General features: G+C 40.5%; 6 protein-coding genes across 6 annotated transcripts in view; all 6 read left to right on the forward strand.

Annotated features, from left to right (window-relative positions):
- Window positions 1-1562, forward strand: part of LOC147865877 (putative UPF0481 protein At3g02645) — a 1977-nt gene extending 415 nt beyond the window's left edge. The window contains exon 1 of the mRNA XM_087316210.1: window positions 1-1562. This exon is cut by the window's left edge and continues 415 nt beyond it. Within this exon, the coding sequence (XP_087172336.1) occupies window positions 1-1307 (1307 nt within the window). The 3' untranslated portion in view covers window positions 1308-1562.
- Window positions 1563-17871: 16309 nt separating this feature from the next.
- On the forward strand, window positions 17872-68158 carry LOC147865878 (uncharacterized). Its single transcript, XM_087316215.1, has 2 exons — window positions 17872-18974; window positions 67389-68158. The coding sequence occupies exons 1-2, from the start codon at window positions 18278-18280 to the stop codon at window positions 67739-67741; spliced, it is 1050 nt and encodes a 349-aa protein (XP_087172341.1). The 5' UTR covers window positions 17872-18277; the 3' UTR covers window positions 67742-68158.
- LOC147865879 (putative UPF0481 protein At3g02645) lies at window positions 27885-29850 on the forward strand. The gene has a single exon (XM_087317481.1). The coding sequence runs from the start codon at window positions 28084-28086 to the stop codon at window positions 29626-29628; it is 1545 nt and encodes a 514-aa protein (XP_087173607.1). The 5' UTR covers window positions 27885-28083; the 3' UTR covers window positions 29629-29850.
- A 6899-nt stretch (window positions 68159-75057) lies between the features above and the next one.
- On the forward strand, window positions 75058-77001 carry LOC147865880 (putative UPF0481 protein At3g02645). Its single transcript, XM_087316212.1, has one exon. The coding sequence runs from the start codon at window positions 75213-75215 to the stop codon at window positions 76689-76691; it is 1479 nt and encodes a 492-aa protein (XP_087172338.1). The 5' UTR covers window positions 75058-75212; the 3' UTR covers window positions 76692-77001.
- Window positions 77002-79263: 2262 nt separating this feature from the next.
- On the forward strand, window positions 79264-80941 carry LOC147865881 (UPF0481 protein At3g47200-like). The gene has a single exon (XM_087316211.1). The coding sequence runs from the start codon at window positions 79334-79336 to the stop codon at window positions 80846-80848; it is 1515 nt and encodes a 504-aa protein (XP_087172337.1). The 5' UTR covers window positions 79264-79333; the 3' UTR covers window positions 80849-80941.
- Window positions 80942-98364: 17423 nt separating this feature from the next.
- LOC147865882 (putative UPF0481 protein At3g02645) lies at window positions 98365-99918 on the forward strand. Its single transcript, XM_087317506.1, has one exon. The coding sequence runs from the start codon at window positions 98365-98367 to the stop codon at window positions 99853-99855; it is 1491 nt and encodes a 496-aa protein (XP_087173632.1). The 3' UTR covers window positions 99856-99918.
- The last annotated feature ends 25573 nt before the right edge of the window (window positions 99919-125491 follow it).

Raw genomic sequence — 125491 nt, forward strand, 5'->3', positions numbered from 1 at the left:
GCCCTGAAGTCCTGACTATCGGACCATTGTATGCAGATCTTGGGACCAAGTCCATATTTGATGATCGTAAGGCACTATGTGTGAAGAACTTCATGGAAAGACATGGGAAATCAAAAGTAAATGAGCTGGTAACACACCTCATTCCTGAGCCCCCTGATCTTAGCAACCATTATTCAATCCCACCCTGCCAAAACTATACCAATGATTCCCTCAAACTTCTGCTCACTGTCGATACCGTCTTCGTTCATGAATTCTTGCTCTTCTTTGGCACTGCATGTTCAAATTCCCTCGATAAGGAACCCGACTATAGTCTCCCTTTCTTCAACAACAGAGTTAAGGTCATCCAAGAACCTACTAAGACCCACTACTTATCCACTTCCTTCGGCAATGGAGTTGAATGGAACCAAGTATGGAGGGACTTGTTCTTGATAGGCAACCAAATTCCCATGTCATATCTGAAGAAGATTGCAGAGATTCCAGAGATCCCCAGATTCAAAGATCCCCAGATTGATAGACAACAAAACAGAGCAGCCGACGTCAAATTGAAAAATCTCCAGAGAGTATTAGTTGATATTGTTGTGAAAAATTGTCCATTCCCCATGGGCTATAGCAATTATTGGGCCAATATACTCAATTGCAATCATCTACTTGATTGCCAATATGTTTGGGTCACACAAGGAATACATGAGCATAGGAGATCCCTGCAATTACAAGATCCTCGGCGGATGAATCAAGGAGCTATCTTCCTACCGTCTTATCATCGCGATCGCTTGCCAACAGCTTCTCAACTCTCGAAAGTCGGTATTTCGTTTCAGGCTCGTCAAGGTGGCACATCAGTGATCAAGTATCATAGGAGGAAGCTTCAGCTAGATCTTCCAAGGATTATTGTGTACAAAGGCACGGAGGATGTGCTGAGGAACCTGCTTGCCTATGAACAAACCTCCAAAGGTGGAGGTGAGTTTACTAAGTATGCTGTCATCATGGACTCCCTCATTGACACACCAAAGGATGTAGCTGTCTTGACCAAGGCAGGGGTGATAGTGAACCACCTTGGAGACGATCACGAGTTGGTCAAGATGTGGAACAAGTTGTGCGACACCAACATTGTGATAAAATCATGCGAAAGATGGGATGAGATGACACGCGATGTACTAGAACACTATCATAGCCCTTGGCGACCCATGTATGTGGAGTTTTATGACACGTTTTTCTCTCGCCCATGGTTCACGGCATCGCTCACTACCGCGATCCTAATCCTCATCTTGACATTTTTGCAGACTTTCTACACGATCTTAGGCTATTACTAGTGGAATCTCTAAATGAACCCAAGAACACATAAGGAAGCTCAAATAAAATCAAGTGTTTCAGCTTTCTTTCCTTGGTTCATTTTTGAGATCTCATTTGACTATATTACTTTATTTATGTCTATTCCACTTATAATCTATATGAGCTTTTATCATTGTGGAAGATTGTCCTAAGCATCTTTGTGCTTAGAAATAAGAACACAGTGAGACATGGCATTGTATTTACAACACCTTGATTGGTGCTTACTTAATGCATGAGGGAGCAATTATTTGTTACAAGGATTTGTAATGGGTATTAAGTGACACTTGTAATATAGTAACTTGATTGGTGCTTATTACATGATTGAGTGATTATTTATTACAAGGATTGTTAATAGGTTTCAAGTTACAATCCCAATCAATAATATTAACTTGATTTGTGTTTAATGCATTATTGAGTAATTATTTGTTACAAGGATTGTTAATGGGTTTTAAGTCACACTAGTAATATTAATATTAACTCAGTGAATGGTGTCATGAGCATGTTTTTATTCCACTCATGATAGGTATCCTCATGTTTCATAACTCTAGATAAAAAGCCGTCTTCAATTTACCTCCTAAATCCAAAACATTATCTCTATCAGTATGCTAAATTAGCCATGAGAACGTGCTGTATAAAATCCTAATTCCCTAATATGAATGTAGACCTTCAGCACATTGGCAAAAAAATTTGATTATAGAATTTCCAAAGCCATCTTGCATTCATTAGTGAGTCTAATGACCAAACATGTATCTACTTAAATCTATTAATAGGATGAGCAAAGTAGTCATAGTGGACCTCATGACCTAGCTTTCCCATCACCGATGCCACTTGAAGATACTTTTGTCAAGTCTCATCAATCAGCCATTAGTGATAAAAGCAAATTGATAATAACTGTATCATAGCATTATCATTTTTATGATAGACTCACCTAATCACGAGATATTTTCCATTGTAACATATCCAATAGTTTTAATATCCCTTGGCTTGAGATGACTATAGTGATCATTGGCTCTATGCACATCCCTCTACCTAACTATCTAACGAACTTGGCTACAAAAGCTCATCATCATGGAAAAAAGATGCTTAGCTCCCAAATCAGTAGCTCGCCTACCACTTGCTCACCAAAAGAGATTCCCCATTTTTGCGTTCTAGGCAAGAGTTTTTAGAATCTAGCTAGTTCACATTCTCCAAACTAGCTATTTTGGCCTTATTTGACCTACTTTTTATAGGAAAAATTAACAATAAAAAGAAGTTCCAAGCTTAGAAAAAAGAAACTTGTGTCCCCCCTTCTCTTGTTCTCTACATTTATTTGATAAAAGGAAAATTGAATGTCACTAACTAGATTTATGACTCAAAATCTCCCAAGACTCTTCCCATGTAATATCCCAAAATTAGGCCCATAAACTTCATTGGGCCAAACAGTTTCCAAGGATCATATACTTTGAATACTACACATTTGAAGATTTATTTGTCAGTTTAGCATCAACCATAAATCTCTTCTAACACAATTCTTCGCACCAATTGTAAAAATGTTCGTATAGATTAATCGACATCATTAATGGGTCGGTCTTCCCAGATGTGATATTTAAGGTCAAAAAGTTTTCCAACACTTCTCCTCTCTATCCATTAAAATCTCTACTAATAGAAAGACGGAGGTATGGATTGTATTACCATCTCTAAATCTTCATTGCCATATTGATATATCTTTTTCTAAGGCAAGAACTCATAGAAGTATGAAAACTTGAGGAGAGGTACTTGACCTACATGAAAGTATAAAGTCAGTGTCCATAGAAATAAATGAAGAAGTTTGAGATATGGGTGACAATACCACCAAGAAAATCAATTCTACACTTCAAACAGATATGGCAAAGCTTACCTCTTGTAGCCATACAACCTCCCCATTGGGCAACTTCATAGACCAACTTCATCAAAGACGAATGGAGATGTGGCATGAAGGAAATCATCGATAATGCTTGTAGAATTGCATGTGACAGAACTTGGATAATTTTGAAGCCTCCCCAAGCATTCTGCAATACAAAGCCAATATCATATTATCATCAAATCTTAACCATCCTCCCATTGTGTCAAAGGCTAGAGAGTTTCCCTAATAGTTGTAACATGTTATGTGTGAAAAGATAAATGGAAAGGCATGGGATATCAGATGTGATAGAACCCATGCAACACCTCCTCCCTTACTGGCATGGCTTATCAACAACCTCAGATGTGATAGAGCCCATGCAACACCTCCCTTATTTTGGCCTCTCCCGATACAGCGTGGATTCGCTCCAACTTCAGTTCGCTGCCGATACCATCTTCGTTCATGAATTCTTGCTCTGTCTAATGAATGATTGCAACTGCCAACATAAGACAAGTGGGCTACATATACACTTTCTAGTTCAACAATGACTTTACATACACCAAGTATGGCATCAAGTATGGAGGGACTTGACTTTGATAGGCAACCAAATTTTCAAGTCTTTTCGAATGAAGATTTCAGAGTTTCCAAAAGCACTCGACTTCCCATCGGGTAATCCAAAATCTTCCATCATCACTACCATTCTTGTCACATACAATCCATTCTTCAGGAGCCAACTTAATGCAAACTATTGGGTGCCAAACAGAAATTTTCTCAATTGCACGCATCCACTCGATTCACTCTATTTTTCCTGCACAAAAAACATTCCTGCAAGAATCTAGGAAACGATCTGTTTCAAAAGAATCTGCAAGCAAATCTGTTACTCCATGTTTCTCTATCCCTTACACATGGACAGACTTCCAGAGGAGGACTTGAATTAACTATGTGTGTGATCATCAGCATACATCGAAAGGCTAGAGGATCTCGTAATCTTGACCAGAGGAACCGACATGTGCATCAATGCCAAAGATCGGTCGAGATGACCCATTGGCTTGTCTCGTATATGGAGTTTCTGCGCTCAAACTATTTTTTCTCGGCCATGGCTATGGATTTCGATCCTTGCGGCATCTCTACTGCTCGCATTGGTATTATTGCAGACAATCTACTCGAACTTAGGTTACTACCGAGAGCCCTAAATTAGCATTACCGAAGTTCAAGAGTTAAAACCTTTGTTTCTGCATTTGGGCTATATTTATTTAGGGCCACATGTGAGCTTCATAATTTTGGAGGATGAAGTAGTAGAAGTAGACTTAAGTCACAAGTTGTATAATATTTTCTTTTTGATGACCAACGAGTCTTCATTCTCTACACTTTGATGTTTGGTGCTCAAGCCTAAACCGTTTACATAAACCGATTTAAGACAGCTGAAACGGCTTGGCTCGGTTCGGTTTAGGTTTGAGCTTGACTAAATGGTTTGAGCTCGGTTCAACATGGCTTGAGCCTTGCCAAACCGGCTCAAACCGGTTACGCCATTTATGTGGTTTACCAATTAGGTAGGTTAGAGAAAAAGTTAGAAATTAGTTAGAAATGAGACAAAGTATGGGGGAGGGAGGTAGACCAAGACGAGAGAGAGAGAGAGAGAGAGAGAGAGAGGTCTCAAATGTCCTATAGCATGTGCCATTTGGAAGTACTTATCGGAAATTTGGCAAGTTTTAACCCGTTGTTGTTTGAGACCTCAACAATGGGTTTTTTCTCAATATGTTCAAAACGGATCAGATGATGAGATAGAGATATTGTTCCAATTTCTACGTTATTGGGGTCTACAACACAATTGGAATATGCGTAATGCTTTCATCTTTGATAATAGACATGGGGTGAAAGCCTATATAAAGAAGTTGAAAGGTATTCTCATGTGGAATTTTTGGATGTTAGAGCATGTGGGGATCATTTCCTCGAATGCTTATTCTGGTTTTTTAATAGCATTACAGAATGTCCCTCTCCCTACATAGGCATATGATAGGTAGAGGAGACTAGGAAGTGTTGTAACTAAGTGGATTTTACATACAATTAATATAATTGTGTGCTTTTACCAAAGAGAGAGAGAGAGAGAGAGAGAGAGAGAGAGATGAGAGGTAGAGGAGACTAAGAAGTGTTGTAACTAAGTGGATTTTACATACAATTAATATAATTGTGTGCTTTTACCAAAAGAGAGAGAGAGAGGGAGGGAGGGAGGGAGACTACACACACGTGAGGGAGAGAGGGAGTGAGGTATTAGTAGAGGTTCAAAGCATGAGTCAAATTTGTCCATATACAGAAAGCTACATTATGCATTATCGTTCACTTTAATTGTGGTTCTATATCAACGATATTGCTCACTAGTCCATTTCATTGTAAAAGACATGATGCATCATGTGGGATTATACATAGCATTCTTTTAGAGGGAAATGAAATGAAGTTTCTTATTAATGAAGAGAGAGGGAGGGAGGGAGTTGTATACTACATAGTTGATCGTCTAAGAGAGGGGGGGGAGAGGAGACTACACAGACGTGAGAGTGAGGGTGAGAGAGAGAGAGAGAGAGGGAGGGAGATAGGGAGAGAAGGAGGGGGGGAGGGAAGGGGGTTTCCAAACTGGTTTCTAAGCCAGTTTCCAAGTCGTTTCCCAAACCGGTTTAGGGATCAGTTTGGTTTGGTTTGGTTCAAGTTTGAGAACCCCAAAACACTTTAGGCTTAACCGGTTTGGTTTGGATAAGGCCAGACCGGTTAAGCCTAAACCAAACCGTTGCCGATCCCTAGTCTTTATGACATTGAAAAACTTTGCTCAACACTCGGAATGAAAATGATTCTATTGCCCTTTAAAAGCAAGGTTAATATGACTATGTCATCATTTGCCATAAAAATTATGGCTATTTTCACATTAGTGAATGGTTCGAGAGAAAACTTATAGTCATTGCAATGGATATATGCTTTTATGGCCCCTTCATTATAAAAGCTCTTTGTGCTTTTAGTTTGCGATCATGCAGTAATAGTTTCCTCCACCATTTGTATTTATAACATTTTCAATTCTGATTTTCTTCATAACACTCCATCAACCCTAGTAAGGAATATGGCTTCCACCCCTTATAAATGGTCTAAATTCATCCTCATGAGGGGAACCCCATCTCTAAGCCTAGCACACCAACCTATCACATCCAAGGTAAGCTTATCAAAAGGCCCAAATGCAAACAGTCGAAACATGATGTTGTGATGTGGGAAATACATAGGAAGAATTAAGTTAAATCAAGGATATGAAAAAGGTTGAGTGCTAGATTGAAGGTATAGTAAGGCTGGTATATCATGAGTTGAAGTTAACTATAACAAGAAGGCTTATCTTAATTGGTAAAAGCATGTGCTATGAGTTCAAGGTCAGATGTTCAAGTGGGACCATAGAATATTTAGTGGATAAATTAACATGATTGCAAACATTATGATTATCCTTTTGCTAACATCAAACGAAAAGAAAAGCCATGCCATGCAAGTAAAAAGAAGACAAGTGTGGAGCATGCAAAAATACAAAACTAAAAACACCCACTTAAATCCTATATAAGTTTCAATTAGGGAGGGAAACAAAGTTAGAGATGCAAAAGTGTTGCCAAAATCTAAAAAGAGAAAGTTGGTGATCTTATCCTTTCTGTTTATTCCTGTCTTCTTCCTATCTTTCTTCTATTGCTTGTTCACTCCATGTAACAAAACCAAGAGATTTTCTCATTGTATTTTCACCCTCATAAACTTATTCATGGTTACAAAAAATTAATATAATATACTTTCTCTTGTTTGTGTAAATCATTGTCTGAGTATCTAGTACAAAGGTTTTCCCATGAGGGTCGTTTTGGAATTCTCGGCTTAGAATTCTGAGCTCGAGAGATAGAGTTACACAAACTTTAGGGAAAGTGGGCAATGAAGATCCTTCGAGTCCAAAGACCTATCGGCTCTAGGTTATATTTGACTTTAAATTACCCTGACTCTGTATTACATTCAACTCTAACTTGCCTTCCAATCCTAGGGATGGTTTCGGGATGTGCAACACCTGACTTAGCTATGCTAAGGTGGATTGCTTACATCAAAGCAATGAACCCGGAGATCCACCACATTTCAGGGAAGAACAATGCCATGGCAGATATGCTATCGAGGGCAAGATTCGAGGGCGAAAGCGACATGGTGTCTGAAGATGAGGATGTCTCTCTTGACTTCTTTAAGACGGCCCAAGCGTCTATAGATGATCGAGATGTGCGAGTACTCCACGCCTTCAACGAAAGCGAATACGAAGGGGAGTTGCTACACATTGGCAAGTTCTTAAGGTCAATGATAGTGGATAGTTCATGGTCGAAGGAGGAAGCATAGAGAGTCCGAAAGAAAGCGTTGTCGTGCCCTTCGACTCCGGATCGTTGCGTGAGTCGGGTGGGAACCGCCGAGGTTTTTGACTAGGAGGAAGAGGAATACAACTTAAGGCTAGTTATGAATAGTGGAAAGAGAAGTAAGATGACAACCTCGTGAATCCCACGAGTTTAGTGTAATTAAAACAATATTTAGATTATTAGAGCAATTAGATGGCAAAAATTCGTGAATCCCACGAATCTATTAGATTGATCAATTCTTCTATATTAATCAACAACCATATACATATTTCTCTCCTCCTTATATAAAGATGGAAGAGGCTAAGCATGGCTTCATCCTTTTTCACCTAAAGTGTCCATGCACACTAAATGTGCATGTGATGCTTTGTCATTTCCTAAATATAGGGCTCATGCACGCTAGATGTGCATGAGTCACTTTTAATGTCACGTGTAAATAAAATATTCACACTCTAAAGAATACATGATTTTTACCTTTTTATAAAGGTATGTGTAAATAAAGGTCTTATACGTATTAAATCTATATTTATAACACTAAAGATAAGTTATTACAATGGTAAAGTTGGGGTTTATTTACATGGAGGTGCATGGTTCAAATCTTGCCCTATGCACGTGATATATTCTTTTGATATATTATTTATTTATTTATATGTATCTAAAATCGGATATATTATTTTATGGTTTTCACGTAGTGTGTGGAATACACTACGACAGCGTACAAGTACTTCCTACGAGGGGGATTCCTCTGGAGGCACCCGAAGAGAAGGACGGGGACGCCACAACGAGTGGTCATAAAGGAAGAAGACCAGACAACATTGGTGTGTGAGTTCCACGAGAATCCTTGGGCGGGCCATAGAGGGACGTGGGCAACATTCAAGAAGTTAAAGGAGAAGTATTGGTGGCCGGGAATGTACAAGGATGTTGCCCATTTCGTGGGGACGTGTGAAAGCTGCTAGATACACTCCAACATACGCCATAGGGATGAGTTGCACCCGACCTACCCACTTACCATACACTTCAAATGGAAGGTGGATTTGGTTTCGATGCCGATGGGAGTGGGCCAAATGAAATATTTGGTGCTAGCAAGAGAAGACCTAACAAACCAAGTAGAACGATGAGCCTTGGCAAACAAAAGGACGGCGGGGGTGTGTAAATTCTTACTTGAGGATGTCATCTGCCGGTACGGAAGTGTGGGAAAGATAATGGCCGACAGAGGAGAGTTGAATGCTCATGAAGCTATAGAGCTCTTTGAACGACTTGGAGTGAAGCTCTCTCTCACGACCGCTTATAACCCGGAGGCTAATAGAAACATAGAACGCGACACGTGACTATCATAAAAGCCATTGTAAGAGCTTGCGATGGGCGAGTCGGAAATTGGCCTCGGTTACTACCTTATGCCTTGTGGGGCGACAAAACAACTCATAGCTCAAATACAGGTTTCATGCCAGCTAAACTCATGTACGGACAAAAGCCGGTGATGCCCATTGAAGACACGATCGCGTCATGGGTAGCGATGCTGTGGGAAGATGAGATGAGTCGGGAAGAGCTTCTAGCAACAAGGATAAGGCAACTTGAGAGAAGACCCAAAGATTTGGAGTTGGCAAAGGAGAGGTTAGAAGCGGCTAGACTAAGTAACAAAGCCCGGTTCGACAAGACACACCGACTACGCCCTCGAAAGATCGAAAAAGGAGACTGGGTGATTGTATATGATAGTAGTCTCGACAATCAACATAGCTCGATGCCGAAATTCGCAAAGCGATGGTTCGGGCCATACGTGGTAACGAGTGCAAACGATAATGCTACCTACCATCTCGCTGAACTCGATGGGACTAAGCTGGCTATACCAATAGCCGAGAAGCGGGTCAAAATCTTCAAAAAGCGACACAACAAGGAGCCAAACCTCGATGACCTTGACGAAGATAAAGGCGAGCAAACACCAAGCCACGGAGTCAATGAGGAGGAGGAAATGAACTATTGACCACCCTCAGCCCACCATTCTTGGCACATACCGGAGGATGTGCGGTTTGGTGGGAGTGGATGTCGTGATGTGGCATGCTCGAGAGTGGGAAAAACTGGCGAAAGGGGGGGTCAAAATGTGCATGTGCAATGTTTGTGCGTGGTTTAAGGAATTTTATTCCTTTTTTGCATTAAAGACAAAATTGGCGACCTCCCCTTCCTTTTTTCCTATAAAAGGAGGTCGAGGGGGGCTCATTCGAGGAGGACGTTTTTGGGAGGAGGAGACTATCGCCATTTTTCCTTTAGAGCTCTTCATGGTCTTATTCACCACTTCTCTTCATCTCATACCCCTCCATCCCCCCACCGCCACGTGCTCGTCTTCTTCGTGTCGGCACTCGAAGTGCTCGTGAGCCCAAGCTTCGTTGGTTCGACATTGCTCCGCCCCATTCGTCGTTGCGAGCCGGTGTGCTCACCGTTCGGGTGGTCGTGGTTCATTGGGATTGGCATTTTGGTGGTGCTCGTGTGTTCATCTTCACTGTGGTCAGATTTTCTCTTGTCTCTAAGGGCATTTAGTATTTATGTTTTGATTGAGCTTGTGGTTAACTATAAGTTACCATTGTAATCAAAGCCTATTTTATAAAGGGTCCTCTTGCGTTGGAATCGAACACGTATTTATTTCTTTGGCCGATATCATTCGTGTTTCTTTCTTTCCTTCTTTTCTTTGTTCGTGTCTTCCTTGTACGTTCGGCCGTCTTGTGACGAGGGAGCGTTTCGAGCGTGCCCATGCACCTCTCCTCCTCATAAAGACGTACGAGCATTTGTGCATGTGTTTGTGTCTTCCTTGTACGTTCGGTCGTCTTGTGACGAAGGACCGTTTCGGGATTGCCCATGCACCTCTCCTCCTCATAAAGGTGTACGAGCATTTTGTGTGTGTGTGTGTGTGTGTGTGTGTGTGTGTCTTCCTTGTACGTTTGATCGTCTTGTGATGAGGGAGCGTTTCAGGCGTGCCCATGCACCTCTCCTCCTCATAAAGGCGTACGAGCATTTTGTGCGTGTGTTTTGTGTCTTCCTCGTACGTTCGACGTCTTGTGACGAGGGAGCGTTCGGGAGGGCCCATGCACCTCTCCTCCTCATAAAGATGTACGGGCATTCGTGTTTGTGTTATCATCCCCTTGTGCGTTCATCTTGCGTGCTCATCTTTCTTGTACCCGTTTGATCACTTGGCTCGTGCGGTGATCTTGAAAGGTCGACAAGTTGTGATCAACGAGAGCCACTGGGGTCACAAAAGAAAGGGCAACGAGACCTTGCTCGGGAAGGGGTCGGGAAGTAGTATTGTCGTAAAGCAAACCTCGGGTCTTCTCTATCCCTTGAGTACTCCCTAGTCCAAGACCCCGGTGGTCCCGCCCAAGTAACACATGCGCGCGAAACTTCGTGACAACGTTCTTAGTTGGGTATGGTGGATCCCAGAAGACTCCATGGTGGAAAGTTTTCTTTATTGACGTTGAAACACTTTGGTGATATCCAGGAAGATTCAAGGGTGGACATTTTTTAATATTGATGTTAACATGTTTTGCCACAATCCACAAAGCCTCGAGGACGGATGTCTTTCTATATTTTGGTGTGATCCAAGAAGAGTCAAGGGTGAAAATCTTTCTATATCGATGGCGTAACATGTTTTGGTGGGATCCAAGAAAAATCGAGGGCAAAAATCATTCTATATCGATGGTATAACATGTTTTGGTAGGATCCAAGAAGAGTTGAGGGCGAAAATCTTTCTATATCGATGGCATAACACGTTTTGGTGGGATCCAAGATGAGTCAAGGGTAGAAATCTTTCTATATCAATGTCAAGACATTTTAGTGGCGTCTAAGAAGAGTCAAGGGTGGAAGTCTTTCTCTATTAATGTCAACACACTTTGGTGGCAAAACGTCCACCTTTGACTCATGCCTCGATATCACCAAAATGTCTTGACATTCCTACCCTTGACTTTTCTTGGATGCCACCACCAAAATGTGTTCACATCAATACATAAGAACTAATAGGTGTATAAAAAGAGGAATGGATGGTACTTTGATCATCTACAAGAAATTTATCAATTTACAAGAAGAAAAAGAGGAAGAAATTATCAGTTTAGAAGAAGTAGAAGAAGAAGAAATCAGTTTAGAAGTAGTAGTCGTTTAAGAGATGGGTGAGATTCATATCAACAAGGAAATCTGCCTTACAATCCAACCCAATTGGGCTGTTGTGCATCCACATGAACCCATCCCTCCGAACCATACAAACCACTCCATTGGGAAACTTGACCAATCCAAATGGTGGAAAGAAATCATAACAAAGATCACGAATATCACGAATGTGTCAATCTATGCACATAACTATGATCGGTGTTGTGATCAGACATTGATCGGTCCACAAAAAGGGTTGCACTAACAAGTTGGGCCCACTAAAAAAAAAACTTCACATCTCAAATAAAAAGGTATAGAAGAATCGATTAATTAGAATCGATGTTCTTCCTATGGGAAATGGCTCCTCACATACTGAAAGAGTTTCACTCCGATTCGAAATCAGAAATTGAACTTAGACGCAAACAGGAAATAAGAAAGAACACACAATTTACGTGGAAAACCCTGATTTAGGGAAAAACCACGGAACAGAGCTTTCACTATGAGAAATGATAGAATACAATCATAGAACAATGAAACCTGATTTGGTATGAGCACGTACTGAAACCACGATTTCAGTCAAGCTCTTCAAACTCTAGCACGCAGGTGACTATTCCTTCCGAAGCTTCCGAAGCTTCTCTGTCTTTTTCTCTTTTGCTTCACACTTCTTTTCTTCTTACTTAGCTTCTGAGTACGTATACTCTTACACAGCCACTACTGTGTAGAAAACCAGTCGTTCTCAGATTCACCACGCACACACTACTCGTTTTTCTCTCATATATATATATATCTCACACCCTCACATACGCTATGTAGGTTTTCCCCTTTTCTCACTATTTCACTCTTAGTGAGTTATCCCACATACAGGCGCACTACCAGGCCTGTCAGCATATATATACTAAGTCGTTTTCTTCTTTGAATGTAGAAGACATATGTATATGTATATGTGTGTCTATTTGACTGAGTACGAATTTGACTCTCTCACCGAATTCGATCAGCTAACCCCGATTCGGTTCTTCGCAACTGACTATTCTTTTACTTTTCGAATTTCGACCAAATTCGGTAATTCGGTTTTTCGGCCGATTTCAGTGATTCGACTCTAATCGGCTTTTCGACCGATTTCGACCAGTCGACACTCAAGTCGACTTTTCGGCCGACTCCCCCGCAAGGAGGGACGCCTTTACACAACAAACTCCCCCTTCACTCCTGTAGGGGGAGAACCAACCAAGCCAATCTTATTCCGGCATGCAACAAGCTTTTCCATAGGCAAAATTTTTGTGAGCATGTCTGAGCCATTTTCTTCAGTGGGGATCTTAGATAGAACAAACTCATTTTCTTCCACTCTTTCTCTTAACCAATGGTACCTTCTTTGAATGTGCTTTGTACGAGAGTGGTAGGTAGCATTTTTAGCTAGATGGATAGCACTTTGATTGTCACAATGAAGTAAGTACTTGTCTTGCTTCAATCCTAGTTCATTCAAGAACTCTCTCATCCAAATAAGTAATTTTCCGGCTTCCACTGCAGCCATATACTCAGCCTCGGTGGTAGACAAAGCCACAACCTTTTGCAATCTTGATTGCCATGACACAGCTCCCCCTGAATACGTCATCACATACCCTGATGTGGATCGGTTAGAATCTACATCACCCGACATGTCAGAATCTGTAAAACCTTCTAGCACAGGTTTCCCGGAGCCATATCTAAGACATACATTCGAAGTTCCTTTGAGGTATCTAAGAATCCATTTCACAGCTTCCCAATGCTCCCTTCCAGGATTTCCCATGTATCGACTAACTATCCCGACAGCAAATGCAATGTCCGGCCTTGTGCAAACCATAGCATACATAAGGCTACCAACCGCAGAGGCATACGGCACTCTTCTCATCTCTGCCTTATCTTTCTCAGATTTCGGACATTGTCCTGAATTTAACTTACAGTCCATTGGCAATGGAGATCCGACTGATTTTGCATCGCACATATTAAACCTTTGCAAAACTTTTGCCACATATTTCTCTTGTGACAGCCATAGCAAGTTTTCAGTCCTGTCCCGGACTATATGCATTCCCAAAATCTGTTTTGCCGGTCCTAAGTCTTTCATGGCAAATGATTTGCTCAATGATTTCTTCAAGCTTGCAATCTTTTTGACATCCTGTCCAACAACCAACATATCATCCACATACAACAACAGAATAAGAAAGTCACCCTCATTATACCTTTTCACAAATACACAATGATCCGCTTGTGTTTTGTGGAATCCATGTTCCAACATGAAGGACTCAAATTTCTTATACCATTGTCGTGGAGCTTGCTTTAAACCATACAAGCTTTTCTTCAACCTACACACGAGATTTTCTTTTCCTTTTACCTCAAAGCCCTCCGGTTGTTGCATATAGATTTCCTCTTCTAGCTCACCATGCAAGAAGGCTGTTTTAACATCTAGTTGTTCAATTTCAAGATTCATACTAGCGGCCATACTCAAGACAGTCCGAATAGAGGTCATTTTTACAACTGGGGCAAAAATCTCATCAAAGTCAACACCCTTTTTCTGTTGGAAACCCTTTACGACGATACGGGCCTTATACCTGGGTGTACTACCATCTTCACCAGTCTTTAATTTGTAGACCCATTTGTTTCTAAGTGCCTTCTTACCATCAGGCAACTCCATCAGCTCATAAGTTAGGTTCTCATGCAAGGAATCCATTTCTTCTTGCATGGCATTATACCATTTCTCCTTGTGTACATCAGTCATGGCCTCTTCATAGCATTCTGGTTTCCCTTCATCAGTCAAGAGAACATATTGACTGGCTGGATATCTAGAAGAGACCTTCCTTTGTCTTCGTGGATATCTTCTCCCTTCAATAATTGGCTGATGGCCGTTTTCTTCCAGCAACTCATCTTCCGACTCCAATTCGTGTGTATCAGTCAGATGTTGGGTGTCGACCGACTCAGATTGTTGTTGGGTGTCGACCGACTCAAATTCAATTTCATTAGCCGATTGTTGTGTGGGAGTCGGATCGACTAGTATTGACTCCATAGCAGTGATCGATTTGGGAGACGACTCTGGTCTTTGTTGCTCCCAGTCCTCGATTGTCTTGTCTTCCATGAATATGACATCTCGACTTCTTATCACTTTCTTGTCAAGGAGATCCCACATTCTGTACCCGAACTCGTCTTCCGAGTACCCCAAGAATATACAAGGTTTGGACTTGCTGTCCAGTTTTGACCTCTGATCTTTAGCAACATGTACATAGGCCAAACATCCAAACACCTTTAAGTGCTGATAAGACACATTTCTTCTTGTCCACACTCTTTGTGGTACATCCCCCTTCAAAGGCACTGATGGAGACCTGTTTATGAGATAAACAGCCGTCAACATTGCTTCAGCCCAATATGATTTTGGCAATTTTGCATGTGCCAACATGCTTCTTACCCTTTCCATCATGGTTCGATTCATTCTTTCTGCTAGACCATTTAGCTCAGGTTTCTTCGGCACCGTATACTCAAGTTTGATGCCTTGAGTCTTGCAATACATCTCAAATTGGCCTCTATATTCGCCACCGTTATCTGTCCGGACAGCCTTCAGCTTCTGTCCGGATTCTCTTTCTGCCCTGGCATGAAACTCTTTAAAGACCGACAACACTTGGTCTTTAGACACCAGCACATAAGCCCACACTTTCCTACTGAAGTCATCAATAAATGTGACAAAGTATTGTCCTCCACGATGAGATGGGGCATGAACATAACATACATCGGTGTGAACCAACTCTAAGGCATGCTCTCTCCTCATTGGAGGCCTAGAGTGAAACACTGTTCTATTTTGTTTTCCAGCCAGGCAATCCACACACTTTTCCAAATGCACTCCTTTCACCTCTGGTAGGAAATCCTTTTCCGCAAGGATATGCATTCCCCTTTCACTCATATGTCCGAGCCTTTTATGCCACAACTCACCATCTGGGCCAGCCACTACATTTGCTTCCTCTCAACACAACTTCCCATGCATTACATATAGTGTGTTCTGTTTTTGGGCTCGAGCCACGATCAGGCTCCCTTTACAGAACTTCCATGAACCATTTTGGAAGCCACCGCTGTACCCTTCATCGTCTAGCCGTCCAGCCGATATCAAGTTCAACCTGACATCCGGAACATGACGTACATCCTTCAACATTAACCTGCAGCCTGTAGATGTTAGCAAGCACACAGTTCCTATGCCCACAATCTTGCATTCCCCGTCATTTCCCATCTTTACATGACCATAGTCACCCGCTGTGTAGGATGAGAAACATTCTCTTTTGGGAGTTAGGTGAAATGATGCACCGGAATCCACTACCCATGAGCTCTCAGCACTTGCAAGATTCACACTAGCTTGTTCACATATGAACAACATCTCTTCCTCACTAGTTGCGATGGCTGAGGTATTTTTATCATCGGAGATTTTTCTAGGTTCGATCTCATCAGCCATGCCTTTGTCCTTCCTAAGGTGTCGACAATTCTTTTGGAAGTGGCCAGGCTTCCCACAATAAAAACATGTAGGTCTTCCTCTAGATTTCGACCTAAACCTATCCCCATTTTCTAGACTTCTATGTTCTCTTCTACCTCTACTAAATTCTTGGGTCACATTAGCCTCCGATTGAGATAAAGCACTTTTATCCTTTCTTCTTGTCTCTTCATTTAGAATACTCGTTTTTACTACTTGTAAGGATAAGTTGTCTTCTTTACATGAAGTGCTGAGTGTTACTATTAGGTTTTCCCAACTATCGGGTAGAGTACATAATAATAGTGTGGCCTGCATACAATCATCTAATGGGAACTTCGATGATGCTAACTGATTCACTAGTCCCATAAACGCACTAATGTGCTCTACTATACTCTCTCCGTCTACATACTTCAGTCTCACTATCTTCCTCATCAAGAAGGTCTTATTTAAGGCATTTTTCCTTTCATAGAGAGCGGAAAGCTTATGCCATAGCTCGAAGGCATTTGTGTCACTCGCTACATGTTGTAGGACACTAATGTCTACACATTGTCTTATGGTCACCACTGCCTTCCTATTTAGGATTCTCCACTCCGAATCTATTACCCCCTTTGGTATATCCTTGTTTTCTATAGGCTCATACAAGTCTTTTACTATTAAGAGATCTTCCATTTTGATCTTCCAATCTGAATAGTTTTGTGAGTTCAAGACAATCATCCCAGGAAAGCCACTCACGCTCCCTTCCATCTAGAACCTATGCTCCGATACCAGTTTGAAAGAGTTTCACTCCGATTCGAAATCAGAAATTGAACTTAGACGCAAACAGGAAATAAGAAAGAACACACAATTTACGTGGAAAACCCTGATTTAGGGAAAAACCACGGAACAGAGCTTTCACTATGAGAAATGACAGAATACAATCATAGAACAATGAAACCTGATTTGGTATGAGCATGTACTGAAACCACGATTTCAGTCAAGTTCTTCAAACTCTAGCACGCAGGTGACTATTCCTTCCGAAGCTTCCGAAGCTTCTCTGTCTTTTTCTCTTTTGCTTCACACTTCTTTTCTTCTTACTTAGCTTCTGAGTACGTATACTCTTACACAGCCACTACTATGCAGAAAACCAGTCGTTCTCAGATTCACCACGCACACACTACTCGTTTTTCTCTCATATATATATCTCACACCCTCACATACGCTATGTAGGTTTTCCCCTTTTCTCACTATTTCACTCTTAGTGAGTTATCCCACATACAGGCGCACTACCAGGCCTGTCAGCATATATATACTAAGTCGTTTTCTTCTTTGAATGTAGAAGACATATGTATATGTATATGTGTGTCTATTCGACTGAGTACGAATTTGACTCTCTCACCGAATTCGATCAACTAACCCGATTCGGTTCTTCGCAACTGACTATTCTTTTACTTTCCGAATTTCGACCAAATTCGGTAATTCGGTTTTTCGGCCGATTTCAGTGATTCGACTCTAATCGGCTTTTCAACTGATTTCGACCAGTCGACACTCAAGTCGACTTTTCGGCCGACTCCCGCGCAAGGAGGGACGCCTTTACACAACACATACTGCTAATCATGTAGGGAATTCCACACATTTGCATTCTTATCTCTCTCTCTCTCTCTCTCTCTCTCTCTCTCTCTCTCTCTCTCTCTCCTTATCATACATAGTATATAGATTTTCTTATCATCTGACAGTAGGATTAAGTCATAGAGATGCATACAAAGAGGGCTAGTACTACTTGATCTAATTCTATAACAAAGTAGTCAAACTTAGTGTCCCATAGAAGAACAAGAACAAGAACAAGACGAGATGGGTACGAATATCAGATTCAACACTACAATTCCAAAACATGAACCTGCTCATCAGCTCATCTTAACCAAAGATGAATGGAGAGACTATATGAAGGAGACAATCAATGTGCATGTTGATGATGAACCTGTGTTGAAGGAAAGTTGGATGATTTTGAAGCCTCCCCAAGCATTGTTGGAAGTGAGGCCAGAGTCATATTACCCTAAATTAGTAACCATCGGTCCATTCTATCAAAATCGTGAGCCTTCCCCCGTTAATTAATTTAAGGCACTTTGTGTGAAGAAATTCATGAAAAGACATTGGATATCAGGTGTGGAAGACCTTATACAATATCTCACCCCTCCTAAACAGGATGGACTTAGCCGCATCTATAATCTCAACCTCCCCCAATCTGACTTTGAGTGCCTCCAACTTCTGGTCACTGTAGATACCATCTTCATTCATGAATTCTTGCTGTTTCTGTCGACATCCCAACCTATGGAAAGTGTCTGCAGCTACTTTGCCATTTTCTACAATTCCAACCTTACACTCGGCGCGCGAATAGAGAGGGACTTGCTGTTGATAGGCAACCAAATTCCCATGTCATCTCTAAAGAAGATTTCTTACAATCGAGACTTCTCATTGGATGTTCTGGAGGAAACCATGAGGAAATTTATTGCCCGCTGTAATCCATTCTTCTCTAGCGAAGTTGCACGGAGTGGATTTTTAGCGTTTCTCGCATCGAGAAACATAAAATTAATCAATACTTGCGACCATCTACTTGATTCCCTCTACTATGCGTGCACTGTCAAAGAAGAAGAATCTTCGAGACAAACTAATCCCAAAGAATCCACAAAAAAATCTGTTTTCTCATGTTTCTCTTTTCTGAGCAAATTGAGGATGTGCAAAAACACCAAGAAACTAGAAACTCACAAAAAGGATTATGTTAGCCTCCCAACAGCATCACAACTCTATAAAGCCGGCATTCGGTTCAAGGCTTGTGAAGGTAACATATCAGTGATGAAGTATGAGTCACAAGAGGAAACTTAAGATCCATCTTCCGCGCCTTGTCTTGTTTGACAGCACAGGGGATGTGCTGAGGAACCTCATTGCACATGACATAATGTCTAGGAAAGGAGATGAGTTTTCGATGTATGCAAACATCATGGACATGCTTATCGACACGCCAAAGGATCTCGCGATCCTGAAAAAGGCCAAAGTCATAGAGAATCATATGGGGAACGACGAGAGGTTTGTCGATATGTGGAACAACATGTGCATCAATGTGCCTGTTAAGAGTCTATTACTAATCAATAGACCAAATCAAGTAAAAAGGAAGAAAATAGATTGGATAGAAGAACCCGTTCCACCCGACCACCCCCGAGCTATGATCTAGACATAGCCAACCTACCACCGACGTCCCATACCGCCGGATATTAGGATGACTAATACCTTGGAAGATATAAACACGATCGTCGAGACGAAAGCCTAGCCCGCACCACCGGTGTCTACGACAGCAGCCTTCCGACGTGATGATCCTTATGAGGGTAGCTAAGCCTCATATTTATACCTTTTCCTAGGCCCCTTGAATAGATGTGCCTTTCTAAAAGGCTCTCTATTCATTGGTTGTCTAAATCATGATAGTGCATGCACATATCATTCATTCTATCCAATCATTAGTCCCCTTTTTAATAATAGTGAACATACCCTTCACTAATGTAAATATTAGTGACCTACCCTCACCAACGTTATGTGTACATAACATACTCCCCTACTTCAAAAGATTGCACTCTTGCAATATAAAGTGAGGAAATTGTGCCTTAAGCGAATGCTCGCGTTCCCATGTGGCATCATCAATAGGTTTATCCATCCATTTGATCTTGAATAGCCGAATCTCTTTAGAACGTAAACGTTTAGTACGAGAATCAAGAATTCGTTCAGGAACATGAGGTTTGTAAGAAAAATCCTCTAATGTTACAAGATCTTGGATTGTGATGGTGTTATCACCAGAGCCTAAAAATGGTTTTAGACGACTGACGTGAAAAACAGGATGAATACCAACGTTACGAGGTAAGGCAAGGTGATAAGCAGATGACCCAACTCGCTTAAGGATTTCAAATGGGCCACAATATCGTGGGGCTAACTTAGCGCACTTGCCCGTAGATAATGACGTAGAATCAGTCGGGACACGCAAAAAAACTTTTTGACCAATAGTAAATGCACGAGGACGTCTATCCTGATCAGCATAAAATCGAGCACGATCTTGAGCTGTCTTGACATTTTCTTTGGCAATATGCAACATTTGGTTCATGTCTTGCAAAAAATTGCGTGTACTGTCTAATGTATCACGATGAATCGTGACATCAACTGGGGCACGTGGCTGAAAACCATACATCAACATAAAAGGACTATATCCAGTGGATGTATGTTTAGAGCTATTATAGGCAAATTCTAAGATAGGAAGGTATTGCTCCCACTTAGAAGGGGTTTTTGCTACATAACCTCGAAGCATGTCCTCAATAATTTGATTAACTCGTTCAGTTTGTCCATCAGACTGAGGATGATCTACGGAACTCATGCTCAACGTAGTTTCTAGTTTCTTAAAGACCTGAGTCCAAAAGTCACTAGTAAACTCATCAATATCCATCGGTAATCCATAAAAACGAAATAACTCATCAACAAATTGATAAGCCAACTGTTGAGCGGTTACCGTGGTTTTTGTAGGAATAAATCTAGCTAATTTTGTTAGCCTGTCAACGACAACCCATATGGCATCATGACCCCTCTGTGTACGAGGTAAACTAACAATAAAATCCATCGAGATACTTTCCCATTTATTGTTGGGAATATCTAAGGGATGTAAAAGACCAGCAGCTTTAAGTCGTTCCGACTTATTAATCTGACATTGTAAGCATTGAGTTACGTATTTATGCACGTCAGAGCGCATCTTAGGCCAGAAAAAAGTACACGAGATGAGAACGAGTGTGCGTTGTATTCCAGGATGACCAGCAGATGGTGCATCATGACATTCATGAAAAATTTTCTGTTTAACATTTGGTAAATCTGGAACACAGACCTTTCCACTACGGTAGAGCAAACCGTTTGTAATGTGAAAGGTCGCCTTCGAGGGTAGGGTGCTAGTATCGGCATCTAAACCAGATTCGGCTTTCGTCCAGTATTTTGAGAAATAACTGTCATCAAGGTATTTCCCTCGAAGGTGATCTAAAAGATCAGATTTTATTTCCGTGAAGCTAAGCATGTTAACTTCTTTAATGCGACTAAGAGCATCAGCAACGGTGTTCATAGAACCCTTGCGATATCGTATGGAAAAATCAAAATCTTGCATAAGGTCAGCCCAACGGCCTTTACGACCAACAAGATCGGGCTGGTCACAAAAATACTTTAATGATTGATGGTCTGTTGTAACCACAAATTTATTTCCATAGAGATAGTGCCTCCATGTTTTAAGTGCGTGTATCACCGCAAACAACTCTTTCTCTTGAACCGAATACCGAGATTGAGCAGCATCAAGCTTCTTACTTTCAAAAGCGATAGGGTGACCACCTTGATAAAGAACGACACCAATAGCATAATCACTAGCATCGGTTTCAATTGAGAAAGGCTTAGAAGGGTCTGGTAATAGAAGAGTGGGAGCCTGACACACATGCTCCTTGAGTGTCTCAAATGATTTGTCAAGTTGTTCATTCCATAAAATTGGTTTGACAGACTTACGTGGATGACCTTTTAAAAGGTCAGTTAATGGCGTAGTCAATTTGGAATAGTTACGAATTGATTTTCGTAAAAATCCAACAAACCCTAAGAATGATCTAAGTTCACGAATATTACGAGGAATGGGCCAAAGTTTAACCTTTTCAATACGAGAAGGTTCAATTTCAACGCCATTTTCTGTAATTAAATGACCTAGGTACACAATAGATTTTTGGAAGAAGTCACATTTTGAATGTTTTGCATAGAAAGAGTTGTCACGCAACTTTCGCAAAACAAATCGAACATGTTGAACATGATCTTGCAAGGTACGGCTATATATCAAAATATCATCCAAGAAGACGACAACAAAATCACCGAGTTGATCTCGGAAAACATCATTCATCGCTTGCTGGAATGTGGCTGGAGCATTAGTCAACCCAAATGGCATGACTAAAAACTCATAATGGCCATAGCGCGTACGAAAAGCGGTTTTAGGAATATCATCCTCGGCGATGCGAATCTGATGATAACCAGTTCGTAAGTCAATTTTCGTAAAATATCGAGCCCCGTGCAAACGATCAATCAAATCATCGGCAGGAGGTAATGGATATGCATTCTTAATTGTCATTTTATTCAAACGGCGATAATTGATACACCTTCGCCACGAACCTTCCTTCTTCTTGACTAATAGAACTGGCGCACCCCAAGGTGATTTACTATACCTAATGTGGCCCATACTCAAGTATTCCTTAAGTTGTTTAGCGATCTCATCCTCTTCTAATCGACTAAGTCGGTAAGGTGGAATGCTCACAGGAGCAGCCCCAGGGATGAGTTCAATTTGATGGTCCACATTACGTTTAGGTGGTAAAGTAAGCGGTAATTCAGTAGGAAACACATCTTGAAAATCCTCTAAAATAGAGTCGAGTAATCGTTGCTCAAAATGTGGTAATTGTGTGGCGTCAATATTAAAATAATAAAATTGAACCGCAGGATCAATTACACACGAATAAATTAATGAACTAGAATACTCACTTAAAGATTTAGAAGACACAAGTGAATGAGAAGGAAGTTTGGAACATTGAATAAAATGTTTACAATTATTAAGTTCAAATGTGATTGAGTGATTAACCCAATCAATGGACAAAGAAGGGTTTTTATTAAAAAACCAAGGATATCCTAAAATGACATCTGCGGATTGTAATTTCATAACATGAAAGTCAAGCTTCTCCAAATAAGTATCTATTTGAATTGGCAGTTGACAAACAATGCCACTGATGTATTGAACGTTTCCATTTGCCATGTGAACTTGATAGATATGATCACTTGCGTTTATGTGGAGCTCCATTTGCTGCACAAAGTGATCATTAAGAAAATTGTGAGAACTACCGGAATCAAACAAGAAATGTGCTTGTGTTCCATTGATATATCCGACTGCTCGGAGTAAATCATTAGGTCCAAGTAAATGTGAAGGAAAAGTGCATTCACATAAACTTAAGTGATTGGTATGAACTTCAACAATATCAAAAGACTCACCTGTGTGACTCGTAGATTTGTCTTGAGGAGGGGTGTTCATTGACTTCCTCTCAAGACGACGACAGGTATCCTTTGTGTGGCCCCGCTTCTTGCAATATGCACAGAAGAGGTTCGGTTTCTTTGAGTCGCGGTCAAGAGTGTCACTGGATTGCTTACGTTTCCCAATGAACTTGACATTTGGAGTTTTGGCGAACTCAGGTTTATTGTGGTCTTTCTTGGAAGTCCTATGGTATCGCAGCACAATGTTGACGGCTTCCTCGAAAGTTGTGGGGTCCTTGTCATGGACAATCCAATGATAATCCCCATTGGGAATACCATTCAAAAAACAAGCGACAAACCATTTCTCACCCGTAAGTCCCGATTTTTGGATCTGGGTCCGAGCGTGATGCACATAATCCTCGAGAGAGGTAAATGGCTTACTAGACAATGTGAGCAAGTGTTGCGCTTGTTCGGTTTGAGAAGGTGGCTGCAAGAATTGTTTCTTAAAAACATCAACGAAACCTTCCCAAGTTGTGGGTAAGTTTTTTGCGGTCCTTAGGCCACGCCACCAAGCAGCAGCTCGGCCACCTAACTCACGACCGACATAACCAATTTTTACTGCATCGGGCTTGGGATGAAGCTCAAAGTGAGACTCCCAACGACCAAGCCAAGTGCTAATGGCCTCCTCGGTTCTTTCTTTCTTATCTCCCTTGAAAGGCGTGACTACGAAGGAAGGTTCACCTTCTTTCTTGGACTCAATAGTTAATTCTTGGAATTTCTTTTCCAATGCCATATTGGCCTGTCTCATTTCGGCCAATTGATTCAAGGGAGATAAGAAGCGTGCATCATGGAACAAGTTTTGAACGCAGTTGGAACGATATCTCCAAATGAGACCTCTCAACCCCAATCCGCATCTCAGCTTGTGGACCTACCCTCACCAACGTTATGTGTACATAACAGTGCCCTATAATCACAAATCTCAAAGATGGGAAGAGATGATCCATGATATAGTGGCCCACCATTCCTCCCGTAGCCGCCGCTGGTATGCAGAGTTTCGTAAAAAGTTCTTTTCTCGGCCATGGTTAACGATATCATTCATTGCAGCGTTTCTACTCCTCTCAGCTTCAATATTGCAGGCAACCTATTCGGGCATAGGTTATTACAAACCCAAAAATTAACCTTACCTCAAACCATAGGGCAAAAATATAGAAGCTCAACACAATTCAAGTATTTATTGAGCTTTGTTTATTCAATTGGTATTTCAGTTTGATTAATGTATATAAAATATAATCCAGATTGGCTTATGAAATTGTGGAAGATTATGTGCTTACAATGAATCGTTTTCATGGTTCATCTTGTTATTCATGTATTAATGGAAATAGATCATGTGGGAGTTAAATCTAAATAATTGTGGCAATGAAGTACTGAAGCACAATTTCTACTTCTTCTTCTTCTTCTTCTTCTTCCTGATCCCAGGTTCATCAAATTACCTGGCTGTTGGACACGATGGCATAGAAATTGATTATAGAATGTCCAAATCAACCTGAATGGCATTATTAGTTGAGTCTCATGAACGTACTTGTTACAATAACAAATCATTTCAGCCAAATCCATTTAGTTTATCTTTCATATCTCCCGTTTCAATAACTGATTGATTATCAGAATATCCCTCCACCAAACTGCAATATTTATTGATCGATGATGGATTTGAAGGATTGGTTATTGCAATCAACAAGACAGGAGGAATGGTCTATTGATCTCAAATTTCCATTTTGTGATCTATGCTATGTAATCGATATTGAGGAGTAGAACCAAAAACTGATTAAATACACTACACTATTGCTTGGATGGATGCACACAATCCCTTGCATCATAAAGTTGCACAACTTTCTGTTATCGCCAGATGTAATTGAGCGCTTTGTATGAAGGAATTCGTATAAGACATGGCATCTTCATTGCTTTAGCAAAATCTACTTCAGCCTGGCCCACTCATTATTGATAACGCCCTTTAATTTCACGGGTATTGACTTCGTCCACAAATTCTTGCTTTTCCTGAGCCTGGATTTATTGAGCATCCAAAAGCGAAGCTGGCTACGTCTCAAATCCTTCTTTTTCTCCCCTAATGTGACATAATTATATTTGATGGCCTTTAGAGTTTTCCCCAACATTATTTACAGAGTTTTCTCTTCAATTTCACATTGTATGAATTGAGGAGTCAATTCATCCATTTTTACTCAAATTGTTCCCCTTCCATTGAGAAATTTTAGCCTCCTTGGATTGGTCTTTTATTTTTCAACCAAACTACGAGGGACATTATTTAATTGGGGAAATAGACATCTTAATTGTGGGTTACTTTTTAGAACACTTGGATATCAATATATTGATTTGATCATATATTATTATCTTCAAATATCATGTGATTTCAATCAAATAATATTGAAGTCAAGTAGTCAATATCTTTTTCTAAAAAGGCATAATTTCATAAGTGGAAATAATATAGAGGTCAATCCTCAAGGTGTCATCAATGTTCTATTTTGCAATCGTCAATGTCATTAATTATAATGATTAAGTGTCATTCAAATTGTTTCATGATTTCGTAAGTGATTATGTAGTTGTTTCATGGATAGGGTCATAGAATGACACATGCGTCATATTCGTCATATTCTCCATGCGTGATCTTCCCAATATTCGAGAATACAAAATGGCCCTAAGAATATTTAAAAACCATTCGTTTTGTAAAATAAATATATAAAAAATTTATTTATTTATTTATTTATAAATAAATAAATTTATTTCACTTAAAAAAAGAACAATTATTCATTAATAAATTATAAAAATATGATTAGTATAAACTCTCCTTTCTAGTGTCAAATAAAAAAAGAGGAGAGTTTATGAACCTTTATTTTATTTAAATAATTTATTTTTTTATTTTAAAAAAACGAATATTTTTATATTTACTATGAAAACATGATTAATGTAAGTCTCAATTTTAATGTCAGGTAAAAATATCCATAAATTTTGGGAAAAGAAAAGGTGAAGAATTAATGAACCTTTCTTTTCTTTTATTTATTTATTAAAAATAAAACGAAAATTTATTTAATTTAATTTATTTATTTAGTAAAGAATCAAGATCTCCAATGAAAATTTATTACTGTCAAGTCTCTCTCAACTCTCTATTTTATTATCCCCTTTTTATTGTCAAGTCCCCCTTTTTTTTTCCTAAGAAACTAAAAGGAGGGAGTTCATCTCCTTTTTTTCCTTTTTTTTAAAAACGAATACTTGACCACACGAATGTATGCGTATTCGTTTGCATTCGAATGGAAAATCCCACGAATGCGAATATGTCATTACCCTATCATAGGGTAATGAGTGGGACACTGCCAACTTAGAGTTCAAAAGGTTGGCTTTACGTAAAGAAGCATAAATACATACCTACATACATACATACATGATACATATATATATATATATATATATATATATATATATATATATATATTCAAATTACAATGAATCATTCGTATATTTTTATGAGACATAATAGCATAATATTTATTTCTATCAATTGGTTTGGAGTTGTGGAGCCGGCCCTCTAGAAATGGTATTGAGATTTCGATCATGAGCTACCACCACATTGCATTACATAATGCCAAAGAGAAAAAATACTGAACATGAAAAATAAGACACAGCTCACCCTTTATCAAAATTATAGAAAATTGAAAGTAGCTCAGCATTAACATTGCACTACAAGGAATCTATATAACTAACATAGGAATGAACACTAGTAGAAAAATCTATAACATGGCATAAAAACATTATTTGACATTACATTATTAGAAATTGTTTAAACATAAAATCTATATCCCACAAAACCCCATTATTTGGGAAAATGGAAGTTAAATTGAAGACTTGTGAACAACTAACAACTTCGAGTATACAAAAAAATGTCTTATGTTGAAACTCATATATATGGACTAGATCTGATTTATCTCAATCATTGGTCATCTATAACTCTAGACTTGGATATTCCTTTTCTTCTATCACATGACAAAGGAGCTTATTGAAGAACGTTCTTAGTTGGGTATGGTGGATCCATGAAGACTCCATGGTGGAAAGTTTTCTTTATTGACGTCAAAATACTTTGATGAATCCATGAAGATTCAAGGGGGGTATTTTTTTATATTGATGCTAACATGTTTTGGTACGATACACAAATCCTCGAGGGCGGAAGTCTTTCTATATTGATGTCGTGACACATTTTGGTGGGATCCAAGAACAGTCAAGGGTGGAAGTGTTTCTACATCGATGGCGTAACACGTTTTGGTGGGATCCAAGAAGAATCAAGGGCAAAATCTTTCTATCTCGATGGCGTAAACACGTTTTGGTGGGATCCAAGAAGAGTCAAGGCTAGCGGTCTTTCTATATCGATGTCAAGTCATTTTGGTGGTGTCGAAGAAGACTCAAGGGTGGAAGTCTTTTTATATTGATGTCAACACATTTTGGTGGCAAAACGTCCACCCTTGACTATGCTTGGATACCACCAAAATGTCTCCACATCCCTACCCTTGACTTTTCTAGGATGCCACCACCAAAAAACATTAACATCAATACATAAAAACTAATGGGTGTATAAAAAGAGGAGTGGTACTTTGATCTCCTACAAGAAAGTATCAGTTTAGAAGAAGAGGAAGACGAAAGTGTCAGTTCAGAAGTAGTGTTAGTAGAAGAAGAAGAAGAAAAAAATCAGTTTAGAAGTAGTAGTAGAAGAAGAAGACTAAGAAGAAGAAAACAGTTTAGAAGTAGTACTAGAAGAAGAAGAAGAAGAAGAAGGAAAAATCAGTTTAGAAGTAGTAGTAGTAGTAGTGTTGTTGTTGGTGGTGGTAGTAGTTTAAGAGATGGGTGAGAATATCAACAAGGAAATCTGCCTTACAATCCCACCCAATGGGTCGGCTGTGCATCCATATGAACCCATTCCTCCTAACCATACAAACCACTCCATTAGGCAACTTGGGGGCCAATCCAAATGGTGGGACGAAATGATAAAAAAGATCGATAAAATTACTACTGCTCCTGATACAAATCCATTCAACAAGAAAAGCGATGACGAAAATGTGAAGATTTCGATTCCTCCCAAAGAACTCTTGGAAGCTAAGCAAAAATCCTATTGGGATGAAAACCTGACCATCGGACCATTGTATACAAATCTTGTGACCAAATCCTGCCTTGATGACTGTAAGGCACTATGTATGAAGAAATTCATGCAAAGACATGATATAGGAGAGGTGACAAAGCTCATTGAATACCTTATTCCTAACCACCTTGACCTTAACAACCATTATTCAAACCTGTCCCAAGATTACATCAAAGATTTCCAACTTCTGGTTACTATTGATACCGTCTTCATTCATGAATTCTTATTCTTTTCGAGCACTGCACGTTCATATTGCCAAGATAAGCAACAGGAGTTCTTACACAGTTTCTTCAATAACAAAACTAAATGCAACCAAGAACCTATTATAAATACTGACTACTTGGACAAATTCTTCAACAATGATTTCAAATGCAAACCTGTATGGAGGAACTTGTTCTTGATGGGAAACCAAATTCCCATGTCCTTTCTAAAGACGATTGCAGAGTTTCCAAACAAAAACGAAGTCAATTTGAAAGATCTCCAGGCAGTATTAGTCGATATTGTTGCGAGAAATTCCCCATTCCCCATGGGCTATAATGATTGGCACAAGAATGTTCCATATCCAAATTTACTCAATTGCAAACATCTACTGGATTGCCAATATGTTCTGGTCACACAAGGATTAAACGAGCTGAGATCCCCGCAAATCCAACATAATTGGTCGACGAATCAAGGAGCTGGCAAGCTACAGTCTAAACATCGTGATCGGCTGCCGCCAGCGTCTCAACTGTCAAAAGTCGGCATTTCGTTTCATGCTCTGAGTCATAGAAGTGGCACATCAATGATCAGGTATCATCGGAAGAAACTTCAGCTCTATCTTCCGCGGATTGTGGTGTACGAAGGCACGGAGAATGTGCTGCGGAACCTGCTTGCCTATGAGCAGACCTCCAAAGATGGAGGTGAGTTTGCTAAGTATGTTGTAATCATGGACTCACTCATTGATACAACAGAGGATCTAGCAATCTTGACTAAGGCAGGGGTGATAGTGAACCACCTCGGGAGCGATCAGAAGTTGGTCAACATGTGGAACAACATGAGCGAGAATGTCACCATTCGATCATGCAGAAGATGGGACAATATGACATGGGAGGTACTACGTGACTATGAAAACTCTTGGCGTTGCATGTATGTGGAGTTTCATGAGAAGTTCTTCTCTCGCCCATGGCTGACCACATCGGTCATTGCTGGAATCCTAATCCTTATATTGACATTATTGCAGACTATCTACACAATCTTAGGCTATTACTAGTTGAATCTCTGAATCAACTCTTGGGCAGAGATAGGGAAGCTCAAAAACAATGTGTTTGAGCTTTCTTTCCTTTAAGTTCATTTCTGGGATCTCATTTTGACTCTATTACTTTAGTTAGATCTATCCCCATTTATAATCCATATGAGCTTTTATCAGTGTGGAAGATTTTCCTAAGCATCTTTGTGCTTAGAAATAAGAACGCGGAGAGACATCATGGCATTGTATTTACCAAACCTTCATTGGTGCTTAATACTGATTGAGTAATTATTTGTTACAAGGATTTTTAATGGGTATTAAGTGACACTTCTAACAATAGTAACTTGATAATGAATATGGGACTCAGCCACAACAGAGATTTAAGTACAAAAGAAGAGAAAACATAAAACAGAAATGCTCAAATGAGAGAACACAGAGACACGGGATGTTTAACATGGAAAACACGAATCGGGAAAAACCACATGGAGTGGACAAACTCCCAACAGAACACTATATGGGGAGGAGTTACAACAAGAGGATTCAAGGCAATGACCTTGAGCTCTTCTTCGACAACTAACAGCTACAGAGTTACACATTGTTCTCACTCTCTCACACATGTACACTAGTTACAAAGGCCAGTACCGCTCAAACTTTTTTAACAACTAAAATCATCATAACATAGTGATTGCCTTAGGTGTATATATATTAATATACAATATGGACTATGGCCCACTAAGGACATATTTAGACTATTTACAAAATTTATAGTCTCCTGAATCGGCTTCAGCCGATGCAGCTAATGATCGAGTCAATTTTCGGCTTTCGGATTTCGATTTTCGATTTCGGCTCTAAGTGACACTAATAATAATGACTCAATGAATGGTGTCATGAGCAATGTTTTTATGGCACTTATGATAGGTATCCTCATGTTTCTCAACCCTACATAAAAAGTCTTCTTCAATGTTGAGTGAATTCCTCTGCACAATGTAAGCATGCCCTGTACGGAGGAACTTTCTCAAGACTAATGTGGGGAGATTAGGAAGTGGTTCTAGCTAGAGTTTTTAGAATCTAGCTAGTCGAGATTCTCAAAACTAGCTATTTTCCGTCCATTAGGCCTAATTTATAGGAAAATTAACGTTAAAAGATGTACAAGTTTAAAAACTTTTGTCCCCCCTTCTCATGTTCTCTACATTTATTTATAAAAGGAAAATTGAATGTCACTAAATAGGCCCATAAACGTTGCTGGGCCAAACCATTTCCAAGGGTCATATATTTTGAATACTACTAAGCTAACTAACAAATACTTATTTGCACATTTGAAGATCTATTTGTCATTTTAGCATCAACTAAAAATCTTTTCTAGCACAATTCTTAGCACCACCTGTATAAATGTTCCGCATAGATAATCGACATCATTAGTGGATCAAGCCTGTGCAGAAAATGCCTATCACAGTTGTAGACACTGGGAAACAAGAACCTGAATAAAACAGAGTTTTTCAATTTTCAAAATGCATAAAAACAGGAAACAAGGAGTTTGCTCATTACACTGGCCTCAAGCTCTACAGCCAAAAGAAGGAACTATGATCCGCAAGACCTTCTTTGTTTTTCAGATTGCATGAAAAAAAAGCAATTGACCTCTACTAGCCTTCACAAAAATTTTGCCCTATTCGAGATCAAATTACTAGAAAGATTTTCAGAATACCTCCCTACCAAACTGCAGTAACTGATTGATGGATGATAGATTTGAAGAATTGGTTATCGCAATCGACAAGCCAGGAGGAATGGTCTATTGATCTCAAATTTCCATTGCATGATATGCTATGCAATCGACATTGAGGAATACAACCAAAAACTGATTAAATACACTACACATTATTGCTTGGATGGATGCACACTATCCCTTGTATCATAAGCTTGCGCATCATTGTATGAAGGAATTCGTATGACAAGACATGGCATCTCCATTGCTTTAGCAGAATCTTCATTGCTTTAGCAGAATCTACTTCAGCTTGGCCTAATCAAACTTTTGTGTAGCCCAGACTTTCAATAACACCATTTCTCGAGTCAATTCATCCATTTTTACTCAAATTATTGATCTAAGATTGGGAAATTTTAGACTCCCTGTGGACTCTTTGGATTTGTCTTTTGTTTTTCAACCCAATTACATGGAACGTTTAATTGTGGAAATAGACATCTTAACCAGGGAGGCTTTAGAACACTTCGATATTAATATATTTACTTGGTCATATTTTAATAACTTCAAATATATTTCTTACACGTGATATGGATATGTTTGTAGACAGAGACAAACAGAAAATAAACTGAAACACAAACAAAAAATTCAGAATACACACGATTTACATGGAAACCTGAAACCAGGGAAAACCACGGAGCAGCAAAATTTCCACGATGGATCAAGAGTATACATGATCGATTAGAAGGCTCATTAGCTTTCTAGGAGAAAGACTCAAATCTCAGGATCAAGAGTATACAGATCGATTACAAAAGCCCCTTAGCTTTCTAGGAGAAAGACTCAAATCTCAGAGAATACCACAATAGTATGGGAGGACACGAAACTCACTCAACAATAGCCACCTATTGGACTCTTCTGTTTTCTTCTTCTTCTCTGTCTCTCGCGCAATCTCTGTTGGACTCTCTGCTCACAGTCACTCACATCTACTGTCTTAGCACTTTCTTTCTCTCTTCGCACTGTCTTCTTCACTCTGTCTCAATCGCTCAACAGTTTCCCCTAACTTACATATATATATATATATACATATGTATACATATATGTACATATGTACATATATACATATATCCTATATGTATTATGTATATATATGTTTATTGGTCGACTCACTCGTCGGTCCGAATGGTCGGCCCTCAATGACCTACGATTCGCCCAACCCCCAAATCGATCGATTCACCAATCCGACCAACCGATCAGAATTTGGCCACTGACTCCTCCCATCAAGAGGGACACAATACCTAACAATTATCAATATTATAAATATATATAGGCATGATGCATGGATTTTTAAAGTCGACTATCCCATAACTTTTTCTACGAAACCATAATTTCATTCAGTAACTTCTTCTACGAAAACGTAATTTCATAGTTGAAAAGAATATAGAGGTCAATCGTCATGGTGTCATCAATATTCTACTTTGTAATCATCAATATTCTACTTTGTAATCATCAAATGTCATAATTATAGTGATTAAGTGTCATTCACATTGTTTCATAATTTCATAAGTGATTATGTAGTTGTTTCATGGATAGGGTATTGAGTGGGACACTCCCAACATGGGTTCAAAAGGTTGCCTTTACATAAAGAAACTCACCTACCACTTAATGCTCCCCACAATTAGTTGGAGATCTTTATTGTCCATAACCTTGAGATTGAATCCACAAACAAGTTTACCTTGAGGTTGTAACCTCTAATGTCTAAAATGTGAAAAGTACATATTGCATGAGCATTTGCATGTATTAGTTTACAAGAGAAATGATAGAGATATTTTGTTAACCACATGAAGGCTTATGTATATGTATGTGTTCAAACGTTCACTCTGGTAAAAAAGAAAACACAAGAATCAACCAACATATGTGAGATCATATTGTATTGAATCAACATGGCTTCATTGTTCGATAAAATCGGCTTTCCTAAGACTTTGCGACAACATGCAAATATCTGAATACTTTCTATTGTCCGTTGATAAGATTGAGGAAACAATCGTTGCGTATATGCTTAGATCTAGTGCTTTGAAGAGGGATAGAGGCAAAGCAATAATTCAATACTCTTTACGAAATAAAGGAAAAGCGAGAGTCTCGTATGAGGATACCTTGATTTTGAGGCTTTATGACGTACAAAGTTGATCACAATACCAATGTAGAAAGTTCGTGGGGAATTGAACCTACTCCACAATCTAGACTCAACTTTTATTTTCCAAAAAAGGAGCTTCTTTCCTATGAGCTAGGAGAGGATCTAGACTCCAACTTATTAACAAGGTGTTAGCAATTCATAACTTTCGAACATAATTATTGGAATCATAGTTTATTGGTATTAAGGGAGCATTTCAACATTTCCAAGATGGAAACTATAATTGACCGAAGAAAACATTCAAATTTCAAAAAACATTACCATTTCGTTTTTTACAAATCTGATTCAAATCTGGACTAGCGCAGTATTAACCGACATGTAACACACTACTATTATTTGATGGAAAAGCATGCTCGGCACCCAAGCAACCATAACTTATCATTAGATAATCAATGTCAATGTCGTAATGTAATGTAAGATGATGAGTTATACAAGTACTAGAATTTGGTTTTTGATTAGGTTTTGCGAGGAAAGATGAAGGGATGGAGATGAAGGTTCATATGTATGGAAGGTTCATATTTTCTCTCACTTTTAATAATTACAAATATAGCCTTCCATAACCTAGAGTCTCTTTGAAGCAACAAAAAAAGTGTGTCTCTGTTCCTATCTTTATTCTGTTTCTTTTACGACTGTTCTTCTTTGACTGTAAAAGTTCTCCATTTTAGCTCAAATTTGAAAGTAAAGGTAGCAGAAAGACTCTTCGTTTCTTACCCCTCATTCCTTTTCTCATCCCTCCATATATATATATATTGCCATAGTTCAGAACAAAAAAAAGAATGAAAGGGGAGAAAGTGTATCTGATGCGATGCCTCATATATACATATTTTACAAAAACAATGAGTTAGGGATGACCAATGATTGGGCAAAATTAAATGAGAATTGGAACAATCTAGACCATAGTATATCACAACATCAAATAATGAACCTTAGTATTATAATGAATCATTCAAACTTATACTTTTCTGAGACATAATAGTAGCACAATATTTATTTCTGGTAATTGGTTCAGAGTTTTGTGGAGGCGGCCCTCTTAGAAATGGTATTTGCGATTTCGGTCATCAGTTAGCTACCAAAAGAGAAAACAAATATTGAACATTAAAAAATAAGTGACCTTATCCTTTGTATGAAAATTTGCGAAAAATTCAAAGTAGCTCAAGAATTAACCTATGAATGATTAGTCACTGTAGAAAAATCTATAACATGGCACATACTCATGATTTGAGATTGCATCATTAGTCATGGTGGCAACAGAATTTAATGTATATTATGCCACATAACCATAATCTGGGAAGATAGGAAGATGAATGGGAGACTTGTGAGTCAACAATTCACGCTCTTTTCTTCTCAAATTCTTCATGTTGGTTTGAGAACCAGTTCTGGTCAGATCTCCAGGTGTACGCACATATTGCTGAACATGCAGGCAATGTCTCTCTCTCTCTCTCTCTCTCTCTCTCTCGTTCAGAAGACAAGGCATTGGGATGGAGTGGCTTCCAGACTACGAGAAGAATCCAACGGAAAAAGGTTTCTTGAAGAAACACGAAAAGAATGTTCGACAAGATGAAGAAGAAGAAGAAGAAGAAGCAGATTCAGAACAAAAAGAAGAAGAAGATCATTGATGATGACGAAGATGAACGAGATTACAATTCCAATAGATGAACCTTATCATCGACTTAACTCCACCAAACATGAATGGAGAGACTACATGAAGAAGAACATCAATGATGTTAATGCACCTGTGTCCAACGAAAGTTGGATGATTTTGAAGCCTCCCCAAGCATTGTTGGAAGTGAAGGCAGACGCATATGAACCTAAATTAGTGACCATCGGCCCATTGTATCACAATCCTGCGCCTTCGCTCGCTAATAATTATAAGGCCATATGTATGAAGGAATTCATGGAAAGACATAGGATATCAGCTGTGGAAGACCTCATACAAGAGCTCATCTCTGATCAACTGCATGAACTTAGCCACATCTATAATCTTAACCTTCCCCAATCTGAAATTGAGTGGCTCCAACTTCTGGTCACTGTCGATACCATCTTCATTCATGAAATCATGAATTCGCTCTTCTTCCCTACGGAAAGAGCCGGGTACTTTGCCACTGTCTACAATAATGACCATACACTCCGCATGCAACTGTGGAGGGACTTGCTGTTGGTAGGCAACCAGATTCCCATGTCATTCCTACTGAAGACTGCAAAGATTTTCGACAATCCATACTTCTCATGGGTCGATCTCGAGATGACGGTCACGGCTCTAATCTTGGACCATAATCCATTCTTTTCTAGCGAAGATGTAAGGAATAGATTTTTAGGGTTTCTCGAATTGAAGAACATAAAACTGGTCGATACTTGCGAGCATCTACTCGATTCCCTCTACTTCTTGTGCACTTTCAAAGAACAGCAAGAAGAAAAAGAATCGACGAGAATATATGGATCGACAAGAAGAAGAAGAAGAAATGATGAGGCTCACAAGAAGGAATTCGTTCACAAGAAGGAATTCGTTCACAAGAAGGAATTCGTTCGGCTCCCGACCGCATCCCAACTCTACAGAGCCGGCATCGGGTTCAAGGCCTGTGAAGGTAACATATCAGTGATCAAGTATGACAAGGGTAGACATCTGCTCCATCTTCCGCGCATTCTAGTGTTTGACATCACTGGGGATGTGTTGAGGAGCCTCATTGCGCACGAAATAATTTCGAAAAGAGGAGAAGAGTTTGTTATGTATGCTACCATCATGAACTCGCTCATCGACACGAGAGAAGATCTCGCGATCTTGAAGGAGGCCGAGGTCATCGAGAATCACATGGGGAACAACCAGAGGTTCATCGACATGTGGAACAACATGTGCATCAATGTGAGCTATAAAGACGAATCGCGAAGATGGGGGGAGATGATCCAGGATGTAGCGGCCGACTATTCCTCCAGTTGGCTTCGCTTGCTCACAGAGTTTTATAAAGAGTTCTGTTCTCGGCCATGGTTAACGACATCACTCATCACCGCATTTCTACTGCTCTCGGCTTCGATATACCAGGCAGCCTACTCAGGCATAGATTATTACAAACCTAAAAGTTAACCTAACCGTAATAAACCCTTGGGCAAGCAAAAAATAAAGCAGCTCCATACAATTGAGTATTGAGCTTTATTTGTTCATTATTTTGGGATTTCAGTTTGATTTATTAATTCAACTATTTCCCATTATTTATGTATTTATAATTCACATTGCCTTACTATGAAATTGTGTGGAAGATTTATGTCCTGACGATGAATCGTTTCGAGATTCATGTACTAATGGAAATGGTTAAATTAAGTAATTGTCACAATGAAGTCTAACTGAAGCACAATTTGTTGGACCTGTTCTTCTTCTTCATCATCATCGTCGTCTTCTTCTTCCTGATAGAGACATTCGGGATTAGAAAATGTGTGAAGTAGGAGCATCTTCATACGTTTGCTGTTTCGAGAGCCGTCATGAGAACTTGGTAGATAAAACCCTGACATTGGTACTACTATCCACAGGCATTGATTTTGGAGACCTAATTCTGACCAAGTTTTACATATGTTGTAGAAGTATGATCACATTATTATGATCTGTATGGTATTTCACAAATGTGTGTTATGATCAATGTTGTATTTACTGTCATTAACCGCCCCAGCATATGGTGCATACAGAGGGGGAGGCACAAGCAAGTTGGGCTGAAAAGCTCTTCATCACTTTTTGAGGGTTAAGAAAAAAAGCATTCAATCAGACCTTGAGTATATAATTTTTCCCACCTAAATTGACACATGTTACCTAATCATGTTAAGGTCAGTTTCTCAAAATCATACTTTTTATACCGAGATAGTAATACATTAACTTTATCATATTTTCATATCTTCAAATATATTTCTAACACATGATATCAATGGAGTCAATATTAGGCATAATGCATGAAGACTTGTGAACAACTAACAACCTGAGTATTCAAAAAAATATTGTAAGTTGAAACTCATCGATCCATGTGACTTCTCATTTGATTTATGGCAATCGTTGGTTATCTATAACTCTCCAGTTGAATATTCCTTTCTTCTTTCACATGATAGTCAAGCTTCTTGAAGCACAACTTCAATTGGTTTTGGTGATATCCACTAAGACTCAAGATTGGAAAGTTTTCTTTATTGCCGTCGACATGTTTTGGTGAGATTCATGAAGACTCAAGGGTAGAAGTTTTTCGTATTGAGGTTAACATGTTTTTGTTGGCTCCAAGAAGACCCAAGTGTGGATTTTTTTATATTGATGTCAACATGTTTTGGTACAATCCACGAAGACCCGAGGGTGGAAGGTTTTATGTATTGACGTCAACACATTTTTGTGGGATCCAAGTAGAGTCAAGGGTCACGATGATAACACATTTTGGTGGTATCCAAGAAGAGTCAAGGGTGGAAGTTTTTCTACATATTGATATCAACACTTTTTGGTGGGATACAAGAGACTGGAGGGTGAAAGTTTTTTATGTTATTGTTAATATGTTTTGGAGGGTGGAAAGTTTTTTATGTTATTGTTAGTATGTTTTGGTGGGTTACAAGAAGACTCGAGGGTGAGAAGTTTTTTATATTATAGTTAACATGTTCTTATCTCTCATCAATTTGATGTTTAGTGTGCACATTTAGATTAGGACATGTTGGGCATATCCACTCAAATGGAGCCCACAACACAAAGCCAAAGGGCTGATTGAGAATCGGCTGTGATTCAGCAATCGGCCGAGCATACAGCCAATTGGGAGTCGGCTTGGCACCGAATTGGAGTAGGGCCAAAAAGGGGGAAAAGTTATAATTACGTATGATTATATTTATACATATATATGTGTGTATGTATACCCTTTTTCTTTTGTATGTTTTTGTCATGTGTCTTTTGTGTGTGTGAACACAAGTACATAGACGTTGGACAACAAGGAGAAAAACATAAAAAGGAGAAGGGGGAAATAGAGCATGATCTGATTTTTCTGCATAAACGGAGAAAATCAGAAAACAGGGAGAGAAAAACAGAAAAACGGAGAGGAAAAGAAAATAGAGAACGAAAGAGTGAGAACAAGAGGAAGAGCGTTCTACGGAAGTGGGAAGATAGAGACTTGTGAGGAGTTGGTCGTGCTGACAGAGAACCACGACTGTGCAACACCTCTCCTGTCTACTCGCATCAGGTTACTTCGTTTCATGGTTGTTCTCTTGTTTCCTATTTTGCTACTTTTTTTCTATCCACCTAGTTGGGTGAAGAATTGCAAGGTTATTTTGCTTGGTTTATCCACCCAATCGGGTGAGGATTGTAGCCAAGCTTGTTGCCTTGAAGCTAATATATTTCCTCTAGACAAAAACCTAGAGAGACTAGCACATTCCTTGTGCTTATTGTTATTGTATCCACCCAATCGGGTGAAGATTGTACCCAAGGCTGCTGCCTTGAGGCTAGGACATTTCTCTAGTCAAAACCTAGAGAGTCCGTACTCATTTGTACCCATTGTTGTGTAGCCAAGGCTGCTGCCTTGAGGTTTGTACGTTCCTCTAGTCAAAGCCTAGAGAGGTCATATGTAGTTTGTAATCCTTGTTATTCTATCCACCGGATTGGGTGAAGGTTGTAACTAAGGCCATTGCCTTGAGGTAGATACACCCCTCTACTGAGGTCGTATTTCATTGTACTCCAAATTATAGTGAAGTTGTTTGGAACCTACGGTTCCCATGGTTTTTCCCTATTTTGGGTTTTCCACGTTAAAAATTTTGGTGTACTCTCATTTTTGTCTTGTGGTTAATTGTGTTTGAAGTTTTAATCATCCCGATTCAGCTCCATATTCCCATCAGGACATTGCGACTATTGATATCATCCTTTGATTTCACGAGTATTGACATCTTCCACAAATTCTAACTTTTCACAAGGAATCATTGACCATATAAAGCAGATTTGGCTACGTCTCAATTCTGCTTTTTCTATATTTATATTAACATGTTTTGGTGGGATAGAAGAAGACTCAAGGGTGGAGAGTTTTCTATATTAATGTTGGCATATTCTTGTTTCTTGTCAATTTGATATTTAGTGTGCACGTTTAGATTAGGACATTGTGACAACTATGATGAGACTAGACATTCTAGCAATGTTGAAAAACGTTAAATGTTGAGCCACAATATCAAAGTACCGCCTTTATTCACCATATAAGGATTTTTTGATATTCCAACAAATATTATTGCTGTCATATATACGAAGTTACCTTATGATGTTACATAAGGTCTTCATAATTTTTATTTGCTCCTACGTTTCCTTTTAAAAGACAGATAAACATGTTTGTTATTTACTATCCTTGTTGCTTAAGGATATGTGAACCATGAAGAGTAAATTTTGATTCATTACAATCTGCACATTATGAATACATTATGATTCATTGCAATCTTCACTGTTGTATAAAAAGAGGAATGATACTTTGATCTTCTCCAAGAAAGTATCATATTAGAAGTAGTAGTAGTTTAAGAGATGGGTGGGAATATCAACAAGGAAACTAGAATTACCATCCAACCTAATCACATGAACCCATCCATCCTAGCCATACAAACCACTCCATTCGACAACTTGGTCAAGCCAAATGGATAGAAGAAATGACAACAAAGATCAATAATATTGCTCCTGTTGTTGTTAAACCTACATCCAATATGTTTTGGTTACACAAGGATTACAAGAGTCTAGTAGTTTACTGAAACTACAAGATACATGGCCGACAAATCAAGGAGTTGGGGAGCTAAAATCTAAACATCGTGATCGCCTGCCAACAACATCTCAACTCTCGAAAGTCGGCATCCAGTTCAAGCCATTGAAAGGTAACATATCGGTGATGAAGTGATATCCGAGAAAACTTCAGCTCGATCTTCCACGGCTTGTCGTGTATGAAGGCACACAGAGGATGTGCTAAGGAACCTCCTTGCTCATGAACAAACCTTCGAAGGTGGACGTGAGTTTACTACTCCTTGTCTTTACATTATTGGAGACGGTCTACACGATCTTAGGCTATTACTAGTGCAACCTCTACATGAATCCTAAATAAGGAAGCTCAAACACAATAAAGTGAATGAGGTTTCTCTTCTTGATTCATTTTCGGAACCTCATTTGACTTCATTACTTTATTTGTGTCTATTTGGTTTCTAATCCATATGAGCTTTTATCATCATGGAAAATTATCCTAAGAATCTTTGTGCTTACAAATAAGAACACGGTGAGACATGGCATTGTATTTACGACACCTTGATTGGTGCTTAATCCAGTAATTATTTGTTACAAGGATTGTTAATGGGATTTAAGTGACACTTGTAATAATAATAACATGATTAGTGTTTAACTCACTATTGAGTAATTATTTGTTACAAGGATTGTTAATGGGTTTTAAGTGACACTAATCTTCATGTTTGTCAACCCTAGATAAAAAGTCTTCTTGAATGTACTTCTTTACTCCAAAACTTTATTTACAAGTATAGTTATGCTAAATTAGCCATGAGAACGTTGTGTTTAAAATTCTAATTCCCTAATATGAACATAAAACTTCATACCCAATGGCAAGGAAAATTGATTATAGAATGTCCAAAGCAACCTTACATTTATTAGTGAGTATGTTGACCAAATATGTATCTACTTAAATCCATTAATAGGACGAGCAAAGTAGTCTTAGTGGACCCCATGACCTAGCCTTCCCATCATGGACGCCACTTGCACATACTTTTTGTAAAATCTCATCCATCGGCCATTAATAATAATAGCAAATTGATAATAACTTTACCATATCATCATCATGTCTTGAGAGACTCACTTGATCATGAAATATTTGCTATTGTAAACATATCCAATAGTTTTAATATCCCGTGGCTTGAGGATGCCTATAGTGATTGTTGGCTCTATGCACATCCCTCTACCTAGCTACATCTAGCTACTCGGCTGCAAAAGCTCATCGTCATAGAAAAAAAAGCTTGGCTCCCAAATCAAGTAGCTCGCCTACCACTTGCTCATCAAAAGAGATTCTGCATATTTGCATTCCTATCTCCCCCCAATGTTGGGCGAATTCCTAACCACAATATTACGCATGCCATCTAGGGAGGGACTTTGTCAACTAATGTGGGGGAGGCTAGGAAAAAGTTCTAGCTAGAGTTTTCACATTCTTCAAACCAGCTATTTTCACCCCGTTTGACCTACTTCATAGGAAAAGTTAACATTAAAAAGAAGTAAGAGTTTAGAAGAAAAAAAACTTCATCCATACAAATAACCTTCATCCATACAAATTTATCCATACAAATAACCATATATTTGGATGAAGGTTATTTGTATGGATAAATTTGTTCCTATTTTCTCTCACTTTATGTTAATTACAAATATAGCCTTCCATCACTTAAGAGTCTCTTTGAAGCAACAAGGAAACAAAGTCTCTGTCTCTCTGCCTCCTACTTATCTTATTCTGTTTCTCTTATGACTGTTCTTCTATGACTGTACAAGTTCTCCATTTTAGTTCAAAATAAAGGTAACCGAAAGACCCTTCGTTTCTTTCCTTTCTTACCCCTTTTTTCTTTTTTCATCCCTTCATATATATACATATTGCCATAGTTCAGAACCTTTTATAACCAGACATTCTCTGTCTTTATGGGACACACATGTTTATAGGTAAGAACAAAAGAAGAAAGAAAGGGGATAAATAGTATGTGATGCGAAAGGGGATAAATAGTATGTCTCCGAATATTGAAGTAGTGTCGAAAATGTTCTGTATCCAAAATCAATGTATTGTCGGCATTATATTAAGGCCAAGTAGCCCAAAAATCAGAAAGTCTCTTGAATCTTGCAGCTTCCATTTGCTCACAATTTTCTCGTGCCCATTGACCTTTAAAACGACTTCGCCATTTTGGGAAGAATCTTGCCAAACACTTCCACACATCTGATTTTGGTTTTTCACTCCAAATAAACAAATCAAAGTATTCCACAGCCCACTCTAGAAACTGATTTGCGTCCCTCCTTGGCTGCATATATCTCACACTCATCAAGACTTTATCAAGCTCCAAGATCAAGGCTCTTCTTTCGACTTCTAGTGGTTTAGGTTTCCATTCCTGAAACTGAGCCGCTGTTACACCATTTTCTGGTAGGATACGATCAATCTCAATCAGCTCAGGTTCGGCTGACACAACTGGTGTCCTTTTCCTCTTTAAACCCCTAGTCGACTGTGTTGGGCCTAGCTTCACATTCTGGTGCTCTTGTTTTGTCGACTTAGTTATCAATCCTTGGATTACCTCAGTGCATGTAGCTACTGATCTGCTCGATATCAGTCCACTGGTATCACATGCTGCATCTACCTGCAACACCAAGTCATCCGTGCTACATGTTGCATCTACCTGCAACACCAAGTCATCCGTGCTACATGCTTGATCAACTTGTGTGACCAGATCACTTGTGTCAGTTGCTACATCTACTTTCAAGATGGGGCCCTTTAAACATGCCGCAACATCAACAGTATCCACACTGCCATTGGCCTTACGAGCAATAGAATCAAACCCTTTAGACTCTGCAACATCAGAAAACACCAACATATTCACACTCACAAAGTAACTAATAGTCTCACAAAACAATATCCTGAACATCAAAGAGTTTCAGTCATAGAACAACACTCTTCAAATTATCTTGGAAAAACATCATAGAGTTCCATTACATAATGTGGATCAAGCAACAACCAATCTGAGGTTTTACTTGTCCAACAAGATAGTAAAACTTCATAAAACCCTAGCAAAATCCCTAAGCTAACAATCATATCCAACTAAACAGTATTTCGCTCCACTACGTCTGGGCCCCTTGACCGAGTAACTGGTCTTGTTCCCGATCGTGGCCCCTTCTTCAGCCTTTTTCTGGTTGGTTCCCCATTTAGCCTTGCTTCTAGGACCCAATGCGCAAGTGTGTCCTCCTCCGACAACCTTCCCATCGCCTCAGCAGCTAATTGCACATCAGCCGTTTCTTGAACTAGCTTTTCAAGTACAGAGGGATCTGTTTGGACATTTTCAGTAGTTGGGCTCGGTGGGGTGGAATCAAGGTCTTGAGACTCGAAGAAATGTTGCATCAAGTGTTCATAAACACTGTTGTTGTGAACCTCAGTTTTACATGTTGTTTCCACTATTTCATGGCATTTCACATCGTTGCCTAATTCAGTACACTGTTCCAAAAGAATAGGGTGCAGCTGATCTGAAGGAGATGTGATAGCAGGACTCTTACTTTCAGCCACATTGGCAGTAGTATCCTCATCTGTTGCAGCATCATCAGCACCAGACACATCATGTGCCGTCCTTAATCCACAAGATTCTACAATAACATGACAGTTATTTAGGATAGCTAATTAGCTACTTTACTAAACTATGGTAGAAGCTAGGATAGCTAATTAGCTAGTACGATAGCTAATTAGCTAGTATGATAGCTAATTAGGTACTTTACTCAACTATGGTAGTAGTTAGGATAGCTAATTAGCTACTTTACTCAACTATGGTAGTAGCTAGGATAGCTAATTAGCTACTTTACTCAACTATGGTAGTAGCTAGGATAGCTAATTAGCTACTTTACTAACTATGGTAGTAGCTAGGATAGCTAATTAGCTACTTTACTAACTATGGTAGTAGCTAGGATAGCTAATTAGCTACAATGAAAGCTAATTAGCTACTTTCTGAACTATGTAGTAGCTAGGATAGCTTATTAGCTACTAGGACAGCTAATTAGCTGCCAGTAGCTAATTAGCTACTAGGATAGCTAATTAGCTGCCAGTAGCTAATTAGCTACTAGGATAGCTTATTAGCTACTTTACACAACTATGTCAGTAGCTAATTAGCTACTATGATAGCTAATTAGCTAGTAGGATAGCTAATTAGCTAGTAGGATAGCTAATTAGTTGCCAGTAGCTAATTAGCTACTAGGATAGCTAATTCGCTAGTAGGATAGCTAATTAGTTGCCAGTAGCTAATTAGCTAGTAGGATAGCTAATTAGCTTTTTTACACAACTATGGTACTAGCTAATTAGCTAGTACCATAGCTAATTAGCTACTAGGATAGCTTATTAGCTACTTTACACAACTATGGCAGTAGCTAATTAGTTACTAGGATAGCTAATTAGTTGCCAGTGGCTAATTAGCTAGTAGGATAGCTATTTAGCTTTTTTACACAACTATGGTACTAGCTAATTAGCTAGTACCATAGCTAATTAGCTACTAGGATAGCTAATTAGCTAGTAGCTCATTAGCTGCCAGTAGCTAATTAGCTAATAGGATAGCTAATTAGAAAAGACTAAGCTTATTAGCTACAGTATGGTATACCTGTTAGTTTTCTCCACTCATTTGGTAGAGTTGTACTGCAATCTCCCAAACAGAATGCAGCAATTCGACAGGCATGTTGAAAACAAAGCAGATGGTATGTGTGGTTGCATGGTTGTAGGTGAACCAACAAAGACGCAGTTTTGTCCTCCACACCTAACCCGCAAGCGATGCAACGTGCTCGAACTGTCAATAAATCATTTTCTGGTTCTACTTCATTTGGTAAGGGAGCAAGAATGTTCAGGTCCAAATCCTGTCTGGTCCTTACCATTCCCTCCACAAAATGTAGCTTCTTCTTAAGGCAGCTAACTACCTGTTCTTGATGAATGTATTGTTCCTTCAACGCAACAGAGAAATTTACCGATTAATTATTCTTGTTGTTGAAAGATACACCAACTTTGCTCAGGAATCGTTAACTTACTTGAAGCTTATCCAAATTGTAATCTGCAACAGTATTTACACCTAGAAGGTCCAGGTTCATTGAAAGAACCTGGATCTCTATTTGCAGTTCTATTTTACGCTGGGGATCCAGTGGCCCCTCTAATTCAAGCTCCTGTTGCGCAACCTATTCCAGATAATGCTTGATTAGCACATTTTACTCGTTATTTATAACACAATCACATACCAGCAAAACAATAGTTACCTGAATCTTATTTCTAATTGTTGTAACAGCAGAAGTAACTTTGCTCTCCATTGCAGAAGCCATTGTGGCTTTCTCTAAATCAGTCTTAAAAAATGCCAATGTCTCACAGGCTTCATGGACATTTTTTAGCATATAGCTAACAAATGTCTCACCTGTATCATCGACATTGGCTTTCCTTGGGTGTCGGTGTGGTGTATGCCCCCGGTCTTGCTGGGAGTCGGCAGTTGCATCAACAGCTGCCATGCTCCAAAATCTGTCTATTTTTTGTGCCAAGGTCCCCATCTTTCGGCATCTTTTTACCGATGCCTCACCATAGACTGCCCAAGCTACCCTATACATTTCAGGGTCTCTAGATTCCTTCGTTGTTTTGCAGTACTCATATGCAAATGCTCTAGCAAATGAAACTGACAACTCATTGTTGACTGGGATCTCCTGATGAACTTTCTGGTGCAGTCTCATGCAGTCATCGTACAAGTCGGCTCGTACATGCTTCAGCTTGACCTTGCCTTTGACTCTAGGCACTGTATATACTGTCATCCAGTCTATATCACTGATCAATTTATCACTTAGGACAGCAGGGTCAACACCCTCGAGTGACAGACCATAGGTGTTGTGGAAGTCCTCCTTTGTCTCGCAAAATTTTGCGAAGTTTAGCACTCTCGTATACGGAGGAACGAGCCATCTGAAATATCATTTCAGAAATCAGAAATAGTGCAAAATCAGAATATGTGAGAATCAAAAACCCCAATCAACAACAACAAAAATGGTGCAAAATCTTTAACTTAGCAAATCAGAAACCCTAATCATAATTTGTATTCAGAAATTTGAAATCAGAAACCCTAATCAAAATCTGTAATCAGAAGTTTGAAATCAGAAACCCTAATCAAAATCTGTAATCAGAAGTTTGTAACCAGAAACCTTATTCAGAAATTCTAATCAGAAATTTATAATCAAAAACCCTAATCAGAAATTTCAATCAGAAACCCTAATCAAAAATTTCAATCACAAACCCTAATCAGAAATCCTAAGCAGAAATTTATAAACAAAAACCCTAATTAGAAATTCTAATTTGTAATCAAAATTTGTAACCAGAAACCCTATTCAAAAATTCTAATCAGAAATTTATAATCAAAAACCCTAATAAAAAATTTCAATCACAAACCCTAATCAGAAATTCTAATAAGAAATTTATAAACAAAAACCCTAATCAGAAATTTCAATCAGAAACCCCAATCATCACTAAAGACAGGATTAAACACAAAAAAAGTAATATAAACACACCTGTTGCTACTCCCCGATTTGCGAGACATCCTTGTATGGGACTCCAAGGACTTCGCCCTATTCGATTTTGGGGAAATATGAATCGGCACCAAAGTTCAGACAGTAGTCAAAAAGGAAAAACAAATGTTTGGGGTTTCTGTAACTGAAACATACCTGGACGATGATCGAGCGGGTTCTGTGTTGTAGCTCTCAATCTGCAATGTCGATTTTTTGCTGTTGCGGGAGCTACGTCTGCGTTCGTGCTCTGAGTACTCCATCTGCGTTCAAAATCAGACTTAGGCTAAACAGGAAATTGATGACATTGAAGTCGACCTTAGATGATGGTGATATTCCCCAAGTTCCACTACGTCTGAAACAGAAGTTCAAATATTTGAGTTTTTTCATAAATTAGTTTTTCAAATATTTGATTTTCCCACAAAAAAGACTAGCTAAACAAATAGCTAATTAGCTATGGCCATTTTAGTAGCTAATTAGCTATAATAGTGTTTCCACTCGCATGCTTTTACCCAAAAGCAAATCAATAATAACTTTATCATATCGTCATCATTTTCATGATAGACTCACCTAATCATGAGATATTTTCCATTGTAGCATATCCAATAGGTTTAATATCCCTTAGCTTGAGGTGACTATAGTGATCGTTGGCTCTATGCACATCCCTCTACCTAACTATCTACCTACTCATAGATAGAGCAACTTGGCTACAAAAGGGGAAAAAAAAAAGCTTAGCTCCCAAATGAAGTAGCTCACCTACCACTTGCTCACCAAAAAGGTCAGCTCGACGAGAAAGGGCATCGGCCTTCCCATGTTGGCCACCAGGTCGAAATACGATCTCAAAAACATAGTCAGCGAGAAATGTCGACCAACAGGCCTGCCTTCGATTCATAGTACGAGTGGTGGAAAAATAAACTAAATTTTTATGATCAGTCACTACCTGGACACGATGTTGTGCGTCGCCATTCTTCAAAGGCAGCAATGATAGAAGCAAGCTCCTTGTCGTTTATGGGATAATTGATTTCAGAGGCCGTGAATTTCCGGGAGTAGTAAGCCACTAGGTGCATTAGGTTGGTGTCGTCTACCTGGGATAAGATGGCGCCAATGGCGAAGTCCGAGGCATCGGTTTCGACTTGGAAGGGTTTTGTGGGGTTGGCATGTATCAGCATCGGGGCAGTGATGAATGCGTGTTTGAGTGAGTCAAACGCATTTTGTGCCTCTGAGGTCCATAAAAAAGGAGTACCTTTACAGGTGAGGGCGATAAGAGGTTGTGCTAGGGTGGAAAACCCCTTGATGAAGCGACGGTAAAAATTTGCGAAGCCGAGGAAGGATTGCACATCTTTAGGTTGCCTTGGAGTCACCCATGCCCGAATGACAAAGACCTTCTTCATATCCATGGTGATGCCAGTGGGCAAGATGATGTAGCCTAGAAATTTGGTCGAGGTACGGTCGAACTCGCATTTCTCGCCTTTGGCATAAAGGCCATGCTCGCGAAGTTTGGCAAGAACTAATCGGACTTGGTGAGTGTGCTCTTCCATGTTTGGCGAGAAAATGAGAATATCATCGAGGTAAATGACAACAAAATGATCGAGATATTCCCAGAATATCATATATTGAAAAACTATTGGGGCGTTAGTAAGACCAAATGGCATTTCCTTGTATTCGAAATGCCCATACTGTGTTCGGAATGCGGTTTTCCATTCATCCCCCAGCTTGATGCGTACTAGATTGTACGCTCCACGCAAATCAACTTTGGAGAAGACACACGCAATTCGGAGTCAACCAAGGAGTTTCGGGATCAAAGTTAGCAGATAGCAGTTGTGCACAGTGAGTTTGTTGAGACCTCGGTAGTGAACGCATAAGCGTAGAGAGTCGTCCTTCTTCTTCACGAATAAAATGGTGGCCCCGGTCGCATCAGGTTACTTCGTTTCATGGTTGTTCTCTTGTTTCCTATTTTGCAAACTTTTTTCTATCCACCCAGTTGGGTGAAGAATTGTAAGGTTATTTTGCTTGGTTTATCCACCCAATCAGGTGAGGATCGTAGCCAAGCTTGTTGCCTTGAAGCTAATATATTTCCTCTAGACAAAAACCTAGAGAGACTAGCACATTCCTTGTGCTTATTGTTATTGTATCCACCCAATTGGGTGAAGATTGTACCCAAGGCTGCTACCTTGAGGCTAGGACATTTCTCTAGTCAAAACTTAGAGAGTCCGTACTCATTTGTACCCATTGTTGTGTAGCCAAGGCTGCTGCCTTAAGGTTTGTACGTTCCTCTAGTCAAAACTTAGAGAGGTCATATGTAGTTTGTAATCCTTGTTATTCTATCCACCGGATTGGGTGAAGGTTGTAACCAAGGCCATTGCCTTGAGGTAGATACACCCCTCTAGTGAGGTCGTATTTCATTGTACTCCAAATTATAGTGAAGTTGTTTGGAACCTACGGTTCCCATGGTTTTTCCCTAATTTGGGTTTTCCACATTAAAAAATTTGGTGTACTCTCATTTTTGTCTTGTGGTTAATTGTGTTTGAAGTTTTAATCATCCCGATTCAGCTCCATATTCCCATCAGGACATTGCGACTATTGATATCATCCTCTGATTTCATGAGAATTGACATCTTCCACAAATTCTAACTTTTCACAAGGAATCATTGACCATATAAAACAGATTTGGCTACGTCTCAATTCTGCTTTTTCTATATTTATATTAACATGTTTTGGTGGGATAGAAGAAGACTCAAGGGTGGAGAGTTTTCTATATTAATGTTGGCATATTCTTGTTTCTTGTCAATTTGATATTTAGTGTGCACGTTTAGATTAGGACATTGTGACAACTATGATGAGACTAGACATTCTAGCAATGTTGAAAAACGTTAAATGTTGAGCCACAATATCAAAGTACCGCCTTTATTCACCATATAAGGATTTTTTGATATTCCAACAAATATTATTGTTGTCATATATACAAAGTTACCTTATGACGTTACATAAGGTCTTCATAATTTTAATTTGCTCCTACATTTCCCTTTAAAAGACAGATAAACATGTTTGTTATTTACTATCCTTGTTGCTTCAGGATACGTGAACCATGAAGAGTAAATTTTGATTCATTGCAATCTGCACATTATGAATACATTATGATTCATTGCAATCTTCACTGTTGTATAAAAAGAGGAATGATACTTTGATCTTCTCCAAGAAAGTATCATATTAGAAGTAGTAGTAGTTTAAGAGATGGGTGGGAATATCAACAAGGAAACTAGAATTACCATCCAACCTAATGGGGCTATGCATCCACATGAACCCATCCATCCTAGCCATACAAACCACTCCATTCGACAACTTGGTCAAGCCAAATGGATAGAAGAAATGACAACAAAGATCAATAATATTGCTCCTGTTGTTGTTAAACCTACATCCAATATGTTCTGGTTACACAAGAATTACAAGAGTCTAGTAGTTTACTGAAACTACAAGATACATGGCCGACAAATCAAGGAGTTGGGTAGCTAAAATCTAAACATCGTGATCGCCTGCCAACAACATCTCAACTCTCGAAAGTCGGCATCCAGTTCAAGCCATGGAAAGGTAACATATCGGTGATGAAGTGATATCCGAGAAAACTTCAGCTCGATCTTCCACGGCTTGTCGTGTATGAAGGCACACAGAGGATGTGTTGAGGAACCTCCTTGCTCATGAACAAACCTCCAAAGGTGGACGTGAGTTTACTACTCCTTGTCTTTACATTATTGCAGACGGTGTCGTGAAGGTTTTCGTCCACAAGCGGAAACCCGAGCAACGAGAGCCAAAGAGCGATGTGCAACGTTGCACACGTACATAATGTATTTGTAATGTATTTGCACACGTACAGAGTGATGTGGTTGTACGCACATCCACGCGAGAGAGAGAGAGAGAGAGAGAGAGAGGTACTATGCGGTACATAGGTACCTAGTTGTTTGTGAGGAGGTGGGAGTTAAGGGGCCATCAATCTCACCCTCCCCCAAATCAAGGCAAATATCCCCTTTGAATGAAAGGGGATATTTTAGTCTCACTTTTGTAAACGGTCTTCCCTCCTTGTGCTATAAAAGGAGAGAGAAGGCACCATTGTGGGGGTTGCCTATTTTGAGTGTGCGAGGTATACCACATAGGTCGAGCGTTAGGGTTCGGTTAGGGTTTTCTTCTTGGGTTTTCCTTCAGGGTTTTCTTATAGTCGTTTGGTGCGGCCATGGCGGCCACCATTGTAAAGCGTTTATGTTTTCTTAATCGAACTTCTTGTTGAGTATCTTGACTCCATCTTCTTCATCTTCTTCTATCATAATGTCATATTCGTTCTCTTCTCCTCTTGAGCTATGAGCTAATCTTCCATTCGTTGTCTTAACCTTTCTCCTCTTCTCCCTAGTCCAAGTTCCCCGTGGTCCCGCCCCTTCCACACGCACGCGCGTAACAACGCGACAACGGTCTACACGATCTTAGGCTATTACTAGTACAACCTCTACATGAATCCTAAATAAGGAAGCTCAAACACAATAAAGTGAATGAGGTTTCTCTTCTTGATTCATTTTCGGAACCTCATTTGACTTCATTACTTTATTTGTGTCTATTTGGTTTCTAATCCATATGAGCTTTTATCATCGTGGAAAATTATCCTAAGAATCTTTGTGCTTACAAATAAGAACACAGTGAGACACGGCATTGTATTTACAACACCTTGATTGGTGCTTAATCCAATAATTATTTGTTACAAGGATTGTTAATGCGATTTAAGTGACACTTGTAATAATAATAACATGATTAGTGTTTAACGCACTATTGAGTAATTATTTGTTACAAGGATTGTTAATGGGTTTTAAGTGACACTAATCTTCATGTTTGTCAACCCTAGATAAAAAGTCTTCTTGAATGTACTTCTTTACTCCAAAACTTTATTTACAAGTATAGTTATGCTAAATAAGCCATGAGAACGTTGTGTTTAAAATCCTAATTCCCTAATATGAATATAGAACTTCGTACACAATGGCAAGGAAAATTGATTATAGAATGTCCAAAGCAACCTTACATTTATTAGTGAGTATGTTGACCAAATATGTATCGACTTAAATCCATTAATAGGACGAGCAAAGTAGTCTTAATGGACCCCATGACCTAGCCTTCCCATCATGGACGCCACTTGCGCATACTTTTTGTAAAATCTCATCCATCGGCCATTAATAATAATAGCAAATTGATAATAACTTTACCATATCATCGTCATGTCTTGAGAGACTCACTTGATCATGAAATATTTGCTATTGTAAACATATCCAATAGTTTTAATATCCCTTGGCTTGAGGATGCCTATAGTGATTGTTGGCTCTATGCACATCCCTCTACCTAGCTACATCTTGCTACTCGGCTGCAAAAGCTCATCGTCATAGAAAAAAAAGCTTGGCTCCCAAATCAAGTAGCTCGCCTACCACTTGCTCATCAAAAGAGATTCTGCATATTTGCATTCCTATCTCCCCCCAATGTTGGGCGAATTCCTAACCACAATATTACGCATGCCATCTAGGGAGGACTTTGTCAACTAATGTGGGGGAGGCTAGGAAAAAGTTCTAGCTAGAGTTTTCACATTCTTCAAACCAGCTATTTTCATCCCGTTTGACCTACTTATAGGAAAAATTAACATTAAAAAGAAGTAAGAGTTTAGAAAAAAAAACTTTAGTCCCCCCTCCTCTTGTTCTCTACATTTATTTGATAAAAGGAAAATTGAATGTCACTAAATAGGTTTTTTGGCTCAAAATCTCCCAAGACTTTTCCCATGTAATATCCCAAAATTATGCCCAGAAACTTTGTTGGGCGTAACTATTTCCAAGGGCCCAAAATTATGCCCAGGAGCTACTTTCCCATTAGTTAGGAGAGGATCCGGACTCAACTTATTACCAAGATGTTGGTAATACATAACTCTCGAACATAATTATTGAATCATATTTTGATGAGTACTAAGAGCACTCCAACATTTCCAAAATGGAAAGTAAAATTGAATGAAGAAAACAGTCAAGTCTCCAAAATAATTACCAGATTACCAATTCGTTCTTCGGAAATCTGCTTCAAATATGGACTGGCACAGTTCCAATCGGCATTTAACACACTATTACTACTTGATGGAAAAGCATGCTTAGCACCTAAAACTTATCGCTCGATAATGAATGCCAATGTGGTAATATAATGTAAGATGATGAGTTATACATGTTTGATAAATAGTGGTATTTTTCACACAGGTACTATAATTTGGTTTTCGATTAGGTTTTCAAAAGAAAGATAAAGGGATGGAGATGAAGGTTATTTGTATGGAGGGGTTTGGATAAATTTGTTCCTATTTTCTCTAACTTTATGTTAATTACAAATATAGCCTTCCATCACTTAAGAGTCTCTTTGAAGCAACAAGGAAACAGAGTCTCTGTCTCTCTGCCTCCTACTTATCTTATTCTGTTTCTCTTATGACTGTTCTTCTATGACTGTACAAGCTCTCCATTTTAGTTCAAAATAAAGGTAACCGAAAGACCCTTCGTTTCTTTCCTTTCTTACCCCTTTTTTCTTTTTTCATCCCTTCATATATATACATATTGCCATAGTTCAGAACCTTTTATAACCAGACATTCTCTGTCTTTATGGGACACACATGTTTATAGGTAAGAACAAAAGAAGAAAGAAAGGGGATAAATAGTATGTGATGCGATGCCTCATATGTATTGTAAAAAACAATTAGTTTGACATGACCATATATATATATATATATATATATATATGAGAATTGGAACAATCTAGACCATATATATGAACATCCAATAATGAAACTTAGTATTTTTATGAATCATTCAGACCTAGACTTATACTTTTTCTGAGACATAATAATAGCATAATATTTATTTGTAGTAACTGGTTTGGAGTTTGTGAAGGCGGCCCTCTAGAAATGGTATTTTGCGATTTCACTCATGAGTTAGCAACCAAAGAGAAAAAAAATATTGAACATTAAAAATAAGTGAGCTTATCCTTTTTTATGAAAATTATAGAAAATTGAAAGTAGCTCAAGAATTAACATTGCAGCACAAGGAATCTATGTCACTAACCTATTAACTTCGATTCATAGTAGAAAAATCTATAAAATGGCACATAATCATGATTTGGGATTACATTATTTGTCATTGTTTGAACATAATTAAATCTATATGCCACATAACCATAATCTGGGAAGATGGAATATGAATCAAAGACTTGTGAGTCAATTCATGCTCTTTTCTTCTCAAATTATTAATGATTGTTTGAGACCCAGTTCTGATCAGATCACCAGGTCTATGTTGGGCATAACTGTGATCAAACTTTTGTCTAGCTCCAATCTCTATTCATTATTCATAGCTCCCTTTAATTTCATGAGTATTGACTTCGTCCGCAAATTCTTGCTTTTCATGAGGAATTATTGAGCATCCAAAATCGAAGCTGGCTACGCCTCAAATCCTGCTTTTTCTCCCCTAATGTGACATAATTATATTTCATGGCCTTTAGAGTTTTCCCCAACATTATTTACAGACTTTCAATAACACCATTTCTCGAGTCAATTCATCCATTTTTACTGAAATTATTCGTCTCCCATTGAGAAATTTTAGACTCCCTGTATGAATTTTCGACTCAATTCATTTATTTTCCTCAAATTATTCGTCTTCGATTGAGAGATTTTAGACTCCCAGTTGACTCCTTGGAACTATCCTTTCTTTTTTGAACTGACTTCAAGGAACATTTAATTGGGGAAACAGACATCTTAGCCTGGTAGTCTTTAGAAACTTCGATATTAATATAGTGGAAGTTTAATGACCAACGGTCTACAATCGTCGCAATGACTATGATGAGTGTTTCCCAATGGCATTGGTAGGTTTTAATTGATATTGCCAGTAATGTCACTTGCATGTAGTATCAATGAAAATTGGTGTCATTAGAGCTAATTAGAGCTCATAATAGGACAAGTAATAACAAAATTATTAACATTTACCCCAAACTCTGTTATTTTCATACTCACTGTTTCCTCTCAAATAAATCAATCAGGAGTCCAACTCATCCCTTCTTCTTTTTCCAAACTATTCATGGCAGTTTGAGATCTAATTCTGATCAGATTTTACATATGTTGGACAAATGTGATCACTTTACTATGACCAGTATTATTTTTGGCGAACTTGTTGTGTTTACTGTCATTAATCACATTATCATTAACCAACTGAGCACATGGTCCACATAGAGGGGCGCATTAACAAATTGGACTGTGAATAGAATCAACTAAAAATTGAATAGAGTATTAGCTTTCAATGGAAAATGGCATTCATTCTGGTCTCCCTTTCCCCTAATTTTCTCTCTATTCTTATCTCCGATTCTTCTTTCTACTAGTAGATAGATAGATAAGGACCAAGGGGCAGCAACTGTCATGCACTGTTGTCAGTTTGACCCAAGATCCTACCTGTGTGTTTGGTTGACGCCCAAGGTCTAATACGCAGCAGGTTTTAATTACTTTTAAGGCCTTGAGCTCAATAGTAGCTAATTATCACAAATTTATTTCCAAAACCATTTCATTTGATAACTCTATATGTGAGAATGGCAATAATTCATTTTCCAGCTTTTCCTACAAATTTGGGAATTGATGATGTTTACTTTCTTACACTGGGAATCATGTAATGCCTTCTCTTCTTCATAGTTAAGATGACAGCATGCACAGCTATCTTCCCAAGGGTTGCTGCTGGTTCTTGAACCTCTCAAGCTGCTCCTGCAGCGCCATGGTGTGTATCAATCATGTAGAGAAGGATCTGGAGGGGGGTTCCTTGCTCTTCCCTTATCTCATGCTACAGCCATGATCTTCTATCGTCCGAAAAAAGGCCGGATTGGGCTGACTCTTACAGACGCCTCGTGCCCGTTCGGCCTCCTAATTCTGCGACTTTCTTATGCCTCGAAACCCTAAAATCTTTCTTCCTGAGAAAATTCCTCCATCTTTCTTCTTCTCCTCCTCCTGCAGAGAAGGATCTGTGCGATGATGAAGACAAAACCAGGCATGTATGAAAGCAAACAGAAACAAAATTCTGATGCAAAAAAAGTGCAGATAGAGAAGAGATAAAGATTTAAGAAACAAAATCAGGGAAACTTGACACATAATCAAAAGAAGACAAGACATTGGGATGGAGTGAAAGCAAGCAAAGACATCGTATGCATAGACAAGAGTGGCTTCCACACTACAAGAAGAAGCGAACGGAAAGGAAGGTCCGACCCAATAATACGAAAATACGGCCAAGAAGAAGAGAAGTACATAGTTGGAGAGCCAATGGGGATGAACAAATATTGTATAGATGATTTGGCTAGAATTATGTGAGATGTCCAATTTGCATGGACAATGAGAGACGAGGATTGCCCTACACTTGACCACAGAGAGACGGGGGATACTACAATATGCATTTGGTGTGATGACCCATTTCACCAAACGGAGGAGGAATTCTGTGGATTTCAAGAGATGCTCTATGACAGAATATTGTGTTCATACTTCCATTCATTGACAATTGAATCCACTCACTTGAGACTAGGCAACTATTTAATGTGAAATTTTGTTGTGTCAGCATGACAAAACTTGTGGAAGAAAAGTTGATGTAGTTGCGCAACGGGGAAGTTTATATGGCACCTAGGAGGGTCGGGCTTATCCATTTAAGCTGGGTTTCCTTGTTGATATTATTTTCAACTTTTTCTTCGGATTGCTTCTATGAAAACAAACTTGATGCTTTTTGATAAAAGCGAAGTATTAGTAGCAATTGGCAACAATTCAATTTGAACCGAACCAAACCATGAAACTGCAGCTTAACTGCTTAACGGTTAACGGTTAAAACAGTTTGGTTCGATTCGATTCGGTTCAATTCGAGCCTTTATCATTTTAACCGTTTTCAATTAAAACAATTTGAAATAGCGGTTAAACGGTTTGACGGTTCGATTTGGTTTAGTTTAAGTGTCAATTTCAAAATCTTTTAACAGTTTGGTTTTTAACTTGATGAGTTTGACGCCCGCGAACCAAAGCATTGCCGATTGCTAAGTAGCAGACATTGTCTTTTCTTGCAAGAGATAAGAATAGAGAGGAAAATTGTAGAGAGAGAGAGAGAGATTACCAAATGCCTGGGCTTGGACATTCATCTTTGCCTAGATGGATGTAGTTTAGTTGGTAAGGTTGCCCACTGAAGAAAAAGTTTAAGAAAAGGGCGAGAATATCAACAAGAAATCTGCCTTGCACTGCAAATGGATGTGACAAATCAAATTATCCATTGCAAGGTGACTTTTAGCTTCAATCAAACGTAAAATAAAGTCATGTGAATTTCTTAATCTTAGTAGAAAATTAATGGCTTAAGTTTGCAATAATCACAATGACAAGGAGTGTTTCCCAATGGCATCAGTGGGTTTTAATTGACATTTGCATTCATGTCACTTGTGTGCAGTATTCATGAATGTTGGTGTCATTAGTCCTAATTAGAGCTCATAATAAGATGAGAAATAACAAATTTATTAGCATTTGCCCCAAACTCTCCATTATTTTCATAAAGACTATTTCCCTTTCAAATAAATTGATCGTCTTTTTTTCTCAAATTGAGGTCTAATTTTGATAAGATTTTACATGTGTTGTACAAATGTGATCACAATACTAGTATTGTGTTTCAAAATCACTTTTGGTATGGGTAACTTATATCGAATTGTAATGAAAGTCTATTATTGTCCCATTTTTGTATGTAGCTATGCTTAACAAACAATTGGATATTTGCTAATTTGAGGACAAAGCTATTAGCTCAACATTCTTTTTGTCTAGTCTCATAAAATGCATTAATCCGCAATGGGGTTACTACCAAATCATCATCTCATACCACACTTGCACACAACATATTTGACTTAGTAAACTAACATTTAGTTTTTAATATACCCAAGCACAAGATTGACTAAGATGATTGCAAAAGACATAATTGATTTGACATGATAGATACCCTTCAAAGAGCACATTTTTGAATGATTGTGGTTGGCAATATGCAAATTATAGCTGAAAGTTGCAACTTGCATCCACACATATGTTGTATTAAGTGGAATCGTGGACTACTTAAAGTATGTTATTTGGATTCCAATGACTTGTTCTTGACACCCCCAAAAGCTTTTCTTTTCTATCAAATATCCTGAGTCAACTACCAATCCTTTTTTGTCTTTTCTTCTTTCTATCCTATACAATACTTGAGAATGCCCAACTTTGCTCCCCTAAGTACATGTCACATCTTGTGTACCAATTTTTCTACTTAATTATATCTTTACCTATGATTGTGTAGCTAGATAGGTAGATTTTATTATTGTGCTCGCACATATGACCTCTGTGTGAGTGAGTGTGTGTGTGCATGCGAGGATTGTTGAACGGTACTTGACAGGAAGATAAAATATCATGGGATACTTCGAAGCATTTCTTTGTTTTTAGTCATACACACACATGGAGTTTTATACACTTCACATGCAAAGGTAAAACAAATGTGAAGTCTTCTTCAGGCTCTTTAAGCCCCCATAAAGACCAATGATTTCTTGACAATTGATTGACATATCTAAGAACTATCTACCCTCTAAAGCACAATGCTATTAGAAGATCATGCCCCATTCTTTATGGTAGCAGATGCCAACATTGTACTATCCATAAGCATAATTACTGTTGTTTGCAACTTTTTTTGTCGTAAACTTAGGTCTACTGCGAACCCCCTTGTGTCTAACGTGAAGGGTCTTTATGATGTGAACCTAACTTATGGGTGTTTGGATGACACATTTCTAGACTGTATCTGTTTTCTTGTTTGTATATGGACAAATGTTGTTATGTACAATTTTGGGAAAAACACCGACATTAGTATTATTCACAGGCATTGATTTTGGTGACCATTGGCTCGTTATAGCAAAGATTTTACCTAAATATATATTCGTAATTAGTCTAAGAAAAATTTTCAAACTAGGATTATCCAAGATCTTAGAAAAACATAAATGCTTAACAATACATGATGTCTTAATGTTAGTAGAATTTTAAAGGTTTACGACCCTCAATAATCGCAATGACTATGAGTGTTTCCAGATGGCATTTCAGAGTTTTAATTGATATTAGCAGTATTGTCACTTGGATGCAGGATTAATGAATATTGGTGTCATTAGTGCTAATTGTTGTGTAAAGGTGTCCCTCCTTGCGGGGGAGTCGGCCGAAAAGTCGACTTGAGTGTCGACTGGTCGAAATCGGTCGAAAAGCCGATTAGAGTCGAATCACTGAAATCGGCCGAAAAACCGAATTACCGAATTTGGTCGAAATTCGGAAAGTAAAAGAATAGTCAGTTGCGAAGAACCAAATCGGGGTTAGCTGATCGAATTCGGTGAGAGAGTCAAATTCGTACTCAGTCGAATAGACACACATATACATATACATATGTCTTCTACATTCAAAGAAGAAAACGACTTAGTATATATATGCTGACAGGCCTGGTAGTGCGCCTGTATGTGGGATAACTCACTAAGAGTGAAATAGTGAGAAAAGGGGAAAACCTACATGATAGCGTATGTGAGGGTGTGAGATATATATATATATGAGAGGAAAACGAGTTGCGTGTGTGTGGTAAATCTGAGAACGACTGGTTTTCTGCACAGTAGTGGCTGTGCAAGAGTATACGTACTCAGAAGCTAAGTAAGAAGAAAAGAAGTGTGAAGCAAAAGAGAAAAAGACAGAGAAGCTTCGGAAGCTTCGAAAGGAATAGTCACATGCGTGCTAGAGTTTGAAGAGCTTGACTGAAATCGTGGTTTCAGTATATGCTCATACCAAATCAGGTTTCATTGTTCTGTGATTGTATTCTGTCATTTCTCATAGTGAAATCTCTGTTCCGTGGTTTTTCCCTAAATCAGGGTTTTCCACGTAAATTGTGTGTTCTTTCTTATTTCTGTTTGCATCTAAGTTCAATTTCTGATTTCGAATCGGAGTGAAACCCTTTTCAAACTGGTATCAGAGCGAGGTTCTAGATGGAAGGGAGCGTGAGTGGTTTTCCTGGGATGATTGTCTTGAACTCACAGAACTATTCAGATTGGAAGATCAAAATGGAAGATCTCCTAATAGTAAAAGACTTGTATGAGCCCATAGAAAACAAGGATATACCAAAGGGGGTAATAGATTCGGAGTGGAGAATCCTAAATAGGAAGGCAGTGGCGACCATAAGACAATGTGTAGACATTAGTGTCCTACAACATGTAGCGAGTGACACAAATGCCTTCGAGCTATGGCATAAGCTTTCCGCCCTCTATGAAAGGAAAAATGCCTTAAATAAGACCTTCTTGATGAGGAAGATAGTGAGACTGAAGTATGTAGATGGGGAGAGTATAGTAGAGCACATTAGTGTGTTTATGGGACTAGTGAATCAGTTAGCATCATCAAAGTTCCCACTAGATGATTGTATGCAGGCCACACTATTATTATGTACTCTACCCGATAGTTGGGAAAACCTAATAGTAACACTCAGCACTTCATGTAAAGAAGACAACTTATCCTTACAAGTAGTAAAAACGAGTATTCTAAATGAAGAGACAAGAAGAAAGGATAAAAGTGCTTTATCTCAATCGGAGGCTAATGTGACCCAAGAATTTAGTAGAGGTAGAAGAGAACATAGAAGTCTAGAAAATGGGGATAGGTTTAGGTCGAAATCTAGAGGAAGACCTACATGTTTTTATTGTGGGAAGCCTGGTCACTTCCAAAAGAATTGTCGACATCTTAGGAAGGACAAAGGCATGGCTGATGAGACCGAACCTAGAAAAATCTCCGATGATAAAAATACCTCAGCCATCGCAACTAGTGAGGAAGAGATGTTGTTCATATGTGAACAAGCTAGTGTGAATCTTGCAAGTGCTGAGAGCTCATGGGTAGTGGATTCCGGTGCATCATTTCACCTAACTCCCAAAAGAGAATGTTTCTCATCCTACACAGCGGGTGACTATGGTCATGTAAAGATGGGAAATGACGGGGAATGCAAGATTGTGGGCATAGGAACTGTGTGCTTGCTAACATCTACAGGCTGCAGGTTAATGTTGAAGGATGTACGTCATGTTCCGGATGTCAGGTTGAACTTGATATCGGCTGGACGGCTAGACGATGAAGGGTACAGCGGTGGCTTCCAAAATGGTTCATGGAAGTTCTGTAAAGGGAGCCTGATCGTGGCTCGAGCCCAAAAACAGAACACACTGTATGTAATGCATGGGAAGTTGTGTCGAGAGGAAGCAAATGTAGTGGCTGGCTCAGATGGTGAGTTGTGGCATAAAAGGCTCGGACATATGAGTGAAAGGGGAATGCATATCCTTGCGGAAAAGGATTTCCTACCAGAGGTGAAAGGAGTGCATTTGGAAAAGTGTGTGGATTGCCTCGCTGGAAAGCAAAATAGAACAACGTTTCACTCTAGGCCTCCAATGAGGAGAGAGCATGCCTTAGAGTTGGTGCACACCGATGTATGTTATGTTGATGCCCCATCTCATCGTGGAGGACAATACTTTGTCACATTTATTGATGACTTCAGTAGGAAAGTGTGGGCTTATGTGCTGGTGTCTAAAGACCAAGTGTTGTCGGTCTTTAAAGAGTTTCATGCCAGGGCAGAAAGAGAATCCGGACAGAAGCTGAAGGCTGTCCGGACAGATAACGGTGGCGAATATAGAGGCCAATTTGAGATGTATTGCAAGACTCAAGGCATCAAACTTGAGTATACGGTGCCGAAGACACCTGAGCTAAATGGTCTAGCAGAAAGAATGAATCGGACCATAATGGAAAGGGTAAGAAGCATGTTGGCACATGCAAAATTGCCAAAATCATATTGGGCTGAAGCAATGTTGACTGCTGTTTATCTCATAAACAGGTCTCCATCAGTGCCTTTGAAGGGGGATGTACCACAAAGAGTGTGGACAAGGAGAAATGTGTCTTATCAGCACTTAAAGGTGTTTGGATGTTTGGCCTATGTACATGTTGCTAAAGATCAGAGGTCAAAACTGGACAGCAAGTCCAAACCTTGTATATTCTTGGGGTACTCGGAAGACGAGTTCGGGTACAGAATGTGGGATCTCCTTGACAAGAAAGTGATAAGAAGTCGAGATGTCATATTCATGGAAGACAAGACAATCGAGGACTGGGAGCAACAAAGACCAGAGTCGTCTCCCAAATCGATCACTGCTATGGAGTCAATACTAGTCGATCCGACTCACACACAACAATCGGCTAATGAAATTGAATTTGAGTCGGTCGACACCCAACAACAATCTGAGTCGGTCGACACCCAACATCTAACTGATACACACGAGTTGGAGTCGGAAGATGAGTTGCTGGAAGAAAATGGCCATCAGCCAATTATTGAAGGGAGAAGATATCCACGAAGACAAAGGAAGGTCTCTTCTAGATATCCAGCCAGTCAATATGTTCTCTTGACTGATGAAGGGGAACCAGAATGCTATGAAGAGGCCATGACTGATGTACACAAGGAGAAATGGTATAATGCCATGCAAGAAGAAATGGATTCCTTGCATGAGAACCTAACTTATGAGTTGATGGAGTTGCCTGATGGTAAGAAGGCACTTAGAAATAAATGGGTCTACAAATTAAAGACTGGTGAAGATGGTAGTACACCCAGGTATAAGGCCCGTATCGTCGTAAAGGGTTTCCAACAGAAAAAGGGTGTTGACTTTGATGAGATTTTTGCCCCAGTTGTAAAAATGACCTCTATTCGGACTGTCTTGAGTATGGCCGCTAGTATGAATCTTGAAATCGAACAACTAGATGTTAAAACAGCCTTCTTGCATGGTGAGCTAGAAGAGGAAATCTATATGCAACAACCGGAGGGCTTTGAGGTAAAAGGAAAAGAAAATCTCGTGTGTAGGTTGAAGAAAAGCTTGTATGGTTTAAAGCAAGCTCCACGACAATGGTATAAGAAATTTGAGTCCTTCATGTTGGAACATGGATTCCACAAAACACAAGCCGATCATTGTGTATTTGTGAAAAGGTATAATGAGGGTGACTTTCTTATTCTGTTGTTGTATGTGGATGATATGTTGGTTGTTGGACAGGATGTCAAAAAGATTGCAAACTTGAAGAAATCATTGAGCAAATCATTTGCCATGAAAGACTTAGGACCGGCAAAACAGATTTTGGGAATGCATATAGTCCGGGACAGGACTGAAAACTTGCTATGGCTGTCACAAGAGAAATATGTGACAAAAGTTTTGCAAAGGTTTAATATGTGCGATGCAAAATCGGTCGGATCTCCATTGCCAATGGGCTGTAAGTTAAATTCAGGACAATGTCCGAAATCTGAGAAAGATAAGGCAGAGATGAGAAGAGTGTCGTATGCCTCTGCGGTTGGTAGCCTTATGTATGCTATGGTTTGCACAAGGCCGGACATTGCATTTGCTGTCGGGACAGTTAGTCGATACATGGGAAATCCTGGAAGGGAGCATTGGGAAGCTGTGAAATGGATTCTTAGATACCTCAAAGGAACTTCGAATGTATGTCTTAGATATGGCTCCGGGAAACCTGTGCTAGAAGGTTTTACAGATTCTGACATGTCGGGTGATGTAGATTCTAGCCGATCCACATCAGGGTATGTGATGACGTATTCAGGGGGAGCTGTGTCATGGCAATCAAGATTGCAAAAGGTTGTGGCTTTGTCTACCACCGAGGCTGAGTATATGGCTGTAGTGGAAGCCGGAAAAGAACTGATTTGGATGAGAGAGTTCTTGAATGAACTAGGATTGAAGCAAGACAAGTACTTACTTCATTGTGACAATCAAAGTGCTATCCATCTGGCTAAAAATGCTACCTACCACTCTCGTACAAAGCACATTCAAAGAAGGTACCATTGGTTAAGAGAAAGAGTGGAAGAAAATGAGTTTGTTCTATCTAAGATCCCCACTGAAGAAAATGGCTCAGACATGCTCACAAAAATTTTGCCTATGGAAAAACTTGTTGCATGCCGGAATAAGATTGGCTTGGTTGGTTCTCCCCCGACAGGAGTGAAGGGGGAGTTTGTTGTGTAAAGGTGTCCCTCCTTGCGGGGGAGTCGGCCGAAAAGTCGACTTGAGTGTCGACTGGTCGAAATCGGTCGAAAAGCCGATTAGAGTCGAATCACTGAAATCGGCCGAAAAACCGAATTACCGAATTTGGTCGAAATTCGGAAAGTAAAAGAATAGTCAGTTGCGAAGAACCGAATCGAGGTTAGCTGATCGAATTCAGTGAGAGAGTCAAATTCGTACTCAGTCAAATAGACACACATATACATATACATATGTCTTCTACATTCAAAGAAGAAAACGACTTAGTATATATATGCTGACAGGCATGGTAGTGCGCCTGTATGTGGGATAACTCACTAAGAGTGAAATAGTGAGAAAAGGGGAAAACCTACATAGCGTATGTGAGGGTGTGAGATATATATATATGAGAGGAAAACGAGTTGCGTGTGTGTGGTAAATCTGAGAACGACTGGTTTTCTGCACAGTAGTGGCTGTGCAAGAGTATACGTACTCAGAAGCTAAGTAAGAAGAAAAGAAGTGTGAAGCAAAAGAGAAAAAGACAGAGAAGCTTCGGAAGCTTCGAAAGGAATAGTCACATGCGTGCTAGAGTTTGAAGAGCTTGACTGAAATCGTGGTTTCAGTATATGCTCATACCAAATCAGGTTTCATTGTTCTGTGATTGTATTCTGTCATTTCTCATAGTGAAATCTCTGTTCCGTGGTTTTTCCCTAAATCAGGGTTTTCCACGTAAATTGTGTGTTCTTTCTTATTTCTGTTTGCGTCTAAGTTCAATTTCTGATTTCCAATCGGAGTGAAACCCTTTTCACTAATTACAGGTCATAATAGGACCAGTAGTTTGCGAAATAATTAGCACTAATGACAACAATATTCATAAATGCTGCATCCAAGTTATTGTCCCATTCTTGTCTCAAACTATTCATATCCGTTTGAGAAATGATTCTGATCAAATTATACATATGGTGTACAAGTGTCATTTTACAGCCCTTCCTACAAAATCGGGAATTGATGATCTTTACTTACTTACACTGGGAAACATGTAATGCATTCTGTTCTTCATACGATGGCTTGAGCGCGTTGCTGTCTGCTTGTTTGTGGAACCTCTCAAGCTGCTCCTACAGAGCCATGGTATGTATCAATCATGTAGAGAAGGATCTCGAGGGGTGTTTCTTCCTTTACCTTTATCTTCACTTTTTTGAGAATCATGGTATGTGTTAGTTTGAGAAATTGTCTCCTTGGATTTGTCTTCACTTTTTTGAACCATGAGCACTTAGCAATTCACTATGCCCACCAAAAATTGGTCTCACGCATTTCGGCTTGAGATTGGATCGAGCTTTTAGTTCTACTCGAAAAAAGGATTGACTCGAATGCGACGACTAGTTCCTGGAAGACTACAAGGAACATTTAATTGGGGAAATAGACATCTTATTAGTCTTTTGCACACTTAGGATATTAATATATTGTCATGGTCATATTTTCATATCTTCGAATATAATTTTTACATGTGATATCAATTAACATAATGTTGCGGATAATGCATGAATTTTTAAAGTCATTATAGGTAATTATACAGTTATTTCATGGATGGGATATTGAGTGGGACACTCCCAGCTTGGGTTCAAAAGGTTTCCTTTACAGAAAGAAACTCCCCTTCAAAATAATAAACCTCACCTACCACTTAATACTCTCCAGAATTAGTTGGAGACCTTTATCGTATATATATATATATATGCTTGAGGTTGTATCCACAAACAACAAGTTGAATGGCTTGTAGGATAATTGGATTATTATCCTACACAATTGTCCTAAATCAACTGGTCATATTTAGTAGTCTTTTCTTTCAATGCGTTGTACATACATACATACATATGGACGTATTTTCAAATTATAATGAATCATTCTTATGATTTTTATGAGACATAATATCAGAATATTTATTTCTATTAATTGGTCTGAAGTTTGTAGAGCCGGCCCTCTAGAAATGGTATTTGCGATTTCGCTGATGAGTTAGCTACCAAACAGAAAAAATATTAAACATTAAAAATAAATGACTTCATCCTTCATGAAAATTATAGAAAACTGAAAGTAACTCAAGAATTAACACTGCACCGAAGGAATCTATATCACTGACTTATGAATGATAAGTAGTAGAGAAATCTATAACACGGCGCGGCGCGTAATCATTATTTGAGATTACATTATTAGTCATTGTCTAAACATAACCATAATCTAGGATTCTAGGAAGATGGAAGATGAATGGAATACTTGCCAGTCAATTCATCCTCTTTTCTTTTCAAATTAGTCATTGATAGATCCACAGAAATAGACGCACTAACAAGATGGGCCCACTAAAAATAGACTCCAGCTCTTAAGTTGGGCCTGCAAGAATCGATTAATTAGAATCGAATTCCTTCCTATGGTAAATGGCATGATTCTTGGGTCCACGTATATTGCTGATCATGCACGGAATTGCACACATTCGCATTCTCATCTCTGTCTCTCTCTCATACATAGATAGGTAAATAGATAGAACATAGATTTTCTTATCATCTGAGGGTAGGATTAACTCATATATGCATATAAAGATGGCCGATACTACTTGACCTAATCTTCTTCGTGCCCCACAGAAGCAGAAGCAGAAGCAGAAGAAGAAGAAGAAGAAGAAGAAGAAGAAGAAGAAGAAAAAGAAGAAGAAGAAGAAGAAATGGGTACGAATATCAGATTCAACAGTACAATAGATGAATCTGATCATCAGCTCTGCTTCACCAGAGATGAATGGAGAGACTACATGAAGGAGAAGATCAATCTGCCTGTTGATGATGCACCTGTAATCAACAGACAATGGCTGATTTTGAAGCCTCCCCAAGAATTGTTGGAAGTGAAGCCACTGTCTTATTACCCTTACTTAGTGAGCATCGGTCCATTGTATCAAAATCGTCAGACTTCCCGTATTGATAATTTTAAGGCACTATGTGTGAGCAAATTCATGGAAAGACATGGGATATCAGGTGTGGGAGAGCTCATGCAATACCTCATCGCCACTCAACCTTATAAACTTCGCCACATCTATAATCTCGACATCCAGAATTCTGAATTTGAGTGGCTCCGACTTCTGGTCACTGTCGATACCGTCTTCATTCATGAATTCTTGCTGTATCTGTCGGTACTCCAACCTAAGGAAAGTGCCTGTAAGTACTTTGCCACTTTCATCGATAATAATTTTATACCCCCCATGCGCATAAAGAGGGACTTGCTGTTGATAGGCAACCAAATTCCCATGTCATTTCTGAAGAAGATTTCTAACAATCCAGTTGATCTCGAGATGACGGTAAGGGATTTTATTGTGCGATGTAATCCATTCTTCTCTACAGAAGTTGTAAGGACTAGATTTTTAGGATTTCTTAAATCGGAAAACATAAAAGTGGTCGATACTTGCCAGCATCTACTTGATTCCCTGTACTATTTGTGCACTGTCGAAGAAGAATCTGCGAGACAAAGTAACTCTGAGGAATCCACAAGGAACTATGTTCGCCTCCCAACTGCATTTCAACTCTGTGAAGCCGGGATTTCGTTCAAGGCTTGTGAAGGTAACATATCAGTGATGAAGTATGACAAGAGAAAACTTCAGCTTCATCTTCCACGCCTTGTAGTGTACAATGACACAGAGGATGTGCTGAGGAACCTTATCGCACATGAAATAACTTCCAGAAAACAAGGTGAGTTATTGACGTATGTGGTCATCATGAACTCGCTCATGGACAGTCAAGAAGATCTCGCGATCTTGAAAGAGGCGAAAGTCATAGAGAACCACATGGAGAACGATCAGAGGTTCGCCGACATGTGGAAAAATATGTGCATCGAGGTGCCCGATAATGGCGAAACCAGAAGATGGAAACAGATGATGGATGATATAGTGGCCCACCATTCCTCCCATGGTTAAGGGCAGGGTTTCATGAGAAGTTCTTTTCTCGTCCATGGTTAAGGGCATCATAAAATGTGGAATTTCTACTGCTCTTAGCTCAATATACCAGGCAGTATTCAGGTATAAGCTATTACAAACCCCAAAATTAATTGTGGCGTTCCTACTGCTCTCCTCTCAGCTGCAACATACCAGGCATAGGTTATTACAAACCCGAAAACCTAACCTTAAAGAAGCTCAATACAATCAAGTATTCAGCTTTGTCTATTAATTTGGTTTTAGTTTGATTTATTAATTTATTTATTTGCCGTTACTTATGTATTTATAATACAGATATCCAGATTGGCTTATGAAATTGTGGTAGATTATGTACTTATGGTGAATCATTTTCATGATTCATGTATTAATGGAAATAGATGTTGAGGGAATTAAATTTAAGTAATTGTTGCAATGAAGTACTGAAGCATAAACTTTTCTTCTTCTTCTTCTTCTTCTTCTTCTTCTTCTTCTTCATCTTCTTCCCGATCCCACGTTCGTCAAATTACCTACAAGCTAAAGACGATGTGAAAGAAATTGATTATGGAATGTCCAAATCAACCCGAATGCCAATTCTCCCCTAAAGGTAGTTCCACAGAATTACCTCATCATGTGAACCTAGCATATGTTGGTTGACAAATTTCTAGACTGTATCTGTTTCCTTGTTTCCTGATCTGTAGATGGACAAATATTGTTATGGGCAATTCTGTTACAGCAATTGTTGTCATGGTAACAATATCTAAGACTGTCACTAAAGATAAGCGTCTATGTTTGGGTGGCAATGATAGATGGATATCAAATACACGAACTTTGACTATTTTGGATGTTCTGATAGCAAGAAATCTACTTTAGGATACAATAAATTTGAAATTATGAGAGTTGCCCTCTATTGGCTATTGGAGGCCCCCCACCTTCAAGAATGTACTACTCTCCATTATGTAAACAATAATATTGTAGCTAATTCCTGAGTCATGTAAGGAAACTATATGGTTATCAACAATAGCTTATGTTGTGGGCATACTCAACTTGTACCTAGATTGGTTTCTAATTGTATCTTTGGCTAAAACGTTGGTCTATCATGGCAAAACCAGGCACATAGTAGTGCGATATCATGTCATTCAAGAAAACATAGTTGGTAGGTTATTAGTCTTAACAAAATGCTACAAATGCATTGACCAAGGGCTTGCCACGTGATGTGTTAGATCGTTCTTATCACTTGATAAAGGGTTTTGTTGTTCTTTAGGTTACACCATCGTTGATGTACGTAGTGTAACATGTCCATAAGGTAGGAGGTATATGTCTTGTACTATCTTCCAATCAACTTTATCATTTTTAGCCTTTAGTGGGAGATTGTCAGATATGGCGTGCAAGGTCAAAAATGTAATAGCTAATATGTGAATAAGGGTAAATTGTAGTTTATATTTGGAAGGAAAGTGAAAAAGGATTTTTAGTGCGTGCCACCGATTTTCTTCTGCGACTTATCCCCTTTCCTTTCTCTATAGCATAGTTCCTAATATTCGCGTACGTCCAATTTACTGGACGTACGCGAACGTTTGCAAACGTATGCGTATGATACGCGATATTCGTTTGGTTTTTTTTTTTTTTTTGACTTTTTTTTGGTTTTTTAAATTTTTGATATTCATAATATTTTGTGAATAGAAGTGACATCTGACACACATACACACACTCTCTCTCTCTCACACACGAGAACTGACAGATTTTCTCTCTCTACAAAATCTAGATATCTAATATACATATTACATACTCCCTCACACAGACAAAACCCATAGCTCCTCTCTCTCTCTCTCTAGAGTCTAGATATACACTCAATCACTGTCTCCTCACACATGCAAAACAGGGCTTCTCTCTCTAGACCACACACGCTCTCTCTCTCTCTCTCTCTCTCTCTCTCTCTCCCCCTCACACACACACACTATGTACACCATATACACCATATGTATATATAATATATCTATGTACCGCGTATGGATTTCAATCATACTTGGAGCCTTTTCACGTATGAGTATGATACGAATATTGGCGTTTGAGTATGACACGAATGAGACGTATGGCTAGAACTATGCTCTATAGTGAATCTTTGTATTGAACTCACTGTAACACAATGAGGATAGTACATGCTACATGGGTTGGACCTATTGTAATTTCTAAATGTAAATCTTTGAAGTTGAATAAAGTGTTCAACTATGGATATGCAAAATGTTAGAGAAACATAAATTTATTACATTCATTATGTATATAGTGGTATAAAAATGGATATAATACATAGCATTATTAGTCATCAGAAAATTTGTATGGTTTATTAAAATGATGTAGACGCACATATTTAAATTGATGGCCTTTAGATTTTTCTTCGACGTTGTTTACTGATTTTCATTACTACCATATCTCTTAAATTATATCTTGTATGAATTGAGATGCCCATGAAGAGAATAACGCTCAGCCACAACCGAGTTTGAAACACTCAATGGAAGAAATAACAAAGAAATGGAGATTAATGCACTTCTACATTCAATAGAGAGGACACAAGACGTTTACGTGGAAAACCCTAATAGGGAAAAACTACGGGAGCCTATAGACTCCATCAATCACTATAAGAGAAAGGGGGTACAATAGGGGACTCAGATGCAACGACCTCGAGCTCTATGTCTTCCGCATTCCGCTAACATCCGCATTCCAACTAGGTAAGTGCTTGTATCCTAAGCCGGTTTCTGTTGACCAATTCAGAGTCCATCATCTTCTTCTCTGACTCTGTGAGAACTTGTGCAAAATATTGTTCAGCCACAACTTAGTCTTAAATCACTCAATGGAGAATCAAAACACAAAAACGGGCAGATGGGGATGAAATGCATGTCACAAACAACAATGGAGGACACAAGATGTTTTACGTGGAAAACCCTAATCGGGAAAAACCACGGGAGCCTAGAGACTCCGAACTACCACTATATGAGAGGAAATACAAAGATGAAGATCTTAGAAGTAACGACCTTGACATCTCCCTTCGCCAAAAAGCGGTTACAACAGAGAATGCTTGCAACTTCTCTCTAACTCTCTCTCTCTCTCTTTGTCACTCCTTTTTCAACAGTTACACACAATGTCATACGACTTCTACGTTATCTCTATGCAATATGGTTACCCTAGCTCATATTTATACTTATATGACCTTAGGCCTATTTACAAATATAGTCTTTGTATGCTTATCTCAACATATTTACACATATGTCCTTCAATCTCGTTTACTCCGGATCCATCCGGACTCACTCAATCCGGTTTCCGGATCCCTTCCGAATCCGGTTCTTTTGATTTGGTCTTGTCGATCCACATCCGAATCCTATCCGGAGGGACCAAAATCCCAACAGTCTCCCAGTCGGTAATGGTCTTGTCTTCCATAAAAGACTATGTCACGGCTCTGGAAAACCTTTCTGTCAACCAGGTCCCACACTCGGTAACCAAACTCATCATCACCGTATCCAAGAAATATGCATGGCCGGAACTTTGGATCCAACTTTGCTCTCTTGTCCTTTGCTACATGCACGTAAGCGAGACACCCGAACAACGTCAAATGCTGGTAAGACACATCCTTACCGGTCCATACTCTTCGTGGTGTGTCTCCGTCCAAGGGTGCTGAGGGTGATCTATTTATCACATAGGTCACTATCATCAATGTATTAGCCCAAAACGTCTTGGACAACTTGGCATGTGCAAGAATGCTCTGGACTCTCGTCAAGTATGCATCAGGTACAATGTGTTGATCTTTTGGGCTCGGGCCCCGATCAAGCTTCCTTTGCTGAATTTCATGATGTCATTCCGGATGCTACCTATGTAGCCTTCATCGTCTAGTTGTTCGGCTGATATTAGGTTCAAATGAACGTCCGGAACATGTCGGACATCCTTCAACAACAACTTGCATCTTGTTGATGTCGTCAATAACACATCTCCTATGCCGACAATTTGGCATGATCCTTCATTCCCCATCCATACACAACCATGACCTTTGGCTTTGTAGGATGAGAAGCCCTTCCGGTCGGGGGACAGATGAAATGACGCTTCAGAGTTGACCACCCACGTCATTTCATCGCTAACAAGATGTAGCTCATTCTCCTCACTAATGAGTAGCAGTTCTTCCTCGCTCATCGCGATTGCTGACATCCCTCTTCGATCAAGATATTTCTGGTCTGAATCCTACTTCGGATTGGTGTTGACGGCCCTTTTCTCCTTCCGGAAGTGTCAGCAGTTCTTCTAGAAGTGTCTTGGCTTCCCACGGTAGAAGCACGTGGGTCTCCCCCTTGACTTCGACCTTGTCCCCGATTTGTCCCGATTTTGGCGACTCCGGTTCAGGTTTCTCCCTCGTTGTGTGTCGGACTCGGTTACCAAGGCTTTTGAGTCAAAGATCACTTCCTTATCTTTTCGACGCGCCTCTTCATCTAGCAAGCTTGACTTTACTCTTGCTAGCAACAACTGCTTTCCTTCTGGCCTGACGTTGCCCACAGTGACAACTAGTGTCCCCAGCTATCCGCGAGGGACCCAAGCAATAGCAATGCAAGTACCTCATCGGCCAGAGGTACTTCCAATGAGGTGGCTTGGTTTATGAGCCCCTGGAAGGCATTCATGTGCTTCACCATACTGGAGCCGTCTTGATATCTGAGTCTCACCAGCTTCCGAAAAATTGAGACTCAATTTACGACATGCTTATTCTAGAACATGATACCTATCTTCTCCCAGAGTTCATGAGCCTTGCTTTCTTTGTTGAAGTTGTTGTACAGGTTCATGTCGATGAAGCATAGTATGTACGCCGCCGTCTTCATGTGCATCACCTCCCATGTCGTGGCATTGATCTTGTTCAGTCTCTTGTCCCCGAACTGTACCGGCAACCAGAGATCTTTACCCACCAGTATGTCCCTAATCTTCGACTTCCACATTGGGTCGTCGGAGCCAGTGAGCTTGAACATGCTTCCAAATGACTCTTTTATTTTCTTCAAGGTTAAGAACCTTTGCTCTGATACCAGTATGAAGAGAATAGCATTCGGCCACAACCGAGTCTGAAACACTCAATGGAAGAAATAACAAAGAAATGGAGATCAATGCACTTCTACATTCAATCGAGAGGACACAAGATGTTTACGTGGAAAATCCTAATAGGGAAAAACCGTAAAGCCCACAGACTCCAACAATCACTATAAGAGAAAGGGGGTACAATAGGGGACTCAGAGGCAATGACCTCGAGCTGTATGTCTTTGCCAATCGGTGATTACAACAGAAACTCGTTTTGTCTCTCTCCCTTCCTCTCTCTCTCTCTCTCTCTCTCTCTCTCTCTATGTGTGTGTGTGTGTGTGTGTGTGTGTGTGTGTGTGTGTGTGTGTGTGTGTATATACAACAAAATGATAATAACAAAACTAACTCACTAACTAATTAATGTTAGGGAAAAGTACCAGGATACCCCTGGAAGTTCATCTATTTACCAAAATGCCCCTGAAAGTTCCAAATTTACCAAACTATCCCTATGTCCAAAAAATTACACTTTATAAAATAATTATACATTCAAATCTTGCACCAATTAGAGCTCATAATACAATGAGTAATAACCAGTTTACTAACACTTGCACCAAACTCTCCATTTTTTTTATACTGGCTATTTCCCTCTCAAATAAATTTATCAATACTGGATTGATCTCTTTTTTTCTCAAAATATTCATGTTAGTTTGAGACATGGGTCTGATCACATTTTACTTGTGTTGTAGAAATGTGATCATATCACTAGTATTGTGTTTCAAAATCACTTCTCCTATGGGTAACTTACATCGAAGCTCTTTGCTAACGCTGAGACAAAGCTATTAGTTTCACATACTTTTTGTTCAAGTCTAATAATATCCATAAATCATCGCAATACCACAATGATACCAGACTTGATCACCACATATTTGACGTAGTAAACTAACATTTGGTTTCTAATATAGTCAACCACAAGATTGAGTAACATGATTGCAGGCCCCACGCACAGTTCGCACGACATAATTGATTTGACATGATACACTAACATGATTGTTGGGTACATAGACAAGTTTCAAGGATTAGTTGTCTGTATTATTATCCTTGGCGTTATGCACATTATAGATCATTGTAGCACCTTGCATACACACATATCAGTTGGGTCCATAGACAAGATTAAAAAATGAGATGTTTGTATTATTATCCTTGGCATTATGCACATTATAGGTCATTGTAGCAACTTGCATATACACATATGTTGTTTTCAATGGTTCACTTTAAGTGTGCTAATTGGATGTCAACGACTTGTTCTTTACACCCCAAAAGGTTTTCTTTCCTGTTCTTTTTATTATGAAATATCCGTAGTCAACTACCTCTCCTTTTTCGCTTTCTCATGATCCTATCCTCTACGCTACAAGGAAAAATGCTCGATTTTGGTCCCCGAAGTTACATGTCCCACATCTTGTGTACCCACCTACCTACTTATTAACTAAATCTTTATCTATGATTCGGTAACTAGATAGGTAGACTTTAGGGAATAATCCTATTTATCCTTCAAACTGGGTGTCTACGACAAAGTATAACCTGGTGACGTTCCTTCCCAAAGCTCTGTTCGAACAATTCAGGGGAGTTGCAAACCTCTATTTCCACTTCACCGTTGTACTGTCTGTCACCCTTGACTTTTCTTGGATGCCACCACCAAAATGTGTTCACATCAATACATAAGAACTAATAGGTGTATAAAAAGAGGAATGGATGGTACTTTGATCATCTACAAGAAATTTATCAGTTTACAAGAAGAAAAAGAGGAAGAAATTATCAGTTCAGAAGAAGTAGAAGAAGAAGAAATCAGTTTAGAAGTAGTAGTCGTTTAAGAGATGGGTGAGATTCATATCAACAAAGAAATCTGCCTTACAATCCAACCCAATTGGGCTATTGTGCATCCACATGAACCCATCCCTCCGAACCATACAAACCACTCCATTGGGAAACTTGACCAATCCAAATGGTGGAAAGAAATCATAACAAAGATCACGAATATCACGAATGTGTCAATCTATGCACATAACTATGATCGGTGTTGTGATCAGACATTGATCGGTCCACAAAAAGGGTTGCACTAACAAGTTGGGCCCACTAAAAAAAAAACTTCACATCTCAAATAAAAAGGTATAAAAGAATCGATTAATTAGAATCGAAGTTCTTCCTATGGGAAATGGCTCCTCACATATTGCTAATCATGTAGGGAATTCCACACATTTGCATTCTTATCTCTCTCTCTCTCTCTCTCTCCCTCCTTATCATACATAGTATATAGATTTTCTTATCATCTGAGAGTAGGATTAAGTCATAGAGATGCATAAAAAGAGGGCTAGTACTACTTGATCTAATTCTATAACAAAGTAGTCAAACTTAGTGCCCCATAGAAGAACAAGAACAAGAACAAGACGAGATGGGTACGAATATCAGATTCAACACTGCAATTCCAAAACATGAACCTGCTCATCAGCTCATCTTAACCAAAGATGAATGGAGAGACTATATGAAGGAGACAATCAATGTGCATGTTGATGATGAACCTGTGTTGAAGGAAAGTTGGATGATTTTGAAGCCTCCCCAAACATTGTTGGAAGTGAGGCCAGAGTCATATTACCCTAAATTAGTTACCATCGGTCCATTCTATCAAAATCGTGAGCCTTCCCCCGTTAATAAATTTAAGGCACTTTGTGTGAAGAAATTCATGAAAAGACATTGGATATCAGGTGTGGAAGACCTTATACAATATCTCACCCCTCCTAAACAGGATGGACTTAGCCGCATCTATAATCTCAACCTCCCCCAATCTGACTTTGAGTGGCTCCAACTTCTGGTCACTGTAGATACCATCTTCATTCATGAATTCTTGCTGTTTCTGTCGACATCCCAACCTATGGAAAGTGTCTGCCGCTACTTTGCCATTTTCTACAATTCCGACCTTACACTCGGCCCGCGAATAGTGAGGGACTTGCTGTTGATAGGCAACCAAATTCCCATGTCATCTCTAAAGAAGATTTCTTACAATCGAGACTTCTCATTGGATGTTCTGGAGGAAACCATGAGGAAATTTATTGCCCACTGTAATCCATTCTTCTCTAGCGAAGTTGCACGGAGTGGATTTTTAGCATTTCTCGCATCGAGAAACATAAAATTGATCAATACTTGCGACCATCTACTTGATTCCCTCTACTATGCGTGCACTGTCAAAGAAGAAGAATCTTCGAGACAAACTAATCCCAAAGAATCCACAAAAAAATCTGTTTTCTCATGTTTCTCTTTACTGAGGAATATGCAGGTGTGCAAAAAGACCAAGAAACTAGAAACTCACAAAAACGAATATGTTCGCCTCCCAACAGCATCTCAACTCTCGAAAGCCGGCATCTCATTCAAGGCTTGTGAAGGTAACATATCAGTGATGAAGTATGACAAGAGGAAACTTAAGATCCATCTTCCGCGCCTTGTCTTGTTTGACAGCACAGGGGATGTGCTGAGGAACCTCATTGCACATAACATAATGTCTAAGAAAGGAGATGAGTTTTTGATGTATGCGAACATCATGGACATGCTTATCGACACGCCAAAGGATCTCGCGATCCTGAAAAAGGCCAAAGTCATGGAGAATCATATGGGGAACGACGAGAGGTTTGTCGATATGTGGAACAGCATGTGCATCAATGTGCCCTATAATCACAAATCCCAAAGATGGGAAGAGATGATCCAGGATATAGTGACCCACCATTCCTCCCGTAGCCGCCGCTGGTATGCAGAGTTTCGTAAAAAATTCTTTTCTCGGCCATGGTTAACGATATCATTAATTGCAGCATTTCTACTCCTCTCGGCTTCAATATTGCAGGCAACCTATTCGGGCATAGGTTATTACAAACCCAAAAATTAACCTTACCTCAAACTATAGGGCAAAAATATAGAAGCTCAACACAATCAAGTATTTATTGAGCTTTGTTTATTCAATTGGTATTTCAGTTTGATTAACGTATATAAAATATAATCCAGATTGGCTTATGAAATTGTGGAAGATTATGTACTTACAATGAATCGTTTTCATGGTTCATCTTGTTATTCATGTATTAATGGAAATAGATCATGTGGGAGTTAAATCTAAATAATTGTGGCAATGAAGTACTGAAGCACAATTTCTTCTTCTTCTTCTTCTTCTTCTTCTTCTTCTTCTTCTTCTTCTTCTTCTTCTTCTTCTTCTTCTTCCTGATCCCAGGTTCATCAAATTACCTGGATGTTGGACACGATGGCAAAGAAATTGATTATAGAATGTCCAAATCAACCTGAATGGCATTATTAGTTGAGTCTCATGAACGTACTTGTTACAATAACAAATCATTTCAGCCAAACCCATTTAGTTTATCTTTCATATCTCCCGTTTCAATAACTGATTGATTATCAGAATATCCCTCCACCAAACTGCAATATTTATTGATCGATGATGGATTTGAAGGATTAGTTAAAACCCCGACATTGGCACTATCCACAAGCATTGATTTTGGAGACCTAATTCTGACCAAAGTTTACATATGTTGTAGAAGCATGATCACATTACTATGATCTGTATGGTATTTCACAAATGTGTGTTATGGTCATTGTTGTATTTACTGTCATTAACGGGCCCAGCATATGATGTACAAAAAGGGAGGCACAAGCAAGTTGGGCTGAAAAGCTCCTCATCACTTTTTAAGGGTAAGAAAAAAAAGCATTCGATCAGACCTTGAGTATATAATTTTTCACATCTAAATCGACACATGTTACCTAATCATGTTAAGGTCAAGTTCTCAAAATCCTACTTTTTATACTGAGATATTAATACATTAACTTGATCATATTTTCATATCTTCAAATATATTTCTTACACATGATATCAATGGAGGCAATATTAGGCATAATGCATGAAGACTTGTGAACAACTAACAACTTGAGTGTACAAAAAAATATTGTACGTTGAAAAAGCTCATAAATCGTGTGATTTCTCATTTGATTTATCTCAATCATTGGTCATCTATAACTCTAGAGTTGAATATTCCTTTCTTCTTTCACATGATAGTCGAGCTTCTTGAATAACATCTTTAGTTGGTTTTGGTGATATCCATTTAGACTCAAGGTTGGAAAGTTTTCTTTATTGCCGACAACATGTTTTGGTGAGATTCATGAAGACTCAAGGGTAGAAGTTTTTCGTATTGATGTTAACATGTTTTTGTGGGATCCAAGATGACCCAAGTGTGGAAATGTTTTTATATTGATGTCAACATGCTTTGGTCCAATCCACGAAGACCCGAGGGTGGAAGGTTTTATATATTGATGTCAACACATTTTGGTGGGATCCAATAAGAGTCAAGGGCTACAATGTCAACACATTTTGGTGGTATCCAAGAAGAGTCAAGGGTGAAAGTTTTTCCCCATATTGATGTCAACACTTTTTTATGGGATTCAAGAAGACCGGAGGGTGGAAAGTTTTTTATGTTATTGTTAGTATAATTTGGTGGGATACAAGAAGACTCAAGGGTGAGAAGTTTTTTATATTATTGTTGGCATGTTCCTGTTTCTCATTAATTTAGTGTGCACATTTAGATTAGGACATTGCAGCTATTGACACCGTCCTCTCATTTCACGAATATTGACTTCTTCCACAAATTCTAGCTTTTCACGAGGAATTATTGAGCATGGAAAACCAAATTTGGCTACATCTCAATTCTTGCTTTTTCTGTATTTATATTAACATGTTTTGGTGGGATAGAAGAAGACTCAAGGGTGGAGAGTTTTCTATATTAATGATAGCATATTCTTGTTTCTCGTCAATTTGATATTTAGTGTGCACATTTAGATTAGGACATCGTGACGACTATGATGAGACTAGAAATTCTAACAACGTTGAAAAACGTTAAATGTTGAGCAACATTATCAAAGTACCGCCTTTATTCACCATATAAGGAACTTTTGATATTCCGACAAATTATTATCGCTGTCATATATACGAAGTTACCTTATGATGTTACATAAGGTCTTCATAATTTTAGTTTGCTCCTACATTTCCCTTTAAAAGACAGATAAACATGTTTGTTATTTACCATCCCTGTTGCTTAAGGGTAAATTCTGATTCATTGCAATCTGCACATTATGAATACATATGAGTACATGCAATAATTAGAATTCAATAGCATGAAATTTACATATATTCAACTTATTGTTCTTGATGTAATGAATATTACCTTTGAAGATACACAAAATCGATATATATACGATGGAAAATTTCTATCCAATGTTTGGAAAACAATAATATACCCATCTAGTAGGCATACAATATAGGAAAATTGCCTTCATTCTGGGCTCCATACATATGCTCCAGATTCTCATTCTTGTATCTCTCTCTTTCAGATTTCATAGATAAATAGATAGATAGACTTTATCATTGTGTAAGGGCATGAACTCGTAGTTGTATAAAAAGAGGAATGATACTTTGATCTTCTCCAAGAAAGTATCAGTTTAGAAGTAGTAGTAGCAGTTGCTGTTTAAGAGATGGCTGAGAATATCAACAAGGAAACCAGACTTACAATCCAACCCAATGGGGTTGTGCATCCACATGAACCCATCCATACTAGCCATACAAACTACTCCATTCGGCAACTTGGCCAAGCCAAATGGATAGAAGCAATGACAACAAAGATCAATAATATTTCTACTGTTGCTGTTGAACCTACATCCAATTTGGAAAGCTTCAAGGAAGATTTGAAGATTCTTATGCCTCCCGATACATTCTTCAACACAAACAAAAACTCATATTGCCCTGGAAAACTGACCATCGGACCTTTGTATGCAAATCTTACGATCAATTCAAATTTTGATGAGACTAAGGCACTATGTGTGAAGAAATTCATGGAAAGACATGGGAAATCAGATGTGAGAGAGCTCGTAAAACACCTTGTTCCTGGGCCTGATGATCTCAACAACCATTATTCAAACCTCGCCCACGATTGCATTGAGGCATTCCAACTTCTGGTCACTATCGATACCATCTTCATTCATGAGTTCTTGCTCTTTTTTAGCACCAGATATTCAAATTCCCAAGATAAGGAACACTACTATTTACCCAATTTCTTCAACAACAAAGTTAAATGCAACCAAGACCCTACTATAAGTACTGACTACTTATACAATTTCTACAACAATGACCTCACATACAAGCAAGTATGGAGGGACTTGTTCTTGATGGGCAACCAAATTCCAATGTCATTTCTGATGAAGATTGCAGAGTTTCCAAACACACCCGACATAAAAAGCAGAGAACTCCAGAAAGCATTGGTTGATATAGTTATGACAAACACTCCATTCTCCATGGCCCTCCCAAAGAATGCTCAAATTCATGGCAATCATCTACTTGATTGCCAATATGTTCTGGTCACACAAGGATTACAAGAGTCTAGTAGTTTACTGAAACGAAAAGATACATGGCCGACAAATCAAGGAGCTGGCGGGCTAAAATCTAAACATCGTGATCGCCTGCCAACAGCATCTCAACTCTCGACAGTCGGCATCCAGTTCAAGCCATGCAAAGGTAACATATCGGTGATGAATTATGACAAGAGAAAACTTCAGCTCGATCTTCCACGGCTTGTCGTGTATGAAGGCACGGAGGATGTGCTGAGGAACCTCCTTGCTCATGAACAAACCTCCAAAGGCGGACGTGAGTTTACTATGTATGCTGTCATCATGGACTCGCTCATAGACACATCAGAGGATCTAGCAATCTTGACTAAGGCACGGGTGATAGACAACCACCTCGGGGACGATGAGAGGTTGGTCAAGATGTGGAACAATTTGCGCACCAACATCCCGATTCCAACCTGCGAAAGCTGGGACGGCATGATAGAAGATGTAATGCACCATTATCAGAGTCGTTGGCGTCCTGTGTATGTGGAGTTTCATGAAAAGTATTTTTCTCGCCCATGGTTGACAGCATCAGTCCTTGCCGCGATCCTACTCCTTGTCTTTACATTATTGCAGACGGTCTACACGATCTTAGGCTATTACTAGTGGAACCTCTATATGAATCCTAAATAAGGAAGCTCAAACACAATCAAGTGAATGAGGTTTCTCTTCTTGATTCATTTTCGGGACCTCATTTGACTTTATTACTTTATTTGTGTCTATTTGATTTCTAACCATGTGAGCTTTTATCATCGTGGAAAATTATCCTAAGAATCTTTGTGCTTACAAATAAGAACATGGTGAGACATGGCATTGTATTTACGACACCTTGATTGGTGCTTAATCCAGTAATTATTTGTTACAAGGATTGTTAATGGGATTTAAGTGACATTTGTAATAATAATAACATGATTGGTGTTTCACGCACTATTGAGTAATTATTTGTTACAAGGATTGTTAATGGGTTTTAAGTGACACTTATAATATTAACTCATAATAGGTATCTTCATGTTTCTCAAACCTAGATAAAAAGTCTTCTTGAAAGTACCTCCTGTGTATAGTTATGCTAAATTACCCATGAGAACGTTGTGTTTAAAATCCTAATTCCCTAATATGAATATGGAACTTCAGAGACAATGGTAAGGAAGATTGATTATAGAATGTCCAAAGCAACCTCACAATTTATTAGTGAGTTTGTTGACTAAATGTGTATCTACTTAAATCCATTAATAGGACGCAAAAAGTAGTCTTAGTGGACCCCATGACCTAGCCTTCCCTTCACGGATGCCACTTGCACATACTTTTTGTAAAATCTCATCCATCGGTCATTAATAATAACAGCAAATTGATAATAACTTTACCATTTCATCATCATCTCTTGATAGACTCACTTGATCATGACATATTTGCTATTGCAACATATCCAATAGTTTTAATATCCCTTGACTTGAGGTTGCCTATCGTGATTGTTGGTTCTATGCACATCCCTCTACCTAGCTACATCTACCTACTCGGCTGCAAAAGCTCATCATCATGGAAAAAGACGCTTGACTCCCAAATCAAGTAGCTCACCTACCACTTGCTCACCAAAAGAGATTCCACATATTTGCATTCTTATCTCCGCCCAATGTTGGGCGAATTCCTACGCACAATGTTAACCATGCCGTCTAGGGATGGACTTTGCCAGACTGATGTGGGGGAGGCTAGGAAGTGGTTCTAGCTGGAGTTTTTAAAATATTTAGTCTAATCTAGCTGGTTCACATTCTTCAAACTAGCTATTTTAGCCTCATTTGACCTACACTATAGGAAAAGTTAACATTAAAAAGAAGTAGAAGTTTAGAAAAAGAAAATAAATCTTTAGTCGCCCCTTCTTTCGTTCTCTACATTTATTTGATAAAAGGAAAATTGAATGTCACTAAATAGATTTATGGCTCAAAATCTCCCAAGACTCTTCCCATGTAATATCCCAAAATTAGGCCCAGAAACTTTGTTGGGTCTAACCGTTTCCAATGGTCATATACTTTGAATACTACTAGCTAACAAATACTTATTCGCACATTTGAAGATCTATCTGTCATTCTAGCATCAACCATAAGTCTCTTCTAACAAAATTCTTCACACCACTTGTACAAATGTTCGCATAGATAATCGACATCATTAATGGGTTGATCTTCCCAGAGGTGATATTTAAGGTCAAAACGTTTGCCCAACACTCATCCTCTCTGTCCATTATAATCTCTACTAATAGAAAGTTGGAGGTATGGATTGTATTATCATCTCTAAATCTACATTTCCATATTGATATATCTTCTTCTAAGGGCAAGAACTCATAGAAGTGTGAAAACTTGAGGCGAGGTACTTGACCTACATGAAAGTATCAAGTCAGTGTCCATAGAAATAGAAGAAGTTTAAGATATGGGTGACAATACCAACAAGGAAATCAATCCTACACTTCAAACAGATATGGCCGAGCTTACCTCTTCTAGCCATACAACCTCCCAGTTGGACAACTTCATCAACCAACTTCATCAAAGATGAATGGAGATGTTGCATGAAGGAAATCATCGATAATGCTTGTAGAATTGCACGTGACAGAACTTGGATAATTTCAAAGCCTCCCCAAGCATTCTGCAATACAAAGCCAATATCATATTATCATCAAGTGCTAACCATCCACCCATTGTGTCAAAGGCTAGAGAGTTTCCCTCATAATTGTAATCCATTATGTGTGAAGAGATTCATGGAAAGTCATGGGATATCCGATGTGATAGAGCCCATGCAACACCTCCTCCCTTACCTGCATGGCCTTAGCAACAACTATTTTGGCCTCCCCCGATACAGCTTGGATTCACTCCAACTTCAGTTCGCTGCCGATACCATCTTCATTCATGAATTCTTGCTCTGTGTAAGGAATGATTGCAAGTGCCAACATAAGAAACGTGGGCTACATATACATTTTCTAGTTCAACAATGACTTCACATACAACCAAGTATAGAGGGACTTGACTTTGCTAGGCAACCAAATTTCCATGTCATTTCGAATGAAGATTTCAGAGTTCCCAAAAGAACCCGACTTCCCATCGGGTAATCCAAAATTTTCCATGATCACTACCATTCTTGTCACATACAATCCATTCTTCAGGAGCCAACTTAATGCAAACTATTGGGTGCCAAACAGAAATTTTCTCAATTGCAAGCATCCACTCGATTCACTCTATTTTTCCTGCACAAAAAACATTCCTGCAAGAATCTAGGAAACGATCTGTTTCTAAAGAATCCGCAAGCAAATCTGTTAGTCCATGTTTCTCTATCCCTTACACATGGACAGGGTGCAAGTCATAGAGAACCACCAGAGGACCGACATGTGCATCAATGCCAAAGATCGGTCGACATGACCCATTGGCTTGTTTAGTATATGGAGTGTCTGCGCACAAACTATTTTTTCTCGGCCATGGCTATGGATTTCGATCCTTGCGGCGTCTCTACTGCTCTGTATTGGCATTATTGCAGACAATCCACACAATCTTAGGTTGCTACCGAAAGCCCTAAATTAGGATTACCTTAAACCCCTGGAGAAAAAAATAAAGAAGTTCAAGAGTTAAAAGCTTTGTTTAATGCATTTGGGCTATATTTTTTTTAGGGCCATATGTGAACTTCATAAGTTTGGAGGATGTAGTAGTAGATTTAAGTCACAAGTTGTATAATATTCTCTTCATTCTCAACATTTTGATGTTTGGAGCTTCTGAAGTCGTAACATTAATAAAAAGATGAGACGAAAGATCCTGAAAACCTTCAAAAACATTAGCTATTGGGCCACAATGTAAATGGATCGCCTTTATGCACCACATAATCATGTGCTTCTCAGGTTCTCACAATTCCATGTTGTCATATATGAAATGTTACCTCATATGGTATGTTACATAAGAACTTGCACTTTTAAACTTATATTTACAAGCTTAAATCAATGGTGTTGATGTTGTATTTGCTATAAAAACTCCTCACAATTTTAGTTTTAGGTCACCTAAAGTAATTGTTTGCTTCTTAACAATGTCTTTATGACATTGAAAACTTTTACTCAACACTTGGAATGAAAATGATTCTATTGCCCTTTAAAAGCAAGGTTAATATGATTATGTTCATTGGTTGCCATAAAAATTATGGCTATTTTCACATTAGTGAATGGTTCGAGAGAAAACTTATAGTCATTGCAATGCATATATGCTTTTATGGCCCCTTCATTATAAAAGCTCTTCGTGCTTTTAGTTTGTGATCATGCACTAATAGTTTCCTCCTACACCATTTGTATTTATAACATTTTCATTTCTCATTTTTTTCATAACACTCCATCAACCCTAGTAAGGAATATGGCTTCCACCCCCTATAAATGGTCTAAATTCATCCTCACTAGGGGAACCCCATATATAAGCCTAGCACACCAACCTATCACATCCAAGGTAAGCTTATCAAAAGGCCCAAATGCAAAAAGTCGTAACACGATGTCGTGATATGGGAAATGCATAGGAGGAATTAAGTTAAATCAAGGATATGGAAAAGGTTGAGTGGTAGATCGAGGGTGTAATAAGACAGGTACATTGTGAGTTGGAGTTTACTACAACAAAAAGGTTTAGCTCAATAGGTAAAAGCATGTGCTATGAGTGGGAGGCCAGATGTTCAAGTGGAACCATAGAAGATTAAGTGGATAAATTAATGTGATTGTAAACATCATGATAATCTTTTTGCTAAAATCAAACCAAAAGGAAAGGTAGGCCATGCAAGTAAAAAGAAGACAAGTGTGGATCACGCAAAAATAAAAAATAAAAACACCCACTTTTATTTGGGAGAGAGCCTCTTAAATCCTATATAAGTTTGAATTAGGGAGGGAAACAAAGTTAGAGATGAGAAAGTGTTGCCGAAATCTAAAAAGAGAAAGTTGGTGATCTTATCCTTTCTGTTTATTCCCGTCTTCTTCCTATCTTTCTTCTATTGCTTGTTCACTCCATGTAACAAAACCAAGAGATTTTCTCGTTGTATTTCCACCCTCATAAACTTATTCATGATTACAAAAAATGAATATAATATACTTTTCTCTTGTTTGTGTAAATCATTGTTTGAGTATCTAGTACAAAAGCTTCCCCATGAGGATCGTATTGGGATGTTCGGCTTAGAATTCCGAGCTCGGGAGATAGTGTTATGCGAACTTTGCACATGTACATGTTTAATTTCGTGAAAACACAAACAAAAATAACAGCTCATGAATTGAAAGCCAAGTGTTTGAGCATATATGTGATCGAGTCATGAACAATTCAACAATCCTAGATCATTATGAAAAGAATCTCAACATAGATCTCAAAATAAGCAAAATGAGAACTACAAGTGGTCTAGCTACCTAATGGAAATTCCTTGTGATGAAATGTTGGGAAACAGGTCCCTCCGGATGGGAAGGGAGAAGTACAGTGCCGATGAACGAACTCGGCCGAGGCCGAAACCGGATGAGGAGTACCCAGCTACGGAGAGCCGGATGGTGCAGGCCCGGTATGAACCGGATGAGGAGTACCCGGCTACGGAGAGCCGGATGGTGCAGGCCCGGTATGAACCGGATGAGGAGACATATTCGTAAATATGTTTCTGAGAGCCTATCGAGGCTACATTCGTAAATAGCCGAAAAGTCATATTAGTATAAATATGACTTAGGGCAAACTTTTAGTTATAGTAGTTGCCATTCTTCCTTGTTGGTGCAAGAAGAAGAGAGAGTGCGTAACTGTACAGAGAGAGAGAGAGAGAGAGACGAGGTCGTTGCCTCTGTTGTAACCGCCGCCTGTGGCGAAGATTTGTGAGCACGAGGTCGGTGCCTCAGTGAACTCACTGTTGTATATTCCTACATAGTGACAGTTTGCAGCCTGTGGGCTGCCGTGGTTTTTTCCCCTAGTTTGGGGTTTTCCACGTAAACATTATGTGTAACCTTTTCTCTCCTTTGTGTCGCGTGCATTTCGTTTCCTGTTTTCTGTGTATGAAAAGAATCTCGGTTGCGGCCGAGCTTTGTGCATAAGGGGCGTTGGGTTCCCGTCATGAAAACCAATTTGCAAATTGTTGCCCGTAGGAGTGTACAGGGCAGTGTAAGGGTCAAAAACGATAAAGGGGTTGTGGTATATGTGTAATGTATACGAGTGTGAGTGAGGATAAATATTATGTCATATTATGTAACCATTATATGATGTACTATATAAACCTCTTATGGGGCATGTAATGAATATAGAACTTTTCCCTCTCATTTCTATGTCTCATTGTTTCTCTCTTTCTCTCTCTCTCCCTCACGCGTAACCTCCTTGGGAGGGGGGTGGGGTTGTTCTTGGCTCCAACCCCACCCATAAACATTGGTACACCCAAAAGGACGACCCTCCCTTGAGAAGAAGTCTCTCTCTCCCTCTCTGCTCCTCTGTGTCTTTGTGTTGGTGTAGAAGGAATAGTGGGTGTTCCATGAGAGGAGCTTCTTCAATTTCCCCCACCCCACCCTTCCCTTGAGAGGAAGTACTCTGATTTCCCTGTGTCCTCAGAATGCCTTATTTCAGTACTTTAATAGACAACTCAAAGATGTGGTTTTGTCATCCAAGGCTTAAGGAAAGGAAAGCTAAGGAGGAGGATCAAGAAGAAGAAGAAGAAGAAGAACAGAAGAATGACGACATGGATTAAGAAGTATCTGCAGAGGAATTAGAGCTTTGATCAAGTCATTCTCAAAATAACATATCTTAGATCTGCTTCACGAAGCAACAATTTCTAATTCTAGGGTTTTGTCAAAGATAAAGACGCTTTCGGACAAGGATATAGCACACATGAAGCTTTTCATTAGAGGATTAGGTTGGGAAATGACACCCGAAACCCTTAAATCGGTTTTCGCTCAGTATGGAAACATTGAAGAATGCTCTATGATCAAGGACAAGAACACAAGCAAGAGCAAAGGCTATGGTTTTGCCATGTTTTCTGACAAGTTCGCAGCTCAAAGAGCTTTAAAAGAACCTAGCAAAGTCATAGAAGAAAGTGTTGAGAGATCAAGCTCAAGTTAGTTTAGTTAGGTAGTCAACCATGTAACTTCATAGTTACCTAGATAGAATCTAGTTAGAAGTGTTGACTATAACGCCTTAAATAGGATATGCTCTCATCATATACATGTCATCGGCATCAGCCAAAAAGACTCTGGAAGGGCCGGCCAGACGGCCACACAGCCGACGTCTGACAATCAATCAGACAACTGGTAGAGAGACGGTCGATGAAGGGAGACATCCTCGGACATACGGATGGCCGGCTGGACAACCGTCAAGACGGCAACGATCGAGGTCCAGACAAATGGCGATGGTCACCATTGGACAACCAGTTGGACTGACGGTGACGGCCAACGTTCGACATCCGGCGATAGACGGCCACAGACAGAGCCAACTAACCGGTCAGACAGCTAGCCGGAGAGGAGACGGTCAGACACAAAAATGGTCAGATGAAGAGCAAGATAAAAGGAGAGGAAGGAGAAGCAACAACAAATGAAGAAGAAGAAAGTAGTAAGGAGAAAGAGGAAAAGAGGAAAGAGGAGGAGGAAGAAGAAAGTGATGCCAAAGAGGAAAGAAGAAAAAGAAGACAGACTCAGCTAGACTACAGAGAAGAAGAAGATAGGACGAGTTGATTGGTGTGTGATCCAATTGAGAGGTGTGATGACCGAACAAGAATGTTCGGGTCAAGCAAGCTCTGATCGAAGTTATCGATTGTAGAGTTGTGATCCACTCAAGGGATTTCCGACTAACGAGACAACTGATGGAGTTCTGATCGATGCATTGTCCCACATGCGTGCCATGTGTGCCCGTAGGAGTGTACGGGGTGGTGTAAGGGTCAAACATGATAAAGGGGTTGTGGTATATGTGTAATGTATACACGCATGAATGAGGATAAATATGTGTATGAACACATGCACAATTATGTGCATGTGTACAAGAATGTAACGGTCATATTATGTAACCGTTATATGATGAACTATATAAACCCTCTATGGAGCATGTAATGAATAAAGAACTTTTCCCTCTCATTTCTGTGTATCATTGTTCTCTCTCTCTCTCTCTCTCTCTCTCTCTCTCTCTCTCTCTCTCTCCCTCCCTCACATGTAACCCCCTTGGGAGGAGGGTGGAGTCGTTCTGGGCTTCACCCCCCACCCACAACACAAATGACACTCCTAACATAGTTGGCACTCGTGGAGAAACTCGTCGCAAAAACGAGAGGGTGATGTATGAATTCAACAATGGGTAGAGAACGCCCATGCATGGCCTAGTATTACCATGGTTGGTAACTTGAACACTCCCCCACCCCCCCCCCAATGAAGCCAAGCATATAACTAATATTGTTGGATGCATATTAAAATCTATATGGTTGACCCCGCACTATAACAATATTGGGTGAGCATGAGTGTCATATATTTATCATGAGTTCTTGGTAAACTACATGCGAGTATGTAAGAATGGTGAGTACAAAATATATATGTGGATTGAAGTAACAATATCTAAATACAAACATGATTTGGTATGTTGTTACATTCCTCGTATACAATCCAATTATTATAATTTGTATGAACTAGATCAAAGCGATCCTTTTAAAAAATGTGTGTTCTCACATTCTTACATATGAGAAGATTGAAAAAGTATTGCTTGTGAAAGATTTTAATGCTAGAGTTGGAACTTATCAAAATATGAAAGTTGATAATAAGGTAATGGTGTCAACTTCAAAGCATGTGCCATAAGATTGATAATCTAAAGATTCTCAATGGCACTTTGTGTGTTTTCAATTTGGCCCATCCTCAATAATTCAAACCACATGCCCTTATACTTGCCCATTGCTACAAAAAACTCACACATTGACCAAGAGATTAGGATACACAAGGAAAAGAGGTACACTACAAGACTTCGCATATCAAATAACTAAACTCTATGAAAATGAGGTTGAGAATCATGTCATGAACCTCTCCATTAGTAAATATGTGAAAAAATAAGTTGGCAGCAATTGGCAGATGTCTTTCTCAAGGTAGAGTATCTATCAAAAGTGCACATGTAGGTGGACATCAAGTGATTGTTTTCCTATACGAATCTTAATTAACGTTAAAATAAGGAAGAAAGGGTGTTAGACCACCCAATCACCCCTAGCGAAGATGAGAGACGGAATTGAATCCTTACCCTTTATTCCTTGTGAACTAAGCCCACACCTACTAATGTTAAGATTAAAGAACTATAGTTCATTATACCATACGATTTCGCTCAAAACATTTCCCATGTAATACTTAGTTCAAAAAATAAAACATACATACACGTTATTACCCTCGTTTTTTCCATATGCCATGAAACTCAAAACATTGTTGTTTTGCATGTTGGGTGTCACCCTTGATGTTATCCAAAGAACCTCCCTCGTAGATTATGCACAATCTTTGTCAAAATCACGGTAATTGTCCAAAGGGTTATATAATAATTTGATGATTATTCTACATCATCATCAAAGTAACCCAATAGAGTTAGTAATATCATGCATTACAAAAGAATCTAAAAGATCATCATCATAAATGCATGTCCATTTTCAAATTAAATCCAACTATTCACAAACTTTCATGATTGATGAAATCTATGGCAATATGATATAGTGACTATTTCTAGTAACAGGTAAGTACTAAGGACTTTTGTGAGTTAGCCTTCTAGAAATGTTTTTCAAGGACATGTACTCATCGGAATTACCTCCAAGGTTACACCTAACACTAAGTAGAAAATAAGTAACATGAATCGTTGTCAAAATAATAGTATGTTGAAATTAATCCAACGTTACCTTGGGTTAAAGCTTTTTGATGTTGCCCAATTTTCTTTATTAGTGATCTGAATGAAAATTCATAAAAATGTCTCCAAAGTCAGATTTGTATTTTATACATAATAACAACTAACGACGGGTTTAACGGTGTGCTTGTAATAAATTTCTCCATGTTTGTACTTTGATATCAAAGTTGTACTCTTCACAACATTAGTTTAAGATCATATTCACTAATACATTGCTCCTAAACGATGTACTTAGACAATGACAATATGCTCACTATTTGCCATAAAATTCATAACTCTTGTTTTGGCATTGTCCAATGTTTGAATAGTAAACTTATTGTTATTGCATTGCATAATTTGGCCCATTCATCATAAAATCTCATGATTCGTGAATAATAACAACGCATTGATATCTTCTTCATTTTTCATTTCTCCCATTAAAGACATTGCTAATAAAGATCTTAACTAAAGCCTTCATTGTGCCATTATCCAAAGTTTGTTATCACTAACAATAAAAAGCAAAGTCGAATTTCCGCAAGGTACACATTATGAATCCATATGCATACAATAAATAAGATGTCAATACTCAATACCATCAAGTGCACATATTTTCGAAATTTAAATCTTATTAATACTTTTTTATAAATGTTTGAAGATAGACAAATATATATATGGCAAAACTTCCACTTTGTGTTTGGAAATCTATAGATGACAATTCCTTTCGTAAAAGATAAAAGTCACATAAGCGCGCGCACAGGTACAAACTTCTATGTAAAAGAACAAATTCATTGGTTAAGCCATGATATCTAGGAAAAAGAACCACGACCAAATGGGAAATGGCATGACTCCCGTTGGCATCGCTTGTCTACAGAGTGTTATGAAAAGTTCTTTTCTCGGCCATGGTTAACGATATCGGTCATTGCGGCATCTGTACTGCTGTCAGCTTCAATATTTCAGATAGTCTATACAATCATAGGTTTTTACAAAAGTAGCTGAAACCCCAGGCCAAAAAAATAAAGAAGCTCCATATAATCAAGTATTGAGCTTCGTTTATTCATTTGGGATTTCATTTTGGTTTATTAATTTAATTTGTTTCCTGTTATTTATGTATTTATGTATTTATAATCCACAATGGCTTTATGAACTTGTGGAAGATTATGTACTGCTGGTGAATCGCTTTCATGATTCATGTATTGATGGAAATCGATATTGTGGGAGTAAATCTAAGTAAATGTCGCAATGAAGTACTGAAGCACAATGTTTTCTTCATCATCTTCTTCCTGATCCCCACGTTCATCAAACAACCTATAAGTTGAATACGATGGCAAAGAAATTGATTATAGAATGTCCAAATCAACCCGAATGCCATTATTAGTTCTACTAGTCTCATGAACATACATACATACTTGTTACAAATAACAAATCACTGATGAATATAGATTTGAAGGATCAATTATCACAATAGGCAAGACAGGAGGAACGGCTATAGATCTCAAATTTCCATTTCGTGATATGCTAAAGGCTGTTGATCTCCAAATTCCATTTTATGATATGCTATGTAATCGATATTCAGGGTACAACCAAAAACGGATTAGATGCACACAATCCCTTGAATCATAAGCCTTCTGTCATCGCCAGATGTAATTGAGCTCTTTGTATGAAGAAATTCGTGTGAGAAGACATGGCATGGCATCTCCATTGCATTAGCAACATCGAGTTCAGCTTGGCATGCTCAAACTTTTGTCTACCTCCAACCTCTACTTCCTCTAATTTCAAGATTATTGATTACTTCACCAATTTCTTGCTTTTGATGAGGAATTATTGAGCATCCTAAACTGAAGCTGGGTACGTCTCAATTCTCGCTTTTTCTCCCCTAAAGGTAGCTCCACAGACTTACCTCATCATGTGAACCTAACGTTTGGGTGGTTCCAGACTGTCTCTGTTTGCTTATCTGGATATGGACACATGTTGTTATGGACAATTCTGTAACAAATGTTGTCATCGTAACAAATACCGGCATTGGTATTATCTACAAGCATTGATTTTGGCCAATTATTGGCTCGTTTTGACAGAGACTCTACCTAAATATACATTCGATATTAGTCTAACAAAATTGTTGAAATTAGGATTATCGAAAACCATAGAGAAACATAAAGTCTTAACAATACATGATGTCTTAATATTAGTGGAAGTTTAATGGCTAACGGCCTACAATCATGGCAATCACTATGAGTATTTCCCAATGGTATTGGTGGGTTTTAATTGACATTGGCAGTAATGTAACTTGCATCATAAGTGGACGGAGCAAGTGGACATCCCTGTCGTACTAATCTTGAAATTGAAAATCTCCTACTAATATCCCCTGCAAATAAAAGAGAGCTATATGCATTACGATATAATGTTGATACTCCTCGTATCCATGTATTTGGGAAACCCATCCTAACCAATGTTCCCTCCATAAAATCCCAGTCCACTCTGTCATAAGCCTTTTCAAAATCAAGAAATAACACCGCTAGGTCTTGCTTATGCAATTCTACAAAGGCAACCATTTCCCAAAAGAGGATAATATTATAAAAAATACTTCTCTCTTGCATAAAACCAGTCTGAGAATCATAAATCAGCTCCGAAAGATAAGGTTGTAGCCATCTAGCTAACGTTTTTGCTAATATTTTATAAATAACATTCAACAAGGTAATTGGTCTCCAATGTTGAAGCTCTTCTAATTGTCCACTTGATTTAGGAATCATATAAATTAAACCCTCCTTCCATTTCTTGTGGCATATTTCCCGAGTCTAATATCTGTTGGTAGGCTTTAGTCAATCCATCACCTATCAAATCCTAATATTGAATATACCACTGGACTCCCAACCCATCCAAGCCAGGACAAACATCTTTAGCAAGAGCTTTAGCAGCTTTAAGAACCTCTTGAGAATTTAGTGGTTGTAAAAGACAATCTACTAGTTGTACAGACACCCTATTATGAATCCTTAACCATATGATGTCCCTTTTAATCAAATCATCCGCAGAAAAAGATCTAGCTTTCAACAAAGTCTCATAATAATCAGAGGCTATTTGCCTCATCTGACTAGAATCCATGGTATAAGAGCCGTCCTGTCATTTTAACCGGGAAATCCTAACAGTTGTCTTATGATGATTATGCACTACAAAAAACACTTTATTGACTTTATCTCCTGACTTTGCCCATGTAGACGATATATTATGATAATTAAAATCCGCTGAAATCTTTTGTAATTCCAATATCTAGTTCCCTAATTGTATCACTCGGGAATTTATATATCTCGAATATGGTCTTCTCTCTTGCAGATGTTGCAAGGATCTCAATCCCCTATGAATTCTTCCTATTTTACTACAAGACTCATAAAATACTTGTTTAGCTTTACAGTGAAAAAATTGTTGTGTTTCGTTAATTGCCTTCTGAACACTAGATAATGCATAATCATATGAATAGTCATATTTATTCCAAATACTATGCACACTAGGAACACAATCTTGGCTAAGAAACACATGATTCGGAATTCTAAACCTAGAATTTCTATGTTGCTCCAACAAGACTATAACTAAACGAAGTGGTGCATGATCAGAAAAGGAAAATGAGGGTAAGATTCCAATTGAACCTCCTTTGTCCCATAAAAACTTATCTGCATAAAATCTATCTAACCTAAACAAATTGGTATGTGATTGTTTTCTATCCGATCGTGAATAAGCTAAGGACTCTTGCATCCGTACAAGGGAAGACACATGCCACAAGTCCATTAAACCTAAAGAAAAGATCAAATGTTCCGATCCATATAATTCTGAACCAAATAATGGTTGTGATGTGCCTCCTAACCTATCACACCCATCCTCCAACATATTAAAGTCACCTGTAATTGCCCAATGTTCAACAACTGGTAACTGTGGCATTATGCTCTTCCATAATGTTGTTCTATCTCTTGCATTATTCGGTGCATAAATATTCAACAAACCCCACTTCTTTGAACCAATTTGAAGAATTATATAATGACCTCTACCACAATGTATGTGGCCACACTTTACAAATAATAAGTTCTAATAAGTTCTTAGCTAATCCTAGGACAAAGCTATTAGTTCCACATTCTTTTTGTCAAGTCTCATAATATCCATAAATCATAACAATGCCACTGTAATGGGGTTATTACTACATCACCATCTCATACCACACTTGATCACAACATATTGGACTTGGCAAACTAAATAAAAGTATTCGTTTTATTTTTAATAAATAAATAAAATACAATAAAGGTTCATTAATTCCTCTCTTTTTATTCTCTCAAAAATTATAAATATTTTTATTTTGATATTAAAAATTCGACTTCACATTAATCATATTTCTATAATAAATATACAGATATTCATTTAAAAAAAACATTTAATTAATTAAAATAAAGGTTCATAAACTTCCCCATTTTTTATTTGACACTATAAAAGAGAGTTAATACTAATAATATGTATATAATCTATTAATGAATGATTGTTCTTTTTTTAGTGAATTAAATTTATTTAAATAAAAAAATGAATTAATTAATATTTTATATATTTTTGTAAAATGAATGGTTTTATAATATTCTTGGGGCCATTTCGTATTCTCGAATATTGAGAATATCAAGCATGTGTCAATCTATGGTTGTATTAAGTGTACTACTTAAAGTATGTTATTTGGATTCCAATGACATGTTCTTGACACCCCCAAAAGCTTTTCTTTTATATCAAATATCCTTATTTTTGTCTTTTCTTCTTCCTATCCTATACAATACTTGAGAATGCCCAACTTTGCTCCCCTAGGTTACATGTCACATCTTGTGTACCAACGTTTCTACTTAACTATCTCTTTACCTATAATTGAGTAGCTAGATAGGTAGATTTTATTATTGTGCTTGCACATATGACCTTATGTGAGTGACCGTGTGTGCGTGAGGATTATTGAAGGGTATTTGACAAGAAGATAAAACATCATGGGATACTTACGAAGCATTTCTTTGTTTTTAGTCATACACACACATGGAGTTTTATACACTTCACATGCAAAGGTAAAACAAATGTGAAGACTTCTTCAGGCTCTTTAAGCCCCCATAAAGACCAATGGTTTGTTGATGATTGATTGACATATCTAAGAACTATCTACCCTCTAAAGCAAACTCCATTCACATACTATTATACTCTTTCTAAAGACAGAATCAAGCTTATGGGTAATCCCTACTATCCATGACTTCCCCATCAAACAACTTCATCAACTCAACCTCAACGTAGAAGAATGGAAAGATTACATGGAGAAAGTGATCATGAAGGTTGATTATGTCGTTGATATTATGGCTGTCAACATATCTACGTTCCATAATAGTAAAGTTATTAGAGACATAGACTAATGTAAGCATTAGATAAGGATAAAATATAGATGAATAGTTAGATCTAGATAGAGAGGAGAGAGAGAAAGAAGGGTGTTGATCCACCCGACCAGCCCCGAGCGAAGGGATTGAGACGGACTCGAGCCTCGATCCCATACCACCGTCGTGGCGTCGAGTCGTACCTGGTGTTGGCGCGCTCGCTACAAGAGTTGACCCACCACAAGACAGAGTCTCGACGTAGTCAACAAGATAATGAAATGAGGGTAGCTAGGCCTCTTATTTATAGCGATACCCAAGGCCCCCATGCAAGTTCACACTTGGCCTAATGGGTTGTCTCAATCCCGAGGATTTAAAAGTAAGCCTCCCCTTCTTTACACTCTCGTTTAACCCTCACACTTATCCACGTGTATAGAATACTACGGTAAATTCTCACCACGGAATATTATATGGTCATGCTCGTAACAAAAGTGATGGGGTTTCTCCCGTGTGCAATGTTCAAGGTGAAGCCACAATCATATTGCTTGTAGATCTTGACCATTGGTCGATTGAATCATAACCTCAAACATTCCAGTCTTGATAAACATAAGGCCCTTTAGCCCTTTATTAGTAATGCTATGTTGTGGTGAGTTCATTATAAAGATTCACCATACAACAAATAAGATGGATTTGGCCACACGGGTTTGGGGCACATTATCAATGGTGAGTGAAGAAGGTGACATTTGAGCACAAATTACCAAGCAAGTATTTCTAGAAAGAAGATGGTGCATATTACTTGCCAATGCCCATAGTAGATCCACCCTAGAATAGTCCCTTGACCATATCACCATCAACATCCCATAGAAGACCCACGTCATCATGACATATTTGTCTTTGTAACATATCCACTAGTTCAATTAGTATCTCATGAAATGATCATTGACTACCTACATATTCAAAAACTCAGTCATGATCACGAAAATCAAAGGAGTCAACATTTTAAATTGTACGAGAATTGATTAAGAAATATTGAAGAGAGCATTTGGAGCTTTATGGAAAATAAAATGATTATTGGCCCCATACATATGCTTATCTCATTCTTATCTCTGTCCTTCTAGATAGATGAATTGATGCGCCTAATTTCATGGGGGTGAGGGATGAGGATATATGGCTTTAGCTCTTCCACATCTGATTACCCATGTCTTTCCATGAATTCCTTCACACATGATTATTGTTTCTAATGTAATTAGTAGAATTTATATGGGTTATATTCTCTGATAATCATGATAACTATGAGTGTTTCCCAACATTGCTTACGGATCCGTAATGGCACTAATAGTGGTGAATGGTGGGCGCTATGCACAAACCTTTACAATAAAGAGTTGACTTTGGTATGTATGCGATCATAGAGTTGATTTTGCTCAGCTCATCAACACCCACGATATTTCTGAAATCATAGAAGAGTTTACTAAAAATAAAATGTAGTATTTGCTTACTATAACAGCAAACGGTATGATTAAGCGAGTCAAAAGTTTGAGTAGGCCAGGCTGAAGTAGATGTTGCTAAAGCAATGAAGCAATGAAAGATGCCATGTCCTGTCATATGAAGGAATTGGCATCTTCATTGCTTCATATGACAGGACATGGCATCTTCACTGCTTCATTGCTTTAGCAACATCTACTTCAGCCTGGCCTACTCAAACTTTTGACTCGCTCCAACTTCTAGTCACCAATTTCCCGAGGATTGACTTCTTTGACAAAGTCTTGCTTTTCACTAGGAACTATTGATAGCGTCCTCTAATTTCACGAGGATTGACTTCTTTCACAAATTCTTGCTTGTCATGAGAAATTATTGAGGATTCAAAACCGAATCTGGCCACTTCTCAATTCTTGCTTTTTCTCTTCTAAAGGTAGCTCTATAAAATTACCGCATGGTGTGAACCGCCTTCTGTCTAATGTGGAAAGAGCTTTATGAGGTGAACCTAATATTTCCAGACTGTATCTGTTTGTCAATATATATACTGACAAATGTTATGGAAATTTAATGTTGCTATGGCAAGAAATTCCCACATTGGTATTTTCCACAGCGATTGATTTTGAACACCATTATCTCTTTGTTGCAGCGATTCTACCTAAATATACACTTGTATTTTGTCTAATAAAAATGTTCAAATCAGGATTATTTAAGACCTTGAAAAAAAACATAAATTCTTAACAATACATGAGATCTTAATGTTAGTAGAATTGGCAATAGTTGCAATAGTCACAACAACTGAGTATTTCTCGATAGCATTAGTGGGTTTTAATTGACATTTGCAGTAACTTCACTTTGCATGTAGTATTGATGAATATTGGTGTCACTAGTTCTAATTAGAGCTCATAATACACAAGTAATAACCAATTTATTAGCATTTCCCTAAACTCTCAGTTATTTCGTACCGATTGTTTCCTCTCAAATATATTGGATCAAGAGTCAAATTCATCCCCTTTTTTCTCAAACTATTCATGTTAGCTTCAGACCTAATTCTGATCAGATTTTATATATGTTCTACAAATGTGATAACATTACCAAGATCAGTATTGTGTTTCACAAATGTGTTGTAGTCAGTAATCACATTATCATTAACTGGCCCAGCACATGGTCCACCGAGAGGGAGACACTAGCAAGTTGGGCAGAAAAGTTTCACATCACTAAAAGAAAACTTCACCTCTCAAAATCATGAAGTTTACCTAAAAGAAAATCCACAGCCGTTCTATGAAAATTGTACAAGAGTTAACCAAAAGTCCAATAAAGGATTTGCTTTCCACGGGAAATGGCATTAGTTGTGGTCTCTCTCTGTCTCTCTCTTCTTCATATTTCTCTCTATTCTTATCTCCTGCACATAGATAGATAGATAGATAGAGATTGTAGATTATATAGCAACAAGGGGATAAACCTTCCACTTCAAATGGATAAAGGTAAGCAACAAGCCCATGGCAATGAACATCCATATGAATCCACCCCTCATAGCCATATCAAAGATCATTTGTCTGAATGGGAGGAAATGATAAAGGATGCTCACCCACTTGTGCACAACAAAGGCTTTATGATTTCGAAGCCTCACCAAGCATTGGTGGAGGTGAAGCCGGAATCATATTACCCTCAGATCCTGACCATCGGTCCATTGTATCGAAATCTTGAGAGGTCCCCTTTTGATAGCTGTAAGGCCCTATGTGTGCAGAAATTCATGAAAAGACATAAGATATCAAGTTTGCAAGAGCTCATTCCTAAGCTCATCTCTGACCCCTATGTTCTTTGTAACAGCTATTTCCCCCAATATATCTCTAGCGATGCGTTGTTCGAACCTCACATTGCTATCGATACTGTCTTCATTTATGAGTTCTTGCACTATTGTAATAAAGAACGTGAGGCCAACTACTTAAAACAATATTTTGACAATGATCTTACGAAGAGCCAAACACTGAGGGACTTGCTGTTGGTAGGAAACCAAATTCCCATGTCATTTCTAACAGGAACTGCTGTACACTTTCCGTTAAAACCGGAATCCAAATTCACGAAGGATTCTTTTGAGAAGTTCGTGGCAAAAATTGTTCTCCAATTTGATCCATTCATGAGGAGTCAATGTAACTATTTGTCTGATCAAAATGACTTATGGGAGAAAAAAAAAGAGAAATGGATCCAAGAACACAAATATTTTGACAGATGCGTGCATCTACTTGATTTTGTCTATTTTTCGTGCACACAAACACTCCAAGAATCTCAGGCACCATCTAACTCTACAGAATCCACAAGAAGATCTATTAATGCACATTTCCCTTTTCGGAGCATTTTTCAGGTGTTCAACAAGGGCAAGAAGCTAGAAGAAAATCACAAGAAGAACTATCCTTGTCTCCCAACAGCGTCTAAACTCTCTAAAGCCGGCATCCAGTTGAAGGCTTGTGAAGGTAACATATCAGTGATCAAGTATGACAAGAAAAACCTTCGCCTTGATCTTCCACTACTTGTCGTGGATGACAACACAGAGGATGTCTTTAGGAACCTCCTTGCACTTGAGCAAACCTCCAAAGACCTAAAACAATTTTCTATGCTTACCATGTATGTTGACATTATGGACTCGCTCATCGACACGGAAAAAGATCTCGAAATCTTGACTCAGGCTGGGGTCATAGAGAACCACCTCGGGAACGATGAGAGATTGGCCAAGATGTGGAATGATATGGGCCTCAAAGTCATGATTCGACGATCTAAAAGCTGGAATGAGATGATCCTTGATATAATGCAGCACTACGGGAGCCATTGGCGTTTCCTGTACGTGGAGTTTTGGGCAGAGTATTTTTCTCGGCCATGGTTATGTATTTCTGTCATCGCAGCTTTTCTACTGCTCTTGCTTTCGACACTGCAGACGATCTATACGATCAAAGGTTATCGTAAGTCCTAAATTGACTTAACCTTACCTTAGAGTGAAAGTAAAGAAACTCAAAGCAATGGACTGTTTACTCATTTGGGATTTCATTTCACTTGATTGTTTCACCTAATTTTTGTTGTTTATGTTTATGTGACACTTGAGCCTAATTTATTAATGTGGTATGCCCTAAGCATGTATGACAATCATAAATTTTTTATGCTCACACATAATTCTGTTAGAGAAAAGAGTACATATTGATATTAAAGCCAGAAATGTGATTAATGTTTCTGGTTGTAATGATCAATGCCATAATTATAGTAGATAACTATCATTTGTATTGTCAGCACTTATACTAATGTTTCATGGATGGGATCGTGACTCGTGAGTGAGTAGATCATAGAGAGAAACAATGTGAACATGAGAAATGTGACACTCTCAAAAACTACCTCTTATGAGAAGAAATTTCCCCTCCAAAAAAGCTCCCCATTATTAGTCGGAGGTGTGACATTCTTGTAGAGGTTATATTTACAAACAACATCTTGAATGGATCATGGGATATCTTGGCCATTATCCTCTAGGATCATCCTGAATCAACATTATCGTTTTGACATCACATATTATGTAATTCAATATACAAAAATTTAGAAGACCTTCATCATACATATACATGCATACATACACACACACACACACACACACACACATACGTACATACATACATACATACATACATACATGTACGTACATATATATATATATATATATAACATTTTCAAATTAAAATGAATCAGTCTAGTACTTTTATGAGGCAAAATTCTGTGTATGAAGTTGTGGTACAAGTTAAAGTAATAGTACAAATTGCAAGTTACAATAAAAAAGACAAAAAACTATTGAACATGGAGTATAAGTGACCTTGACCTTAATTGCCAAATGTATAGAAAGTTGAAACCAAACACAGCATTGCACTGGTCCACAACGAATATATATCACTATCTTGGGAATGAAAACTCAAAGACAAGTCTATATATCAAAAATCTAGATTTGAGCTTACGTTGTTAGTATGTAATCTAGGAGTAAGAACTTATATAACAACATCTATATGCCATAAACCATGACTTGGTAATTTGAAAGCAAAATCGGAGACTTGTGAACAACTAGCTAACAACTCCAGTATGCAAAAAGCATATTTTCAACTTATTATTTAAAGTTATATATTGTCCAAATTCTCATTTCATTTATCTCAATCATTTGTTATCTTTGCGAGTGGATATTCCTTTCTTCTTTGACATGAACATAGGCAAGCATCTTTAGCTAGTTTTGGTGGGATCAATGAAGACTCTTAGGGTCATAAATTTTCTATATCAGTGTTAACATCTTCTTTTCGCTTATTACTCTTGGTTTGTCGACCCTTTGATGTATTTTATGCTCACATTTTGATTATGACATTGCAGTGATGATGAGAAGGCAAGTCATTGTCCAGTATCTCTCACACTCATAGATGGTTGACCTATTGTCTTTGGAGACATAATTGAAGCGTCTGAGTCAATTCGTGTAATTCTCGATGATTTGGCTTGTGTCATCTCATTCAATCTCATCCATAGTCCTGAGCATTGTTGGGCAAAGTCCTAGGAATAGTGTCAACATTCTGTTTGGGTTGGGACTTTTGCTAGCCACGTGGGGGAGAGTCGGAATTGATTCCGGCTCAAATTTCCCAAAACCAGAATCTAACCGGTTCATATTTTTTGAACCAACTATTTATGCATTTTAGTGCTTAAGTAATTTGGTTAGGTTTTTTTAGTGCAGGTTATTACGTGATGAGGAAGAAGTGAACAAAAGATTAGATAAGTCTAAATGGTCAGCAAACTTGGACGCGTTTAGTGTTCTATTGGTAGACTGTGTCTATATGGGTGCTTTTGCTGGACCTGATCAATACTTGAGGTTTTAGAGTTTTTATTTGCAATGTTTTAGAGGTTTTATTTGCAATGTGCTAACAAAGACAAGAAATTGGAAGCTGATAGATAGTGAGAAAGGCCAAAAAAGTAATTCTCACTATTTATCACTAGGTATATAAGCTAATAAAAACGACGGTGTCGTGAAGTTCCGCGGGTACGTGTAAGATCTGAGGCGGGACCGCAAAGGTCTTGGACTAGGAAGTAGAGGAGTAGGAGTAAGACACGAAATAGGAACTTAGCTCAAGAGGAGAAGAGGAGGAATAGCACATAAGCATAGACAAAGTAGATGGAAGCAAGATATTCAACAAGTTATATTAAAATAGACGAATGATTACATCAATGGTGGCCGCATAGGCCGCACCAAACGAAATAAGAAAACCCTAACCCTAAATCAAAATGGGAAGAAGAAGAAGACTAGCACTCCATGGTATACCTCACTCACACTCAAAAATAGGCAACCCCTCAAACGTGACCCCTCACTCCCTTTTATAGATGAAAGGGGTGAGGCACAATACAAGACTGGTCAAACCCCCCCTTCTCCTTTTTCAAGGAGAATATTTGATCTTGATCTTGAGACCATTAGCCATAACTCCCACTCCCCTTGCCGTCCCTAGTCTACAAGTGCACTTCGACTTTATGCCTTTGCGAATTTCGTGGTGCACCTTTGGCACCTTAGATTATTCCCCTTTTCTCACATTTTTCTATCTTATCCTTATTACACAAATATACAAGTGCATGTGCACACGTTGCACACCACCGATTTGCCCATTCTATCCCGGTTTCACCCCGTGGCCGGAAATCTTCACGATATCCGCCCCCACCAAACCGCACATCCACCGGTATGCGCCAAGAGGGAAAATGTGCAAGATTCCGGCAACGGTGATCAATCGGGTCCTCCGTTGTCCCGGCATTCAACCGCCTTGCCGGCTTCTTCCAACCATGATCCGTCAGCTCCATCCTATCCACCATATCCGCCGCACATGCCTTCTTCTTCGATCGGTCCTCCTGAACACCGTTGCTGATCCGGTCTCCCTTCCTTTGCTCGTCGTGCACGTCCTACGGATAGACCCCCGATTACTTTGATTGCTCACCGGATGCTGTTCCTTGCCTACCTTGTGTGTTCCATCTTCGGCTCGACCGTCTCCTCGTCCTGAGCACCTCCACGTGCTGACTCTCTCTGCTCTGCGCTTGCCTTCCGTGGGCTCTTCCCGCACGTCGACGTTGCCCTCCGAATACGCGCTCGCTCTTTGGTCCTTCCGTGACCCCATTACGCGCTCCCCGCTTTTCCCTGACCCTCTCACGGTAGAGCGTACCTCCATCCCGACATCTGTGCCTGTGTACCCCACTTCGGCGTCCTTTGCGGTTACCGCTTCGTCTCGACTCGTCGCGTGGCTCGACCGATCCGCCGTCGCCGGTCCACCCCCACCAAACTGCGCATCCACCGAAGAGGCACGGATACTGGAGAAAACCGGCTTATGCTCCCTCGCCGCCCCCAAACCGATTGTCGTCGCTATCACTCCCCAGCTTTGGCTTGCCTTCGTACCGCTTCTTGAACTCTTTGATCCGCTTGCCGGCTATCGGCACCGCTAATCGTGTCCCGTCGAGCTCCGCGAGGTGATACATGCCATTGTCGTTCGCGCTCGTCACCGTGTAGGGCCCGAACCATCTCCTCGCGAATTTGTGGGTCGCCTTGTGCTGGTTGTCGAGGCTGCTGTCGTAAACTAGTACCCAGTCGCCCTCCTCGATCTTCCTCGGCCGCAGTCGGTGAGTTCGGTCGAATCGTCCTTTGTTCTTTACCCTCGCCGCTCGTAGCTTCTCCGCGGCTTGTTCCACGTCCTCCGGTCTTCGCTCGAGCTGCCGAATTCGCGCCGCCAACAACTCCTCCGACTCATCTCGTCTTTCCAGTCCACCGCGGCCCATGAGGAGATTGTCCGCTCCATTGGCATGATCGGCTTCTGCCCATACATTAGCTCTAGAAACCATACCAAGAATCGGCAGGCAGTCCGTCTCAATTATCACCTCTGCCCCGATCAGGTAGTCTTTGTCGGCCTTGACCGCCGAAACGATACCTCAGAGTTCGCGTTTGACCTGGGCGTATCCTCGTTGTCGCTCGCTCAATACCTTCGCCCCGAACCGGATCGGGAACTGTACGCCTTCCTTATCCTCCTAACTGATCACCCACCCGATCCCAGTCAGGCTCGTGTCCACCATCACGTAGATGGGGACTCCCTTGCCGTAAACCGCTTTTCGGAGAGCCGGTGCCGCAGCAAGTGCCTCCTTCAGTCTCCGGACCGACTCTGTGTGTTCCGTCCTCCACTCGAACCCTCACCCTTTCTTCAGTAGCCCGTATAGCGGTCCCGCAACATGTGCGTAGTGCGGAATCCAGATGTGGTAAAATGCACATGCACCCAAGAACCTGCGGACCTCCGTAACCGACCCGCAATCGTCCCTCATCACAGAGATGGCTTCTACCTTTGCCGGGGACAATTTTTGGCCATAGGGCCCGCACAGGTGCCCGACTACCAGGATCTTTGTCTGCCCGAACGCTGATTTCTCTCCGGAGAAGGTGAGTCACGCGCACTCGAGCCTCTGCAGCAGCTTCTCGCAGTCATTGATGTGGTTCATGACGAACCTCCGACATCCGTCCAGCCCAACCGTTTTGTCTGCATCCTCCACCGGACACCCCTTTATCGGTACGTTGTCTAGGAACGACATAGTGATATCCGGGATGCAGTCCCTCAGTACCTTGTTCATTGCGTTCATCATGTGCGCCACTAAGTTCGTTCCTCCTTGTAGTAGGGTACACATCCGCACCAACCCGAGAGGAGTCCGCATTGTCGTGATATCCCTTCTCTCTACAGCTAGTTGGAACTGGTCGTATCCCGAGTATAAGTCTCCGACCGAATAGATCGACCTTCCGACGAAGGCCTCCGTGAACTCGTCTATGGACGGTCCGATTCCTGCGTTACAGATGGTCACCTTGTTGACCGGTTGCAGCTCCTGTATGAAGCGCAATGCCCCGTTCTTCTTTGGCACCGTGAACCACCGATTCTAGTACGGAGCACTCGACGACTCGAGGATGCCCATCTCCACGTTCTGCTTCAGTAGCTCCATCAACTTCGGGATGTGAGCTCTGGGCACCGGAATCGGTTTGAGACTCCAAGGCACATGCGGTACCGTGAAGATCACCATTGGCTCGACGATTACCGGGTCTATGCACCCGATTTCCTCTGGCGAGAATGCGAAGGCTCTTCCTGCCTTCCGAGCATCCTCCGAAACCGGTCCTCCTCCGCCGGTAGTGGAAAGCCACCCCCACCAACCTTGAGCTTCCGTAGCGTTATGTCGGTGAACCTGTGTCCTATGCCGGCTGGATTTCGTAAGCTTGGGTCCGACGCGACCCCCTTTATCCGCTCTTCGCTGCCCTCCGACAAAGGTGCCGCGACTGGCCTCACCTTCCGGTCCACAGTTTTGTACTTTGTGTCTACGCGGGCCGTCCAATCCGGCCCGATCCTTTCCCTGAAGTCCGCAACGACTTCGTACATCTCCATCGAGCTAACCGGAACGGTCCGGTCTTCGCTAAGGTCTTCACCGACCACCTTTCGTAATTCGCCCAAGGTGTCGTCAAAAGAGACCGCCTCCACGACGCCACTGATCTCTTCATCTGGGGCGAGGACCCCGCACGCCCTGATTCGCTCTTCCGCCCGCTTCCTTTCCCGGCCACCGACGCCGGTTATAGTACATCCTCCGTTTTCGGAGAACCATAATTTTCTACCTATTATACATGTGTGGGGTTCTTCCGGTATGGCTGGACTACCGCGACCCCACGCCTGGATAGCCCTCTCTAAAAATCCCCTCGGCTGTCGCCGCCGAGGGTCTCACGGTTCCTCTCATGGTTTGGTCGCACGGTCATGAATTGGACGGAGTGCCGTCCGTCTTGGCTTTTGACACATGCGTACGCCGAACCGTTGTCCAGCACCTTCGTTTCCATGCGTGCTGCCGTAATGTATGGTTCGTCGAGAATTACCAGGTGCGAGGACGTTTCCTGCACGAAGAAGTGTTGGTCTATCTCAATGTCGCTGATCTTAACGCGTACGTTCGGGCACGCACCATGCAGCTCTTCTGTAGCGCGCGTCGCCGCGCGTATCTTCCACCCGTGCTTCGTATTGATCGGCCATTTTCCCTTTTTATAGAAGTCCATGGACATCAAGTTGATCTCCGAACTGTGGTCTACTAATGCCACCACCGGCTCCTGGACGTCGCCGATCCGGACAGGGGTTTCCGTAGTCGCCCTAGCCCAATGCGGCTTCGCGTAGTGGCTTTCCGCCAACTCGTCTTCTAGGGCTAGCTCTTCTAAGTGCGTCGTCCTTACCTCCATTGGCCTCTCCGGTTCCGGTTCTGTTGACAACCGTTTTCGCTTCACCAAGTCTACGATGGAGTCGTGAAACTCCCTCTTGGCCATCCCCAGCACCTCCCGCAACGACAGCTCCACCTTGCTGTCGAGGATTCTCTCCTCTAGGACCTTTCGTAGGTCCGTCGTTCGCTCTATTTCGGCGCCTATCCAGAATCCGGCTTGCTTTTTCTTCTCTGGCGCGCCGGTGTTGGCGGCTTCATTCGGTTTCGGTCCAAACCAGGTCTCATACCGTTGCGAGGGCCCCCCCCCCTCCGGTTTTTCCCGCGCGCTTGTCTTCTACCAGAACCTCATAGTTCTGGCATGTGGCTGCCAGGAAGCCAATCTTTTCTTCCACCGGATCATCCCACCCGGTGGCCTCCCGGATCCGCTATCCCACGCGGTCCACCTCTTCCTTTCCTAGCCTTACTCCGGAGAGACCCTCTAGCACTAGTGGCCAGAATCGGGAGTCTGCCGCTTTCTGGGCCTCATCACCCCCGACCCTGATTCCCGCCAACACCGACTAGTTAACAGCCTCCGTATGCCGTGTTGCGGCCTCTTCCATCAACCACCTCATTCCGTTCGTATTCAATTCAAGGGCTTTTTGGGTCTCGCTCGCGTGCACCTGCCTGTTCCAGAGGTACACCACGTTGGTCCTGAGTGCCTCGGTAAAATCTGTGCATTCTCTCCGGATGTGACCGACCGTGTCACACCACATGCACCGTTGTCCCGCCAGCGACCTCCGGTCGCGAGGTTGTTCACCGCTATCCCTCCGGGCCTACGCGATCTGCAGGTCACGCACCATTTGTGTCAGCTCCTCCAGAGCCGCCCCCCCCATATGGGCCTTTAACCACCCTGCTTGAGGCCGACCCCGTCTTCAGCCAGCTTTGGGTCTCCTCCTTCCCAACCGACCCTGATATCGGCTATTCAAGCTTCCTTGCCGGGACCGGCCTTGACGCCGACGGGCCTTTGTTGCTCCACTCGCGCAGCTTGTCGAAGCGGCCACAAACCCTCCTTACCATGGCCCAGTCCGCCGTGAGCCCTTCATCTGTCTCCAATAGGAGACCCACCTTCTCCCGATCTAGGGCGTCCACTACCTTGACGAAAAGCAGTACTCGACTCGGGTCGAGCACGGTCCGATCCAGCGTCGATAGCCGTGCAAACCGTTTTTCAAATTCCTGGAGGAGCGATGACGTATTCCTCCCCTTTCCGAGGCTTTCCACCCATGCCATAAAGTCCCGCCTCGACAGCCGAAGCGAGTCGTCGGACCCGTACTTCTCGAGGAACCGCAATTCGAACTCCTCCCAAGTCTGGCATCCGGCCAGCATGTCAAGCACCTCTGTGTGGATGCTCGGCGTCACCACCCGAGGGAATCCAGACAGCCGCCTATCCACTAGGATATCCCTCATGATCATTTCGGCCCGGTAAGCTTCCAAGTAGCTCATGGCATCCTTTCCACCGAATCGTCCTATGGTACCTACGATCGACTCAATGGCCCTGTCAAGGGCACCCGTTCCCTCGTGAGCGTTCACTAGCCGGTCGACGGCTACCGCCATTGCTTCAGCAAGCTCGGATCCCCTCATCTTTCAACTCCCTTGCCGCCTCTTTCACATTGGGTTCACCAACGATGTCGCGAAGTTCCGCGGGTACGTGTAAGATCCGAGGCGGGACCGCAAAGGTCTTGGACTAGGAAGTAGAGGAGTAGGAGTAAGACACGAAATAGGAACTTAGCTCAAGAGGAGAAGAGGAGGAATAGCACATAAGCATAGACAAAGTAGATGGAAGCAAGATATTCAACAAGTTATATTAAAATAGACGAATGATTACAACAATGGTGGCCGCATAGGCCGCACCAAACGAAATAAGAAAACCCTAACCCTAAATCGAAATGGGAAGAAGAAGAAGACTAGCACTCCGTGGTATACCTCACTCACACTCAAAAATAGGCAACCCCTCAAATATGACCCCTCACTCCCTTTTATAGATGAAAGGGGTGAGGCACAATACAAGACTGGTCAAACCCCCCCTTCTCCTTTTTCAAGGAGAATATTTGATCTCGATCTTGAGACCGTTAGCCATAACTCCCACTCCCCTTGCCGTCCCTAGTCTACAAGTGCACATCAACTTTATGCCTCTGCACATTCTGTGGTGCACCTTTGGCACCTTAGATTATTCCCCTTTTCTCACATTTTTCTATCTTATCCTTATTACACAAATATACAAGTGCATGTGCACACGTTGCACACCACCGATTTGCCCATTCTATCCCGATTTCACCCCATGGCCGGAAATCTTCATGATAACGGTTTTGTAGAGGTGCCAAAACACTTTGTGTGTGTCTTTTTTCTATGTTGTCTTCTTCTTTGTGTTGTTCATCCTTTTCTCTGCAGGAAAACAAGTTGTCCACTACTTCTTGCTTGTACAACAATGGTATCAAAGCAAAGGTCTTCGTGGAAGACCTCATCTATGGTTGGAGTATGTTTGTTTTCTCTATATTTGCCCCTCTATGCGTATGTTGTTTGCACAAACTCCTGAAATAGAGGTAATATCTGGTACTTGTTGCTGTTACAACTCATTTTTCCCTCTTGTGTGAGCCAAATTTGCTTTGGAACACACCATTCAAGAGGTATTTTCCTTCTTTTTCAACCTAGAGAGAGTAGAAACAGTAAACGAGTATTTACTAGTCTTTGGTTTTTTCAAAAGAGAGTATTTATAGTATACAAAAGAGAGGATTTGCATGTGGAAGTTGCGTTTTAGTCGCATTCTAGTTACTTTTGGCTGAAATACGAGTGAGGTGTTGTTATTAGACGAACACACATAGTTCCTATTTTTTGGGGCCCTAATATAGTTACGTATACATACTTTTGAACACGGTGATAGTTGTACCTGAGACCAACTAGTGAGTAGCATCCAAACTATCATTAGGTGCTTAGAGTTGCAATCGACTAAGCTTACTTACCACTCAATGGTTTCTAAAATGTCTAAGGTTTCGAGTACCTCATGCGGTGGTTCCTTTAATGCTCATAGAAATCACTATTTGAGTGGAAAAGACCACCTTGAGATCTGTAAATTTGATGGACCCAGCTTTGCCTTGTGGAAAAATTTGATGAAAGATGTTCTGATTCAAAGAAGGCAATTAAGGCCATTAGATGGCGAAGCCAAGAGACCTGAGGTCATGTCCAATGACGGTTGGGAAGAGCTTGGTCTCTTGGCAATGTCTACCATAAGATTGCACCTAGCTATTAATGTATACTTCACAGAGTTGGACTATGACTTGGTCGAAACATTATGGACTAAATTATGTAGTACATACGAAAAAGAAACTGCATCGAATAAAGTTTATCTAATGAGAAAACTTTATGATCTTTGAATGAAGGAAAATGATAATGTCGGCTCTCATTTGGATGATTTTGATGCAATATGGTCACAATTACAGGCTCTGAAATGACTATGAATGATGAGCTAAAATGTGTATTTTTGTTATGCACTTTGCCTAGCTCATGGGACACATTTTGCACCGTTGTTAGCAATTATAGTGCACCAAATGGGAAACTGGTCTATAATGACATATGTGGAACACTATTGAGTGAAGAAATTCGTAGGAAAACAATGATTGCATCACATAATGGAGATGCATATAACGTGTATGAGTTTGATTCTCCCAAGAACCAACACCATGGTAGGAGCCAAACGAGAAATAATAGTGGAAATGATAGAGGTAGATGCAAATCTAGGAAGAAAAACATGGAGTGTCATTATTGCCATAAAAAGGGACACCTCAAGAAAGATTGTTATGCCCTAAAAAATAAGGAAAAAGATAATGCTAAATTCAAAGGTGATGGGCATGGAAGAATCTAGTGGTTCCTCTTCCTCTGTAGAAATAGAGGAAGTAAACGCAACATGTGATGAGAGGGACATCTTGGTCTTAGATAAAGTAAGCACACATGTTGGGGTGAATATGGTTTTTTCTCCATCCCATACATGGTTGTTGGACTCCATTGTGTCGTCTCCTCCTTGGGGAAACACCTTCGATCACTCCCCTGAGTAATCGGGTCAAGTAATCGTGGTTGCGTAGGGGACTTAATATAGGGTTGAGTAGGGCTAAACAGTTACACGATAGATGGTCAAAACTGATTTGCACTTATGACTTATAAATAATAGAATTGAAAGCAAAGATTAAGATGGAATAGGCATTGAGATGACCCAACAGTGTTTGTATTGATTACTAAATATATAAATGATTACTAGGGATAATACATGCCAATTATAAATCGGTGACACTCTCTCTTGATACGGCACAAATCTCCCTTGTCCTCCCCATCCCCTCTTCAACGATTTATATATATATATTGCTTCAACTACTTCCTCCTGATTCTTAGCCTTTATTTCGGGCTGCTTGTATTCCGTTTTACCTTCCTTGGCTGCCAGTGCTCAGGTTGATTCTCCTTTTCATACTTGATCTACTCGTCTACCTTTTCAAGATTCGTTTCACACCTCGTGCATTTTGTCCCACAGATAACACCTAGTACGCCTATGGGACGGTGCCTTGCGCGCCGAACCCAAAAAACAAAATCGTCCCAAAAATTGAAATCGAGAAATTGAAAATATTGTTTATTGAAAAAAATTCTATTATACACTCAGTCTTCCTCCAAAATTTCCGTGACACTCTCCATCTGCTCTGGCTCGTCCGGTTTGAGCTTGTCTGTCAATGTTTCCCCTTGGGTTACCAATTCCGGAATGGCTTCTTGGGCATTGTCTAGTTGTGGGACCTTCTCTTGCTTTGGCTCATCTCCGACCGGTAATCCGAGTTGTTGTTGTGCAACCTCCATCGTTGCTTCTAGAGTGATCTCTTCCTGATTTGTCTCATGACCTGGTCAGCCCGTGGGTCGATCGGTTGATCCAAGTGCATTCCATCTTCAATTTTTGGTTCTTGTGTTGTACCTTCGGGTAGCACTATGCCTGATGTTTGTCTCGTGACTTCGTCTTCCTTCTCAAATCGGAACCCCCCATGTTCATATCCTTCTGTTTCGATCATGAGCAGTAGTTGATCATCGTTAAACTCCTCTAGGGGGTTTCCGATAGCCGTGGTGTGTGTTCGGGCCAATGCTTGGAATTCCTCGATGAGGTCTTCGTGAAGAATTTGAATGTTATTCTCGTCCATCTTGTAAAATCAATGGCCGGAAGGCCTGCAATTCGGTTGCTTGAACCAACTATTCTTTCCATCCACGAGCTAATGCCTCTTCGACCTTCTGATTCAACTTTGTTCGGTGCTTTGCCACCAGTGCCTTGACTCATTTTTTGCCCATTTCGTATTTGGCCTATAAACTGTCTAGTGTTTCTTGGGTAGCCATGGTATCACGCTCGAGCTTGGCTTTCACGATTGTGAACGACGCGGTGACCTCGGAGTGCTTTTGCTCTATCAACTCTGTATGCTGGTCATAGCATCGCAGGAGCTGATCTGAATTCTCGGCTAACTCCTACTTATATTGTTCGGTGCTTTTCCACCAGTGCCTTGACTCATTTTTTGCCCATTTCGTATTTGGCCCGTAAACTGTCTAGTGCTTCTTGGGTAGTCACGGTGTCACGCTCGAGCTTAGCTTTCACGATTGCAAACGATGCGGTGACCTCGGAGTGCTTTTGCTCTATCAACTCCGTATGCTGGTCATAGCATTGCAGGAGCTGATCCGAATTCTCGGCTAACTCTTGCTTATATTGTTTTCTCTCCCATTCCTAATCTTATGTTGTGGAGATCGTTAACTGGTAGAGGAACTCCGATAATGTATATTTTCTTGCACTGCCTCTTCCAACATTTGAAGCGGTCGACTGGAGCGTAGCTAAAGTTCCGTATGTGCTTTCTGCAGAGTGAGGAATTCGTCTATTTTTATACTATACTCCCTTCGGTAACCTTCCTCCATTTGTGCTAATTTTGATGTTGGGAGATTGTTAGCAGCCATAAGTGCAATTGTGGCATTTCTTTCTGTTGGGATTTCAGTCCCTCCGGATGGGATGTTCGGAACCAAACCGGCAAGACACGAAGAGCGCCGGATGAGGAGTACCCGGCAAGCGTCGGATGAGGAGTACCCGGCAAGCGCCGGATGAGGAGTACCCGGCAAAGCGCCGGATGAGGAGTACCCGGTATTGCCAGATGACGAAGGCCCGGTGAGCAGTGCTCACCGGATGAAGGGACATATTTGTAAATATGTTCTTGAGAGCCCTTTGGGGCTACATTTGTAAATAGCCTGAAAGTCATATTAGTATAAATATGACGTAGGGCAAACTTTATGTGGTGCTGCTCATTAGTGTTGCAAGAGAGTCGTTGCTCATTGCAACTGTGTACAGAGAGAGTCAATGTCAGAGGAAGAGGTCGTTGCCTCTGTTGTAGCCGTCGCAAGGCGAAGAGAGAGAGAGGGAGAGAGAGAGAGAGAGAGAGAGAGAGAGCTCGAGGTCGTTGCCTCCGAGTCTCCATTTTCTTGTAGTTCCTTACATATACTGATAGTTAGCAGTTGTGGGCTGCCGTGGTTTTCTCCTTATTTGGGTTTCCACGTTAACATCCTGAGTCACCTCTGTGTATCTTCGTTTTTCCCATTTTTCTGTCTCTGTTTTTTGTTTGAGGTTGTGTCTGGGACTCGGTTGTGGCCGAGTGTCGTTTCCACGCAAGATTTGCGCAACAAGTGGTATCAGAGCGATGGACACAGAAAATGGAAGGAGGCAGCAATAGCTTTCAGGGTATGATGGTGCTGAACTCGCACAACTACGCCGACTGGAAGATAAAGATGGAGGACCTCCTCATAGTGAAGGACCTGTACGAACCGATCGACAGAGACGAGATACCCAAGGGAGTGGTGGAGTCGGAATGGAAACTCCTCAACAGAAAGGCCGTGGCCACCATCCGGCAATGCGTCGATGTAAGTGTCCTTCAGCACGTAGCGAATGACACGAATGCCTACGAGATGTGGCAGAAGCTTTCGGGACTCTATGAGAGGAAGAATGCGCTGAACCGGACCTCGCTGATGAGGAAAATCGTAAACCTCAAGTACCGGGACGGCGAGAGCATGGTCGAACACGTCAGCACGTTCATGGGGTTTGTAAACCAACTTGCGGCTATCAAGTTCCCCCTAGATGACACCATGCAAGCAATAATGCTGATGTGCACCTTGCCGGAGAGCTGGGAGAACTTGGTGGTTACTCTCAGCACCTCCTATCAAGAAGAAAACTTGTCTTTACAAACAGTAAAGGCAAGCATTCTAAATGAAGAAGCGCGTCGGAGGGACAAGGATCCGATCCCCGACTCAAAGGCGATGCTTACCGAATCGGGACGGGGAAGACAATAGAACCGGAGTTCCCAGAACCGGGAAAAGTCGAGAACTTGGTCAAAGTCACGCGGAAGGCCCACGTGCTTCCACTGCGGGAAGCCGGGGCACTTCCGGAAGAACTGTCGGCATTACCGAAATGAAACCGGCAGTACCGATTCGAAGGAGAAGTCACCGGAGCGAAACGGTGCTTACCGGGGGCCTACGGACCGGAACGGTTCAGATCGGCGAGGGCAAGACCGAAGAGAAATGATGGCACTCGCGGCAAGTGAAGAGGAGATGATGCTCATCACCGAAGAGAGTGAGCTGAACCTTGCCGGCGAAGAGACGACCTGGGTGGTCGATTCTGGAGCGTCGTTCCATCTGACCCGGGAGAGGAAATACTTCTCATCATACATAGCCGGTGAGCATGGTTGTGTGCGGATGGGAAATGAAGGTACATGCCGGATCATCGGCATAGGAGATGTATGGGTGACGACTTCGATCGGATGCAAAATGTTGCTGAAAGACGTCAGACACGTTCCGGAGGTTCGATTGAATCTCATATCGGCTGGCAAGCTAGACGATGAAGGCTACACAGGTAGCATCCAGAACGGTGCAATAAAGTTCAGCAAGGGAAGCTTGATAGTGGCGCGTGCCCGGAAGGTCAACACCTTGTACCTGATGAATGCTCGGCTATGTCCGGAGGAATTGAACGTGGCAGCTGACATTGCCGGTGAGCTGTGGCACAAGAGGTTATGCCACATGAGTGTGAAGGGGATGAAGAGGCTTGCCGACGATGGCCTGATCCCGGTAAAGCACGTACACTTGGAGAAGTGTACCGACTGTCTGGCCGGTAAGCAGAACCAGACCTCCTTCCACTCAAGGCCACCGATGAGACGTAGTGCACCACTGGAGCTGGTGCTACCGACGTGTGTCAAGTAGATGCGAAGTCACATGGTGGAGCCCAGTACTTCGTGACATTCATCGACGACCACAGCCGGAAGCTGTGGGCCACACCACTGAAGACGAAGGATCAGGTGTTGTCCGTCTTCAAGGAACTCCATGCGAGAGTGGAAAGAGAGTCCGATAGGAAGCTGAAGTCAATACGAGCGGACAACGGGGGCGAGTACCGGGGGCAGTTCGAGGAATATTGCTGCTCGAAGGGAATCCGGCTCGAGTTTACCGTGCTGAAGACGCGGAAACTGAACGGGTTGGCCGAGAGGATGAACCGGACCGTAACGGAGAGGGTCCAGAGTATGTTGGCTCATGCGCAAGGCATTCTGGGCTGACCCAATGTCGACGGCGACATACGTGATAAACAGATCACCCTCAACCCTTGGACGGAGACACGCCTCAAAGAGTCTGGACCGGTAAGGAAATGTCCTACCGGCATCTGAAGGTGTTCAGGTGTCTCGCATACATGCATGTAGCTAAGGACCAGAGAGGAAAGTTAGATGCATATTCCTCGGTTACGGAGACGACGAGTTCGACTACCGAGTGTGGGACCTGGTCGACAAGAAGGTGTGCCGGAGTCGAGATGTTATCTTCATGGAGGACAAGACACTCGCTGACTGGGAGTCGGAGAAGAAGATAACAGACTCCGAGTCGACTGGTAAGGATCGAGTCTACGATCTACGGACCCGACCAGCAAGAGGCCGGTTAGCACTCAATGAACCGGCCAGTGACGGTGAGCAAGCAGAACCGGTCGAGGAAGAAGAAGATGATACCGGTACCGGCCAGGACCCCAAAACGGATTCGGATGAAGAGCAAATGGATGAGCCAGTAACCGAAGTTCGAGAACGGAGATATCCCCTCCGAGAGAGAAGGGCCCCCCGGAGATTTCCGGATCCAGAGCATGTGTTGCTAACCGACGAGGGGGAGCCGGAAAGCTTCGAGGAAGCTAAGGAAGACACCCATAGCCGCAAGTGGTTGAGTGCCATGCAAGACGAGATGAATTCCCTGCATGAGAACCACACGTATGAACTTGTGGAGTTGCCGAAGGGAAAGTGTGCACTCCGGAACAAGTGGGTGTATAAAGTGAAACCAGGAGACGTCGGCAACCCCCCAAGATACAAAGCCAGGATTGTGGTGAAGGGGTTCCAGCAGAAGAAGGGCGTCGACTTCGACGAGATATTTGCCCTGGTAGTCAAGATGACTTCCATCTGAACGGTGCTGAGTATTGCAGCAAGAATGGACCTCAAGGTAGAGCAGCTGGACGTGAAGACGGCATTCCTTCAGGGTGACCTCGACGAGGAGATCTACATGCAGCAACCGGAAGTCTTTGTGAAGGAAGGGAAGGAGCACCTGGTATGCCGGCTGAAGAAGAGCCTCTACGGTTTGAAGCAGGCTCCCCGGCAATGGTACCGGAAGTTCGACTCCTTCATGACCGACGAAGGATACCACAAAACACAGGCCAATCACTGTGTGTTTGTGAAGAAGTTCGAAGGGGGAGACTTCCTAATACTCCTCCTGTATGTGGACAACATGTTGATTGTCAAACGGGACCAAGCGAAGATACAGATGCTGAAGAGGGCCCTTAACCGGACCTTCTTAATGAAAGACTTGGGTCCGGCGAGACAAATATTGGGGATGCACATCATCCGGGACCGGAAGTGGAAGCAGTTGTGGCTGTCACAGGAGAGATACGTGACAAAGGTGCTTCAATGGTTCAACATGTCGGAAGCAAAACCGGTCGGATCGACCCTCCCTGCAAACTGCAGACTGTCTAGTAAGCAAAGTCCCAGGACGAAGGTAGAGAAGGCGGACATGATGAAGATCCCGTATGCCTCTGCCGTCGGGAGCTTAATGTACGCAATGGTGTGTACCCGACCGGACATCGGATACACAGTCGGAGTGGTGAGCCGGTACATGAGCAATCCCAGCAAGGAGCACTGGAACGCAGTAAAGTGGATACTCCGGTACTTAAAGGGCACTTCAGATATGTGCCTCCGATTCGGCTCCGGTAAACCCCACCTCGACGGATTTACCGACTCAGACATGTCGGCTGATGTGGACACCAGCCGGTCCACATCCGGGTATGTAATGACATACGTCGGGGGAGCTGTCTCGTGGCAGTCGAGGCTGCAGAAGACAGTTGCGCTGTCAACCACGGAGGCGGAGTACATGGCAGCTGTCGAGGCCGGCAAGGAGATCTTATGGATGAAGAACTTCATTGGAGAACTCGGTATCCGACAGGAGGATTACCGGCTCTACTGCGACAGTCAGAGTGCCATCCACCTTGCGAAGAACGTGGCCTACCATTCCCGGACAAAGCACATCCAGCGCAGGTATCACTGGATCCGAGAAAGGGTAGAAGACAAGGAGTTCGTGCTAACGAAGATCGACACGGACGAGAACGGGTCAGATATGCTAACCAAAGTGCTGACACCCGACAAGCTGGAGACTTGCCGAAGGCGGATCGGTTTGGATAGACATCCCATGCTGAAGTGAAGGGGGAGTTTGTTGGGATTTCGGTCCCTCCGGATGGGATGTTCGGAACCAGACCAGCAAGACCCGGAGAGCGCCGGATGAGGAGTACCCGGTATTGCCGGATGACGAAGGCCCGGTGAGCAGTGCTCACCGGATGAAGGGACATATTTGTAAATATGTTCTTGAGAGCCCTTTGGGGCTACATTTGTAAATATCCCGAAAGTCATATTAGTATAAATATGACTTAGGGCAAACTTTATGTGGTGCTACTCATTAGTGTTGCAAGAGAGTCATTGCTCATTGCAACTGTGTACAGAGAGAGTCAGTGTGAGAGGAAGAGGTCATTGCCTCTGTTGTAGCTGCCGCAAGGCGAAGAGAGAGAGAGAGAGAGAGAGAGGTTGAGGTCGTTGCCTCCGAGTCTTCATTTTCTTGTAGTTCCTTACATATACTGATAGTTAGCAGTTGTGGGTTGCCGTGGTTTTCTCCTTATTTGGGTTTCCACGTTAACATCCTGAGTCACCTCTGTGTATCTTCGTTTTTCACATTTTTCTGTCTCTGTTTTTTGTTTGAGGTTGTGTTTGGGACTCGGTTGTGGCCGAGCGTCGTTTCCACGCGAGATTTGTGCAACACTTTCAGTCTCTGGTGCTTGGCTATTCGTGCGTCAAGTGGTTGTTGGAGTTCAACTTCCTGTTTTGTTGCCTGCTTGCGGATTTTGTCGGTTTCCTCTTTGGCCGCACGGTAGTGCTCTTTGGCCTTCTCGGTGAGTGCCGCTTGAATAGCGAGCTCTTCTTTGTAGTTCAGAGGAGGGACTGCAACTGTTTCTGGAGTTAGGGTTGTGTGGTTTTCGGTGGTTGGCATCGATTCGGTTGTGTCCTTGGTCTGGGTGGACACATCCACATGGTTAGGAATAGGGGTTTGGTTTTCCTAATGTCTTTGAGTCATTGTTCAATCTCAGGCAGGTGGCTTTCCGAAGCCTTCTATAGTGTTGTGGCCGTTTTGGCCTGTTTGCACGCATGTTTGCTATTGACAGCCATATCTTTAGCGGCGCGGGTCGTCTTGTCCAGTTCTCGGTAAGCTTTGACCAGGGCCGTGTTGAGCTTAGGTAGCTCAATCCATACGTGAAGGGTCTTAGTTTGTTGTTTTTGCCCGATTTTCTGCAATTGTGGCTCCTTGTCTGATTCGAGCTCATTGGCAAGCGCCCGTTGGGCCATTTGTGCCTTGGCGTGTTCTTGGGCCATACATGCTGCTGCGACAACCTGGAGGTGAGAGAGAAAGTCAATTAGCTTGTACACCGTGTCATGTTGTAAGATCACACCGAGCTCATAGGCTTTGGCAAGCATATCCCTGAATGTCAACACTTTTGATAGAAATAGTGCTCAACCACAACCGAGTCTCAATCACTCAATGGAAGAAACAAAAAAACAAAAATAAGATGACACAAAATATTAATGTGGAAAACCCTAATCAGGTAAAACCATGGGAGCCCACAAAGTCCGAACTATATCAGATAGAGAACAATTACAATGGGAAACTCAGAGGCAACGACCTCGAGCTTTTCCTTTTGCCAACTGGCGGTTACAACTATTATCAGCTAGGGTAAACACGGCCTACCCTCGATCCTTTAGGGTATGGCTCAAGAAGATTTATGGTGCAAGGAATGGAGAGTGTATACAAGCTATTCGCAAATGGTTGTGAGCGTAGTGCGGAGCATGGCGTAAGATTAGTGCGGAGCGTGACGTAAGATTAGGGGTATACGCACCAGAGAGAGACATAGTGATTCGGAGCAACAAAACTATATTCAGAGATTACCCAAAATTCTACGCTAGTGTTTACAAGTTTCCCATGCCCTTTATATACAAGGTCATGGTCAGTTACGCTTGGAGCGTGAACCGTTATAGGCGTTCTTAATGCTTCATTCTATACCTACGCCCTCATAATTACGCTACGGTTGTTTCTGACTCCACGCCTTCCTTTTCTTCCACCTTTTCCCATTAGGTCGTCTTAGGTGGACAACAACAACAGAAATGACTTTCTGTATCTCTCTCCCTCTCCCTCTCCCTCTCTTTGTCTCTCTCTGTACAACAATACAACAACCACTAATGATAACAACAATAAACAATAGTATTGCCCTATTTATATTTATACTTATATAACTTTGGGGTTATTTACAAATATGACCTCAAATAGTCACATGGGAACATATACATATACTAATGTGTCTGGCCAGATAACAACCGAATCCATTCGATCCGGTTTCCGGATATCTTCTGGATCCATCTAGTACAGTTTCTTCAGCTCATCCGATCCGGCTTGTCCTTTTCTCTTCCGGATCCCATTAGGAGGGACTGAATTTCCAACAAACTCCCCCTTCACTCCGGCATGGGATGACTTGTTAATCTTATATTATAAACTAGTTCGTCAGCTTCGATACGCATGTTTTTGTCAAATAGGTACTATTTGAAGGCTCTGGAGGTATATTCACCTTTATTGTCAAATCGAAGTGTCTTCACTCTGTATTCCGACCAGTTCTCCATTCCAGATATACATTAAGTGAAGACCTCGAGCACTTCGTCTTTGGACCTGATGGAGTAGGCCCAAACTTTCCGTGTACAATCATCTACAAAAGTGATGAATTACCGGGACCCTCCTCGCGATCGCTTTGGCATGGGCACACATATATCTATGTGCACAAGCTCTAGGGGTTGTCATACCATCTTGTAGTGGAGAGAGTGCGGACTTTGGGTATGTTTCCCGTATATTTGTGTGCATAAACTCTAGGGGTTGTCGTATTGTCTTTACTTGAAGTTTCGGGATGTAGCTTACCGCCATCAACCAATTAAGTCTAGCTTTAGACATATGGCCACGTTGGCCATGCCATAGGTTTGGGTCGGTCTTTTCAACTACATTCACGACCCCTTCTGGATTGATTGCCATCAATAGGTACAAGTTATTGTACTTGTGCCCACTCTCGATTTTAAGGTTTCCTCGGTTGATCATCCATACCGACTCACGTAGAGTCATTCAATACCTATCTTCAACTAAAATGCTGATGGAGACCAAAATCCTTTTCAAATCGGGTACATGCCGGACTTGGTGTAGGATTATTGTGTTACCATCAAACAATTGAATTGGTACTTCGCCAACTCCTACTATTCTGCACTCCTGCCCATTGCCTAGTTGGATTGTGTCATTGGCGCCGTCCGAATAGTTTGAAAACCATTCAATATTGTGGTTACGTGAAATGTGGCACCAGAGTCTAGTAACCACGTGTGTACATCTTGTGCATTGTAGAGGACTTCTCCAATCATCAAGTCCTCTAAGGAGAGAATTTCCCCTGATTTGGTGTCGACAACGTTGATTTTGTTGCTGATTGGAGAGTGGTCTGAGTCAGGTTGTCCTCGATTTCGCTCAGATTGCTGACCACTCTCTTCTCTCTTGATTGACCAAAAATCGAAAACATTATGGCCAGCTTTTCTGTAATGTGTGTAGAATTCACCTGATTGGACCGTTCTCAACTTCGATCGTTGTTGGTCTCCCCTCGATTTGGATCGACTATAGTGTCAATCGACTCTGTTGACCTTATCTTTAGATCGACATTGTTGATTAGCCTATTCGGTTGAGTGATGGGCTTTTGTCGACTCGTGGATGGTGAGTCCCATCGATTTTCGCCGAATGTCCTCAGTGCGGACTTGGACAATCATCTCATCCAGATTTAGGATCGGTCAACTATTGGCATAGGTCATGCAAACTATCCCCCAACTCACTGGCAAACTCAATAGGAGGGCAAGGGCTTTGACTTCTTCTTCGAAGTTGATACCTTGTGAGGAGAGTTCTGACAACACTCGCCTGAAGGTGTTGATGTGGGAGGTAGCCAGATCGGTCTCTCTCATCTTCATGTTGAACAATTGTTTGATCAAAATCAATTTTGAATATGAGGACTTTTTCTCATACACTGCTTGTTGCTTCTCCCACAATGAGAACATTGTTGTCTCTTTTGCATACTGAAGTAGACGTTTTCGGCTAGGTGCATTCGGATGGTAGAGCGTGTGATTTCGTCCATCGATCTCCACTCTTCCAATAACATTGAAGCAGGCTTTTCACTGTGTCGAATGGCTTTGATCTATCTTTGAATGATCAAAATGTCCTGCATCATCTCCTTCCATAGGGCAAAGTTTTTGCTGTCAAATTTTCAAATCTCAACTCCTGTACCGGATGTTGATGTCATGGTTCTTTTGGGAAGTGAGATTTACTAACCTGTTTTTTCTTTTCTCCTTTCAACCTTTTTGTTGTTTGTTGCCACCGAACCACAAGTCGCTCTGATACCAATTGATGTACGAATGTTCATGGAAACATATGTGTGAGGACCTATCATAGTGTTCAGCAAACAACACAGAAGGGAGGCAAAGATATAAACAAATGATAGACACAGTTGAAGCTTTAATGGAAGCTCTCGTTATTTCTGTTTTCTCTCTCACACTCAAAGACTTGATGTACAAGATGATCAAGGTTTCATCTCTATTACAATGTTAGGTTGTCACTTATATACTAAGCCCTAACTCTTTAGACGAGTTCACACTAGTATACAAAGTGGAAGGTGTCGGCCTTTTATGGCAATAGTATCCGAGGAATATGCATGGTCAGAATTTCGAATTTAATCTCCCTCGCTTTTCCTTTGCTACATGCTCGTAAGCTAGACACCCGAACACCTTCATATGTCGGTAAGACACGTTTTTACCGGTCCATACTCTCTATTGTGTGTCTCGTTCCAAGGGTACTGAGGGTGATCGATTTTTCACATAGGTCACCGTGATCAGTGCCTCAAACCAAAACGTCTTGGGTAACTTGGCATGTGCCAACATACTCCAGACTCTCTCCATTATGGTCCGGTTCATCCTTTTAGCCAATCCGTTCAGTTCCGGCATCTTCGGCATGGTAAATTCGACCCGGATTCCATTTGACCAACAGTATTCTTCGAACTACCCCTGGTACTCTCCAACGTTCTTGGCTTGAACTACCTCCAGCTTCCAACCGGTTTCTCTCTGCACTCTTGCGTGGAACTCCTTGAAGACTATCAGTACATGATCCTTCATCTTCAACGATGAGACCGACAGATTTCGGCTATGGTCATCTACAAATGTCACGGAATACTACGATCTGGCATATGACTTTGTGTCCACTTGGCATACATCAGTAGGCACAAGATCCAATGGTGCATTCCATCTCATCGGTGGTCTTGTCCGGAAAGAGGTTCGGTTTTGCTTGCTGGCTATTGAGAATCAAACTCAACTTCCCATAGGGACAGTGTTCACACTAGTTAGTGGACAACTTACTATGATAGATTTGTAATAATTAGTAGAAAGGGCATTTGCCCTAGACTAGTTGGTATTTAAACCAACTTTTTGTAACTTAGTTTGAAGTTGGATGTAATATACACTTTTCTTGTCCTAAGGTCTCTCTCACTAAATCTCTCTCTGTCTATTGCTTCACTCACACACAAAGCTCACTTCTGCTCACTTCTCCATCGAGAGCGAGCTAGCCATTCCTCTGTCCATTCTAACCTTATGTTTTCTGTTCTCTACCGGATATTAGGGTTCGTCTTCAAAGCACTTGTCGGCTGTAGAGGTTCTCAACCCTCGTGCTATAATACCATGTGAAAGTAAATATGTGGAAGCTAAGACAACATCAGCTTCGCCGGATTGCAATAGAATACGGACACAGGTTTAATGAAAAACATACACACATAGTACACGGGAGAGACAGAGTTAGAGCAGAACACAAAAAACATGTATATTTCAAAAACCTAAAAACTCTTTGTACATACAATGTGCTCCACAACACTATTTATACAAGTCCTTTAAAGGACTGACTAAAGTACTGACATGTACCTCAATGCTCATACGAGCGATTGACACTAACTCCACAAAATATGCCTACGTACTAAGCTAGATTCGTAGGCCTCCAACGGCCTCCTGGTTCATACCAATCCGGATTACAATCCGGCTCCTTGTTCAGGATACCAATCTAGTACTTTGATTTGGATACCGATCCAGGTTTGGCTTACTTAGCCAATCCGGATCCGATTGAGCTTGTCCACTCAACAATAAGGGACTTTTGACATCTCAACCTTCTCGGATTTCAAATTTGGACTCTGGTCTTTGCTTAGCATGCAATTTGTCGGTAGTGTCAAGCCGACCAGTTTTGCGCTTTCCATGCCAAATCTCTAGAACACCTTTGTCAAGTACTTCTCTTGTGACGGCCACAAGAATTTCTTTGTTCGGTCTCAGACAATGTGCATCCTCGGGATTTGCTTTGCCGAACCTATATCCTTCATCAAGAATGACCTACTCAAGGCCTTCTTCAAAGCTCAGATCTTGGTATGGTCTCATCCGACTATTGCCATGTCGTCCATGTACAGTAGGAGTATGAGGAAATCTCCTCAATCGAACTTCATCACAAACATGCAGTGATCGGCCTGCGTTTTATGGTACCTGTTGTCGGTCATGAAGGATTCAAATTTTCGATACCTTTTGTTGAGGTGCTTGCTTCAACCCATATAAGCTCTTCTTCAATCAGCATACCAGGTTTTCTTTACCTTTCTCTCTCCACGAATCCTTCCGGCTGGTGCATGTATATTTCCTCATCGAGGTCACCATGCAAGAACGTCATCTTGACATCCAATTCTTCTACTTTGAGGTCCATGTTGGCTGTTATGCTCAACACCATTCAATTGGATGTCATTTTCACCATTGCGGCAAATAACTTGTCGAAATCCACTCCTTTCTTCTATTGGAAGCCCTTTACGACGATTCGGGCTTTGTATCTTGGTGGATTCTCGCCATCTCCCGGTTTCAACTTATATACCCACTTATTCCAGAGTGCCCTTTTCCCTCTCAGCAACTCAGTCAATCTGTATGTGTGGCTCTCATGCAAGGAATCCATCTCTTCTTGCATGGCACTTAACCACTCTCGGTTGTGGGCATCATTCTTAGCTTCTTCGAAACTTTCTGGCTCCCCCTCACCGGTTAACAACACATTCACTATCCAGAAATCTCCGGGGGGGCCTCCTCTCTCTAAGGGGATATCTTCGACCTCCATTCGGCATAATCGATTCTTCTTCGACTTCTTTGGCCGAGTTGGATTCGGTTCCTTGTTTGTCCGGATCCCCTTGATCTTTAGTTGGTTCTCGATTTCGCCAAGTATTAGATCGGCCGACTAGCTCGGACTCGATTTCAATTTAGTCGACTTCTACTCGATTTGGCCGAGCATCGACTTAGCTTGATTCGGTAGTTGGAGACTTATTCTCAATCTCCCAATCGACTATCATCTTTTCTTCCATGAAGATGAGGACTCGATTCCTAATCACCTTCTTCTCATCCAAGTCCAATAGGTGATTGCCAAATTCCTCGTCGTCGTAGCCGAGATTTTGGGTCAAGATTTCCCCTCTAGTCCTTTGCCACATGCACATAGGCAAGAAAGCCGAACACCCTCAAATGCTAGTATGAGATGTCTTTGCCACTCGACACCCTTTGTGGAATATCACTGTCCAAGGGTACTAAGGGTGATCAGTTTATCACATACATTGTCGTCATCAACGCCTCAACCCAGAACATCTTTGGTAACTTTGCATGTGCAAGCATACTTTGGACCCTCTCCATTACAGTCTGGTTCATCCTCTCAGCCAACCCGTTAAGCTCTGGGGTCTTTGGCACAATATATTCCAGCCGGATTCCCTGCGCTCGGAAATATTCTTCGAACGGTCCGCGGTACTCTCTGCCATTATCCGCTCGAACTACCTTCACTTTTCAACCAGTTTCACTCTTGGCCCTCGCTTGGAACTCTTTGAAGACGGCTAACACCTGGTCCTTCATCTTCAACACGAAAGCCCCCAACTTCCAATTACAATTGTCTATGAAGGTCATGAAATACTGTGAACCAGCATGCGACTTTGTATCTACGTACCATACATCCGTATGCATGAGTTCCAACAGCATTTTCTTCCTCATCGAGGGCCTTGATTAGAAGGAGGTTCTATTTTGCTTGCCATCCAAGCAATTGGTTCACTTCTCGAGTTGCACGTTTTTCATCTCCGATATGAGATTTTCCTCGGCAAGTTTTGGCATCCCTTCTAGCTCATGTGGCATAGCCGCTTGTGCCATAACTCACCTGTTGTGTCAGCTACCACATTTACTTCCCCTCGGCATAATCGAGCATGCATCACATAGAGTGTGCTGGTTTTCTAGGCTCGAGCCACAATCAAGCTTCCTTTGCAGAACTTCATGATGTCGTTCCGTACGCTACCCGTGTAGCCTTTGTCATCCAGCTGATCGGCTAATATTAGGTTCAGTCGAACCTCCGGAATGTGTCAGACATCCTTCAACACTAATCGGCACCCAGTCGATGTCAATAGACACACATCTCCTATACCGACAATTCGGCATGCTCCTTCATTTCCCATCTTTACAGATCCGATATTTCTAGCTCTATAAGATGAGAAGCATTTCCGGTCAGGGGTTAGGTGAAAAGACGCACCCGAATCGACCACCCATGTCGATTCATCGCTGACAAGGTTCACTTCGTTCTACTCACTGATGAGCGGCAACTCGTCCTCG

The sequence above is a fragment of the Azolla caroliniana genome, unplaced genomic scaffold, assembly GCF_043228905.1.
Source record: "Azolla caroliniana isolate FFs.n. ecotype wild unplaced genomic scaffold, voAzoCaro1.0.p SCAF_3, whole genome shotgun sequence".
Classification (NCBI taxonomy): Eukaryota; Viridiplantae; Streptophyta; class Polypodiopsida; order Salviniales; family Salviniaceae; genus Azolla; species Azolla caroliniana.

Bases quoted from the DNA above. Each gene is read 5' to 3' on its own strand.
- LOC147865879 (XM_087317481.1), top strand. From the start codon at position 28,084: ATGGGTGAGAATATCAACAAGGAAATCTGCCTTACAATCCCACCCAAT.
- LOC147865880 (XM_087316212.1), top strand. From the start codon at position 75,213: ATGGGTACGAATATCAGATTCAACACTGCAATTCCAAAACATGAACCT.
- LOC147865878 (XM_087316215.1), top strand. From the start codon at position 18,278: ATGAAAAGACATTGGATATCAGGTGTGGAAGACCTTATACAATATCTC. The intron at 18,975-67,388 runs GTAACATATCAG...AGGCTTGTGAAG, and splicing joins TCGGTTCAAGGCTTGTGAAG to GTAACATATCAGTGATGAAG.
- LOC147865882 (XM_087317506.1), top strand. From the start codon at position 98,365: ATGGATAAAGGTAAGCAACAAGCCCATGGCAATGAACATCCATATGAA.
- LOC147865881 (XM_087316211.1), top strand. From the start codon at position 79,334: ATGGCTGAGAATATCAACAAGGAAACCAGACTTACAATCCAACCCAAT.